The 144,179-nt window shown below is 43.7% G+C and overlaps 1 protein-coding gene across 1 annotated transcript; it reads right to left on the bottom strand.

Moving 5' to 3' along the window:
* Positions 1-66,308: 66,308 nt before the first annotated feature.
* LOC143981717 (T-lymphocyte activation antigen CD86-like) lies at positions 66,309-132,881 on the bottom strand. The gene is made up of 8 exons (XM_077479758.1): positions 132,666-132,881; positions 105,705-105,861; positions 103,934-103,992; positions 96,849-97,190; positions 84,505-84,798; positions 81,816-81,953; positions 76,714-76,768; positions 66,309-68,475 (listed from the first exon to the last, which is right to left on the bottom strand). Exons 3-8 carry the CDS (start codon positions 103,977-103,979, stop codon positions 68,427-68,429), a joined length of 924 nt encoding a protein of 307 aa, XP_077335884.1. The 5' UTR covers positions 103,980-103,992; positions 105,705-105,861; positions 132,666-132,881; the 3' UTR covers positions 66,309-68,426.
* Positions 132,882-144,179: the final 11,298 nt, after the last annotated feature.

Below are 144,179 nucleotides of genomic sequence, written 5' to 3'. Positions count from 1 at the left end.
TGCACTGACAAAAAATGTGTTGGTCTTTTTTTTTTTTTGCTTTTTTCAGAAATTCAAAAATTCGGATATTTGAAAATTCGGAAATCCAAAAATTAGGATTTTCACATTTCCGAATTTTGAACTTTCGGATTTCTGAATTTTCACATTTCCGAATTTTCGAATTTCAAATTTCCTGAATTTTTGAATTTCCGAATTTTCAAATTCAAAACTTCAGAATTTTCACAAATTCGAAAATTTGGAAATTCAAAAATGTGAAAATCCAAAAAAACTAAGAAAATCAGTAAAATTCGAAATAATAAACTATTAAATTATAGGAATTGGAATTTCCTTTCCAATTTGGCTGTTTGTGAGTGTAACAAATACAAATTTATCTGACATTAAGAATTTTTCAAAATTTGTTAAAAAAATGAATTTGGAACTAAACGAATTGCACATGTTTATTCGATTTGCTTTTTATATTTTAGAATGGGGTGCCTCAAGACTGTCCATAATTTTAAAGGGTGCTTCAACTGAAAAAAGGTTGAGAAACACTGACATATATAATAATATTTTAGTTGAAATACTACTGGGTGATCCACTTTAAAGCATAACTAAAGACTTTTTTTAGTTTTGGATAAAGTGGAGATTTATTAAAACACCTGTCAGGTTTTTATTGCTGCCTGTGCCCCCATTAGGGTTATTCACCTTTTCTCTTTGTCCTGTTGTCACACTTTCCCCTAACGCAGGTAGTTATACACTATAGCTGGCTACTGTGTTCTTCCCCTATAACAGCCCGCTTTCCAAGAAGGCAAGCAGACCTACCACTACTCAATGCTACAGTGCCAGGACTTATACGCAATGCCTGGCTACCACGCCAGGGCAGACGCGAACTGAGCAAAGCAAACAGGTACTTGCGGTTGGCAGACAGGCAGAGTGGTTCAACGATCATCCAGGTAAAAGGCAGGCAGAGTTCAGAGAATAGTCAATACCCAATCCGAGGTCATACACAGGGAAATCCAATCTAGCAGAGCAGGACAGACAGACAGGGAGCTTGATCAGATATTGCGCACGTTATCACACTCAATCACAAGCATGAGACTGAAGGTTTGGCTGGCTTAAATCAGGTTTGGTCACCACCCAGAGACTGGCCACATTATTGACCTTGCAGGTAGACAGACAGACAAGGAGAATGCCATAGCCAAAACCAGGATGATGGGATGAGGAGCAGGAGTGCTAGACACTCCGGCACCTGTTTACCAAAAGTGAAATAAAATCTCAAATTTGGGTTGTCGTCAGAGAAGTAATAGAGGGGGCGTATGGGGGCACTAGTTCTGGTGGCAACCAGGGATTCCCTCACTTTGGATTGATTCTCCCTTCCTGTTGTGGTTGTGGGGTGGGCACTTCTGGCGTACCATACGGTCAAGCTGCTCCCACAACAGCTCAATGGGGTTCAGATCTGGTGACTGTGCTGGCCACTCCATTACCGATAGAATACCAGCTGCCTGCTTCTGCTGTAAATAGTTCTTGCACAATTTGGAGGTGTGTTTAGGGTCATTGTCCTGTTGTAGGATGAAATTGGCTGTCAAATCAAGCGCTGTCCACTGGGTATGGCATGGCGTTGCAAAATGGAGTGATAGCCTTCCTTATTCAGAATCCCTTTTACCCTGTACAAAGCTCCCACCTTACCAGCACCAAAGCAACCCCAGACCATCACATTACCTCCACCATGCTTAACAGATGGCGTCAGGCATTCTTCCAGCATCTTTTCATTTGTTCTGCGTCTCACAAACGTTCTTCTTTGTGATCCAAACACCTCAAACTTGGATTCATCCGTCCACAACACTTTTTTCCAGTCTTCCTCTGTCTTCCTCTGTCCAATGTCTGTGTTCTTTTGCCCATCTTAATCTTTTTCTTTTATTAGCCAGTCTCAGATATGGCTTTTTCTTTGCCACTCTGCCCTGAAGCCCAAAATCCCGCAGCCGCCTTTTCACTGTAGATGTTGACACTGGTGTTTTGCGGGTACTATTTAATGAAGATGCCAGTTGGGGACCTGTGAGGCGTCTGTTTCTCAAACTAGAGACTCTAATGTGCTTATCTTCTTGCTTAGTTGTGCAACGCGGCCTCCCACTTCTTTTTCTACTCTGGTTAGAGCCTGTTTGTGCTGTCCTCTGAAGGGAGTAGTACACACCGTTGTAGGAAATCTTCAATTTCTTTGCAATTTCTCGCATGGAATAGCCTTCATTTCTAAGAACAAGAATAGACTGTCGAGTTTCAGATGAAAGTTCTCTTTTTCTGGCCATTTTGAGCGTTTAATTGACCCCACAAATGTGATGCTCCAGAAACTCAATCTGCTCACAGGAAGGTCAGTTTTGTAGCTTCTGGAAGGAGCTAGACTGTTTTTAGATGTGTGAACATGATTGCACAAGGGTTTGCTAATCATCAATTAGCCTTCTGAGCCAATGAGCAAACACATTGTACCATTAGAACACTGGAGTGATAGTTGCTGGAAATGGGCCTCTATACACCTATGTAGATATTGCACCAAAAACTAGACATTTGCAGTTAGAATAGTCATTTACCACATTAGCAATGTATAGAGTATATTTGTTTAAAGTTAGGACTAGTTTAAAGTTAGCTTCATTGAAAAGTACAGTGCTTTTCCTTCAAAAATAAGGACATTTCAATGTGACCCCAAACTTTTGAACGGTAGTATATATATATATATATATATATATATATATGACACCCCTCCACCACATAAAGGAAAATAGACAACGTTGCCTTATGACACAGATGACGACCACACTCAGACTCACATCCCTCACAAATATCAATAATTACTAATTAATGTAGTAGGATCCCAATGTTGACATAAGTAGATGTGGTTTTTAAAGCAGTTCACTCAGTATTTCATAAATGCAACATGTAGAGAATTATGCCCTGTACACACGATCAGACTTTCCGACAACAAAACCGTGGAATTTTGTTCGAAGGGTGTTGTCTCAAACTTGTCTTGCATATGTGACGTACTAGATGTACGGCGAGCCGATAAAAAGGAAATTCAGTAGACATGAGCCATCATTTGGGCTCCTTCTGCTAATGTTGTATTTGGTGAGCATTGATTCCGAGCATGCGTGGACTTTTATGCGATGGACTTGGGTACATCGCATAAAACAAAATTTGTTGGCGAAAAATTTGAGAACCTGCTAGCCAACATTTGTTGGCAGAAAGTCCGACAACAAATGTTCGATGGAGCATACACACAGTCGGACTTTCCGCCAACAAGCTCACATCCAACATTTGTTGTCGGAAAATCCGATCGTGTCCTATCCGTAACTAAATTTGATTATGATATTAGGCAGTAGTTTATACATTTAGCCCCAGTGATACCAGATGAAGATTAATGATAAACAGTTTGCAAATCTAGTATTGCAGTGAAAGCATGACTCCTTGTAATACAGGTTAAAAATGGATGGAGCAGAAATATTCAGGGTACCTTCAGTATGTAAGTGTATAACTGTCCAGGCTGTCAGCAATAGATGGAGATGGGCTATTGGATCTCTAGGGGGCAGGTGAGTGTGTGCATGTATATACCCCTCCCAGATGGGAAGTGAAATCAATACTGCTCACCGCTCTCCTGATGTCCACCATGTCCACAACATCCGTGCAAAGCCGACATTCCGCCCGTTTCTGGCAAAAATAGGAACAGCAGTAGGAAAGGGACCTCCATCTACCCCTCCAGGTCTCCCAGAGGCTTCTAGTGTCGTTAATGTCCTGCTTTAGAAAGCCCGCTAACGGCTGGATTGCTCCAGTGTCTTTTTCAGACCTCCCAGGAAATGCAGAGGGAAGTTGTCCAATTTAGTTACGGATAGGACTAATTCTCTAAATGTGGCATTTATGAAATACTGAGCGAACTGCTTTAAAAACCACATCTACTTATGTCAACAATGGGATCCTACTACATGAATTAGCAATTAATGATATTTGTGAGGGATGTGTGCCTAATGCCGCGTACACGCGACCAGACTTTCAACATGTACACAAAGAACTGTCCTGGTGCATGCAGGTAAAGTGCTTGTATGATAAAGATGGACAATCCCTGGATCACTGAAACATCCGCAGATCCTCGGACCTCTTTATATAGTCACAAGTACAGTGAGGAAACGCGTCGAGGCGGAGCCTGTGACATCATTACATCCATCTAGGAAGCTGGGGACACAGGGTCAAGGATCTGCGGATGTTTCAGTGATCCAGTGATTGCCCATCTTTATCATACAAGTGCTTTACCTGCATGCACCAGGACAGTACATCTGTAAATGCGAGTTCTTTGTGTACATGTTATTTTTTTTATTTTTAATAAATTTGCAAAGTTTTTAACCACTTTCAGACCGGACCAATTTGCTGGTCAAAGACCAGACCACTTTTTGCGATTCGGCACTGCGCCGCTTTAACTGACAATTGCGCGGTCGTGCGACGTGGCTCCCAAACAAAATTGACGTCCTTTTTTTCTCACAAATAGAGCTTTTTTTTGGTGGTATTTGATCACCCCTGCGGTTTTTATTTTTTGCGCTATAAACAAAAATAGAGCGACAATTTTGAAAAAAACGCATAATTTTTTACTTTTTGTTATAATAAATATCCCCCAAAAATATATAAAAAAACATTTTTTTCCCTCAGTTTAGGCCGATACGTATTCTTCTACATATTTTTGGTAAAAAAAATCGCAATAAGCCATTATTGATTGGTTTGCGCAAAAGTTATAGCGTTTACAAAATAGGGATAGTTTTATAGCATTTTTATTGATAATTTTTTATTATTTTTTTTTTTTTACTAGTAATGGCGGCGATCAGCGATTTTTATTGTGACTGCGACATTGTGGGGGATCCATCGGACATTTTTGACATATTTTTGGGACCATTGTCATTTATACAGTAATCACTGCTATATAAATGCAGTGATTCCTGTGTAAATGACACTGGCAGTGAAGGGGTTAACCAGTGGGTGGCAGTGTAGGGGTTAAGTGTTCCTAGGGGTGTGTTACTAACTGTGGGGGGGTTGGGCTTTCATTTAGTGAACACTGATCTCTGCTCCAATCACATGGAGCAGAGATCAGCGTCACTAGTTGCTAGGCAGAATGGAGAAATGCTGTTTACTCGGCATTTCCTCCATTCGGCCGCTCCGTGAGACCATCGCGGGGATGCCCGCGGCGATCGAGTCCGCGGGTCCCGCGACTGGACTCACGGGGGTCCCGACCAGCGCGGGAGCGCGCCTCCGGCGGCGCGCTCCCGATGGCAGGGCGGCATTCAATATTGGACGTACCTGTACGCCAATATGCCTGCCCGTGCCATTCTGTCGACGTACATCGTCGTGCGCTGGTCGGGAAGTGGTTAAACAAACTTCTTTCACGTTGTCATTGAAAATAATGAATTTAACCCATTTTGGAATAAGGCTTTAACATAACAAAATGTGGAAAAAGTGATTCACCTTACCCCCGCACCCTTAGAATAAAGGCGTGTTTAACCCTTGCAGTTCAGGGGGCTCCACTGCAAGGGTAGAATTTGTTTAATTTCCAGACTTCAACTTTCATTTCTATAAATGTATCTGCTGATTACTAAGGAGGTTACTGCATGGATCATCTGAATTTACTGCATGCATGTTAGATTTACTTTACATTTACATTTAAAAAAGTATTTTCCCTTTCAAACAGTTTTATTAGAAACATTTTTTGAATGTTGCAACTAGGGATGAGCTTCGTGTTCGACTCGAACATTGGTCGTTCGGGCGTTCGCCGAATTCCGAACGTTTGGGCCGTTCGCTGCAAAATTCGTGTGGCCCACAATGCACTGCGATGGCGCAGTGCATTGCTGGCTCATGATTGGCCAAGCATGCACTGTGACCCCGCATGCTTGGCCAATCGCAGCGCCAGCAGCGAGGAGAGCCATGATTGGCCACGGGCGTCCTGCCTGTGGCCAATCATAGCTCAGGCTGTGTAGTGCACGCCCCACACTATATAAGGCCGCCTTTGAGGCGGCCTCGTGTAGTGTGTTGGCATCTGAAGCAGTGGGTGTTCTGTGTACCTTCAACACAGTTACACACCAATCGTTTTTGGCTGATTTCCTATCTTGCTCTTGTGTAGTGGTTACTGTCTGTGCCCTGACCGCAGTATACACCACTATATTCACCTCACCTATATAGCTAGTGATCTATCTTTAATAATAGGGCTTGCAGTCAGTAGTGTTAGGAGATAGTGCGTGCTGTCTGCGTGCTCTGTACCCAGTACATACCACTATAATCCACCTACATAGCTGTTCTCTATTTGAGCCCAATTGCCATCTGCAGGAGTTATTGGAATTTGTGTGTGCTTCTAACACAGCACAGCACAGTATACATCTGTATATACCCCTTTAACTCTGCTGTTTTCTGGTTATTGTCTGCGTGCCCTGACCGCAGTATACACCGTGATATTCACCTCACCTATATAGCTAGTGGTCCATCTTTAATAATAGAGCTTGCAGTCAGTAGTGTCAGGAGATAGTGCGTGCTGTCTGCGTGCTCTGTACCCAGTACATACCGCTATAATCCACCTACATAGCTGTTCTCTATTTGGGCCCAATTGTCATCTGCAGGAGTTATTGGAAGTTGTGTGTGCTTCCAGCACAGCACAGTATACATCTGTATATACCCCTTTATCTCTGCTGTTTTCTGGTTATTGTCTGCATGCCCTGAACGCAGTATACACCGTGATATTCACCTCACCTATATAGCTAGTGGTCCATCTTTAATAATAGAGCTTGCAGTCAGTAGTGTTAGGAGATAGTGCGTGCTGTCTGCGTGCTCTGTACCCAGTACATACCGCTATAATCCACCTACATAGCTGTTCTCTATTTGGGCCCAATTGTCATCTGCAGGAGTTATTGGAAGTTGTGTGTGCTTCCAGCACAGCACAGTATACATCTGTATATAGCCCTTTATCTCTGCTGTTTTCTGGTTATTGTCTGCGTGCTCTGAACGCAGTATACACCGTGATATTCACCTCACCTATATAGCTAGTGGTCCATCTTTAATAATAGAGCTTGCAGTCAGTAGTGTCAGGAGATAGTGCGTGCTGTCTGCGTGCTCTGTACCCAGTACATACCGCTATAATCCACCTACATAGCTGTTCTCTATTTGGGCCCAATTGTCATCTGCAGGAGTTATTGGAAGTTGTGTGTGCTTCCAGCACAGCACAGTATACATCTGTATATAGCCCTTTAACTCTGCTGTTTTCTGGTTATTGTCTGCGTGCCCTGACCGCAGTATACACCACTATATTCACCTCACCTATATAGCTAGTGATCTATCTTTAATAATAGAGCTTGCAGTCAGTAGTGTTAGGAGATAGTGCGTGCTGTCTGCGTGCTCTGTACCCAGTACATACCGCTATAATCCACCTACATAGCTGTTCTCTATTTGGGCCCAATTGTCATCTGCAGGAGTTATTGGAAGTTGTGTGTGCTTCCAGCACAGCACAGTATACATCTGTATATACCCCTTTATCTCTGCTGTTCTATAAAAAAGGCATCTGCAGGAGTTAGTGGGTGTTGTGTGCCTCCAGCACAATATAAACTACCCAACTACTGTTTTACCCAACTCCCTTCAGGCCATTACCATGTCTGGAAGGCCAGCAAGGAGAGGCAGACAGGCGCGAGCCGATAAAAGAGGGCAAGCAGGCTCTGTGTCTAGAGACAACAGTGCTGGTCGTGGACGCGGTGCATTGTCATCAGCGCGTGGCCATGGGACATGCTTGTCCTTCTTTTCTGCAGCTGGACATGTTGAACCGCAACATGCCAACGACTTGGTAGAGTGGATGACCAAGCCCTCTTCATCCTCCTCATCCTCTCTCACCCAGTCTCAGGGTAGTAGCAAAGCAGCTGCCAACACATCGTCTTCCCTCGTCTCAATGTCATCATCAGTGACTCCTTCCCTAGACCCACCATGTCCTCCTGAGGAGTCTCCTGAACTCTTTGAGCACAGTGTTGGGTACATGCTCCAGGAGGATGCCCAGTGTTTGGTGGGCTCTGATGATGACACTCAGCTAGAGGAAGGCAGTAGCGTGAGCGCAGAGAGAGGGGATGCTCAAGAAGGACAGCAATCTGGCAGTCATGTTCCACAAGCTGCAGCATACTGCCAGGTTTGCTACAGCGATGAAGAGGGAGGGGATGATGAGGGCACTGACTCCACGTGGGTGCCTGGAAGGAGGGGGGAGGAGGAGGAGGAGGAGGCACATGTCCAACGAGGCAGGATGCCCTCCGGGGGTCAGCTTAGGGGCAGCACACCAACTGAATCACACCGCAGAGCTCCGCCTGCACAGAGCGCTTCCTCTGCGCGTTATTCTAAAAGTTCTTTGGTGTGGGCCTTTTTTGAGACGAGTGCATCAGATCGCACCGCTGCTATTTGCAACATATGTCTCAAGCGTATCTCACGTGGCCAAAACATCAGCCGCTTGGGCACCACATGCTTGACCAGACATATGTTGACCTGTCATGCAGCTCGTTGGCAAGCGTACCTCAAAGACCCACACCAAAGAACAAAGCGGACCTCTCCTTGCTCCTCATCAGCTGGCATCTCCAACCCCACTAGACCTTCAGTCCTCTCTGAAACCTGCTCTGAGAGGAATGAAGGTGTAGAATTAGGTGTGTCACAGCCAAGTGCTTCCGGGAACTCTGCTAGTGGTACATCCACATCCGATTATAGCAGGCAAATGTCCCTGCCCCAGCTGCTGGACCGGCGGAAGAAGTTTACTCCCAGCCATCCACATGCCCAGCGGTTGAATGCTAGCTTGGCTAAATTGCTAGCACTTCAACTGCTGCCTTTTCAGTTGGTAGACTCGGCCCCCTTCCGTGAGTTTGTACAATGTGCGGTTCCTCAGTGGCAGGTCCCCAAACACCACTTTTTCTCACGGAAGGCGATTCTGGCTCTCTACCGGCATGTGGAAGGCAATGTCCTTGCCTCGCTGGACAGGGCGGTCAGCGGTAAGGTGCATATTACCGCTGACTCATGGTCCAGCAGGCATGGACAGGGACGTTACCTGTCTTTCACGGCCCATTGGGTCACTCTTCTGGCTGCTGGGAAGGATGCAGGACAAGGTGCAGTAGTGTTGGAGGTTGTTCCGCCACCACGCCTCCAAAATTCTACTATTGGTTGTGACACACCTCTCTCCTCCACCCCCTCCTCTTCTTCTTCCTCCATGGCCTCTTCCAGTGCTCTGTCTTCAGAACCAGTGGTGCTCCGTAGGCGTTCCAGGGGCTACGCAAGTACGCAGGCAAAACGATGCCATGCCGTGCTTGCGCTGGTTTGTTTGGGGGACAGGAGCCACACTGGGGCGGATGTTTTGTCAGCTCTGCAGGGGCAGGCCGAGAGGTGGTTGACGCCATGCCAGCTTAAGCCAGGAATGGTGGTTTTGCGACAATGGCACCAACCTCCTCTCCGCCCTCCGACAGGGACAACTGACCCATGTGCCCTGTGTAGCTCACGTCCTTAACCTGGTGGTGCAGCGGTTCTTGGGCAGGTACCCCGGCTTACATGATGTCCTGAAGCAGGCCAGGAAAGTCTGTGTGCATTTCCGCTGATCATTTAATGCCTGTGCTCGGCTGGCTGAGCTCCAAAAGGAGTTGAACCTGCCCAAGAACCGCCTTATATGTGACATGCCCACCAGATGGAACTCAACATTGGCCATGCTGCAGCGGCTGCACACGCAGCAGAGGGCCATCAATGAGTACCTGTGCGACTACGGCACCAGGACAGGGTCAGGGGAGCTTGGTTTTTTCTCACCACGCCAGTGGGGCATGATCAGGGATGCATGCACTGTCCTGTCACCGTTTGAGGAGGCCACAAGGATGGTGAGCAGTGACAGTGCATGCATCAGTGACACTGTACCTCTTGTCCACCTCTTGGAGCATACGCTGCGTGGAATAATGGACAAGGCACTTGAGGCAGGAAGAGGAGGACTTCCTTGCCTCTCAAGGCCCCCTTTATCCAGACAGTGTTCCTGCTGTGCCACCCATCACACAGGAAGAGGGTGAGGAGGAGGAAGAGGAGGAGGAGGATGATTGTGTCAGCATGGAGGTGGAGGCTGGCACTCAGCATCAGCAGCAGCAGTCTTATAGGGATGATTTACAGTCCCAAGAAACACGTGGACTTGTACGTGGCTGGGAGGAGGTAGCTGCGGATCATGTTGTCCTTAGTGACCCAGAGGACTCCGGACCGAATGCCTCAGCTAACCTACGCTGCATGGCCTCCCTGATCCTGCAAAGCCTGCGGAAGGATCCTCGTATTCTTCGGATCAAGGAGAGGGACCATTACTGGCTGGCCACTCTCCTTGATCCACGGTACAAGGGTAAGGTTGCCGACCTTATCTTGCCATCGCAGAGGGAGCAGAGGATGAGACATCTCCAGGAGGCCTTGCAGAAAGCTCTGTGCAACGCGTTCCCAGAGACTGGGAGGTCACAAACTCCTGGTCCTGGACAACGTGTTGCTGAGGCATCAGTCAGAAGGAGCGGTGGAGAAGGTGGCCGTCTGACTGATGCTTTCAGACAATTTTTTAGTCCGCAGCCCCAAGGTATGATTGGTTCCAGCACCCATCGCCAGCGTCTAATTTACATGGTGCAGGAATACCTAGGGGCAAGGTCAGACTTGGACACCTTTCCCACTGAAAATCCTCTGGCTTACTGGGTCTTGAGGATGGATCACTGGCCAGAGCTTGCACAGTATGCAATTGAGCTACTGGCCTGTCCTGCATCCAGCGTTCTTTCGGAACGCACCTTCAGTGCTGCTGGTGGCTTTGTTACCGATCACAGGGTGCGCCTGTCCACCGAATCAGTTGATCGACTGACCTTCATCAAGATGAATCAGTCTTGGATCACCCACAGCTACCAAGCACCTGAAGCTGATGTAACCGAATAATTTTTTTTGAAATACCACATCCCTTCAAGACTGCCTATGCTGATGCTGAGTGACTGTCCTGTTATGTTGATTGTCTATCCTCTTCCTCCTCCGCTGATATGTTGGAAGAACATTTTTGGTTCTGGGTGATGCCAGCAGCCCAATTTTTCAGCCCCTGTTTAACAGGGGCGTTTAATTACAATTTTTGATGCAATGCTTTGCAGCAGGGCTAATTCCTGCAATAAAACTAGAGTATATGGCAGAGGTTGGAGTGTGGTGGCACCAGCACCAGTGCCTAAGGCCCAATTTTTCTGCCCCTGTTTAACAGGGGCATGTAATTACAATTTTTGATGCAATGCTTTGCAGCAGGGCTAATTCCTGCAATAAAACTAGAGTATATGGCAGAGGTTGCAGTGTGATGGCACCAGCACCAGTGCCTAGGGCTCAATTTTTCTGCCCCTGTTTAACAGGGGCGTTTAAGTACAATTTTTGATGCAATGCTTTGCAGCAGGGCTAATTCCTGCAATAAAACTAGAGTATATGGCAGAGGTTGCAGTGTGATGGCACCAGTGCCTAAGGCCCAATTTTTCTGCCCCTGTTTAACAGGGATATGTAATTACAATTCTTGATATAATATTTCACAGGAGGGCCCCTTCCTGTGCCCACCCAGAGTAACGGTGAGGACTTATAGTGTTGTGGCACCAGCACCACAACCACCAAAGGTCAATTTTTCTACCACTGTTCAACAATGGCATGTAATTACAATTCTTGATATAATCGTTCACAGCAGGGCGCTCCAGCGCCCACCAAGAGTCACTTTCAGGGCTTACAATGTTGTGGCAAAACCAACACCTTGTTCCGCCATTTCTGCAGAGCATATAGGGCAGGCCCCTACTTACTAACATCCAACTTACAAACATCAGACAGCAGCAAGTGAGATGAAAAAAGATGGACGACAAAACAAATTATACAGGGGTGATAACCCTTCCCTATGTTTTCCAAAAAGCTTAAAAATAGTATTTTTTGACTGGAGCTACACTTAAAAAATGTACCAGTTGAAAATTACAAACAGATTCAACTTAACACAACAAACCTACACAGTCCCTGTCTTGTTTGCACCGCCTGTATACTGCTGTTCTGAGTATATAGGGTCTGGGGGCCACACGCATTTCCTTTTTTTAATATGGGTACGGGGTTCCCCTTAATATGCGTACAAGACCCAAATAGGCTGGTAATGGGCAGGGAGGGCTACCCATGCCATTTTTCTGAATGATTTTCAACCATATTGCAGGAACCAGATATAACATTAAAACCGCAAGCAGTTTTAAATGGTGTTATTTCCATTTAATGTCATTTTGTGCAGGGACTGTTCTAAACACGGGAAACACGTGGCACTTCACAGGCATACTACAGACACCCCCCAGGCACCATATTTAAAGGAATATTTCACTTTTTTTTTCACTTTAATCGTCATTAAAATCAGTGCTCCCGCCAAAAAGGCTGTTTTTAAAACTTTTATTTGCATTGACCCATGTCCCCTGAGGCAGGAGTCAGGTCCCCAAACCCTTTTTAGGATAGTATCTTGCATATTAGCCGTTAAAATTAGCACTTTCCATTTCGAACGTTCGAGTCCCATAGACTTCAATGGGGTTCTAACGTTCGTTTCGAACGCGGGGTCCGTTCGAAAGTTCTGGTGCGAACCGAACCGGGGGGTGTTCGGCTCATCCCTAGTTGCAACAAACAAAGAAGAAATAAAACCTGAAAAACCTGGTAAATGATTTTCATTGTATATAGGAGTCATACACAACAAACCCATTAGAAGTGTTTGATTCCATTTCATATAAACACACAAATGATTGACCCCCGAGACCTGAACTATTAGACAGCCTGGTTGGACTGCAGTTGGAAAGTGCAAACTCAGAGTAAACATTGATGAGCTGTAGCAAAGTGTGAAGGGAAATCAAGACATGGTATAAAATTAATTTAGGTACAGTATTGAATGATGGAGTAATTGTCAGACACAATATCACAGCACTGAAAACTGAAAAAATGTCCTGGTAATGAAGCAGGTGAAACATGCTGGTGCTAAGATGGTAAATATTATTTGTCTATTGGAGACAGAACAAAAATGAGTAGACATGTGCAATTCGTTTAGTTTCAATTTCTTTTTTTAAAGAATTTTGGCAAATTCGTTAATTCCGAAATTTCCAAATTTACGAATTTTCACATTTACGAATTTTCTCATTCTGAATTTTCTAGTTTCCAAATATCTGAAAATTCAATCTTTCGGAAATTTGGAAATTTGGAATTTAGGAAATTTGGAATTTCGGAAACTCAGAATTTTCGGAAATTCGGAATTTCGGAAATTCGGAATTTTGGAAATTCGGAATTTAGGAAATTCGGAATTTTGGAAATTTGGAATTTTGGAAATTCAGAAATTTGTAAATTTGGAAATGTGAAAATCAGAAAATAAGACAAATAAAATCCTCAGACCTCCAAATCATTAATAGGAAGGCAAAAGCTCTTCTAAAGAATAATTTAATTTGCTCTAAAAGGTTAAAAAAAAATCCTTTCTCATCCCCAAAGCCAGATAGAAACTTCCTGACTATTAATATTCTACATTGTTATAAAAATTAGTAGCCAGATATATGTTGTGCATTTAGAAACTGATCCGGCTCTAAAGAGTTGGTTAGATTTAGCTCCTTTGAAAACCTTTTACACATATTCACAGCTCATACTGTAAAGAAGCCTTTTCCTATGTGGATGGTAAACCTCTTCCCCCGGGGCATAAGGTGTGCCCCTTGTATCTTTTATGATTACCTTAAAGTGAACACTAAGGGGTTTCTTTATAAAAAAATAAAATAAAAATACACAGCCATCCATCCAATGAATCTGCATGTACGTTGGTTCTGTGAAAATTGGCCAAAAAAATGAATGAACCATATTCTCCTCTGAACATTTTGTTCTTTTATTATGGGCTGTAGTAAATAACACATTTAGGACACTAGATGGAGCCAAGGAGCATGAACAATACAAACATCTTTTGTAAAGACAGACACAATGTAAGAATTCTAGAGAACGCTAGAGGGAATTAGCAGAAAAATGTAATCAACAGTGCACATTCATCGAAAAGGCTCATTCTGAATGGCACTGGATTGATTTAAATACTTGCTCTGCTCACAGTAAAAAAAAAGCATATATTATAAGTTATATATAACTGAAATCAATCCCAGAGTTTGAATGGCACGGTTTTTACCCAGAAAACCTTCACAAGTGCTGCAATTGCTATGGGAAAATGCAACGGTGCATGCCTGGTGGCAGCAGCATTTTTTGCACTGGATTTAAAAAGTCAAATTTCAAAAACAAACTTTATTCTAACCACAGTATTTGACTATGTAATTGCATGTGTTGGCATTTGAACCAGAACAAATATTCTAATTTCTCTCACTTAATTTTTTCACTCAAAATCAAACTAATAGACTAATTGGAAAACACAAAAACATAAAACAATAATAAGTCACCCACTGGTCTCCAAGCATCCTTGCTTTGCAAGTTCACCCCCCTAGCCAAAGTCTTTTATAAAAAAAAAACTGCATTGCCACATCACAATATGGACTAAACAAAATTCTTTGATGATTTTTGAAGCAAAATTTGTTGCCATAATACATTTCATATGACTAAACAGAGTCATATGTTCGACATAAATGTTTTGCTTCTTGTAAGAATCTTCCTATACAATAGGGAAGACCAAGATGTTTACATGGAGGGGAGATTTCTCCAAAGAGCTTTACCTTTTCCAACTTAAATTTGTTTAAAGTAGTAAATTCATTTGGGTACAGTATTGCATGACAGAGTAATTGTCAGTCACAATATCACAGCACTGAAAACTGAAAAAAATGTCCAGGTAATGAAGGAGGTGAAACATGCTGGTGCTAAGATGGTGAATATTGTTTTTCTATTTCCCAATGGGGAGAGCTTCCTTCATTTTTGGTCCTGGAGACAGAAAAGAAATGAGTAGACATGTGCAATTCGTTTAGTTTCAATTTAGTTTTTTAAAGAACTTTGATAAATTTGTTAATTCCAAAAATTTCACATTTCCGAAAATTTTAAATTTCGGAGATTTGGAATTTTCGGAAATGTGATAATTGGGAAATTCTAATTTTTGAAAATTTGAACATTTTTGAAAATTCAAAAATTCGGATTCGGAAATTCGAAATTTCGGAAATTCGGAAATTAGGAATTTCAGAAATTCATAAATTCATAAATTCAAAATGTGTGAAATTCGGAAATTCGAAATTTTAGAAATTTGAAAATGCAAAGATTTGGAAATTTGAAAATCCAAAAATAAGAATGAAAATCTGAAAATTCAAAGAAATGAAAATCCAAAAATCCGAAAACTCGAAAATCTGAAATAAGACTAACTAACTAATAATAACTACCATAGTATTTAACTATGTAATTGCATAGATTGTCATTTGAATCAGAAAAAATGTCCTAATGTCTCTCACTTAACCTTTTCATTCAAAATCAAACTAATAGACTAATTAGAAAACACAAAAACATGAACAAAAAATTCCAAAATTCCAAAAAATTCCTAAACAAAATTATTTGATGATTTTTTAAGCAAAATCTGTTCCCATAATACATTTCATATGACTAAACAGAGATTTTACATTGAGGCAAATGTTCTGCATAAATGTTTTGATAGGGAAGACCAAGATGATTACATGGAGGGGAGATTTCTCCAAAGAGCTTTGCCTTTTCCAACTTAAATTTGTTTAAAGTGGTAGTAAACCCTGTCACACCACTTGTGACTACAGGTAAGCCTATAATAAGGATTACCTGTAGGTACTGTGGATATCTCCTAAATCTTCACTGTTCAGCAGAGACTAAAGCCGCGTACACACGGACGGACTGTCTGGCCAACTAAGTCCGTCAGACAATCCGACGGACAGTCCGTCCTACTTTTGAATGAATAGACTTGACCACACACGATGAACAGACAGTCCGTTGAAAGCTTGCGCGATGACGTGTACAGCACGTACGACGGCACTAGAAATACGACGTCCAATACACTGCAATGCAACCTTCGGCCGTGTAAATCCTTTCTGAGCATGCGCCATACTTAGTCCGTCCAACTTGCCTACACACGAGCGGACTGTCCGCTGAAACCAAGTTTGGACGGACAATATTACGGAAATTCCGAAAGACTTAGTCCGCCAGACTGTCCGCTGAAAAAGTCCGCTGAAGCCCACACACGAGCGGACTGTCCGCTGAAATGTGTTTCAGCGGACTAAGTTGGACAGACAGTCCGCCGTGTGTACGCAGCTTTAGAGTGCATATAGCCGATGACCTCACTGGCGCATGCACTCTGAAGGTCCGGCTTACAGTGCTGAACCTTCAGAGCCTGTGCCGGAAATGGTGGCTCCCACACGCATGAGCAGAGTGACGTGATTACGGTCACTAACAGCGCCCAAGCCCGCAAACCCAGAAGAAACACCGGGGGAAGACGTCAGCCATCACATTGGTGAGCGGGCGCTGCTGGAAGGGCTTCATTCTAAGGTATTTCATAATGTGCTAGTATGCGATGCATACTAGCACATTATACCGTTGTGTCACAGGCTTTTTTTTTATTATTCTTCAGTGGTTTCCAACCGCTTTAAAGCAAGGAAATGTGTCCATATGTTAACCACTTGCCTACCGGGCACTTTCACCCTCTTCCTGCCCAGGCCAATTTTCATCTTTCAGTGATGACGCACTTTGAATGACAATTGTGTGGTCATGCTACACTGTACCCATACCCAACCAGCTTGAAATTATGTATAACAACATAAAAAATCTTCAATAAAATAAAGCAATTCCAAAAGACTTGAGCCCATCAGAGCCCCCCCCCCCCCCCCCCCCCCCTTACAACAGGGTCCCATCAGAACACTCTTACATTGCAGTCCCCGCTTACATCAGAGTCCTCCCTTACATCAGAATTCTCATCAAAGTCCCCACTTACATCGAAGTGCCACATAAAACCTTGAAGGCCAAATTTGGTCCGTGGGTCAGGAGGTGCAATTAGATATTTGGTCACTAGGTGGTTCTGTACCAGAATAGTGTCTGGCTACAGCATATAGAGTCATCAGGTGCTAGGCCCCTTTTAGTTTGAGCTGTGATATCATGGGGTAAGTCAGCAGCCACATATAAGCCAGGTAGGGAGGAGCACACGCATACTTGGGGCATGGGAGCTAAACACCCCACACCTACAGTATATGGATGAAACCAGAGCATGTAGGCCCTGGGCATGACAGGAGCCCGGGAGGATTAGACTTGCACTCAGGAAGAACCGGCCAGGGCTCGACAAACCCCAGGCGCCAGGTCGCCACTGCGACCAGAAATCGCAACCTGGCGCCTAAGCTGCCACCAGCCCACTCACTATTGATGCCCCAGATATGCAGCAACATTAACACTGACTGACGTCCTCCTCCCTCCTCCACACTCAGCGGCACTGCGCTAAGTGCGTGAAACTGACAAGCAACGGAGAGAGGAGGATCTGTCAGATTTCAGCTTGATGTCGGGGTGGGCGGGACCTAGCCGGAGTGGGCGGGACCCAGCAGCTATCAAACACCAGCTAATGGGATCTGGGCGGGCCGCTACGTTTATGTGGCCCACCCCTTTTCTTAAGCAGCCCAATAGTTGGCTGGTGTTTGATAGCTGCTGAGTCCCACCCACCGGCCTGGCCCCGCCCACCCAAGCTGGGTCCCGTCCACCCCGACATCAAGCTCAAATCTGACAGATCAGCCTCTCTGTTACTTGTCAGTTTCACACCCCGGCTGGGTCCCGCCCATTCCGACATTAAGCTCAATTCTGACAGCTTCTCTGTTACATTTCAGTAACAGAGTGCTCTGTGTGAAACCTGCCAGCGCCAACCAGTGCCATCTGCCAGTGCCAACCAGTGCCACCGCCAATCAGTGCCACCGCCAGTGTCAGTGCCACCTGCCACCACCAATCAGTGCCACCTGCTAGTGCCAACCAGTGCCACCGCCAATCAATACCACCTGCAACCACCAACCAGTGCCACCGCCAATCAGTGCCACCTACCAGTGCCACCTGCCAGTGACAATCAGTGCCACCTGCCAATCAGTGCCACCTGCCAGTGCCAACCAGTGCCACCTGTCAGTGCAACCGTCAGTCAGTGCCACCTGCCAGTGCCATCTGCCACCACCAACCAGTGCCACCTGCCACCGCCAACCAGTGCCACCTGCCAGTGCCAACCAGTGCCACCTGCCACCGCTAATCAGTGCCACCTGCCACTTCCAATCAGTGCAACCTGCCACCACATACCAGTGCCACCTGCCACCACCTACCAATGCCACCTGCCACAAACCAGTGCCACCGCCAATCAGTGCCAACTGCCAACATCAACCAGTGCCACCGCCAATCAGTGCCATCTGCCAGTGCCAACTAGTGCCACCGCCAACCTGGGCCACCTGCCATCACCAACCAGGGCCACCTGCCACTTCCAAACCAGTGCCACCTGTCAATCAGTGCCACGTGCCAGTGCCACCGCCAGTGCCAATAGTGCCACCTGCCAGTTCCAAACCAGTGTCACCTGCCAATGCCAACCAGTGTCACCTGCCAATGCCATCTGACAGTTCTAGAGGCGATTCAGTTCGCATTGTGCGCTATATAAGTATTTCATTCATTCATTCATTCAGTTCCACGTGCCTGCCAGTGGCAACCCGTGCCACCTTCCAGTGCCAGCCAGTGCCACCTGCCACCGCCAATCAGTGCCACCTGCCACCGCCAATCAGTGCCACCTGCCAGTGCCAACCAGTGCCATTGCCAATCAGTGCCACTTGCCACTACCAATCAGTGCAACCTGCCACCACCTACCAGTGCCACCTGCCACCACCTACCAGTCCCACCTGCCAGTACCACCACCAATCAGTGCCACCACCAATCAGTGCCACCTGCCAGTGCCACCGCCAATGCCAACTAGTGCCACCACCAACCAGTGCCACCTGCCAACACCAACCAGTGCCACCGCCAATCAGTGCCATCTGCCAGTGACAACTAGTGCCACCACCAACCAGGGCCACCTGCCATCACCAACCAGGGCCACCTGCCACTTCCAAACCAGTGCCACCTGCCAATCAGTGCCACATGCCAGTGCCAGTAGTGCCACCTGCCAGTTCCAAACCAGTGTCACCTGCCAGTTCCAACCAGTGTCACATGCCAACCAGTGTCATCTGGCAGTTCCATGTGCCAGCCAGTGCCACCTGCCAGTGCCAGCCAGTGCCATCTGCCAGTGCCACCTGTTGCCAGCCTTACTCTTTCTGGTCAGCCCATAATCCTGATGTAACAGCGTTTCATTGGAGTTATTGACTGGGTGCTCCATTGTAAGTGAGGGATAGGGGGTGAAAATTAGTGGCCTTACCCCGGGAGCTGACAACCCATACCACTCTAAAAAAAAAAACTGGCTCCTAACTTTTTTAACTGGCTCCTAAATTCAAAGCAAATTTGTCAACCCCTGGAACCGACTGTAGTCTTTCTGTCCCTTATGTAGGTGGGATATAGGATGGATATGCAAAAGGCTTTAAAGGCAGGCCAAGAGTTCCCTGTGAGAGGCTGCTTCCCTGGAGGGCTCCTGGGAGAAGTGTACCTAGTGAGGAGGTGACTAGAGAGAGCACAGTCCTGTGAGTATTGATGAATGGAGGATAAACTGTTAAAGGGAGATGACTGCTGAGGTGCTGCATATGCTTTCACATGTGACTACTGTTGACCGCCCACTAATGTGATTGACTGTGTAATGTCAAGTGACTCTGGAGTGTAGGTTTTTGTGATGTGGCTATTATGCCATTTTCTGAATTCCACCAGTAAAGTGCGTCTTCTTTTACTCTTTCCCCTAGAAGAAGGCCTCTACTGTTAATGGTTGAAACGCGTTGGTATTTTCCAGTATGACTATATATACCTATTATGATGTACTTGCATTAGCCTCATTCACAGAGCTCATGTTTTAACATAGATTAATGTTTTTGTATGTTACTATTTTTTCTAATAAATTTATATTTTTTCAATTCATTTTTGAATTTCTGGCTACAATACAAAACCCCACAGGGAAACCTTTCCAATTTATGTGCAGCAAAAATACTTTTATGTGTGGACATTCCTTCCTTTGGGAATATGAAGGTCAACAGTTGGAAATATCATGGCATCGAGTGGGGCACAAGATGGAAGGGGGTTCGGCCTCAGCAGGAGGGATAGTGTTCTAAGAGGACAGAAGTGCCATGAAGCCCCTCTTACACATGGGCTGCTGTTTGGAGATCCCTGGTTTAGACAAGGTGTCTAGCCAGGTTATCTGTGACTGGGAATAGGCAGAGAGTGATTCAGTCTAGCAGGGCTGATGATATAAAGAAGTAGCCAGGAGACTTATACTTTCTTTTGTGTTTTTGTGGATGTATTCACTGCAATGGAAGAATTCCTGTCATATTTTTGCTACACGGTTTTGCTATACAGCCAAATGTTTGTGGGCACCTGACAAGCCAGCTCTTCTCATCCAAAATTACTACCCAACCTTAACCCTACTGAACATCTTTGGTATGAATCAGAACACTGTTTACAAACCAGGTTTTCTTATCCAAAATCAGTACCCAACCTCACGTTTGGTTGAACACTAATTCCCACAGACATGCTCCAAAAAATGTTGAAAAGCTGTAGAAGCAATTATTGTTGTAAATGTGGCACCAACTCCATATTATTTACCAAGATTTGGGAATGGGTTGTCTAACAGGTTCATATAGTTGTGAGGGTCAGGTTTCCTCAACTTTTGGGGATAAAGTGTTCCTTCATACACATACATTATTGATAACAATGTTATTTCCTTGTAGACATCCTATATTGGAGGCGTTGCACTCTCATTTCAGTTTGTACCTTGGAGAGAAAAAAGTCAGTCTTTACTTATATGTTGTAGGTTTGTTCATGTGGCCTTGTACAACTTCCAGATGGATGATCAATGTCAGTGTTTGTTGCACTAAGCTGTTTTGGTTGATTACATTTCATTGGTTCCATGGATATATCTGTCTGATACCTCATCGTCCTCTCACCTCACCATCTCATTCTTCATCTTCCTTCAGTCAAAAACTATGTAGATGAGGAGCGCAGTGTAGAGGACATAGACCACACCATGTGACAGAAGGTGACCCCAGCTTGACCACACCACAGTCGAATGTTCTGATAAATGAAGATACAATGTTAAAAAAAATTGGGGATATAATGTGGCAGTTATACAGAAGACCCATATGTAAAATGCAGTCATATTATTTAGTAGGACGGTTAGACGTACAGTTATAATATTAACCTCCCTGGCGGTGCGATTATTTCGGATTTTAGGTGCTAAAAGCGGTACAATTATTTTGCATGAAAATTTGGCGTTTTATATTGTAGTCCTGTAATTCTTAGGAATAACTCTCTTAAATCTGTCCAAACCAGAATCTAGCAGACATCCCGGGTATAATAAAGTTTGAAAAATTAAATCATAAATTATAATATAATAAATAATTATAAATAATTGTACCAAATAATAATAATATAACAATAATAAAAATTATTCAATAATGTAATCAAATCAAAAACACAGAAATTTACTCAGTTGCAGAATTGTCACTGTCATTACTTTTCAGTATTTGATGACGGATCTCCCCACAAATCGCTATCGCTCAATTCTGCGAGTGATTACAATTTATTATCGCTGTTTTCTAGCTGGTCTAAAATAATTTTTGATGTAAAGGGACAGTTTTGGTTGCTATGGACAATCTCCAGTTTCCAGGCATAAAGAACAGTTTTTATAATATAAAACTGCATGCAGAACACCGGAGAAACCACTAGGGACCAGGGGCGTACTAAGTGGGGGGCGTGCCGCCCCGGGTGCCACACACTGGGGGGGGGGTGTCAGGACAGCGCCCCCCCCGCAACTGAAGTGTCAGACAGCGCCGTGCCTCGGGTTCGCAGCCCACACAGAGAGAGCCCGAGGCACTGGCAGTGGGGGGCATTGCGGAGGGGGGGAGTGACATCAGCTGGCTCAGTGACCCGGCACAATAATCCCCTTCTCTCTGTGGTCGCGTCGCACGGCCGTTCTGATCAGTCTCGGGCAGCGGCTGTCACTCACAGCCGAGCAAAGTGAAGCCGCCCCCCCCCTCCTCCATGCACAGCACTGTGTAGACAAGGAGGGGGAGGTGGCTTCACTCTGCTTGGCTGTGAGTGACAGCCGCTGCCCGAGACTGATCAGAACGGCGCGACGTGAGTCACATGACCACAGAGAGAAGGGGATTATTGCGCCGGGTCTCGGATCACTGAGCCGACAGGTGACACTTCACTCGGGTGCTGCCACACCTCCCCCCTGCAATGCCGCTGCCTTGGGCTAGGTACACTATGGGTCCTTAGGGGAGGCTGTGCACTGTAGGGGGGTTCTTTACTGTGGTGGGTCCTGCACTGTAGGGGGGTCTGCACTGTAGGGGGGGTCCTGCACTGTAGGGGGTCCTGCACTGTAGAAGGGGTCCTGCACTGTTGGGGGGTGTCCTGCACTGTAGGGGGGTCCTGCACAGTAGGGGGGTTCTGCACTGTAGGGGGGTCCTGCACTGTAGGGGGTCTGCACTGTAGGGGGTCTGCACTGTGGGGGGGGTCCTGCACTGTGGGGGGGTCCTGCACTGTAGGGGTGGGGTCCTGCACTGTAGGGGGGTCCTGCACTGTAGGGGGTCCTGCACTGTAGAAGGGGTCCTGCACTGTAGGGGGGGGGGTCCTGCACTGTAGGAGGGGTCCTGCACTGTAGGGGAGTCCTGCACTGTAGGGGGGTCCTGCACTGTAGAAGGGGTCCTGCACTGTAGGGGGGGTCTGTACTGTAGGGGAAGATTCGGCAATGTAGGGAGGTCTGTAGGGGAGTCTGTACTGTATGGGGGTCTGCGCTGTAGGGGGAGGGGTCTGTACTGTAGGAGGGTCTGCACTGTGGGGGGGGGGGTCTGCGCTATAGGGTGGAGGGGTCTGTACTGTAGGAGGGTCTGCACTGTAGGGGAGGATTCTGTACTGTTGGGGGGTCTACACTGTAGATGGGGGTCTGTATGGAAGGGAGGGGGGTCTGCACTGTAGGGGATCTGTGTAACATGCAGAGGGTCCAGAGCTGTGAGGGGCTGTGTAATGTAAAGGGGTGCAGAGGTGCAGGGTGCTGTGTAATGTAAAGGGGTCCAGAGGTACAAGGGCTGTGTAATGTAAAGGGGTCCAGAGGTTCAGGGTGCTGTGTAATGTAAAGAGATCCATAGGTACAAGGGCTGTGTAATGTAAAGGGGTCCAGAGGTACAGGGTGCTGTGTAATGTAAAGGGGTCCAGAGGTGCAGGGCGCTGTGTAATGTAAAGGGGTCAGGAGGTTCAGGGTGCTATGTTATGTAAAGGGGTCCAGAGGTGCAGGCTGCTGTGTAATGTAAAGGGGTCCAGAGGTGTAGGCTGCTGTGTAATGTAAAGGGGTCCAGAGGTGTAGGCTGCTGTGTAATGTAAAGAGGTCCTTAGGTGCAAGGTCCTGTGTAATGTAAAGGGGTCCAGAGGTGCAGGGTGCTGTGTAATTTAAATGGGTCCAGAGGTGCAGTTGTGGAGAGGGGGGGGGGGTACACAGTAGTGACAAAAAGATATTGAAGGATGCAGAGGTATGCAGGGGACACGGTGGGTGTTTTTACATTTTATGGTGGGGGGGGGGGGGTGCCAGATATAGGATCCGCCCCGGGTGCCAAATGCTCTAGGTACGCCCCTGCTAGGGACAAAGGGGAGGTGAAATAATTACATACAGCAATGTAATCTGTAAGACTACATTATACTGTATGTATACTGTGTGTTTTACTTTTTGAATTTGGCGCCGATCTCCGTCCCCGTGCGTCGCAACGCTCGCAGGGCACGGAGGACGGCTCTGTGATAGATCGAGTGAGACACGGCTCGCTCGTACAGCGGGGAGACAACGCTGGATCCGAGGGAGAAGGTAAGTAAACCTCCTCCTGGATCCAGCGATGCGGTCCCGAGTCTGGCTCGGGGGTTACCGCTTTTGGTATAAAAATTCCACCCCAAACCTGACTCAGGAATACCGCCAGGGGGGTTAACAGTTTGGAGATTCTGGTTATCTTGATAAGGTTGTTGAATCTGGACTATTTCTGCGCAAATACCATGCAAAAATTTGCAATGACCGCCATTGTATTCTCTAGGATCTTTGCTAAAAAAAAAACATATATAATGTTTGGGGGTTCTATGTAATTTTCTAGCAAAAAAAATGATGAATTTTACATGTAGGAGAGAAATGTCAGAATTGGCCTGGGTGGGAAGTGGTTAAGCCACATAAATGACCAAAAACAATTCTATCATCTACATAACATACTTCACAGACCGCTGATAACCAGAGGCCTTTCAGCGAGGCCTATCATACATTGTATGTTTATACAGGCCTGGGTTAAAAAAAACGATTGATTAGGTATTTCTGAAATAGCGAAGCCTTAAAGACTTCCAATTAGGCGTTGTACATGTGGTCATGGCAAGGTTAACTTCCATTAGCAGAGCTGGCTTTTGGCAGTCTTAAATACTTTAGCAGGCAGTTAAGGAAAACAACCTTCTTGTCTGGATATTTCTTATTGCAGAATCAAAATTTAAAGCAAGCAAAAGGTTCTTTTTTATATCCCTAAAAATAATAAACACTGTATACTTACTTGCTCCAAACCTCCTATTCTGGTGTCCCATCCCCCCGCCGGCGCTCTAGGCAGTGGACCATATTGCCCAACAGACTGGGTCTAAAGTGGTATGTCAATGCAGAAAAGTATAGTCATGGCTGTGATTCTAGTTCCATTCACATGTAATATGGCTGCACATATCTTTCTATAGGTATTTGTACTGCGATTGTCGCTGCGGATCTGTTATAGACATGTGCAGTTCGTTTCATTCAGAATCATAATTCTCCGTTATTCAGGGATTCGGATGTATCCAAATTTCCGAAATTACAATAGTAACTAATTTTAAACTAAACCGAAATAATGAAACCAAAAAAAAAAACAAAAAAAAATTGGATGAAATTCAGATAGTTTTCAAACTGAATTCGAATAGTTTTCGGATAGTTTTCAAACTGAATTTGAATTTCATAAGAGCATAAAATAGAATAGAAAATAAAAGAATAGAATATAATAGAGCAAAACAGAACAGAATCCAAAATAAAAGAATGTAAAACAATAGAATAGAAAATAAAGGGATAGAATAGCACATAAAGGAATAGAATAGAAAATAAAAGAATAGAACAGAGTAGAAAATAATAGAATTGAAAATGAAATAAGAGAATAGAATAGAAAAACAATTGAATAGAATGAAATAGAAAGAATATAATGTTCTTCGGAAATTCTAATTTCGAATAGAATTAATTCAAATTTATATAGAACAGAAAAGAATAGATTAGAATAGAATAGAAAATAAAAGAATATAATAGAATAGAGCATGAAATAATAGAAAATAATAGACTAGAAAAAAACCAATAGAATAGAACAGAATAAAATAGAAAGAATGTAACCTTCTTCCAAAATGTTACTTTTAAATATAATAGAATTAGAATTTGAAAAGAATAGAAAAGAATAAATTAGATTAACAAAATAAGAGAATATAAAAGAATAGAATTGAAAATTAAATAATAGAAGAGAATAGAATAGAAAAACTATAGAATAGTATAAAATAGAAAGAATATAATGTTCTTCGGAAATTAAAATTTTGAAGAAAATGAATTAAAATTTATATAGAACAGAAAAGAATAGATTAGAGTATAATAGAAAATAAAAGAATAGAATAGGAAAGAATAGAATAGAAGATGAAATAATAAAAGAGAATAGAATAAAAAAAACAATAGAACAGAACAGAATAAAATAGAAAGAATGTAACCTTCTTCCAAAATTCAACTTTTAAATAGAATAGAATTTGAATTTGAATAGAATAGAAAATAATAAATTGGATTAATAAAATAAAAGAATAGAAAATAATAGAATTGAAAATTAAATAATAGAAGAGAATAGAATAGAAAAAACAACTGAATAGAAGAGAAGAAAATTGAAAGAATATAACCTTCTTCAGAAATTCAGATTTTGAATAGAATAAATTTGATTTTGAATGGAATTCAAATTAATTCAAATTTTTCTAAATTCCGTCAAAATTGAGTTTGAAAAAACAAAATGAGTTCCGAAAACAAATGAAATAAATTAAACAAATTTAACAAAATTAATTTATGTGAATAACCATAATAATAATAATAATAATTTGAACCTGAATAAATTAACCTAATTCCGAAAAATAATTAAATGAACTAAATAAATTTAGTTTAATCAATTTATGTAAATAACGAATCAAAACCAAACTAAACTAAACAAATGTTTCCGTTCTGCACATGTCTATTCTATTATAAACTTGTTTGACTAGTTTATTCCTTCAGGTGTTGCAGACAAGCTGACCTCCAGCCACGGGGATCTGGCAAGTACCATAGGGATGAGGGAGGAACATTGCACTGGTACATATACAGTTATTAAAGTGGGGTGCCCCCTAAAAAAAAAAAAAAAAAAAAAAATTAAAAGTCAGCAGCTACAAATACTGCAGCTGCTGACTTTTAATAATCGGACACTTACCTGTCCCAGGGTCCAGCAATGCGGGGGAACGAAGCCCCCCCTCGTTCCCGCTCCGCTCGCGACGCCATCATTCTTACTGTGGGCACCCGGCTATGGCTTCACAGCCGGGCACCCACTGCGCATGCGCTAGCGGCGCCACTCGCCGTGATACGCCGCACAGTCATCTGGGACACGTGACAGGTCCCAGATGACTGTGCAGCGCCGAGGGGAAGTGATGTCAGGAGCCCAGGCACTGAAGGAGGCAGACTACTATTTTTTTTCCAATTATTTTTTATTTATTTTTTAATGAATTTTAAGCTATTTTTTTTTTTTTTTTTTTTTGTTGGTGGAAACGCCACTTTAAACAGGACCCAGCAGGGGCAGAACACACGTCTGTTACCTGAACATGTGTAGTACATCTGAATGGTGGATTTCTCATTGATTCGGTTTTTTGCCATACAGTGGTTGTTCCAGGAATCCCAAAGTGGCACAGAAGGCACAGTGCCCTGGAATGTCCACCCTGAGTTGGTGGCATTATATATATTAGACTCTTTACTCGTGGTCAGATAGACGGAGGAGTCAGTCCCATTCTTCACCCTGCAGGGGATCTCAGCACTGCCATTCTGGGGACACATAAAATCCAGGACTGGAGCCGACACTGGCACTGAGAAATACAGAGATGAAAGGGTTATTATTATTATTATAGAGGATTTATATAGTGCCAACATTGTGCACAGCGCTTTACAGAGGGGGACAGTGCAATTACAATGCAGTTCAATACAGAAGGAATAGGAATATTATTTTAATTATAATGGTGTCGGTGTCCATTGTCACCAGGTGAGTATAAAGTCCATACAAGTTTATAAACGTATAAATTACTCTAAAGTTCCAAACAAGATTAATCACTTGCCGACTAGCCGCCGTCATTATACAGCGGCAGGTCGGTACCTTCCCAGAAATCACCGTCATTGTATGTTGGCTCCTTTAAGAGCCATAGTAGGCGCACGCACGCTGCCGGAGGCACATGCACGCCGCCAGAGGCTCATGCGCCCACTGCACGGCAGGGGTCACAATGCGCGTGGCAGGCCGCCATGATGTCCACTGGCCATGTGCAATCGTGGGCACGAGAGCCAGAACGGGAATGTGTGTGTGTAAACACACACATCCCCATTCTGTCAGAAGAGGAGAGACAGATCGTCTGCTCCTACTAAGTAGGAGCAGCAATCTGGCTCCTCCTCTAGTAGGATACATCCCCCTAAAGTTAGAATCACCTCCTGGGGAACACATTTTACCCCTTGATTGCCCCCTAGTGTCAACCCCTTTCCTACCAGTGACATTTACACAGTAATCAGTGCATTTTTTTATAGCACTGATTGCTGTATAATTGTCAATGGTCCCAAAAATGTGTCAAAAGTGTCCGATGTGTCTGCCACAATGTTGCAGTCCTGATAAAAATCGCAGATCGCCGCCATTGCTAGTAAAAAAATACAATTAAAATGCTATAAATCTATTCTCTATTTTGTAGACGCTATAACTTTTTGAGCAAACCAATCAATAAACGCTTATTGCATTTTTTTTTACCAAAAATATGTAGAAGAATACATAGCGGCCTAAACTGAGGGAAAAAAAAAATTTATGTATTTTTGGGGGATATTTAGTATAGCAAATGTAAAAAAAATGCCTTTTTCAAAATCGCTCTTTTTTTGTTTATAGTGCAAAAAATAAAAACCGCAGAGGTGATCAAATACCACCAAATGAAAGCTCTATTTGTGGGAAAAAAAGGACATCAATTTTGTTTGGGAGCCACGTCGCACGACCGCGCAATTGTCAGTTAAAACGACACAGTGCCGAATCGCAAAAAGTGCTCTGGGCAGGAAGGGGGGTAAAATCTTCCAGGGCTGAAGCGGTTAATATTTGTACTTTTATTAGGCCTACAGTTTTTTTCAATGTGTGTTAAAAATGAAGGTGTTATTTTGTGGTTGTGGCTACAAATGAGGGTGTGATTTTGTTGGCATGCTTGAAATTGGCTGTGTAACCCTAGTTAAATCTGGTAACCCTAATTTTATATAACTATACCATTAATTTATATTTCCGGTCATATTAGGTTGTGCTGTCACAATCAGGTGTCAGACCTGGAGGCCAGTAGCTATCGCAGTAGAGAGGCTCCCACTGACCAGCTGGATAAGTGCAGCAGCAGGCAGGGGCGTACCTAGACCATTTGGCACCCGGGGCGGATCCTATATCTGGCACCCCCCCCCCCCAACTTTAAAATGTAAAAACACCCCACTGTGCCCTCTGCAAACCTCTGCATCCCCCAATATCACTTTATTACTACTTTGTACCCCCTCTACACAACTGGACCCCTTTACATTACACAGCCCCTGCAGCTCTGGATCCCTTTACATTACACAACCCCCTGCAGCTCTGGACCCCTTTAAAGAGGCAAAAACAGGAAAGATTGCGCTACGGACCCAATTGGTGTGTCTATGGTATGAGCAGCCTCTACTTAATTTGCCGCCCTGTATGGGTGGAAATAATTGTATGAAAAAAGGGGAAATAGATCTGGCGCTATACCCTTAAATAAAATAATTAATACCAATAAAGTGAAACAAATTGTGAAAAAAAATGGTGAAAAAATATAAAATTATCAGCACACTGGTAAATAACGAGCTTATAAAACATAAAATGTAAAACACTGTGAAGCCCAACAGTATTATATAGAAGGCAAAGAAAAACCGTGCTATTCTAAGTGCCTAGATCACTCTAGGTGCCATATATCAGGTGCTAAATATGCTGGTATCAACTAAAAAAATTGCATAAAAGCTAAGCGTGAATACAATAATAAAGTGCAAGCCAAAACACATAATAAATCAATTGACAAAAATAAAAATTGCTATTGCAATAAAAATAAAAATAAAAGTACAAATAAAAATAAAAATAACAATAAAAATTGCAATCAGTGAAAGTCCCACACTTATAGAAAAACCAGTGTGTTTTGTGCAAAAAGATGAGTAACTGGTGAATGACAATGGATAATGGTGATTATCTTCAGTGATTATCTTCATAAAACACAACTGCTTCTCCCAGTGCACAGTGAGTAATAATGTGATTGCTCTCACCAGAGCTCTTACCCCTACGGGCGTGGAACAGCCTCCACAGTATAAGCCACTGTGCTGCTCTCTGGCAATGGTTTGATGTTGTCCTGGGAGACGCCTGCTCTTCCGCTGGTATTACGCGTTTCGTCACACCGACGTCATCTGGGGCTCCAGGTGACGTCGGTGTGACGAAACACGTAGGGCGTGGCCAGACAGCGTGCACTTTCTACACAGACGGCAAGCGGCCGGCGGGATTTTTAAAAAAGCAATCTTTTTACAAAAAGCGATCTGTTACCTTCTATTTGTGAGTAACTTTCTTCTTTTATTAATACATTTTTTGTCAATACATACTGCACCATGGATGTGTTTTTTCCTCACTATATATAACGTGGCACGTAATACCAGCGGAAGAGCAGGTGTCTCCCAAGACAACATCAAACCATTGCCAGAGAGCAGCACAGTGGCTTATACTGTGGAGGCTGTTCCACCCCCGTAGGGGTAAGAGCTCTGGTGAGAGCAATCACATTATTACTCACTGTGCACTGGGAGAAGCAGTTGTGTTTTATGAAGATAATCACTGAAGATAATCACCATTATCCATTGTCATTCACCAGTTACTCATCTTTTTGCACAAAACACACTGGTTTTTCTATAAGTGTGGGACTTTCACTGATTGCAATTTTTATTGTTATTTTTATTTTTATTTGTACTTTTATTTTTATTTTTATTGCAATAGCAATTTTTATTTTTGTCAATTGATTTATTATGTGTTTTGGCTTGCACTTTATTATTGTATTCACGCTTAGCTTTTATGCAATTTTTTTAGTTGATACCAGCATATTTAGCACCTGATATATGGCACCTAGAGTGATCTAGGCACTTAGAATAGCACGGTTTTTCTTTGCCTTCTATATAATACTGTTGGGCTTCACAGTGTTTTACATTTTATGTTTTATAAGCTCGTTATTTACCAGCGTGCTGATAATTTTATATTTTTTCACCATTTTTTTCACAATTTGTTTCACTTTATTGGTATTAATTATTTTATTTAAGGGTATAGCGCCAGATCTATTTCCCCTTATTTCTGGACCCCTTTACATTACACAACCCCCTGCACCTCTGGTCCCCTTTACATTACACAACCCCCTGCACCTTCCGGACCCCTTTACATTACACAACCCCCCTACAGCTCTGGAACCCTTTACATTACACAACCCCCTGCACCTCTGGTCTCCTTTACATTACACAACCCCCTGCACCTCTGGACCCCTTTACATTACACAACCCCCTACACAGCACTCTGCGCCTCTGGACCCCTTTAAATCACACAGCACCCTGCACCTCTGGACCCCTTTACATCACACAGCACCCTGCACCTCTGGACCCCTTTACAACACAGAGCACCCTGCACCTCTGGACCCCTTTACATCACACAGCACCCTGCACCTCTGGACCCCTTTACATTACACAACCCACCCCGCAGCTCTGGACCCCTGCACATTACACACCCTCCCAGCTTTGGACCCCCTGCATATTACACAGCTCTGCCTTTTCCTACCTTACTCACGCAGAGGGGGAGACACAGCAGCGCTGAACAGATGGCGGGAACTGTTGGAGTTACTTTTTCATATTAACAATGCTAATGAGTGGTTGCTAGGACCACCTAGCAACCAATCACCTGCTAGAATTTTCCCGTCATCTATTCGGAGCTGGCCCACATTCTCTCTCTCCCTCCCCTGCTGTACAGGAGAGAGAGACAGTGGTTTCTATATCTCCTGAGTCAATCTGGCGGTGTGTCACCCGGGTAACAGTACAGTCCGGACGCCTGCATACTGTCACAGCTCACCTCTCCCTGCGCTCACATCTATCGCCACTGCACTCCCTCCCCCCCCCCCGTCACTGCTTCAATTACGGGGGGGGGGGTGGTGCCAGCCTGGCACCCCCCCCAGTGTGTGGCACCTGGGGGGCGTTCCACCCCCCGTAAGTAAGTACGCCACTGGCAGCAGGTCATTCTGGCAGGTGACATGGGCTCACCCAAGGTGCGGTGTCTAAGCACTAGCTGATGTTCACCAGAGCTCCCGATGGTGGAGATGGGTTTTGGTGTGTGTTGATACCAGGTTGTGGTCCTTAGAATCGCCCTGAGATGGTCTGATGGATCTGAGAAGCTCAGCAACTCAGATGGCTCAGAAAAACGATACATCGCCAGACACAGCAGAGGTTGCAGGTTCAGACCCGGGTCCTGTCATGCAAGATCAGTATCATTTTTGTGATGTGAATCTATACATCATGGCAACAGGCGTGGTTGTTCTAAACTGCACCATATATATTAAATCAGCTACATAAAAGGAGTTAAATACTGCTCACCTAATACTTGTAAAATGGTTGTCTTTATAAAAGTCCCTTCAGGACATGACAGTTCACAAGTGTAGTTCCCTTCGTCGGATATTTGGGTGTTCTGGATGGTCAGTGATATATTGGTGAGCTTCATTCTCGTGCTGCAGTCATTATGTGCATTAGGTCTTCTTTTGCTTGCGAAATACGAGACGTAACACAGAGAACTATTAATGTGATGGACCTTCCATACAACGGCCACTAACTGGTCTCCGGGATTCTCTTCACATTTCAGAACTGTAGAACTCCCTCTTCTCCCCACCACAACAGCACCACCTGGAAATCAGGACATATCATTTCTTCCAATGTAGATATTGGGATTACATTTAAGTATTTCCATCCTGGTCTATAAATCAGTATCAACCAATGCCATACTCATCACAACAATGGTGGACTCCATGTAAAATTCATTTTTTGTCTACCTGGCAGAATTCTCCCAATTTTTGATTCTGTGCACCCTCCACACAGTGCAGCTCCCTCCATATACACCCCAGTGTGTATTTTTTTTTTTTTTTTACTATTTACTTTTTTCTGAACTATTCAGGTCAGTTTAAATGACACATTGCCTCTTCTCCAACCCCGGGTGGTCCTCATTGATTCAAAAAGTGGCACTGATGTGAAGATATCAGCACTGTTCTGTGCATCCTTCCACTATGTGTGCGGGAGCGGGTCCATGATACCTTGCATTCCCAGCATGTCCTTAGTCTTCCAGTTTGATTGACTTTGAGCCTTAGCCCTTGTACACATGGTCGGACATTCCGACGGAAAATGTCCGATCGGACCGTGTTGTCGGATAATCCGACCATGTGAGGGCTCCATCGGACTGTTTCCGTTGGAATACAGTTTTAGAGCTGGGCTATATAATTTTCTGACAACATGGTCCAATGGGACTTTGTCCTATCGTTTGTAGAGAATTCCGATTGGACAAAGTGCCACGCATGCTCAGATCAAATTCCTAGAACAAAGATATTGGCTACTAGCCTTGAATGTAGTCCCGTCTTAACGAAATAACATCACCACGTTCTGAATGATTGGATTTTCCGACAACTTTGTCCGACCGTGTGTATGCAACACAAGTTTCTGACAAAATCCGACGGATTTTGTTGTCGGAATGTCCAATTGTGTGGTCAAGGGCTAAGTCTAAAAAACATGCCCTGCATCTTATTCACCTATCCAAGTTCAACCATGAACTTTTCCTAAGATTTGTTTTTCTTTTTTGCGGTTAAAGTGAAGTCTTGTTTGTTCTCTCCACCCTCCCAGCCTGTAACTGAGTTACGTTTTTTTTTTTTGGGGGGGGCGGGTACTTTATTTTTATCAGCCACTCGTCCCACCACCTTCCTTCCCACAGCCTTTACAGCCTCCTGAGACACAACAAATGTCCCAGGAGGTTGCATGATCATTCACACAGCACTGCAGGAACAAGAGCTAGCTCCCATATCCAAGGTAGCAGTGCCGACAACCCGCAGCGGTAAGAACCAGCTTTGGGAAGGCAGTGTTGGACCCTAGGCTCTGGTAAGTACCTGATTTTTAAACGTCAGCTGCTACAGTATTTGTAGCTGCTGACTTAAAGGAGAAGTATAGCCAAAGCTTTATTTGGCTGTAATTCTCCTATGAATTACAGGAGTGCAGTTTGTTCTGCACTCCTTTGAGCCATTTTCAGCCGTCACAGAACTCTCTGAAAAGATCCTGACCATGTGGTCGGGATTCACCCAGATGCCTGGACCAACAGCTGGATAAGCCTCTCAGCAAACCACTGGGAGACTGAGCCAGCCACACCAGCCCCCTCCACAGCCCATCGCTCCAGTTAGGGGCAGAGCAGAGAGAGCTCTCTGTTCCCTGAAGTCCAAGAGAGAAGCAATCAGCAGTGTTTGATCGCTCAGTTTTCCATCTTAGAGTCATCGGGGACAGATGCAGCATCGGATCATTGCTGCATTCTCTTAGGTGAGCATAATACTGTAAATATATATTTTTTTACCTTTTCAACTGCATATTTTTGGGGAAAAAAATCTTTCATGAATTTTAGTCAGGGTAGATCAAAATCAATGATTTAAAATAAAATACAATTTTAAATCAGATTTTTTTTTAATTTATATTGAATTTTTTTGATTTTTATCAAATTTATATTAATAAAATGCTGTGATAACATGCACTGCATTGATGCATTCACACAATTTAACAGTAACCATAAGATAAACCAAAGTTCAGGCATATTCCTTTATCCCATTGTTTTGCAAATCTATGTACACTACAAACTGTATTATTGAATCGGTTCTGATATCGCTGTTTTACGCTGTTTTTACTAACCTGGCAGCTTATTATTCTAAATAGGAGGCCTTCATTTTGTTTGCAAATATTAAAGACTCTAAATACCAGTAAGAATACGTCCTCACATTTAAAGAGCACCTGTAATTTCATATTGATCATGGCAGCTCCTGTTAGTGGGCATCCACTCACCTGCTACCTCCACGTCCCTCACCTTGTTGTGTCACTGCCGCATCACCAGCCGTCCCAGTAACATGAATGGGACTATCGGTGAGTCAACAGCGAGTCAGAGGAGGAGCCGCTGCGGGACAGAGATGACAGTTGCTCTTTAAAAATTATGATTTAAATCGGATTTAAATCAAGCCTTTTTACTAGTGATTTAAATCAAATCCACCCTGATTTTAGTGCATGCAAACTCAATAAAATACCCACTTTTTTGGTAAAATATTAAAGATGATGTTACGCCGAGTAAATAGATACCAAACATGTCTTGCTTTAAAATTGTGCACGCCTCTGGAATGACAAAAAACGACAGCACATTAGTGAGCACTGGCGGGGCAGAGCAGAGAGCTCCCTGTTCACTGAAGACCGAGAGCTGAGCAATCAGCAGTGCTTGATTGTTCAGGTCTCCATCTCAGAGCCGACAGGGGAAAGATGCAGTATCGGATCATTGCTGCATCCACTTAAGTGTGCATAATAGATATATATTTTTTTTACTTAAACCCATACTTTTCTTTTAAAAAATCAAGCTGAAATTCCTCTTTAAGTACAGACTTGTAACAGCAACTACTCAGCCTAATTGAGGCTACATCTCGCAAACATTATCCCTGCTCTGCCTCTTGCACAGTCAAAGGGTACAGCCCTGAGTGGCTACCTTCTGGCACTCTTATGCCCTGTAAATGCACGATCGGACTTTCCGACCACAAAACTGTGGGATTTTGTTTGAAGGTTGTTGGCTATGACTTGTCTTGTATACACACAGTCACACAAATGTTGGCCAACAATTATGAACGTAGTGACGTACAAGACGTACAGCGAGCAGATAAAAAGGAAGTTCATTAGTCATGCGCCACCCTTTGGGCTCCTTCTGCTAATGTTGTGTTTGGTGAGTATTGATTCTGAGCATGCGTGTTTGTACTGTGGACTTTTGTCCGATGGACTTGTGTACACATGATCAGAAAGTCCGACAACACACATTTGTTGGTGGAAAATTTGAGAACATGCTAGCCAACATTTGTTGGCGGAAAGTCCACCAAAAAATGTTCAACAAATGTACACACAGTCGGACTTTCCGAAGGAAAATGTGCGATCGAACTGTGTTGTCGGAAATTCCGATCGCATGTGGGCTCCATCTGACTTTTTCCGTTGGAATTTCTGACACACAAAGTTTGAGATCTGGATCTAAAATTTTCTGACAACAAAATCCCATCGTTTAAATTCCGATCATGTGTAGACAATTCCGATGCACAAAGTGCCACGCATGCTCAGAATAAATTACGAGATGAAAGCTATTGGCTACTGGCCTCTTTATAGTCCCATCGTACGTATTTTACGCCACCTTGTTCTGAACGATCAGATTTTCCAACAACTTTATGTGTATGCAAGACAAGTTTGGGCCAAAATCCATCGGAAAAAATCAGATGGATTTTGTCGTCGGAATGTCCGACCGTGTGTACAGGGCAGATTTACAGCTGCCACTGCTACTGAGAAAAGTTGTTCCCTTTTACCACTGAGAGGTGCAACTTTTCTCAGTAGCAGCAACTGGAAGACAGTAGCCAGAAGACAGCCACTGTGGGTAGTATCTGGCAGCTATGAAGGTAGTGCAGGAAAGATTTTTTTTTACAAAAATCCTGCAGATAATGGGAAATACAACATTACACATAGCAGTAGGGGTCAGGCATGTACTGGCCATTGGGACTACAGGGAGTTTCCCGGTGGGCCGATGGCTCAGTGGGCCAGTTTCAGTGACAAAGTAATGGCTACGCGGCTTGCCTCAACTTCACGCAGTGATGTGAGAAAGATGAGAAAAATACAGAAGAGATAAACATAAAAGAGGTTAGTGAGGACTCCTTATGTTACTTTATGTTTTTTTGCACAATTACGTATAGTTTTATATACTGTTTTTGTGCTTGTTTGCAAAATTAAAGTGGGCCGGTCTGGATGAAGTCCAGGGCCAAATTTTTGTCCCAGTCCAGTCCTGGTAGGGGTTGATTTCTAAAACTGGAGAGTGCAAAATCAGGTGCAGCTCTGCATCGAAACCAATCAGCTTCCAGTTTTTTTTTTGTCAAAGCTTGTTTGGACAAGCTGAAGTTTCATAGTTTCATAGTTAGTAAGGTTGAATAAAGACACCAGTCCATCCAGTTCAACCTGAGTGTCTACAATTGTCCCTATCCCTGTACATTACACACTCACATTGGTCCCTACCCTCAAGGAGCCCACAATCCAAGGTCCCCATTCATATACTAGGGGCCAATTTTGGACAGAAGCCAATTAACCTACCTGCATGTCTTTGGCTATAAATAATAAGTTAAAAGCTGATAGGCTACCATGCAAAGCTGCACCAGATTCTCAATGCTCCAATTTTAGTAAATCAACCCCAGGGGGGTTATTTACGAAAGGCAACTCCACTTTGCACTGCAAGTGCACTTGGAAGTGCAGCCCCCCTGAATCTAAGGGGTAGATCTGAAATGAAGGGAAGCTCTGCTGATTATATCATCCAATCATGTGCAAGCTGTTTTTTATTTTCCTTGCATGTCCCCCTCGGATCTACAGCGACTGCTCTTCCAAGTGCACTTTGGATTTTCCTTTAGTAAATAACCCCCCCCATGTGTTTTTCTTCTTGTATCTCCAAAAAATAATATACTAAACGTTACGCAAGTACCATAAAATAGCAATACAGCACAGGCATTTTCAACATTGTTTACCCTTCTTGTCATGTCCCTGTGTTGCTGTTCGGTCTGCATTTCTTTATTCACCTTAGTTTAAAAAAAAGTCTAACATTTTGCCCCCATAGGTGCCGAGAATAGCTTAGCTGAAATTGCTCGTTCAGCTCTCCATATGAACCTGACCAGTCCCACAGAAATCCCCATATTGATGAGCGTCTAACAGAGGTGCAAACTGCAGGATGAAACCACAAATATCTTCCAAATCTTACCTCCTCCCTTCACCTGTCCCCTCCTCTTCCCCAGTATAAAGCTCTCACCTGAGAATGCTGCACCCAGGTATAGAAGTATCAGGACAGCCAGAAGATACATTATCTGCAAGTGAGAAGTTCTGATGAGCGAGATGAGAAATAAATGGTCACATACAATGTCTCTATTTTTAAAGTGATACTTCCTGCGTTATGTGTTACTGCTTTCCTGTGTGGCTATATTACTGTAATAATGTGGTGAATTATTGGTCACTAACATAAACCAGGTGTATCTGTGCGCTTTGCGTTCCCCAATACTTGAAAAAAAAAAAAAAGAGAGACTCTGTACATTAAATTAACCACTGGCCTACTGGTCCAATTCTGACATTTCTCTCCTACATGTAAAAATCTGCATTTCTTTTTCTAGAATATGACTTAGCATCTCCAAATATTATATGTTTTATAAGCAGAGGCCCTAGAGAATAAAATGGTGGGCGTTGCAACTTTTTATGTCACACAGTATTTGCACAGCGGTTTTTTAAATGCACATTTTTGGGGGGAAAAAAAACTTTCATAAATGTTAGTGCACACACACAATATAATACCCACTTTTTTTGGTAAAATATAAAAAATGATGTTACGTGAAGTAAATAGATACCAAACACGTCACGCTTTAAAATTGTGCACGCCCCTGGAATGGTGACAAACTACAGTACATTCAATTATCCATAAACAACGCTTTAAAAACCCTTTGCGGGTTACCAGTTTAATCACTTCAGGCCCAGAGGAATTTACCTCCTTCCTGATCAGAGCACTTTGTGTGATAGGGCACTGCGTCGCTTTAACTGACAATTGACGTCCTTTTTTTTCCCCACAAATAGAGCTTTCTCTTGGTGGTATTTGATCACCTCTGTGGTTTTTATTTTTTGCGCTATAAACAAAAACAGAGCAACAATTTTGAAAAAAAAAAGCAATATTTTTTTACTTTTTGCTATAATAAATATCCCCAAAAAACATATATAAAAAACACATTTTTTCCTCAATTTAGGCAGATATGTATTCTTCTACATGTTTTTGGTAAAAAAAAAAAAAAAAAAATCGCAATAAGCATATATTGATTGGTTTGTGCAAATTTATAGTGTCTACAAAATAGAGGATAGATTTATGGCATTTTTATTATTATTTTTTTTTACTAGTAATGGCGGCGATCAGCCATTTTTATTGTGACTGCGACATTATGGCAGACACATCAGACACTCTTGACACTATTTTGGGACCATTGTCACTTATACAGCGATCAGTGCTATAAGAATGCACTGATTACTGTATAAATGACACTGGCAGGAAGGGCTTAGACACCAGGGGGCGATCAAGGGGTTAATTGTGTCCTAGGGAGTGATTCTAACTGTGGGGGGGGGGGGGGGTGGGCTACGATTGACATTACAGCAATCACTGCTCCCGATGCTCCCCTTTTGTCACTAGGCAGAATGGGGAAATGCCTTGTTTACATAGGCATCTATTGGAGAGATCTGGGGCATTGAGGTGGTTAAAAAAATACTGCATGGTAGCTCAATAGAATAAAAAGGCACAAAACTGGATAGGACATGTCACAGCATTACACTAATACAGTAGTAATAGTAACGTGGACAATGTAAGAGAATATTGTATACAGGGAAGAAGATAATGATAATGAGTGGGTAATAAATAAATTAAAATGTAATTAAAATTAAAAATACAAATAGGGATATAAATAAAAATAAAAATAGAAAAATAGAGAAAGGGATAATGAAAAGATGAAAATGAATATAACTCAATAATGTCCACAAAAGATATGGGGGGGTTGATAAGTTACTTACTATTGCAGGGTGTCAGGAGATAAAAAATAGATTACAGAGCCATTGAGGTTAATTTACTAAAACTGGAGAGCGCACAATCTTGTGCAGATAAGCATGGTAGAAAATCCGTTTTTAACTTCAGCTTGTTCAGTTAAACTTTGACAGAAAAAAAAAAAAATGGAAGCTGATTGTTTTTTATTCAGAGCTGCACCAGATTTTGCACTCTCCTGTTTTAGTAAATAAACCCCCTTAAAGTGGGGTGCCCCTAAAAAAAATAAAAAAATAAAAAAAAAATAAAAAAAGTCAGCAGCTACAAATACTGCAGCTGCTGACTTTTAATAATCGGACACTTACCTGTCCCAGGGTCCAGCAATGCGGGGGAACGAAGCCCCCACTCGTTCCCCGCTCCGCTCGCAGCGCTGTCATTCTTACTGTGGGCACCCGTCTGTGGCTTCACCGCCGGGCACCCACTGCGCATGCGCGAGCGGTGCAGGGCGCCGTGATACGCCGCACAGTCACCTGGGACAGGTGACAGGTCCCAGATGACTGTGCGGCGCGAGGGGAAGTGATGTCACCAGCCCGGGCAAGGAAGAAGGCAGACTACGAGGGACCCCCTAGCAACAGGTATTTAGAGGTGAGTAGAAAAAAAATTCCAATTATTTTTTTTTTTTTAAGAATTTTTTTTTGGTGGCAACACCACTTTAAGTATGGATGTTTATATATTTTTATTTTGGAGAATTGGTGTAAAAAAAAAAAAGTGCAAAATTCTATTTTTTGGTTATGAACTTAATTCATAAAAAAAGAAATGATATGCAAAATAACACAATGCATTCCTTTACCGGAGAGCTCTGAAGAGTGCAGTGTTGCTGCCATCTTGGGGTCAAAAATGAAAGTTACAGGTTACCAGCTTCTGAAGATCTTGTGATGCCTCTAGCAGACCAGATTGCTGCAGTGTATACAAAATCCACAGAGCTTTATTGTTTAGCAAAAAAATATCAAAAATGATTGCCTGATCTATCAATCAGCTTCCTCTAGGTCATGGAGTCTCCAAACTTTTCACTACAGACAAACCACAATTGCTCTTTATAGGACTTTGAAGGCAACTTCTGACCAAAAAAGAATATATAATAATATTTATTTTCTCAATTTAAAAGGTTTTAACCATATATTACATCAGGTATAAAATATTGTACAAAATTGGGTTACAACTAGGGTTTCTCCAATACCGATACTAGTATCAGTATCGGCGGCGATCCCGAGCATTTGCCCGAGTACTTGTACTTGGGCAAATGCTCCGATGTTTGACCTAGGCAGTCAGGAATGATAGGTGTGGCGCTGGGGAGTAGTTATATTCACCGATCTCCCTGTATAAATTTCAATAAAGCAGCTGGCAGCCGCTTCTCCTCCTCTCCCTCCACCGGCTTTCAGCTGATTTATTGAAATTTATACAGGGAGATCGGTGATTGTAACTTTCCGCACTGATCACCCCTGACTGTCCCCCATATCCTCCTCCAGTCCCCCTCCATGCTCCGCCCCCCCCTCTGTCCTCGATCTGTCAGGATGGAGAGCGGAGGAAGGAGTCGGTAAATCTGTCATTTACCGGCTCCTTCCTTTTCCGAATGCTCACTGACTGTCCATTCATAACTGTCACTGAGCATCATAACCTGTGTTTACGATGCTTCAGTTCATGAATGGAGAGGAGCCTCTGTCTGCTGTCTATTTATCTTCAGTGCAGCTGAGGCTGCAGAAAAAAGGGACTGGGGAATCTCTGTCCTCAGCCGCTTTCTCTGTCTCAAAAGGAAGATGTCATGGGTCTGTTAAAACACCTGGTGGGGCTAATAAAAAAATAAAAAAAGAATTGTAATAAATAAATATTGAAAAGGTAAAATTGTAAAAAATAATAAAAAATAACCCCCCCCCCCCCCCCACTGGTGCGACAAATTATGTAAGTTTTCTTTTTGTATTATGATGGATGAACAATTATGTATAAATTGTAATATGCGGATAGTAAGTAGCATTTATACTCCAGAGTGGTATCTTATCCCTGAAGAAGATAATTGTTAGAAATATTTTGAAATGCGTTGGAGACCCTAAACTGAGTGGGCCAACCGCCAACCAGTAATCCAATGACTGCAAGCTAAATCATCAGCTGTGGGGGGATACCATTTGGATCACACTTCTTGATGTTGTAACCCAATTTTGTACAATATTTTATACTATGGAATTTATTTACTAAAGCTGGAGAGGGCAAAATGAGTCAAAATTCTGCAGAGAAACCAGTCAGCTTCTATCCTCAGCTTGTTTAATAAAGCTTTAGCAATAAAACCTGGAAGCTGATTGGTTTCTCTGCAGAATTGTGAGCTTTAGTAAACAAACCCCTATGTAACATGTGATATATGCGGTTCAAACCTTTTAAATTGAGAAAATAAATGTTTTTCAGATGACACCAGGCTATGCAGTGGAATACCGTCCTTACAGGATGTCCCCAATTTACAAGCCGACCTCAATGCTCTGTCTAATTGGGCGACTATGTGGCAGATGAGGTTTAATACTGATAAATGTAAAGTTATGCACTTGGGGGCTAAGAATATGCATCTATCATACATACTAGAGGGAGTACAACTGGGGGAATCCAGGATGGAGAAGGATCTGTTTTTTTTTGTAGATCATTAGCTCAATAATAGCATGCAATGCCAAGCTGCTGTTTTCAAAGTGAGCAAAGTCCTTTCTTGTATTAACCACTCAACCCCCGGACCAATTTTCAGCCAAAGGACCAGGCCCCTTTTTGCGATTCGGGACTGCGTTGCTTTAACTGACAATTGTGCGGTCGTGCAACGTGGCTCCCAAACAAAATTTGTGTCCTTTTTTTCCCACAAATAGAGCTTTCTTTTGGTGGTATTTGATTACCTCTGCGGTTTTAATTTTTTGCGCTATAAACAAAAATAGAGCGACAATTTTGAAAAAAATGCAATATTTTTTACTTTTTGCTATAATAAATATCCCCAAAAAATATATAAAAAAATGTTTTTTTCCTCAGTTTAGGCCGATACATATTCTTCTACATATTTTTGGTAAAAAAAACGCAATTAGCGATTATTGATTGGATTGCGCAAAAGTTATAGCGTTTACAAAATAGGGGATAGTTTTATAGCATTTTTATAAAAAAAATTTTTTACTAGTAATGGTGGCGATCAGCGATTTTTATTGTGACTGCGACATTATGGTGGACACATTGGACATTTTTGACACCTTTTTGGGACCATTGTCATTTATACAGCAATCAGTGCTATTTAAATGCATTGATTCCTGTGTAAATGACACTGGCACTGAAGGAGGTAACCAATAGGGGGCAGTGTAGTGTTATGTATGACGTTATGTGTTTTTTTTTTATTGTAGGGGGGCATGGCCTGGCATGTGACATCACTGATCGTCATTCCCTATAAAAGGGAAGAGACGATCGGTGACAGCCACACAGGGAAGCACGGGGAGAGGTTTGTTTACACAGACCTCTCCCCGTTCTTCAGCTCTGTGACCCGATCGCGGGACACCAGTGGTGATCGGGTCCGCTGGTCCAGCGGCCACAGTCACGGAGCACAGGACCGGGTCGGGAGAGCGCCGCCGCCGGCGCACTCCCAACCCACGGCTGGGCACTTAAAGAATCACGTACCGGTACGTGATTGTGCCCAGCCGTACCATTCTGCCAATGTATACCGGCGTGAGGCGGTCCTTAAGTGGTTAAGAGAGGTATGGACTCCAGCGAGAGATATATATTTGCCCCTGTTCAAATCATTAGTAAGACCTCATCTGGAATATGCAGTTCAGTTTTGGGCACCAGTTCTCCAAAAGGATATCGGGGAACTGGAGAAAGTCCAGAGAAGGGCAACTAAACTGATAAGAGGCATGGAGGAACTCAGCTATGAGGAAAGATTAGGGGAACTGAATTAATTATTAACCACTTCCCGACCGGCACACACCAATGTACGTCGGCAGAATGGCACGGGCAGGCAAATGGGTGTACCTGTACGTCCCTTTAAATTTGCTCGCATGCCGGTTGGGACCCCCGTGAGTGTGGTCGTGGGTCTCGCGGACATACGACACGCATATCCACGTGCATACCCACGTGCATACCCTCGATTGTCTCACGGGGCGGCTGAACTAGGAGATGCTGTTGTAAACAGCATCTCCCAGTTCTGCCTAGCAACAAGTGACGCTGATCTCTGCTCCATATGATTGGAGCAGAGATCAGTGTTCACTAAATGAAAGCCCAGCCCCCAACAGTTAGTAACACACCCCTAGGAACACTTAACCCTTACACTGCCACCCACTGGTTAACCCCTTCACTGCCAGTGTCATTTACACAGGAATCACTGCATTTGTATAGCAGTGATTGCTGTATAAATGACAATGGTCCCAAAAATGTGTCAAAAATGTCCGATGTATCCGCCATAATGTCGCAGTCACAATAAAAATCACTGATCACCGCCATTACTAGTAAAAAAAAATTATTAATAAAAATGCCATAAAACTATCCCCTATTTTGTAAACGCTACAACTTTTGCGCAAACCAATTAATAATCGCTTATTGCGATTTTTTTACCAAAAATATGTAGAAGAATACGTATCGGCCTAAACTGAGGGAAAAAATGTTTTTTTATATATTTATGGGGGATGTTTATTATAACAAAAAGTAAAAAATAATGTGTTTTTTTTTTCAAAACTGTCGCTCTATTTTTGTTTATAGCGCAAAAAATAAAAACCGCAGGGGTGATCAAATACCACCAAAAGAAAGCTCTATTTGTGGGAAAAAAAGCACATTGATTTTGTTTAGGAGCCACGTCGCATGACCACGCAATTGTCAGTTAAATTGACGCAGTGCCGAATCGCAAAAAGTGGTCTGGTCTTTGGCCACAAAATGGTCCGGGGCTGAAGTGGTTAAGTAAATAACCCTGAACCCTTTATTGTTTACTTGCTTATTACTTAATAGTATTGTTATAGTTCTGGCTTCAAAAATAAAGACGTGTTTTATTTTTTCTACAATCTTTATTGTCATCTTTGCTAGTAATATTGTTTCCACCATCAACAAAAAGGGTGACTGAAAAACATCTTAAAGGGACAGCCTTTGTAAATATTTTTGTTAAGTGAGTATAATTAGTAGAGCTGCAATTGTCTACATCAGTGGTTTCCAAACTGCGGGCCAGGGGCCAGATGTGGCCCCTTGCTTGCTTATATCTGGCCCTTGGGGCAATATTAGTTCTTCTCACACCCCCAGGGGGCATAGTCCCCCCCCACTGACACCAACAAAGGGGCACAATTCCCCCTAGGGACACCAACAATGGGGAACAGTAACTCTCAATGACACCAACGATGGGTCACTATTACATAGTTACATAGTTAGTCAGGTTTTAAAAAAAAGACACAAGTCCATCTAGTTCAACCATAAAAATAAATAAAATAAAAAATATCATACAATCCCATATACACAATCCTATACCCACTGTTGATCCAGAGGAAGGCGAAAAACCCCCAGCAAAGCAAGATCCAATTTGCTACAGCAGGGGAAAAAATTCCTTCCTGATCCAAGAGAGGCAATCAGATTTTCCCTGGATCAACGTTACCTGTAAATGTTAGTACCCAGTTATATTATGTACATTTAGGAAAGAATGCAGGCCTTTCTTAAAGCAATCTACTGAGCTTCCCAGAACTATTCCTCTCATTGACACCAAAAATGGGGCATGGTTTATTCCTGTTGATGCCGGGATATTTTTATACTTCCAGTGGCCACAGTTTGGCCTCCCTAAAGTCTGAAGGACAGTAAACTGGCCCTTATAAAGTTTGGAGATCCCTGGCCTACATAATGATAATCGAACATGTAACTTGTGAATATGTAACCTGTGTGTATCTGGCTCTTGTGCTAGCCAGTGCCTCACCAGCCACTGACCTCACCGCATGTCCCTGGATCCAGCGCCACCCACCTTTCCGTATCACTGGACAAAGAGATCACCACCAACAACTAGAAAATTGCCTTAATCTAATAGAAAACTGGATGACCACCAACTCCCTCAAACCCCACGAATCAAAGACAGAGCTTCTTATCCTACACCCAAACCATAACTCCTTAATCAAAACCTCCTGGACACCACCCACCATCTTTGGGCAGACCATCTCCCCAAAGACCAAGGCCAAGAGTCTCGGGATCATTTTGGACTCACAAATATCAATGGATGCACAAATATTAGCAGTAGTCAGTGGTTCTCACCATCTGCTACGCCTGCTACGCAGACTCATCCCTTTTATCCCAAAGAATGACAAAGCAGTGGTAGTTGGAACAATCATTAATTCACGACTGGACTACGCAAACTCGCTTTACATAGGATTACCACAATATTAACTTGCACGATTACAACTTATCCAAAACACGGCGGCAAGGCTGATAACAGGAAAAAAAACCTGGGAATCCATCTCTCCTTCGCTGAGGAGCTTACATTGGCTAACCGTAAAGAATCGGATGACATTCAAGACCCTCTGCCTCACCCACAAATGCGTGCATAGAGACGCTCCTCAATACCTAATTGAGAAAATAAATCATTACACACCAAGCCGCAGTCTTCGATCAGCTAACAAAAACCTCCTCCTCGTGCCCAAATCCCAGTACAAATCAAAGGGGGATCGGAGATTCGCTGTCCAAGGACCTCGGTTATGGAACGCTCTACCAACCAACATCCGCCTGGAAGGAAACCACCTGGCCTTTAGGAAAAAACTCAAGACCTTCCTCTTCTAGATGTTGGACAACCAAGCTCTTCACAGTGCCTTGAGGCGATTCAGTTCGCGTTGTGCGCTATACAAATACTTCATTCATTTATACAGATGGTAGGACAGACTGCACCTGTCTACATAATTACCATAATTTTCCTTTCCTGGCCTATCTTCATGTCAATATACAATCCTGTTCTGTGGTGTCCTTTGTGCTTGAAGGACAGAATGCATGGGGCGTTCTGGTTGCTCTTTTGTGTAGGTTAACTAATGGTGGTCCTATGGGATCAGAGAAGGAGCTGAACCGATGAATATGCTGACATAAAGATAGGCCAGGAAAGAAAAAATTATGGAAATATTTTTATCATTTTCCATAATATAATATACAACTGCTGTTTTTAAGACATATCAAACCACCAGGGGCCTTATTCAGATCAAATATTAAACTTTACGAAATTGGACTTTGAACACTTGGATGGCCATGTTAGCTATCTTTCTGAGAACTTACACTAGGAAGTCCCCATGAAGACGGAAGAGATTTTATGACAATGTACTGGAATCTTCTTATGATCTTCTAGACTCCAAAACTGTTGATAACAAACCCAAGAGGTTGGTTTGTTACACCCAGGCTTATGGGAAAACCCATCATTCTGTTGTCTATAACAGTTCCTAAGAGACAGCTGATTGTTAATTTCTTCCAGCTAATTGAATGTAGTATCACACATAAACTGTATGTTCTTTTATGAACTGGGATTTTGAAAGGAGTTAACATCCTACCGGGGCAAATATATAGGTACAGTAATTCGTTTAAGTTTATTGAGCCTTTGAACTGGTTGTGGAAGGAGGTTAAACACGCTGTAGGTGGCACCAATCTGACACCTTCAACACTTGGACAACAACAGACCTGGGAACCTTCACCTAGATGTCTTGCCCTAGTAATTAGAAAGGAAAAGATTTTACCGACTAATTCTTGGAATCCTCCCATCATTCTTCAATTATGTCATTATTTTCAAATAATCTGAAACTATTGATTAGACACCAAGTCATTGTTTTCCATAGGTAGCTGGGAAAACCCGTTCTCGTTTTCCATAAAAGCCTGCAAGTAAGAGTTGATTCCTGGTAATCAGGTGATTTAAAGTTGCACTCCAGAGAATCAGCTAAAGATACAGAATAAATACATACATGAGAACTGTTTTACCTTGATCCGTATTTCTGGACATCCAGTTCTGAGATTTACAGAGCTCTGCCACATAACACAGCCCAATCCGGCAGGGCAGAAGACCTGATTTTTTTTTTTTTTGCTGTGGTTAAAGCCCAGTGAAGGGACTAACCCCAGACGATACACAGAGATGAAACAAATCCTTCTACGTACGTTTTTAGATGTATATCTGCTCCTCTCTACATCCCTTGCTAAAGTGCTAAATTTATAAGTTGGCGTGAAAGTTCCAAAAAAAGGGGACAGAGAGCTGAAGTTACACTCTGCGGTGCTCAGTGAGAACTGATTGCAGGAAAGAAACTTCCCCTTCACACAGCTCACAGGAACAGAGCTGAGGCTGTCAATCAGCTGGAGGTTCCTCCCCTGTTACCATGTTTCTCTTGGTGTCAGGAAAACTTGTGTAGATCCCTCTACCTTAGGTAGGTGCTAGAGTTAGAATTTTGGCCATGGTAGGTAAATTAAGGCAGGCCTAGCTGAAAGCTGTTTTGATCTGGGAGCTGGGGAGTGGTTTAGTGTAGGCTGGGGATTTTCAGGCAGTGCCACCTCTTGGTTACCTTCCTCTGGCTCTCAGAAGATTCTGGAAGCAGAGGAGGGGAAGAGAGGTGGAGCCATCTAGGGTGTGTCAAGGAGCCCTGACCAATCCCCAAAAATAATTGGCAGGCCTCCTTAAATACCTTGGGTCAATCCAGCTGGCGAGGGAGTTGTCGGGTGGAAGAACTAAATGATGGAGTGTTAGGCTGTGGGGGCCTTTGAGGGAGCACCCTATCGGGGGGGGGGGGGGTGTTTGTTCTTGGGCCGGGGCTCATAGAGCTGGGAAGGAACCCCTCCATACAACCCAAATGAGGGGAGTCCTGAACAGGAGCAGGAAAAGACAACGGGGAACACTGCCGGGCAATTCTTCAGGAGAGATCCATCTGTGGTTCGGTGAGTGACAGGAACAGTCTAGAGATCTGGGAGAGACATGCCAGGAGTGGATGTAGAACTAGCGGGAGAGACTGTGATGTTTCTGCCGTTGAAGCCGGGCTGCTGCAGCCAGGAAGGCTGGCAGAGTTCACACAGGACTAACTGGGACCAGTAGTCCACCAAAGTACAGCTAGCACAAAAGACTATTTTTCTTCAATGCTACTGGTTGCTACACCAAAGAGGTCTGCAGTCCCCTGCCAGAAAATTGCTGATCCTTAACTAGGCCTTATTCAGAGTGGGGCCTAACCATTTCCTAGCTGTGCCAGGAGCTGAGTATAACACAGTAGAGGAAGAAACAGGTCATTAAAGAAGCGTTGTGCTGGAGGAGTCTAAAGCTTTAAAGCCTTTGGATAGAGATTCCAACCAATTATTTATCTATTTTTGCTACTGATCCGGGCATCCCATGTTCCCTTTACCCCCATCCAAGAAAGACCGCTGCGTGAATACAGTGTGACATAAAATATTGCAACAACTGCCATTTTATTCTACAGGGTCTCTGCTAAAAAAAAAATAAAAAAAAATTGATATAATTGTTTAAGGGGTTCTAAGTAATTTTTGGGGGTTCTAAGTAATTTTATAGCAAAAATGCTGATTTTAACTTGTAAGCAACAAATGTTTGAAGTAGGCCTTGTCTTGAAGTGGTTAAACTGACTTTTGAGTTTACATCTACTTTCATTTACCCATAACCTCTAGCAATTCTTTGTTATATCTAAAAAAAAAAATTATTTGTAAAATAAAGATATGATAAAAAAACAAGAGATTAAAAGCTTATAAACATTGAGAAAAAAATAATAATTGAACTAAAACTATTTTCAAGTCCCTTTAAGTTTGTAATGGTGATGAAAACCCAATTAAGTCGCATTTTCCATGACAATACCTGTACTGTATTTATCTTTCCAATAAATATTTCCGTTACTGTATTGCTTTTGTTTATTCTTTAAGGCGTGTTATGGAAAATCCCATTCTTCAAGTCTTCTGATTAAATTGGACTATGACCAATCAGTGCAAGTCTATCTGGTGATGGAAATTCCCAGAATATTTTGGGAATGAGAAGGACATTGTCACAAGGAACTAACTAAAGGATTTCTCAGCCTCGCTCCTTGTACTAGTTGTTAAAATAATAACACAGACTGGGTGACAGTTTAAATGGCTACAGTAGACTTTTTTTTCTTTACATAATGAAATAAATAACATAACATGAAATGTTAGAACATCTATTGGAACAACAACGTTGTACTAGTTCCAATAGATGTTCTAACATTTCATGTTTTTATATATATATAATTTTTTTGTTATCTTTCGAAATAAATACTTTATAATTACCTATATACGTAATTTAAACCTTTCTGATTAAATTTGTGCCTTAAAAGTCCACCACATAGGGGATCCTCCTTTCTTTCTTCTAATATTGGATGTGGCACAACCCCCCTTTGCGCAACAGTGCTGGCCTAAAAGACTTACCTATATAATGTATCCTGTATGTATGCAATGTATTATATAATGTATCCTGTATGTATACAATGTATTATATAATGGATCCTGTATATATACAATGTATTATATAATGGATCCTGCATGTATACAATGTATTATATAAGGGATCCTGTATGCATACAATGTATTATATAATGGATCCTGTATGTATACAATGTATTATACAATGGATCCTGTATATATACAATGTATTATACAATGGATCCTGTATATATACAATGTATTATATAATGGATCCTGTATATATACAATGTATTATATAATGGATCCTGTATATATACATTGTATTATATAATGGATCCTATATGCATACAATGTATTATATAATGTATCCTGCATGCATACAATGTATGATATAATGGATCCTGTATGTATATAATGTATTATTTACAGTAATGCAATCACTCCTGATTATGTCAGTGTAACGAAACGCGTTTGGAAGGGCTTGTTGGCATCACTTCCACTTTTGCATTTCTGGCAGGTGGAACGCAGATGAGTATAGGAATTAGCCTGAGCATTTTTGGCTTCTGTAATGTGAGCATCTTTACATTGTGAATGTGTGCTTTTATGGAGTAAATACAATTAAATTACGCCATTGGATGCTGCCTTAGCTCTTTTTATCTCCCCATTTATGCACTTATAGCGGAGGAGCACAGAGAAAAATCCTTTCAAACAGAGTGGGGTCACCAGAAGCATCAAAGGAGACAGACCCACTTATGGTGTTTAAGGGGTCATCCTACTCCGGTGAGTGCGGTGAAAAAAAATAGGGAAGCAAGGAGTGTTTGCACAAATGAACACCGAAGACTGTAAAGTCTGAGCACTGTTCACTTTATTTTGCACATAGGGGATTCTATAGTGGGACTTTTTATATATTGGGACTTTTGTCATTTGGTTCTGCACTAAGGAATTTAATGTGGTTTTGAAGTATGATGCATGTTTATGGCACTTCAGTATGAATGCATACTGTATATATGATGATAATTCATGAATTTTTAGTCTATACAGAGACACAAGTTTATGGTACTCATGTGTGTGAGGTTTACGTATGAGACTATTTATATTTATTGCACTTATTAATGGCATTTTATATCTCACAATGAGTTTGCATATTTTTATATATATTTCTCACTGGTAAGTGCCTGAATATTTATCATGCTCCAGCCAATCCATTGTGGGGGCTGGAAAGGTGATAAATAGTCTTAAGCTCTTTGGTGTTGGACTTCTCTCCCCACAGGAGGGTTCCAGAGCCTGAGGGGCTGCTGCCTTCAGGCAGTCCATGGACTATGCATAGGGTTGCCACCTTTTCTTCATGCCAAACCTAAACACTTTAGCGGTACACAGCAAAAAATTTTAAGGGGGAACGCTGTGGACTCTGGTGTAAAAGGGGACTCTGATGTAAGGGGGTTTCTGCTCACCAAAGCCCCCCCGTTTCATCAAAGTCCACAAAGCAGCCCTTACATCTGAGTCTGCAGAGCACCCCTTACATCTGAGTCTGCCAAGCAGCCCTTACTTCTGAGCCCCCCTTACCTTAGTGTACTCACTTGCTCAGAGGCAGGAGAGAGAAGGGAGCAGGCCTGTGCACTTGGAGTTTTTTGGTTCTTGGTTAGTTGGGGAGCATAGGGGTGTGCAACTCGGGCAGCAGGGGGAATATGTGCCACAGTGGGTGATTAGGGTGTGCCCAGGCATGCCTAAGTTGGGGGGACACATTCGGGTCTGAATAATGTGTCCGGGTGTTCCAGGTGGTCTGAAACCTGGACACATGATTCAAAACCCAGATAGGTGGCAACCATAACTATGCAACTGTTTAGAGACCTCAGCATATCAGGGCTGAGGGCCTGGATGGACCTTGTTAGAAGCTGATTGGAGGACCTCACCACAAGGGATCTGGTTTACAGAAGAACTTTCTCACTCATTGGGCCATGTCTGTAGGAAGCATGAAGGTGGCAGTTGGGGGCAATGTATAATGGATCCTGCATGTATACAATGTTATATTTAATGTATCCTGTATGTGTATGTAGCACTGACTCCCGAAGGAGCTGCTGGTTTGATTGGGCTTACCGTTACCTTCTTCTCCTCAATTTGTGTCTAGGGGCTCCCATGGTAGATGGCCCAGTAAACTCAGAGACTGACGACAGATATGCATACAGGGATTTTTATTTGCAAAATGTAGACAACGAACAGTCTCTTACAATAGGATCAGAGGGTTAGGAAGGAAGTTCAGGTACTCTAATTCCGTCTACACACGTAGCGGACTATCCGGCGGACTTAGTCCAGCGGACTTCCTGCTGGACTGTCCGCCGGACTTTCCGAATGGGCTACTTGCCCACACACGGCACTTTTTCAGCGGACTAATACGGCGTACTAAGTCCGCCGGACAATCCCCCGTACTTTTGAAATGAACAGACTCGCCCACACACGCGGAGGAAAGTCCTCTCATTTTGAGCGTGTCTCCAGGTAGGCGGGGCCAGCGACGTCTCCTTCGCTGGTATAGACTTAAAGGGGAACCCCAACGCTGAAAAAATCGGCGTGGGAGTTCCCCCCAGGTCCACATCAGACCCTTGTCCGAGCACGCTACCCGGCCGGCCAGGAAAGGGGGGGACGAGCGAGCCCCCCCCCTCCTGAGCCGTACCAGGCCGCGTGCCCCCAACATGGGGGGGTGCCTTGGGGAAGGGAGGGCTGCGCGGCCCCCCCACCCCAAAGCACCTTGTCCCCATGTTGATGAGAACAAGGGCCTTTCACCTGTAAAAAAAAGTACAAAAAAAACACCACACAGGGTTAAAATAGTTATTGCACAGCTCCAGGGGTCTTCCGTCTTCGGGGGTCTTTGCGCCGGACTCCTCTGCTATCTTCTGCTAGTTCTTTTGCTAGCGGAGGAGCCCGGCTTTCTTCCTCTTCCGACTTCGGGGGTCTTGTCCCCCTCTTCGGTTCTTCTTGCCGGGCCACTGCGCCTTCTTCTAGCTCATTTACAGGCGGGGGCCCGGTCTTCTGTCGCCGCCGCTGCTGCTGCCGCCGTCTTCTGTTCTTCTGTTCTTCTCTTCAGATGTTGCCTCATCACATCCTCTGCTCACAATGGCACCGACGTGACGCGCTGCAACTTATATAGGGACATCACCGGATGATGTCCCCGCCCAGTATGATGTCACAGTCCCAAAGGATGCTGGCACTGTGACATCATACTGGGCGGGGACATCATCCCTATATAAGTCACTGCACGCCTTGTCCCCGTCATTGTGAGCGGAGGGAGCGACGAGGCAACATCTGAAGAGAAGAACAGAAGAATAGAAGAACAGAAGACGGTGGCAGCAGCGGCGGCAGCGGCGACAGAAGACCGGGCCACCGCCTGTAAAAGAGCTAGTAGAAGGCGCGGTGGCCCGGCAAGAACCGAAGAGGGGGACAAGACCCCCGAAGTCGGAAGAAGAGGCTGGTGGCGAGGAAGAAAGCCTGGCTCCTCCGCTAGCAAAAGAGCTAGCAGAAGATAGCGGTCCGGATAGGAGTCCGGAGAGAAGACCCCCGAAGACGGAAGACCCCCCGGAGCTGTGCAATAAACTATTTTAACCCTGTGTTGTGTTTTTTTTGTACTTTTTTTCACAGGTGAATGGGTAGGGGTACATTGTACCCCATACTCATTCACATAGGGTGGGGGGCTGGTATCCGGGGGCCCCCTTATTAAAGGGAGCTCCCGGATTCCGATAAGCCCCCCGCCCGCAGACCCCAACAACCAACGGCCAGGGTTGTCGGGAAGAGGCCCTTGTCCTCATCAACATGGGGACAAGGTGCTTTGGGGTGGGGCGGCCTGGTACGGCTCAGGAGGGGGGGGGGCGCTCACTCATCCCCCCCTTTCCTGGCCGGCCGGGTAGCGTGCTCGGACAAGGGTCTGATGTGGACCTGGGGGGGGACCCCCACGCCGATTTTTTCGGCGTTTGGGTTCCCCTTTAAGTCCATACCAGGTGGCGGGGCCAGTGACGCATCCTTCGCGGGCCCCGCCTACCTGGAGACGTGCTCAAAATTAGCGGACTTTTCTCCGGGCGGGAAAAGTCCGCTCATTTCAAAAGTACGGCGGACTGGCACACACACAGCCGGATCGTCCGCCGAAATGCAAGTCCGGCAGGAAGATTGGAGTGCAAAACTACTTTCTAAGTCTGCCGTACTTTCGGGTAAAAAAAGTCCGCCGGAGGCTACACACGGGGGGATTGTCTGGCGGACTTGAGTTTGCCGGACTTTTCCACCCGATTGTTTGATCGTGTGTGCGCGGCATTAGTGTCAAAGTCAATCATGAAGGACTTGCTTACTTTGACTAAATCCAGAGAATAGCCATTCACAACTAGATGTTCACTCAAGTTGGATAGTCCCTCTCTCACAAGGCCTAGCAACCAACAAGGTGCTTTACTCAGGAACAAGTCTATGCCACAGACGTTGTTGTAGAACATACAGGAATAGTCTCTGCCACAGACCTTGTTGTAGAACTTCAGGAAACTAACACTTGTGGAACACTCGTGTGATACCTGGATCTTTCAGCCAGCTTGGCGATATCTCACGAGACAGGATTCACTTAGGTACTTCAGCCCTTCCAGGCTCTTGCTAAGAAGCCAACCCATACCTGGCCTTCTTCTGAAGAGTCCTCCCCTGGATAGCTGTGAATTTACTGGTCCTCTCCAACTACCGGAGACGGCACTGGACCACCTCAGAATCCTTCTTTAGTTTCCTTGCCTTGGGCTAGCCAGCCTCGAGACAATAAGTCGGGTGGATCCGCACCCCAGGCCATAGCCTTCCTGGGGGCTGGCCAGGAGGACCAGGACCATCTAGTCAGAACATACTTCTGGACCAGAACCCCAAACTACGTGACATCCGCATCTTAAGTACCCCCTCTCAGAAAGCACAGCTAGAGTTACACTCCCACTGGGCAGGCTCAGAGAGAGAGTAAACTTAAAGCACCCAACTATACTGTGGTTCCATGCCTGCCAGAAGAGACAGCGACCCCCCATGGCCAGGCTGAACATTCTGCAGTCCAGTCAGACTGATGCTGAGGTCCAAATTTAGAACAATTGTACCCAAACCAAACTGCAGTTCAGGTGTAACCTTAACCTTTAAAAAACAGGAACCGGCGCTACATATATAATGTATTATATAATATATCCTGTATGTATAAGATTTATTATATCATGTAGCCTGTATGTATACAATGTACAATGTATACAATGTATTATATAATGTACAAAACATAAGGAGCTGCACTCATAAAATTGATAAGTAAACTAATAATGTGCAAGTGAATGGATCAGTCTGATAAGTGGATCCAAAAGAATATATAACAAATCAAAAATAAAAATGCTATAAGAGGAAAAATAACGGAATTGGTAAATGTATATCTGGGAAAAAAATGATTTATGGTGATTGCCCCATGTTTATGATGAATAAACAGATGGGAGTGAATATAAAAGTAAAAATAAAAATAGAATAAAAATTTGTAAAATATATCAACAGTCCTTAAATCCTCCAATAGTAAGTGGATAAGCGATTGTAGAAACACAGTGTAATGAAATCTTCTGTGACTTTTGTAAAAGACAACATGAATCCACCACCACATAGTGAGAGTGCAAGCTTACCACCTGCACAAGCTGTTTGAGCTTATGGCTAATACCCAGGCAGGACCTTTAATCCTCCCAGCACCTCCGATAGCCGATGAGCCAAGCGTTCCTGGAGAGTATGGATGTGTCCAACGATCAGCAGCCAGCTACTGGAATCAGTTCAGTGTAAGTGTTCATACCAATCCAAAAACAGAATAAAGAGGAATTGCTGGCGGGTAAAACAGGCTGGTATTTTTATTAAATGGAAAAAATTGTGCTTACAAGTATAGAATGCACATGTTTTAAAAGTCCATAAGAAAGCCAGCCGGGAAACACTAGTAAAACACGTCCGTACAAACGTGACATAAAAATAACGCGGTGATGTCAACACATTGCTCCACCTGGCGTGTTTCGTCACCAATTTGACATCGTCCTGGGGCACGGGTGGTGTACTGATGCACCGCTATAAATAGTCTATATACCCACTAAAGCATTGGTCTGAGCCTAGAGTAGTTGACGCTGTTAGCGCCATTTTGATTGGGGGACGTCAAAGACGAAAAACCCATTCGCCGGGGACATAGTAGACAGTTATGGGAACAACGGCCACACAATTGTTTTCACACCATTGCACACATCGCAACTGTCCTGATGATCGGCCCAGTTATATATTTATATTTGAATAGGTAAATAGCCCCTAAAAAATATATATATAACATCCAGCACTAAGGGCATTATTTAACCCCTTATGCATATTCCATGTAGAAGACCTAACGATAATCTAGGATGGCAGACATGAACCTGTAATTACGGTAATATAAACAAAGAAGAAGATGCTGCCATAACCTCTCTTCCTTATTACTAATGAATATTATATAATAAATATTATTTTATTTCTAAAGAACATTTAATTGTAAAAAAATATACATCAATATGAAAAATAGAAATAAAAAATTATAGATAATATAGATAAAAATTGAAAGATATCACAAAATAAAGAATATATAGAGACTCATGTTTCATATGACATCCACAGCCAAAACTGATATCATGGATATCATATATCCATAAGGAAACCATACTGGACACCTAAAAGATACCTCATAAGAACATCCTGGTGTCCAATAGGTGATCCTTATAGATATCACCCAAAAAGTGCAAATATCTTTACATTATAGGAAATATATTGGCTTGTAATTGAAAACACAGGGCACTGATACTCCATTAAATGGCCAATAACCTCACATAGAAAAACTATCCGAGATCCAGGCTGAGTTCAGATGATACATGGGATTAAAACTGCTAACAAAAACCTTAATAAAGAAATGTGTGTTAGATACACCCTAAGCAGAAACCAGGAAGATATCACTGCAACACTAGTCAAACCTTGGGGGGTATAACACTTGATCTTATGAACCCAAGGCATCTGTAATTTTGAAATACTTCTAACAGGGGAGCAGCCCCTCCAATGAGGGCTATATTTGTCAATCCCTAAAAAAATGGTATTGGTAGGGTCTCTGTTATGTATTGCTAGGTAATGTTTGGAGACAGAGTGTTTGGTGAACCCCTTCCGCATATTATTAATGTGCTCATTCAAGCGTACTTGGAGGGACATTTGGTCCTGCCCACATACTGCAGTCCACAAGGGCACTGCAGTAAGTATACTACCCCTAAGGTGGAGCAGGTAATGAAGGGTTCTATTTTATATTCCTTAGAGGTACAGATAGAAATTAACCTAGTCGTTCTCCTTGTTTTGCATCCATTAAGAGAACCAACTTGGCGTTTTCTGCACTGATAGTAACCTGTAAGTTCAGTGAAAAAAATGTTTTTTTTTGGTGGGAGGATTGAGAACATTAGGGGCCACTTTATCTCTCAAGGAGGGAACCCCCCTAAATACTACCTGGGGTCTAGCTGGCAGGATAGTAATCAATATCCTATCATTACCCAGGATGTGCCAGTGTTTATTAACAATATGCTTGATATTTTTATGCTGATTGGAGAAACTCATAATGAAAGGATTCTTAAAGGTGTTATGTCTCTCTTGGTTCAAAGGCCTCTCCTTCAAAAGGTCTGCCCTGTCTACCAATTTAACCTGGTCGAGTGTCTCCGACAGGGACTCCATTGAATAACCTTTCTCCAGGAATCTCTGTGTAAGGCCGCGTACACACGCGGGGACTGTTCGCCCAACTTTGTCCGTCAAACAGTTTCGGCAAACAGTCCGCTCAAAATTAGCATGGACGGACATGGCCACACACGACGGACGAACAGTTTGCTGAAACCGTGCGCGATGACGTGAACGGCACGTACGACGGGACGAAAAATACGACGTCCTATACACTGCATTATAACTTTCGGCGTGAAAATCCTTTCTGAGCATGCGCGCAACTTTGTTTGACGAACAAGCCTACACACGAGCGGACTGTTCGCTGAAACAAGGTTTCAGCGGACAGTTTTTCGGAAATTCCGAAAAACCTTGTCCGTCAAACTGTCCGCTGAAACTGTCCGCTGAAAGCCCACACACGAGCGGACTGTCCGCCCAAACACTGTTCAGCGGACAAAGTTGGGCGAACAGTCCGCCCGTGTGTACGCGGCCTAAGGGTCTCTGCCTGTTCTAAAAATTCATCCTGTTTGGTACAATTGCAATTCAGCCTCATGTACTGGCTTTTAGGTAGTGACCTAAGCCAAGAAGCATGGTGGCAACTATCCATGGGGATGTATGAACCCAGCCTTATTGTCAAAACCTAATTGGCTAAGCTGAATTTAGAAGCTGATTGGTTACTATGCACAGCTGCACCAGATTCTATGTGCATCAGTTTTAGTAAATCTCCCCCTTAGGGGTCTATTTATAAATACTAAAAAAAATGCTGTGTCTAAGCAACACAAACAATTCCAATATTATGTCTAATATGTTTCCTATGTTTGTCAGCTAACTCTAGTGGCTATAGTACACATTTTCCTGAATAACCTCAGTCAGGAAAACATTGCATCAAGGCCATTAGATGGAGCTGACAATCATAGGACATAAACATATAGACTAGCCTTTTTGAACCAGGGTTTCTTCAGGGGTGCCTTGGCAAAATGCCTAAAAATCTCCCCAAAATTGTATACAAGCCGGTGGATGGATGAAACTTGACTTTTAGTTACACAAAGCCACAGGTTTTCATTGTGCACCATTACAACCTCCTAACGGCCAACCTCCTAACGACCAAGGACATCATCAGTTGATAAGAAGGATGTCAGTTGCCGGCATATCATCCTTGTTTGATCCTCCCTTGCCTCTCTCCATCAGATTTGGGGTGTCATTAGCTAAGAGATTGAGAGAAATTGAGGGAGAAGAGAAAAATTGGAATACTAATCAGTATCATTGTGCAAAAGTGTATTTGCTTTGGAAGAATAAATCAACTTTAATGTTGGGTGTCCTACATGTATTGCTGTTGCAATATTATGTAAAACTTTTAGAATAGTTACTACATTTGTAGAATGGGTGCCTCAAGGCTGTCCATAATTTTGGAGGGTGCCTCAAGACTGTCCATAATTTTGGAGGGTGCCTCAAGACTTCTATAATTTTGGAGGGTGCCTTGAGACTGTCCATAATTTTGGAGGGTGCCTCAAGACTTCTATAATTTTGGAGGGAGCCTTGAAACTGTCCATAAATTTGGAGGGTGCCTCAAGCCTGCCAATAATTTTGCAGGGTGCCTCGAGACTGTCCATAGGTTTGGAGTGTGCCTCAAGACTGTCCATAATTTTGGATGGTGCCTAGAGACTTCTATAATTTTGGAGGGAGCCTCGAAACTGTCCATAAATTTGAAGGGTGCCTCAAGCCTGCCAATCATTTTGCAGGGTGCCTCGAGACTGTCCATCATTTTGGAGGGTGCCTAGAGACTTCCATCATTTTGGAGTGTGCCTCAAGACTGTCCATCATTTTGGAGTGTGCCTCAAGACTGTCCATAATATTGGAGGGTGCCTAAAGACTTCTATAATTTTGGAGGGAGCCTTGAAACTGTCCATAAATTTGGAGGGTGCCTCAAGCCTGCCAATAATTTTGCAGGGTGCCTCGAGACTGTCCATCATTTTGGAGTGTGCCTCAAGACTGTCCATAATTTTGGAGGGTGCCTAGAGACTGTCCATAATTTTGGAGGGTGCCTCAAGACTTATATAATTTTGGAGGGAGCCTCGAAACTGTCCATAAATTAGAAGGGTGCCTCAAGCCTGCCAATAATTTTGCAGGGTGCCTCAAGACTGTCCATAATTTTGGAGGGCGCCTAGAGACTTCCATAATTTTGGAGTGTGCCTCAAGACTGTCCATAATTTTGGAGGGTGCCTTTGAGACTGTCCATAATTTTGGAGGGTGTCTCAAGACTGTCCATAATTTTGGAAGGTGCCTCAAGACTGTCCATAATTTTGAAGGGTACCTCGAGAATGTCAATCATTTTGGAAGGTGCCTTTTTTCTCTACCTGTGATTTACAAAATGCTAAATGCAATATATCTAGGCTGCAAAAACAGACACAAACAACTTTAGCCATAAATAAATTTATTTAAAAAATTTAGAAATATATATGTAAATGCAAACACAGAAGAAAAACCAAAGGCATAATGGAAATAAATGCATACACAGAAATTAATTAAAAAATAAGTAACATTACACACATTACAACAATGTCTGCATTATAAAAAAAAATGAGAAGACACAAGTAAAAAAAAGGCATACATATTTTTATCCTTCATATGTCGACCAAAAAACTGTGTAGCAGCTGCCAAAAATATAATTTCTTATTTTGATCATCAAGTCAACAACAAAAAATATGTATTTTTTCAATTATATTAAAGTGTAACTAAACCCTCCTATCCTTTTTTTAGGCAAGGAAGCTGCCATTTTAGCCTCTGTTTGATCTGCAATTGCCATGATGCTGCCCATTTGATCAGTTATGACACCAGCCATTTGGTGGTTTGACAGTTTAGTTAAGAGCACAAGCAATTGTGGCAGTTAGCATTCCTAAGAATGAAACCGCCAACACCATGGATGTCTATGAAGGTTCTTATTATTCCATTATTCAAGGTCAAGGTACCAATAGTTTTGGTTAGTTACACTGGTCTTATTCTGTTATGTTGAAGAGATTTTGAAGCTTATTTAAGCAGCTTGTTCAGTTCTAATGAATCTTCTTTACTTCCTCATTAGAGAAGAGGCTTCTTGAATAAGATCTGGAATATCTTCAACATTACAGAACAAGTCCAATGGAGCAGTGGCGGATGGTGCTAAATATTTTATTGGGGGGCAGACTATCGCCACCCCCCCATGGGAGACATACAGGAAGGCAGTGACCCCCCTCCCACGCGGGAGACATACCGGAAGGCAGCGATCACACCCTCCCTCCCTGCAGGAGACAGACGGTGAAGGTGCCGATCAGAGGCAGAGGAAGAGGATAAGGGCTAAGGATGCTGCTCCTTGCTCAGGGACCATTGCTTCTCCTCCCAGCTGAACAGGAAGTGGGTCTTGATACCTGATTGGCCAATCGGGTCTCAGGAAACGCTTCCTGATTGTACGGGAGGAGAAGCAACAGCCCCTGAGCGAGGAGCAGCAGCCTTAGTCCGGATCCTCCTCATCTGCCTCTAATTGGTGCATTCACCATCTGTCTCCTGCAAGAAGACAATAGCAAATATTAATTCACGATTGCCACACAACTGCGTGGGCTCAGGGCTCAGTGCTCTGCACTCCAAACCCTCAGGCTCTAATCATATGCTTAAAAAAAATTGAAATCCATGCGTCCGGTTCCCTGTATGTAGATTAGGGGCCAGGCGAATAGATTAGGGGGGGTGGCGCCCCTGTGCCCCATATGTATGGGCCGCCACTGCAGTTGACTATAACTGCTAGTAGCAACACTAATGATCTTCACTGGTACTAGTACTGTACACCTGAGACTTCACAGTACTGCCAATAACCAATCATGCCATTGACTATTCCGATTACAGTGGCATACATACTGTTGATTTTTACACAGAATTTCACAGCTGCTATCTAGGGATTCCAATTGAGTTGTGACAGGCTAGGGGGAGTAATAAAAAACTTCAAAAAACAGCCTTTATGTACAGGTACTATTAGAAGGGATAGCTATAGCATAGGTCATTTTAAAGAGACCCTGTCTGCCAAATCATTCTTTTGAACAAATAAATCCTATATGATTATATGTGCATTTATTTTATTGTATGCATATTTTTTACCTGTAAAAGCCTCCCTTGTGTAGGCATCCAAAAGCCCTGAGACTACTGCTGGGATGTTAGCAGCTCCAGCAGACAAAGAACTGTTCCTCAAGTGAAACTCTATAGCAGCCATTTTTAGCCCTCGAAAAAAAATTCAGATCTCGGAGGAACCCCTGAAATAATATTTTTACAATATTTGCAGCAAATGGATCGTTAGTGTGATCAGGGACTGGTATAATACCATACAGTATAGTGAATAATAAGATAACAAATATTAAATCATAACCCTTTGCAGTTGTGCTCAGTGCAAAATGTGAACTTTCCATTGGTGTTCAACTAAAAATCCATTCCACATTGGTGTTCATTGCAAAAAAAAAACAGTATTAAAAGTTTAAAGCCGAATTGGGCTTTACAATAATTTTTTTTTGGTCTCGACTATAATATTGAAACAAGAAAAATATATACAGAAGACATCTACATTCCCTTTTGAATAAAAGTTAAAATGCATGATAAAGGCATGACTTCCAAATTGAAATATGATTAAAGGGACCAAGTCACATCCTTGCAGTTGAATACAGTTTTATTTTCCTTAATTATTTAATTTTTTTTCAATGCATGTAAATGCATAAAGACTGCTCGCCAACATTACTTGGATTGTTTTATTTGCATTTTAATGCATAAGGTATTTACGGTGCCTTAAGAGCTTAAATGTTTAAAATAGGGGACATGGAATTATAGTCCTTAGACTTTTCTTTTTTAGCTTCACGGATTTTAATGATGCTTTGCAATTATTATTGTTATTATTATTATAATACAGGATTTATTTAGTGCCCACAGTTTAAGCAGCACTTTAGGCTCCGCCCACAGCAGGGGTCCAGTGCGTGCTGGTTCACAGTTTCCGGTCCGGTTTCACCCTGAATTTTGGGCTGAATTCTGACCTGAAACAGACCAAATAACGCAGATCGTTTTTCTGAAAAATGCACTGAACCTGCTGCGGACATATGTGAACCAACTCCATAGAGAGCAAAATCTCCTGCTATTGCAAATTGGATGCGGCGAACCCAGCCTTATCGTGAAAAGTAGTTGCATGGACCTGAGGAGAAATTTGGACGCCTGCCCTTACACACATATGAACTTTAATGGCATCCCAGTCTTAACCCGTAGGGTTCAGTATTGAGTTGACCCGCCCTTTGCAGCTAAAGCAGCTTCAACTCTTCTGGGAAAGCTGTCCACAAGGTTTAGGAGTGTGTCTATGGCAATGTTTGACCATTTATCCAGAAGTAAAGGTGTTCTATCGGGTTGAGGTCAGGAAAGTTCCTCCACCCCAAACTTGCTCATCCATGTCTTTATGGACCTTGCTTTGTGCACTGGTCAAAATCATTTAGTGGAGGGGGGATTATGGTGTGGGGTTGTTTTTCAGGTGTTGGGCTTGGCCCCTTAGTTCCAGTGAAGGAAACTCTTAAGGCTTTAGCATACCAAGATAGTTTGGACAATTTCATGCTCCCAACTTTGTGGGAAGAGTTTGGGGATGACCCCTTCCTGTTCCTACATGACTGTGCATGGTCCATAAAGACATAGATGAGCGAGTTTGGGGTGGGGGAACTTGACTGTCCTGACCTCAACCCGACAGAAACCCTTTGGGATGAATTAGAGCCGAGACTGCGAGCCAGGCCTTCCCATCCAACATCAGTGCCTGACCTCACAAATGTGCTTTGGTAATATAGCGTATATTTGAAAATATAAAGCAGTGAATTTGAAATTTACCAATACATCACTCCAGGAGCGTCTTCGCTGTGCATATGCTCTATTTATAGTGATTGTATGATGAATGTCACAGTCACTGCTTTATAATGAATTCCCAAAGTGTGACACTCTTTTACAACTGATAAAAACAACAAGCTACCAAAAAAATAAAAATAAATTGCAAGCAGGAAATGCCAAGAAGCTGGCTAAGGTGCAAAAGTTCAGTTAACTGTTAAACATAAAAAAATGCATATACTATAAATAAACATTCCAATTTCCCTTTATCCCACCATCACCATCTCCTCCAGCTAATCTCAATATTGCACATGAACTTTTTTTGTTGAACCAAATTTTTCCCACCAACTCTTGATATTAATTAGAAATGGGGGGGGGGGAGTGATCTTAAGACCCCCTTCACACTAAGCCGCCCCGGGCGTCAGCGGTAAAGTGGCGCTATTTTTAGCACCGCTTTAACGTCCTTGTAGTGCTATTCGGCTGCTAGCGGAGCGGTTTTAACCCCCCGCTAGCGGCCAAACAGGGGTTAAATCAGCCCGCAAAACACTGGCGGCGGTATAGCAGCGCTGCCCCATTGTTTCCAATGGGCAGGAGTGGTGTATTCACCACTCCTCCACCGATGCAAAGAAGCTGCTGGCAGGACTTTTTGTGATTCCCCGCCAGCGCAGCGCTCCAGTGTGAAAACACTCGGGCTTTCACACTGGGTTTGCAGCTGAGGCTTTTATTGAGTGATATTTTTAGTGCTGTAGCTCCTGAAAAACACCTCCAGCATGAAAGGGGTCTAAAAAAATTATTTTGCAGCCACTGTCTGTTTTTTTTTTTCTTTCTATGAAGGAAAAGGTAAAATAATGAAGCTAATGAGGGGCTGCTCTTTTGAGCAATAACAGGTGCAAGATAGCTAAAGTGGCCAAATATTTTTTACCTTCATGCATTCTGTGCATGAAGGTTAAAAATATTCTGTGTGCTTCTACTCCCATAGCTCCCCCCCCCGCCCAACACCCCCCCCCCCCCCCCACCCCCCCCAGTGATGTACACAGGAGCCTTGGCTTTCCTGGTTCTCGCTCTCTTCATTGGATGAGATATTGTCTGCCCCTGCTGTCAATAACAGCCTGTCAGCCAATAAGGAGGGATCAGGGAGCAGATCCGAGCCACGGCTCTATGTGTTTTATGGACAGGAACGAGCATGTGCCAGTGCCCTGTAGGAAATGACTTGCTAATGTGGGGAATGGTCAAGGGGGAGCAACCAGGGGTGCCAACGGGGGACTCGAGAAGAAGAAGATGAACGGGGCTGCTCTGTACAAAACCATTATACAGAGCAGATAAGTATGACATGTTTGTTATTTAAATTTAAAAAAAACTTTAATATCACTTTAAAATATGTTTTTGATTTGATTTTATGACCCTGGGATATGCCTCAATGATGGCTCATGGATAAATTGTTGTTCAAGGGCTATGTGCAGCAGAAGCTCCTTGGATTCCAGAGTAATTATAAAATATTGCTAGATGACGAAAAACACATGGCCAAAAATAGTGAATATAGAACGGAAAGGCAATATATGAAATTAAAAATGTGCAAAAACGCTCAATATGAACCCAACTGGGGAGATTTTCTGTCATTTCATGACCCTGCGACACCTGTATAAGAAACCAGGGTTCACTTGTGACCAGAACAGAAAGCCATAGTGAGAAAAAAAAATTGCAGATGTGCTAATCCTTCCTCATTCTACAAATTTTTTATTTTTTGTGTCAATGTCTCTGCTGGTAAGATGTCCTAATAGAAAGTGAAGAGTAATCTCCCCAATAAGGATATACAGTAGAATGCAATACACCCCTGGCAATGGCCCTTCCCCGATGCATCTAAAACAAAAAGTTTAAAGCAGAGTTCCACCCAGAAATGGAAATTCCCCTTATCCAGTCCCCCCCCCCCCCTCCACCGGTGTCACATTTAGCACCTTTCGGGGGGAGGGGGAGCAGATACCTGTTTAATACAGGTATTTGCTCCCACTTCCGGTGAAAGATCGCCACAGCATCCGCGGCAATCCAGGCCATGTCCGGCTCCTCCTCCACCCCCCCCCCCCCCCCCCGCTGTCTTCTGGGCGACACATGAGTTTCAGAAGACAGCAGACCCCAGTCAGAACGTGCAGCGCGACTCACGCATGCGCAGTAGGGAAACAGGCTATGAAGCTGCAAGGCATCACTTCCTGATTTCCTTACTTAAGATGCGGGCGCCTCCACCCGGAGCTGAGGGATGGGTCGGCTTCGGGTGAGGACATCGCGGACACCCTGAACAGGCAAGTGTCCTTATTTTAAAAGTCAGCAGCTGCAGTATTTGTAGCTGCTGACTTTAATTTTTTTTTGTTGCAGGCGGAACTTCACTTTAAGGGAGGAAGAGGGAGTAAAAGGGTACAAAAGCAAGACAGCTAAAGGAAAAAAGTTGGCTAATTAATTTATTAATTGATTTAAAGGTATTTTCTAAAACCGAATCAAGTGCCCTCAAGACACTTCTTTAATTGGTCCCCAACTATTTTCACCATTAATTGATTAGAAAATTCCACCTGCTAAATATTGTAGAGGCAGCATTTTCCATTGAGAAGACCTGTCAACCAAACCGGCTAGCTGGAATTTTCTTTCAAGTCTGAGTGACGTCATCCCATGGCTTCATCTGGCTCGAAGAACTCCAATAGAGCTGAAGTTAGAAGTTGAGGAGGCTGGTTGATGGTGTTGGCTATCAACCGGCCTCCTCACTTCTAACTCCAGCTCTACTGGAGTTGAAAGATCTTCAAGCCAGATGAAGCCATGTGATGACGTCACTCAGACTTAAAAAAAATGTCCAGCCTTGAAGGAAAGTTAGGTATAGGAAAAAAAATTGGGCTGCATCCAGAAAGGTGACGGGAGTGTTGGGGTTTGGGGAAACAACTTGCCAAGAGTTGGGTTTTAATACTAGGCTGTTTGATAGAGTATACTGTTTTTCTTGTTCAACACATATACCAATGGTTACAACATTTTTTCAGTAGGTGAGTGATATTTGACCAATTACTAATTCTGTAGTCACAAATAATTACAACGTTCATAAAAGAGAACATTACTCAGAATACTGGCAAAAAGAAAGACACAAGGGGAAGCTTTGGTAATTAAAAAAAATAGCTTACATATTTTTATATAAATAAAATAGTTAATATTCTGAAAAAAAACACAAGTTAAAGAGTACCAAAAACTGGAGATGCTAACGGTTTGTTTGGAAAACCAGTGGGAAGTGCTGCTTGATTCCAAGTTCTTTTCACCTCACCTGGTGGCCTGAGTACCTAGATCAACTTTAAAATATGAAGAATGTAACAGGAGAAAATGAAAGACCCAAAACCCCAAGGTGGGAAGAAAGAGAACCTGGAATGGTGGCAGGGAGTCCTCTCTGCTAGAGTCTCTGATACATATAAGCAGTCATTGGATGTATCAGGCCACATGGTTTTATAATCAAAATATCTATTTTATATGGCTGATCATTAAATATGCAATCAGCATGACCTACATATGTCAGGAAAAGGGTGAATTATTGTCACACCCTAGTTAAAAAGGAATGCATCAACAGAACCCTTTTAAAGGCTCTAAACCTTAGATGTTCATACAATACATTATACAATACCACCACCGAACACCAAGAATAAAATATTTCAAAGTATAAAAATATAATAAACAAACCATAACAGCAGAAAAATACATATGCAATATAACAGCTAATATAAGATAGAATATACCATACAATGATTTACCTATTGTAAAGGGCCAAACAAAAGCGCTGAGATAGACGGTGAGGTTGTACTGGGTCACACATTGAGACTGAGCCCTAAATTAAGGGCTTAATGACTTCCAGTACCAGTACCTTGAAAAAAATATTGTGAAAAATATTCAAGCACACCCTTTCCATAGGAAAGGTTAACATTCTTTTTGGGTTAGCAGATTTGGTGCACTTATCTATACAATCTATACAAGGGTGGCTTGACTACTTTTTTGACCTGTTGGCCCTGCACAGTGTAGGAGTTACTTTTTTCAGGTAGGATCACATTTTTTGAAGGAAATAGTAACCCAAAGATCTTCCAGGGTCTAAAGCACTGAATATTCGTTCAACTCACAAAACTCCTACCATGAGGTCCACAACTGGGTGTGGTACACAGTTGCTATTCCAGTACTAGCAAGCCCCATGTCAAATTAAAATCAAGTCCCTTTATCCAAATAACCCAAATTGTCAGATTTTTTTGTTCCATGCCCATTCCCTTTCCTTGTATCACATTATAAGTACAGGCAGTTTAAACAATGATCCCTTGGGCAAGGAGTGATATGCAGTACACAACAATCTATAGGAACCAACCAGAACTCTTCTTTTATCTTTGGCACATTATGAAGTTTTGTTTTGGTTGCTCCTTCCACGACATCTTCATCCAGGTCCAAATCATGAAGATGAACAAAGAAAAAATCCAGGAAAATGAAAAGATTTCCTTGCAAGTCCAGCTTATCAACATTAATTGAGCATGTCTAGGGTACTGTTTTGTTTGTTCATGAATAAAACATGCAAATTTGAGGGATGTCAACCCCTTGACACATCCCCTGAAAATTAACTGAAGAAGCTGCTTGGCTAAGCAGTAAATAGCCTTCAACATTACAGAACATGTTTAGTTGAATGGGATGAATGCATACTAGCTTCTCCTCTAAAATGGTCCCTTTGAAGTAAATAATGTGTGCAAACTGGCTTCCCTCGACCTGCAGAGGGTCTATGCTCCAAAATTTTTCCAGATGGAATTAGGAAACCACATCTTATTTTCAGGATCATATTTTGATGACCTTGTTAGGATGCCAGATTGTCTTGCTTTCCCATTGACAGTACAATTCCCTTTTGATAACTATGGAATAAGAAAAATCAGTACAGCACGCAAGTTTAGAATGTTCCAGAGTAAGCTCCAAATTCCATGCATTTTCATTATCGGAGTTTCCAGGCAGAATGGCTTTCATAAACACATTTGTTTTTCTAGAGACGTCCATAATTTGTGTAGCTTCAATATCTGCAATGTTTCCTGGGATCTCTATGGCTTTATACATTTAATTATGGAATCAGAAGATTACACTGCATCAGAGTTCAATTTTTAGGATGTTAACTGATTTTTTCCCAAGTCATTCTTGAAATGTAAACATACAGAGAACTGGGACCACAAAACAGAATTGTCCTAATGTGTCTTAATTATTCGTATTCCTTGATCAGCTGGTTGCTGTCTCACATTCAGTAGACATCAGGTTACGTTGCTCCCTGAAAAAACAAAAGGGGATTGTAATTAAAGGAAACATCATACAAGATATATGGAAACTGCCATTGTCAAAATATCTTTCTGAAAATTATTGGCACTTATTCTGACTATCTTGCTACAATACCATGAATCAGGTGGGCTTTATTTATAGATGCTGGTGTAGGCAGGTTTTTGGCTGCAGTTTGTACGTGATTTTAGGGTGGTACTGTTTTGCTTCTTTGGACTGACAGGAAGCCATCTGGGACTAATTTGGGGACTCCAAGCAGTCATCTTAGGGATGCCAGCATTTCCTATTGGATGCCAAAATCCCATTAAGATTTAGGCAGCCATTTTAATGCAGAAGTGTTTAAATAGAAATTTCTTCGTCATTTGGCACACTTGCAGTATAGAAGTGTTAGAATATTAGAATTTATGAATGGATTGGGTCTCTGAGAATAATGGACTTGGATACATTTATATATCTTCTATGTATGGAAAAGGTGAAATTATATAAGGTTTTTATACTCATGAAAGTATATATTTTGTTTGAAGCTTCAAATGCATTTCTTGGAAAAGCAGTTCTATGTAGAACTCTCATATGGTAGTAATTAGTCTCACTCCCCCCCCCCCCCCCCCCATTGCAAATGAAGGAGATAACGTTACATCCTTTTCCAAAGACACAGTTTCAGTATGTTAGCTCAGAATATAAGTTCTTTCTTTAAATTGCAATATTTGTTGATTAGGATATTTTTAAGAGCATTGTGTATTTAGTGAAATAATTTGTATACATATTGATATATATGTTGTATTTGATTTAAGCTCCATGCACACTTGAGCTCATAAATGGCCGTTTTTTTGAAGTTTGGGAGTTTTTTTTAAAAGCCCATAAAATCCAATCAATGTTATGCTATGTGTCCATGCACACATGGACGTTGTTGGGGCGTTTATCAGCAGTGGAGTTTACAGGCTCTTTTCTGAATGCCATAAAATTGCGTTCAAGAGCAGTACTGGAATCATGATCCGACTTGCGGTGTGACTTGTGTGCCGAGGATGAAGGGGAACCCCGCCAAAATGAAAAACAAATTGGTGTGGGGTCCCTCTCCACGGACGATACCAGACCCATCGGTCTGGGATGGATTTTAAGGGGAACCCTCTTCACCGAAAAAAACTACATGGGGGTCCCCCCAAAAATTCATACCAGACCCTTATCCGAGCACACAGCCCAGCCGGTCAGGAAAGGGGGTGGGGACGAGCGAGCGCCCCCCCCCCCCCTGAACCATACCAGGCTGCATGTCCTCAACATGGAGGGTAGGTGCTTCGGGGCAGGGAGGGCTCTGCTCCCCCCCACCCCCAAGCACCTTGTCCCCATGTTGATGAGGATAATGGCCTCTTCCTGACAACCCTGCCCGTTGGTTGTCGGGGTCTGCAGGCGGGGGGGTCATCGGAATCTGTGGGCCCCCTTTAATAAGGGGGCCCCAGATCCCGGCCCCCCACCCTAAGTGAATGAGTATGGGGTACATTTTACCCCTACCCATTTCCCTTGAAACGTGTCAAAAATAAAAGACACTACACAGATTTTTAAAGTATTTTATTGGGCAGCTCCGGGGGTCTCTTGCGACTTCAGGGGTCTCTTCCTTCTTCTCCACGCTCTCCGGCCTCTTCTGCCAGGCTCCTCCACTATCTTCTGCCCACTCTTTTGCTAGTGGTGGCGTGGTCTTCTCCGTCGCCTTCTTTCCTCTTCTCTTCTTCCGATGTTGACACAACACTCTCTCCTGCTGTAATGCCGGGTACGTGGTGCGCAACGACTTATATTGGCATGACGTCACAGCCCATTATGCCCTGGATGGTGATGTCATAATGGGGCGGGGTCACCGGAAGACATCACCCGGTAACCATACCCCATGACAATATAAGTCGTTGCGCACCTCGTACCTGGCATTAAGTGAAGTCCGCTGTCAGCATTCCACGGATTCATGCTCCTCTGATTACTGAATCGCAGCAGGATCCCAGTACAAGGATAGAGAGAGCTGTGGGGAACTCCAGTGAGCTGTCAGCCTCTGATGATGGGGGCGTGGTTAAGCCTCAGAAACGATGTGATTGGTCACAGCGTCCCATCTGACAGCTCATCTGACAGTTCACTGGAGTTTCCCACGACTCTGAATCCTAGTATCGTCTTCCTCCAGTGATTCAGTGATCACAGCAGTGTGGTTTGAGGGAATGTTGACAGCGGACAGGGTGGGTGCTGTCCTGATATAAGGTTACCCGGATACAATGGTGGTAAAATCAGCAGTCACCATCCCCCATTAGTTTAGAGCAGGGGCGTTGCTAAGTCTAAAAAAGATCTGGGGCTAGAGCCCATAGCAGCATAGTAAAGAAAGTCATGCGCTTGCTTGGGCGGGCATACACGTGTATATACAGTAATACATGTGTGTGCGTGTGTATATATATCCCCAGAGAGCCTCCCCCTTGCATCAGGGTCCCCAGAGAGCCCCCCCACTTACATCAGGGTTCCCAGAGAGACCCCCTTACATTAGGGTCCCCAGAGAGCCTTCCCCTTAAATCAGGGTCCCCAGAGAGCCTCCCCCTTGCATCAGGATCCCTAGAGAGCCCCCCCACTTAAATCAGGGTCCCCAGAGAACCTCACCTCCCCTTGGGGACCCCTGCAGAGACTCGGAGTTATGATTCCCAGTTTCAGGGCTATAGCCCCAAAAGCCACCCTGTAGCGATGCCACTGGTTCAAAGTCATCTTATATCAGCACCAGTGGCAACTATGGTGTGAATAACAAGTAATAGGTATTCCTGCGCTACTGGGAAAAGGGAAGAAATAAAGAAATCTAAAAATTGGTTGCAACAACCCACCGACAGGGGTGCAAACCCCACCCGGAAATAAATCAAAGAATATCAATATATGATATTGCTCTCCAAATATAAAAAGTGCTAAGTGCAAAAGTGCCAGATATGTGAATATATCCACAATAAATAATATACCGGTAATTACCACAATAAAGAATTAAAAGCAAAATTGCAGTACTAAAAAAACCTAGATGCTAAAAATAAAGTAAACAAATAAATTGAACACGCTGTACTAACATAAATATACTAAAGTGATGTGGATGTGAATCAACACTGCTGTCCAGTTGCTGGAAATAAACATAAAGTGCATAATTGTAGTGCCACTGCAAAACAGAATATATAAAGTCTGTGAATAAATTCTGATTGAGTGACTCAGATAAGTGACTGAGTGATCTTGTGTCTTCAGAGTGCCCGCAAACAACAGGTGCAGTGGCTCCTTACCTTCCTGCTGTAAGGTAAACAGCATAAAATAGTATCCAAGGCACTGTAACCTGCAGATGGTGAAGCTGGGTCTGTGCTGGTGCTGGCGGGGGGCTGGAGGTATGAACAACAATGATGCCGGCTAGACTGTTGGGAGCTTATGCTGCTGTGTCCGGGTTTCAAGAGAACAGGAACCTGGACACAGCTGTCAAAACCCGGGCTGTCCGGGTCATTCCCATACAGGTGGCAACCCTAGGGCCAGGGAAAGTTATTTTTAGCAGATGATGCTGGATGCCATCCAGCCAGGAAATGAGGCGGGCTCCATCTGTCTTCTGGCAGCTTCTAATGCACCTTGTGAGAAACATTTTTGAATAGATTTGCTAGAGATAGAAGGATAGAGGCACCACATGCCAGAATTTTATATGGAATTTTTTGGAAAGGCACATGATGGGATTTTAAAAGGTACTAAAGACAAAATACAACACTTTACTAAAATTAAATATTTTTTATTAATATATATACAAAATAAAAATTATTTAACTTTAGAATAGTGTTCTATTTTGTCTTTAGCGCATGTAAAATCCAGTCATGTGCCTTTCCAAAAAAGCACATTGTGAGAAGCTCGCAGTGTACAGTAAAATTAGAACAAGCAATTTCAGTAAAGGTACAGTCAGCATGTCTGCAATTTTATGCAGCACCACGCTTGTTACCTCGGTGCAGTGTTGGAATGCATAGACTTGAATAAGTGAAAAGTGAAAAGTGCCAATGTGTGTCAAGTTAAAAGAAAGACATGTGAACTGACAAAAAATTAATTTTTTATTTTATTTTTGTTTTATAAATTTTTTTGGTTTTTTCTGAAATTTGGAAATTCAAAAATCCAGAATTCGGAAAAACAAAAATTCGGATTTTCAAATTTCCAAATTTTCGGATTTCCAAATTTCAGATTTCCGAATTTCGGATTTCCGAATTCCGGATTTCCAAATTTTCGAATTTTTGGAAATTCAAAAATGCAAAAATCTGAAAAAAAGAAAGAAAATCAGTAAAATTCAAAATAATAACTATTAAATTATAGGTATCGGAATTTCCTTTCAAATTTGGCTGTCCGCCATTTGTTATTTCGGATAATGCATAACTTCGGATAAATTCATACTTGTTACGTCACTAACAGCCAAATTTGAAAGTAAATTTCAATACCTGTAATTTAATATTTATTATTAATTAGTTATTATTTCAGATTTTGATTCTTTAGAATTTTCTGATTTTCACTCTTATTCTTGGATTTTCAAATTTCCAAATTTTCGAATTTTTACATTTATGGAATTTCAAATATTCAAATTTAGAATTTCCTAAATTTAGAATTTCTGACTTCGAATTTCTGAAATACCGAAATTTCTAATTTTCGGAATTTGGAAATTTCGAATTTTGGCCCTGCACAAAAACAAACAATTTTTTTTTCCCGACAACCTCTGCAGTTTTTATTTTTTGCGCTATTAACAAAAAAAGAGCGACAATTTTGAAAAAAAATGCAATCTTTTTTACTTTTTGCTATAATAAATATCCCCCAAAATATATAAAAAAAATACTTTTTTCCTCAGTTTAGGTCGATACGTATTCTACATATTTTTGGTAAAAACAAAAAAAAACGCAATAAGCGTATATTGATTGGTTTGCGCAAAAGTTATAGCGTCTACAAAATATAGGATAGTTTTATGGCATTTTTATTTTATAAATATATATATATATATATATATATACAGTGGTGTGAAAAAGTGTTTGCCCCCTTCCTCATTTCCTGTTCCTTTGCATGTTTGTCACACTTAAGTGTTTCGGAACATCAAACCAATTTAAACAATAGTCAAGGACAACACAAGTAAACAATTTGTAAATGAAGGTGTTTATTATTAAAGGTGAAAAAAAATCCAAACCATCATGGCCCTGTGTGAAAAAGTGATTGCCCCCTTGTTAAAACATACTATAACTGTGGTTGTCCACACCTGAGTTCAATTTCTCTAGCCACACCCAGGCCTGATTATTGCCACACCTGTTCACAATCAAGGCATCACTTAAATAGGAGCTGCTTGACACAGTAAGGTCCACCAGAAGATCCTTAAAAGCTACACATCATGCCGAGACCCAAAGAAATTCAGGAACAATTGAGAAAGAAAGTAATTGAGATCTATCAGTCTGGAAAGGGTTATAAAGCCATTTCCAAAGCTTTGGGAATCCAGCGAACCACAGTGAGAGCCATTATCCACAAATGGCGAAGACATGGAACAGTGGTGAACCTTCCCAGGAGTGGCCGGCCGCCCAAAATTACCCCAAGAGCGCAGCGACGACTCATCCAAGAGGTCACAAAAGACCCCACAACAACGTCCAAGGAACTGCAGGCCTCACTTGCCTCAGTTAAGGTCAGCGTTCATGCCTCCACCATCAGGAAAAGACTGGGCAAAAATGGCCTGCATGGCAGAGTTCCAAGGAGAAAACCACTGCTGAGCAAAAAGAACATCAAAGCTCGTCTCAATTTCTCCACAACACATCTTGATGATCCCCAAGACTTTTGGGACAACATTCTGTGGACCGATGAGACAAAAGTGGAACTCTTTGGAAGGTGTGTGTCCAAGTATATCTGGCGTAGAAGGAACACTGCATTTCATAAAAAGAACATTATACCAACAGTAAAATATGGTGGTGGTAGTGTGATGGTCTGGGGCTGTTTTGCTGCTTCAGGACCTGGAAGACTTGCCGTGATAAAAGGAACTATGAATTCTGCTGTCTACCAAGAGATCCTGAAGGAGAATGTCCGACCATCTGTTCGTGTACTCAAGCTGAAACGAACTTGGGTTCTGCAGCAGGACAATGATCCTAAACACACCAGCAAGTCCACCACCGAATGGCTGAAGAAAAACAAAATGAAGACTTTGGAGTGGCCTAGCCAAAGTCCTGACCTGAATCCTATTGAGATGTTGTGGTATGACCTTAAAAAGGCCGTTCATGCTCGAAAACCCTCTAATGTAACTGAATTAGGACAATTCTGCAAAGATGAGTGGGCCAAAATTCCTCCAGGACGCTGTAAAAGCCTCATTGCACGTTATCGCAAATGCTTGGTTGCAGTTGTTGCTGCTAAGGGTGGCCCAACCAGTTATTAGGTTTAGGGGGCAATCACTTTTTCACACAGGGCCATGATGGTTTGGATTTTTTTTCACCTTTAATAATAAACACCTTCATTTACAAATTGCATTTTGTGTTTACTTGTGTTGTCCTTGACTATTGTTTAAATTGGTTTGATGTTCCGAAACACTTAAGTGTGACAAACATGCAAAGGAACAGGAAATGAGGAAGGGGGCAAACACTTTTTCACACCACTGTATATATATATATATATATATATATATATATATATATATATATATATATTTTACTAGTAATAGAGGCGATCTGTGATTTTTATCCGGACTGTGGCATTAGAGCCCTCTCACACTGCGTCAGCGGTAAAGCGGCACTAATTTTAGCGCCTCTTTACCATCGCTTTAGCGGCGCTATTCTGCCGTTAGCGGGGCGGTCTTAACCCTCCCGCTAGCGGACGAAAAGAGGTTAAATCTACCCCCAAAATGCTGCCAGATCGGTGTTTTGCTGGCGGTATCGCAGCACTGCCCCATTGATTTCAATGGGGTGCAGCGGTGGAGGAGCGGTGGGGGAGTGGTAGAGGAGCGGTGGAGGAGCGGTGGGGGAGTGGTAGAGGAGCGGTGGAGGAGCGGTGGAAGAGCAGTGAGTTCACCGCTCCTTCACAGCTCCAAAGAAGCTGCTAGCAAGACTTTTTCTGAGGCCCTGACAGCACACTGCTCCAGTGTGAAAATGTCACTGGCAGGGAAAGGGTTAACCATTAGGGGGCGATCAAGGGGTTAATTGTGTTCCCTCTCTGTGTTCTAACTGAAGGGGGAGGGGACTGTGTAGGGGAGATGACAGATCGCTGTTTATACTCTGTATGAACAGACGATCTGTCTCTTCTCCCCTCATAAAACCGGAAACTGTGTGTTTACACATACAGATCCCAGTTCTCGGTGTGTCAGCAGCGTTCGCGGGAGCCGGGTGGTGTTCGCGACCGCCGGGCACTCGCACCGGCTCTGGGGGGGGGGGTGCGCAAAAAAACGACCACAGGGCGAAGCGGCGTTACATAACGTTGTTTCGCCCAGCCGCGCCATTCTGTCACAGTAAAACTGCGGCGGCTGGTCGGCAAGACTCTGGTCCGGCCGCACCTGGAGTATGCTGTCCAGTTCTGGGCACCAGTCCTCAGGAAGGATGTACTCGGAAATGGAGCGAGTACAAAGAAGGGCAACAAAGCTAATAAAGGGTCTGGAGGATATTAGTTATGAGGAAAGGTTGTGAGCTCTGAACTTATTCTCTCTGGAGAAGAGACGCTTGAGAGGGGATATGATTTCAATTTATAAATACTGTACTGGTGACCCCATAATAGGAATAAATCTTTTTCGCGGAATGGAGTTTAACAAGACTCGTGGCCACTCATTAAAATTAGAAGAAAAGAGGTTTAACCTTAAACTATGTAGAGGATTCTTTACTGTAAGTGCGGAAAGGATGTGGAATTCCCTTTCACAGGCGGTGGTCTCAGTGGGGAGCATTGATAGTTTCAAGAAACTATTAGATAAGCACCTGAACGACCGCAAGATACAGGGACATACAATGTAATACTGACATATAATCAAACACAGAGGTTGGACTTGATGGACTTGTGTCTTTTTTCAACCTCACCTACTATGTAACTATAAGTGGATAAGCTTTCTCCTCTCCCCTGGACAAAATGAGCAGTTGACCCGTGCAGTGAGGACACATAACCCCCCCCCCCCCCCATTTTTTTCCCCCCGGGTTGGGCTTTAAGGTTATGGGAAGTGGCCCAAAAAGGACCAGAAACCTGTCCACTATAAGAAAATGATCCCAGTAGAGTCTTCTTAATATAGAATGTATGTCATACGTACGGAGGGGCTGCTGCTACCGGTTCCATTTGGTGGTCTCTGTTGCCCCCATTTCCACCTGTAAATAGACACATTATCAGTTTAAACAATATACATATACTACACATCAGAAAACAAAAAAATACACTATAAAAATGTTTTTATACTTGGGTTTCAGTTTAATATCCTAACGCCCCGTACACACAAGCGGATTTTCCGTCGGAAAAATCTTGGATGGTTTTTCCCCGACGGAATTCCGCTCAAGCTTGCCTTGCAGACACACAGTCACACAAAAGTTCGCTGAACTTTCGACCGTCAAGAACGCGGTGACGTACAACACTACGGACAAGCCGAGAAAATGAAGTTCAATGCTTCCGAGCATGCATCCAATTGTTTCTGAGCATGCGTAGGAATTTTGCGCGTCGGAATTGCTACAAGCGATCGGGATTTCCGATTGGAACTTTTTCCGACTGAAAAATTGAGAACATGCTCTCAATCTTTTGCTGGCGGAAATTCGGCCAGTAAAAGTCCGATGGAGCGTACACACGGTCGCATTTTCCGACCAAAAGCTCTCGTCGGTCATTTGCTGGCCAAATTTCAGCTCGTGTGTACGTGACATAAGGCTCTATTCTCACCAATGTGTTTTTTTTTTTTTATACTTTGTGCAGAAACACAGGATATTTATATATAATATAATATTTTTAACATGGGTTCCTATGGAACACGTTAACATCAATGCGTTTCTGTGCCTCTGCGTTTTTTGGAAAGGGTCAGGGACTTTTTTTGAAATGCATAACGGTGCTTTTTTTTTGCTTCAATAGAATTCAATGGAGAAGCTGCAGAAAAGCATTTTGCCACTATTTGCGTTTCAATCAGCCCAACAACGAATAAAAAAAAATAAAAAAACACAAAAAAAAACGCCAAACGTGGTAAAGAAAAAACGCCAAAAAGCACTGCAGAAATGCTCAAAAGCAAACTGCATAGGTGGGAATTGAGCCTTGAAATACACTGGAGAAGCAACAGGTAGCCTAAGCTCTGCCCTGTTTTATGACATCATCATGACATCATCACTGTCATGTTTTATGGCTCAACCAATAATTAGGGGGTATGCTCTGCCACCCGCCTACCCCTAGCGGTGTGTTAACCTAAAAAAATACATATGATTGAGTTATAATGCATAATTCATTCAATGGAATGTCTTTCTTTATCTTTTTAATTCTGAAATTGAAATGGAATGTCTGGAATTCCCCGTACTTTCCCAGCATCATCATAACAATTTGAAGATCTTCCTTCTGTGACACGTCATACTCTTTACTACAAGAACTGGATCCACATGCTGTCAGACTTGTATATTAGCATAAAGCACCAGCAAACCAATGATACTGAAGTTTCACTGGGCTGCTTGCCTGTCATTGTTATTTTATGTATATTACATAGACAGCTACCTGCAGATACTCCCATGTGGGTGCAGAACAGCAACCTGCTATTGAAACGCATCGGCTGCAGAAGAATATTGCAGTAGCATACATAGCTCCCAACTGTCCCGGATTTGGAGGGACTGTCCCTGATTTGGAGCAATGTCCCTCTGTCCCTCATTCCTCCTCATTTGTTCCTCATTTTGGTCTGAACTATAAAGCTATATATAAAATGCACTTTTTATCAATCAAAAAGTGTTTCCCAGCGCTAAACCTTTCATCTGATTTCTAAATTGCTGCATTTGTAAATTTCAAAAGCCAATATAAAGGAATAGTAGTGGTAAAAAAAAAAAAAAAACACTTGTGGGCTTAATTGACCTTTTTTTTTTTGGTTAATTCTCCTTTAAGGGGGTGTGGCAGGGGTGTGTCCTATGCCTACATAAGTTTGCTAGTAGGTGTCCCTCATTCCCATCTCAAAATGTTGGAAGGTATGAGCATAGTAGTAGAAATACAGAGCATGGAACACCTGGGCATCCCTATGAGGGTATCACATGGGGGTACGCATTGATACGCCCCCGTGTGAGCGAGGACTTATTCGCCAGCTTGAGTTATCATTCACACCATGTGGGTTGAGCCACACTGAAGCGCATAGATTAATGCAGGCTAAACACAAGGGCACATAGAATTGTTTTCTATGTGCCCTGTGCACACCATAACCCCTTTGGTGAGGTGTATGTCTGTAATTTTATGCAGCGCAATGCACATCACCGCATGTTACTACAGTGCAGTGCTGGAGTGCATGGATTTGTGTCAAGTTAAAAGAAAAATATAAACCATCTAAAGCAGGGATATGCAATTAGCGGACCTCCAGCTGTTGCAGAACTACAATTCCCATGAGGCATAGCAAGACTCTGACAGCCACAAACATGACACCCAGAGACAGAGGCATGATGGGACTTGTAGTTTTGCAACAGCTGGAGGTCCGCTAATTGCATATCCCTGATCTAAAGCTTTGTAACAATGCACCACAGCGCCCCCTACAGCGTACACCAGCATGCATGCATTTAGAGTGCCAGGCTCTTATGAACTCTGAGCTCTACATTTTGTGGGATGTAGTGGAGGGTGTGCAGAACATCTGTCAGGTTCCTATTTCTATCTGTGTCCAAGGGAGACACGGACTACTACAGTAAAAACCTGCCAGATGTTCTACCCTGGAGCGTGTTGCCAATGAGCGTACTGCCCCTCACTTGGTGAGGGGCAGCACAGAGGCTGTAGTGTTCAGACACTTGGTCCTCACTGCAGCTTAGAATCATTGCTCTCTATACCAGAGGCGTTGCTTTAATAAGGTGGTCGCCTAAGGCCTCGCTCTTACAGGGGCCCCACGGCCGCCTAATTTGCCTAACCCGCACACACACTGACCAGAGGCAGCTCTTTAATTACACAAATTAGGTAGTTGCCTAAGGCCTCGCTATACACAAGGCAATGTTAAAAAGCTGGTTGCTAGGAAGCACCTGTATGCACCAATGATGCTGTATAGTCAAGCCACCTGCATCCTTAGTAATCCTAATTGTGACGCACAACTGCACAGGATGCTGGCTGCTGGACCACTGAGTAATTGGTTGCTGTGCTAGTATCCTAGCAACCAAAGTGGGGGCAAACATGGGGTGGCATTTGGAAAGGTAGGGTGGGGGGTGTTGTCAAAATGGCAATCCCAGGTGACAATTAACCAACCTGTTTCTACCTCTTCCATGCTCAATCCAGGATAATAATTAAAAAAATTGACTATACTCTTAAAGCGGAACTAAACTCAGCGATTTAACAGTTTCACAAAACTGTTATATTCCAGGCATGCTGTGATTGACAACTGTCACAGCTGCTTCTGCTCCCAACCAAACTGTCAAGCAGGGCTGGATCTAGGAGGGTGCTGAGGTTTGCTGTGCCTCCCCAGTTCTCTATGTGTGCATCCACAAATCATGAGCCAGTCTTATGCAGACAGTAGATGTAAGAAGGCACACTGATGGGGACACCTAATGTAAGGGGGCACTATGATGGGGATAACTGATCATATGTAAGAGGACACCCTGATGGGTACACCTGACGTAAGGGGAAACTTTGATGGGGACACCTGATGTAAGGAGGCACTCTGATGGGTACACCTGATGTAAGGAGGCACGCTGATGGGTACACCTGATGTAAGGAGGCACTCGGATGGGTACACCTGATGTAAGGAGGCACGCTGATGGGTACACCTGATGTAAGGAGGCACTCGGATGGGTACACCTGATGTAAGGGGGCACTCGGATGGGTACACCTGATGTAAGGGGGCACTCGGATGGGTACACCTGATGTAAAGGGGCACTCTGATGGGTACACCTGATAAAAAGTGGAATTCTGATGGGTACACTAATGTAAGGGGAAAACTCTGATGGGTACACCTGATGTAAGGAGGCACTCGGATGGGTACACCTGATGTAAGGGGGCACTCTGATGGGTACACCTGATAAAAAGGGGAATTCTTATGGGTACACTAATGTAAGGGGAAAACTCTGATGGGTACACCTGATGTAAGGAGGCACTCTGATGGGGACACCTGATGTAAGGAGGCACTCAGATGGGGACAGTTGATGTAAGGGGACACTCTGATGGATACACCTGATGTAAGGACACACTCTGATGTGTACACCTGATGCAGGAGGGAACTCTGATGAGGACACTTGATGTAAGGAGACACTCTGATTTAAGGGGGAAACTCTGATGGGAATACCTGATGTAAGGGGACACCTGATGGGTACACCTGATATAAGGTGGAACTCTGATGGGGACACTAATGTGGGAAACTCTGATGGGGACACCTGATGTAAGGAGGCACTCTGATGGGTACACCTGTTGTAAGGAGGCACACGGAAGGGTACACCTGATGTAAGGAGACTCTCTGATGGATACACCTGATGTAAGAACGCACTTGGATGGGTACACCTGATGTAAGGAGGCACTCGGATGGGTACACCTGATAAAAAGGGATGTCTGATGGGTACACTAATGTAAGGGGAAAACTCTGATGGGTCCACCTGATGTAAGAAGGCATTCAGATGGGTACACCTCATGTAAGAAGGCACTCTGATGGGTACACCTGATGTAAGGGGGAACTCTGATGGGTACACTAATGTAAGGGGACACTCTGATGGCTACATCTGATGCAAGAGGGCACTCCGATGGGGACCCTGATCTAAAGTGAGACATCTGATGTAAGGGGCCAAGGTTCTGTTTGATCGCCCTAATCTAATGACAGCCTCATACAAGTATTTCCCAGGTTGTGACACTGTGTGACAGACTGTCAGTGACTCACACACAGTGTTGACATTATGCCACATGGCTTTGTTTTTTACTGCACCTCCCGATCAGATAGGCTAGATCTGGCCCTGCTGTGAAACCATCAAATGGCCGGTGCCAAAAGTGATTGCATGTGCAGCACCAGGGCAATTGTAGATCAGAGGCCAACATGCATGGCAGCTTCCTTAGCTGTAAAGCAGAGTTTAGTTCCACTTTAGGGGAGACTATACTGAAAAAAAAAATGGTTGATGATCTTGAGTCTTTTTCTTTATTTTTTATTTTTTATCATAAAGTTATAGACTTTTATATCACACCACATATAATGTCCGTACTTGGGGAAAATAGATAACTTTGCTTGGCACAGACAGAAAGGATACTTACTGTCCCTACTCTGCTTTTTTTTTCTCCGGACTGCCAATGGAATTGTTATAGCCGTGAAGCAAACAATGAAGCTGATACCCAGAATGATGATGATGACATTCCTGTCTGGAGTGTCTGGTAGAATTTCTCTTCTCACCACTGTGAAGAAATAATACTTTAGTAGTCTTGATTCAGGCAGGAGTTGGCTGTTAGGTAGCATTATGACAGTCACACAATACAAAGCAATTCAATGTGTACAGTATGTAAACCCAATGAACTTCTTTTGTATGCCCTTATTGGTCTGTTAAATTAACCCTTGAAAAAGTTTTGCAAGATCTGTTTTATAAGTGCAAAAATGGCTTTGTTCCCTCAAAGAGACTAATTAGCCCTCCTTGTTCATTTCTTAGACTACAAGTCAATTAGTCCATATGCTGTGGATAAGAAGACAGTAGTAGTGGTTGTAGTTTTGCAAAAGACAATGGGCAGATTTGACACCATTCAATCCACACAAAAATGTTGAGTGTTGTCAGCCCACAATAGGAAATTTATGCTGCGTACACACGACCGGGCTTTCCGGCAGACTAGGTCCGACGGAATCAGTCTGTCGGACAGTCCGATCGTGTGTGGGCTAATCCGATCGTTTTTCATTTAAAAAAAAATCAGACGGACCTAGAAATAAAACATGTTTCAAATCTGTCCAATGGACTCAATTCCTATCGCAGAGTTCAGGGGTGTGCTATGTACAGAGTGCAGAGTTCAGGGTTGCGCTATGCACAGAGTGCAGAGTTCAGGGGTGCGCTATGTACAGAGTGCAGAGTTCAGGGATGTGCTATGTACAGAGTGCAGAGTTCAGGGATGCACTATGTACAGAGTGCAGAGTTCAGGGATGCGCTATGTACAGAGTGCAGAGTTCAGGGGTGCGCTATGTACAGAGTACAGAGTTCAGGGATGCGCTATGTACAGAGTGCAGAGTTCAGGGTTGCGCTATGCACAGAGTGCAGAGTTCAGGGGTGCGCTATGTACAGAGTGCAGAGTTCAGGGATGTGCTATGTACAGAGTGCAGAGTTCAGGGATGCGCTATGTACAGAGTGCAGAGTTCAGGGATGCGCTATGTACAGAGTGCAGAGTTCAGGGGTGCGCTATGTACAGAGTACAGAGTTCAGGGATGCGCTATGTACAGAGTGCAGAGTTCAGGGATGCGCTATGTACAGAGTGCAGAGTTCAGGGGTGCTCTATGTACAGAGTACAGAGTTCAGGGGTGCGCTATGTACAGAGTGCAGAGTTCAGGGAAGCGCTATGTACAGAGTGCAGAGTTCAGGGGTGCTCTATGTACAGAGTGCAGAGTTCAGGGAAGCGCTATGTACAGAGTGCAGAGTTCAGGGGTGCGCTATGCACAGAGTGCAGAGTTCAGGGGTGCGCTATGCACAGAGTGCAGAGTTCAGGGTTGCGCTATGCACAGAGTGCAGAGTTCAGGGATGCGCTAAGTACGGAGTACAGAGTTCAGGGGTGCGCTATGTACAGAGTGCAGAGTTCAGGGGTGCGCTATGTACAGAGTGCAGAGTTCAGGGGTGTGCTATGTACAGAGTGCAGAGTTCAGGGGTGCGCTATGTACAGAGTTCAGGGGTGCGCTATGTACAGAGTGCAGAGTTCAGGGGTGCGCTATGTACAGAGTGCAGAGTTCAGGGGTGCACTAGGGTTCAGGGGTGTGCTATGTACAGAGTGCAGTGTTCAGGGGTGCGGTATGCACAGAGTGCAGAGTTTAGGGGTACCCTATGCACAGAGTGCAGTTTCAGAGGTGCACTATGCACAGAGTTCAGTTTCAGGGGTGCCCTATGCGCAGAGTGCAGAGTTCCGTTCTGGGGTGTGCTATGTACAGAGTGCAGAGTTCAGGGGTGCGCTATGTACAGAGCCGAGAGTTCAGGGATGCGCTATGTACAGAGTGCATAGTTCAGGGATGCGCTATGTACAGAGTGCAGAGTTCAGGGATGCGCTATGTACAGAGTGCAGAGTTCAGGGATGCGCTATGTACAGAGTGCAGAGTTCAGCGGTGTCCTATGCACAGAGTTCAGTTTCAGGGGTGCCCTATGCGCAGAGTACAGAGTTCCGTTCTGGGGTGTGCTATGTACAGAGTGCAGAGTTCAGGGATGCGCTATGTACAGAGTGCAGGGTTCAGGAATGCGCTATGTACAGAGTGCAGAGTTCAGGGATGCGCTATGTACAGAGTGCAGAGTTCAGGGGTGCGCTATGCACAGAGTGCAGTTTCAGGGGTGCCCTATGCAGAGTTATATAATAGGTCTCCTAAAAAAAATACAAAAATATATTGTAAATAATAATAAAAAAAGAAAAAAAAAGAGTGATATAATAATAAAAAAAGTATATATATATATATATATATATATATATATATATATATATATATATATATAGTAAATAAGAATATAAAAAAAAAAGAAAAAAATGAAATAATAATAATAAGTCCCATTGCACAGTCCCATTGCCATACTGACACTGTCAGTATAGCTACACATGCACACACATGTGTGTTTGAGCTTTGGGGTACACACCCTAATGCAATATGCTGCACACACCTATGTTTGTATTTGGCTATTCTTAATGGTTAAACCACAGAGATATCACCCCTTAGGGGGGTTATTGGGGTCCTTGATTTAGAGTCAGGACATGTGCTTGGGTTTCCCCACCCCCCGCTCACCTATTTGCAGGACTCTGGAGGTCACATTGTGGTGGGCTTCCAGTACACAGGTGATGTTGACGTCTTCCTCCACCATCAATGACAACTCGCTGGAAGCGTTAAATGTTTCGCTGATGTTTTTAATTTCAGTAGGTTTGTTGAATTTCTTAGTTCTGTTTCCAGAAGACACTTCCCAGATCATTTTTTGTGGTGAGGGGTATCCATGACCGGAGCTGCATTTGAAATGCAGAGAGGTTCCGTTATCTACCACGTGGACGGAAGGTTCGGAGGTGATTTCTGGCTCACTGTAATTGGCTGTAATAATAAAAAATAAAGCCGCGTTGTTAGAGTTAAGCTCCAGGCAGATATAAATAGACATGAATACAGCTGGGACCATTAAAGTGGAGCTAAACCCTCCTATCCTTTACAGCCCAGGAAACTGCTTCTGTTTGATCTGCAACTGCCATGCCGCTGCCCATGTGATCAGTTATGACACCAGACATTGGATGGTTTGACAGTTTGGTTGAGAGCACAAGAAAATGTGACAGTTACATTCCCAGCATGTAACAGTTTTTTTTTTTTAACTGCTAAATCGATGGGTTTAGTTACGCTAAGTAAGTATTTCAATCTGACCTGATAGCAGCCTCTTGCAGTCCCTATACAGCAGGGCTGGATTGTGAGAGGAAGAAGCAGCACAAGGGGCCAATCAATGCTGACTACAGATTTAAAAAATTGTTTCTTTTTGTTTCAGATTTGTTTGCTAAGATAATTTGTTATTAATGTAATCATATTTGTTATGTTAGAATGATTGTTTTCAGAATTTGTTTTCGAATATTCCTTATTTTCAAATCAATTTGAATTTCAGATCATGGCTATATTCACTCTATTCTACTTTCTTCTATTTTATGCTAGTCTATTCTTTTATATTCTATTCTATTTTATTCCTTTATTTTCTATTCTTTTCTGTTCTATAAACTAGCATTTTAAGTAAGAATCATCATTTTATTTCACTTTTATACCTTACTGTATTTATTACAATTTGTTTACAATTTAAATTCAAATTGATTTTCGAATTTGAATTTAGATAATTGTATTCTATTCTGTTTTATTCCATTCCTCTATTTTCTATTCTGTTTTATGCCATTCAATTTTATTTTCTATTATATTGTGTTTTATTTTATTTTGTCATATTCTATTCATTTATTTTCTATTCTGTTTTATTCCATTCCATTTTATTTTCTATTCTGTATTATTCTATTCGATTTCTTTATATTTCTATTCTGTCTTATTCCATTCTATTATTTTATTTTCTATTCTATTCCATTCTATTCTATTCGATTGTATTATCTCTCTCTCTCTCTCTCTCTCTCTCTCTCTCTCTCTCTCTCTCTCTCTCTCTCTCTACATATATATATATATATATATATTATATTCTATTATATTCCTTTATTTTCAATTCTGTTTTATTCCATTCTATTATTTTATTTTCTATTCTGCATTATTCTAGTCTATTTCTATTCTGTTTTACTCTATTCTATGATTTTATTTTATTTTATATTCTATTCTGTTTTGTTCTATTCTATTCCTCTATTTTCTATTCTGTTATATTCTATACTATTATTTTATTTTCTATTCTATTCTGTTTTATTATATTCTATTTATTTTATATTCTGTCTTATTCCATTTTATTATTTTATTTTTTATTCAATTCTTTTTTTATTCTATTCCTTTATTTTATATTCTGTTGTATTTCATTTTCTATTCTATTCTATTTTATTGTATTTTATTTCTTTATAATTATATTTTGTTTTATTCTATTCTATTCATTTATTTTCAATTCTGTTTTATTTTCTATTCTATTCTGTTGTATTCTATTCTATTTATTTATATTTTGATTCTGTTTTAGTCCATTTTATGATCTATTTTCTTTTCTGTTCTATTTTGTTCTATTCTATTAATCTATTTTCTATTCTGTTTTATTCTATACTATTATTTTATTTTCTAATCTATTATGTTTTATTCTATTCTATTTATTTTATATTCTGTCTTATTCCATTCTATTATTTAATTTCCTATTCAATTATTTTTTATTCTATTCCTTTATTTTATATTCTGTTTTATTCCATTTTATTTTATATTCTATTCTGTTTTATTGTATTTAATTTCTTTATAATTATATTTTGTTTTATTCTGTTATATTCTTTTCCTTTATTTTCAATTCTGTTTTATTCCATTTATTATTTTATTTCTATTCTATTCTGTTTTATTCCATTCTATTTCTTTATATTTCTATTCTGTTTTAGTCCATTCTACAATTTTCTTTTCTTTTCTATTCTATTTTGTTCTATTCTATTCATCTATTTTCTATTCTGTTTTATTCTATACTATTATTTTATTTTCTATTCTATTCTGTTTTATTCTATTAATTTTCTATTCTGTCTTATTCCATGCTATTATTTTATTTTCTATTTATTTTTTTAATTCTATTCTATTCCTTTATTTTCTATTCTGTTTTATTACATTTTATTTTATGTTCTATTCTATTCTGTTTTATTCTATTCTATTTCTTTATAATTATATTTTGTTTTATTCTTTTCTATTATATTCTATTCCTTTATTTTCAATTCTGTTGTATTCCATTCTATTATTTTATTTTATAGTCTATTCTATTTCTTTATAATTATATTTTGTTGTATTCCATTCTATTATTTTATTTTCTATTCTATTCTATTTCTTTATAATTATATTTTGTTGTATTCTATTCTATTCCTTTATTTTCAATTCTGTTTTATTCCATTCTATCATTTTATTTTCTATTCTATTCTATTGTATTCTATTCCATAAAGCATCCTAAGTAGGAATCATCCTTTTATTTCACTTTTATACCTTACTGTAGTTATTATAATATGTTTCCAATTCAAATTAATTTTCGAGTTCAAATTAATTTTCAAATTCGAATTTAGATAATTCTATTCCAATCTGTTTTATTCTATTACTTTATTTTCTATTCTTTTTTATTCCATTATGTTATTTTCTATTCTATTCTACTCTACAAAGCAGCCCAAGTAGGACGCATCATTTTATTTTACTTTTTTTTACCTTACTGTTCTTGATGCAATATGTTTCCACTTTGAATTCAAAATCACGTTCGAATTAGAATTCAGATAATGCTATTCTATTCAGGTTTATTCTATTCTATAAAGCAGCCTATGTAGGAATCCTCATCTTATTTCACTTTTATACCTCACTGTATTAATTACAATAGGTTTCCATTTTGAAATTAAATTCATTTTTTAATTCGTTTTCAAATTCAAATTCAGATCATTTGTTTTATTATAACTTATTTGGGAATCATTGAAATTTGTTACTATTGTGACTTAAAATTACGGATGCATCCGAATCTCCAAATAATGAAAATGTCACCTGAATTCCGATTCTTACTGAAAAAGGAATCGCACGTGTCTAGTGCTGACAAGGAAGATGCTGATAGGAGGAGAGAGCGGAGTGACAGAGAGATTTGCTCATCATTGGCCAAGTAGACTGAATGACTGACCATCAGACTGAGGACATCTTGTGGTGGAAAAGCAGTACTGCGGGGGGGAGATCTCTGAACTGAAATACTGCAGCAAAAGCTTCTTTTTAATTTTATATTTTAATGGGCTTTGCATTTTTATCTTTTTTTATTTTTGGCAGCCGTTTTGTTTTAGGAATAATATGAGCAACCAGGAACAATTAAGCTGTTAAAATGTACGACCAAACATATTTTTTCTTAAAATTTGAATAAAAATAGAAAGGGTCAGAACCCCTGTTGGGTGTTTTTTTCTGCTATGTGGGTCCCTATTAGGGAGATTTACCCTCATTTCCTGTCCTGCTGAGAATGTATTACTGAACAGAAAGGTGTACGAATAGCCAATGTTTTCTTGGATAGAGAAGGGCTACTTGGGACTCCATTAGAGAGATTTCCTCTACTTCCTGTCCTGCTGACAATGTTTTTTTTTTCTGGACAAGAAGTGAAATGTTTTAAATGCAAAAAATAAAAATGCATGTATTTAGTAAATTATAGGAAGACTAGAAGCTCTGTCTTTTATTGCTGTTGTTTTACCTCACTTCCTGTCTGATAAAACATTGCTGGCAGAACAGGAAATGAGAGCAGATTCCTCTAAGGGAGCCCTAGATAGCAATAAAATGGTTTTGGCTTGACCTAGACTTTAACCACTTAACCACTTCCCACCCGGCCAATGCATATATACAGCCGGGTGGGAGCCGTCTACTCCTGATAGGCCGTTCAGGAACGTCCTTCAGGAGTAGCGGGATCGCGCGCGCAGCGGCGCGATCCCGATGTGCTCGTGTCACCCGGACACGGCACATCTCAGATCGGCAGGAAGGCTCTGTGATTGGCCCTCCTGATCACATGACGGCCGTGTCCAATCACGGCCGTCATGTGATGTAAACAAACAGCCGGTGGCAAACAATCGGCTCTCCTCTCCTCACACGGAAGTCACCGCTGAGGAGAGGAGAGCAGAACGCTGCAGCCGGCTGATGATCAGTGAGTATGCGCTGCTTTTTACAGTTTTTTACTCACTGATCATCAGTGTAGTGTAAACACACAACACACCACACAGTACAAACACAGTCCCCACATATGTCCCCAAAACACACATGTCCCCAAAACATACATGTCCCCAAATAATAAAAACACATGTCCCTAATAATAAAAACATGTCCCCCACATATGTCCCACTAAAATCACATGTCCCAATGATTATCTGCACACATATGTACGTGATCACCTGCACACATATGTACATGATCATTTGCGTACATATGTCCGTGATCACACAAACCAATTATTATACACTTGCAATACTTTCTCTCACACCGTATTTGCGCAGCGGTCTTACAAGCGCACTCTTTTTTTGGAAAAAAATACACCTTTTTGGGGGGAAGGTGAAGGGGGCAGAGGTCATTACTGGGGGGAGTGAAGGGGACAGAGGACATTACTGGGAGTGGTGAAGGGGACAGAGGACATTACTGGGAGTGGTGAAGGGGACAGAGGACATTACTGGGGGGAGGTGAAGGGGGCAGAGGACATTACTGGGGGGAGGTGAAGGGGGCAGAGGACATTACTGGGGGGAGGTGAAGGGGGCAGAGGACATTACTGGGGGGTATTGAAGGGGACATTACTGGGGGGGTGGAGCGGACAGAGGACATTACTGAGGGGGAATTGAAGGGGACATTACTGGAGGGAGGGAGTGAAGGGGACAGAGGACATTACTGGGGGGAATGAAGGGGATAGAGGTCATTACTGGGGGGGAGTGAAGGGGACAGAGGACATTACAGGGGGAGTGAAGGGGCAGAGGACATTACTGGGGGGAGGTGAAGGGGGAGAGGACATTACTGGGGGGTGACAGGGGGCAGAGGACATTACTGGGAGGGGGAGTTAAGGCGGGAGAGGACATTACTGGGAGGGAGGGAGGGAGTGAAAGGGAGAGAGGACATTACAGGGGGAGTGAAGGGGGCAGAGGACATTATTGGGGGGGAGGTGAAGGGGGCAGAGGACATTACTGGGGGGAGGTGAAGGGGCAGAGGACATTACTGGGGGGGTGAAGGGGAGCAGAGGGCATTACTGGGAGGGGGAGTGAAGGCGGGAGAGGACATTACTGGGAGGGAGGGAGTGAAAGGGAGAGAGGACATTACTGGGGGGAGGTGAAGGGGGGAGAGGACATTACTGGGGGGGGGGGGTGAAGGGGGCAGAGGACATTACTGGGGGGGTGGAGGCGACAGAGGACATTACTGGGGGGGTGAAGGGGACAGAGGACATTATTGGGGGGGTGAAGGGGATAGAGGACATTATTGGGGGGGGTGAAGGGGACAGAGAACATTATTGGGGGGGTGAAGGGGATAGAGGACATTATTGGGGGGTTGAAGGGGATAGAGGACATTATTGGGGGGGGTGAAGGGGACAGAGGACATTATTGGGGGGGGGGGGGGTGAAGGGGATAGAGGACATTATTGGGGGGTTGAAGGGGATAGAGGACATTATTGGGGGGTGAAGGGGACAGAGGACATTATTGGGGGGGGTGAAGGGGACAGAGGACATTATTGGGGGGGTGAAGGGGATAGAGGACATTATTAGGGGGTGAAGGGGACAGAGGACATTATTGGGGGGGGGTGAAGGGGATAGAGGACATTATTGGGGGGTTGAAGGGGATAGAGGACATTATTGGGGGGGTGAAGGGGACAGAGGACATTATTGGGGGGGTGAAGGGGATAGAGGACATTATTGGGGGGTTGAAGGGGATAGAGGACATTATTGGGGGGTTGAAGGGGACAGAGGACATTATTGGGGGGGTGAAGGGGACAGAGGACATTATTGGGGGGGTGAAGGGGATAGAGGACATTATTAGGGGGGTGAAGGGGACAGAGGACATTATTGGGGGGGGGGGGGGGTGAAGGGGATAGAGGACATTATTGGGGGGTGAAGGGGATAGAGAGGACATTATTGGGGGGGTGAAGGGGATAGAGGACATTATTGGGGGGGGTGAAGGGGATAGAGGACATTATTGGGGGGGTGAAGGGGATAGAGGACATTATTGGGGGGGGTGAAGGGGATAGAGGACATTATTGGGGGGGGTGAAGGGGATAGAGGACATTATTGGGGGGGGTGAAGGGGATAGAGGACATTACTTGGGGGGGGGGGTGAAGGGGACAGAGGACATTACTGTCCAGCATTCCCCTTTACATCAGAGTTTTACAGTGCAAGGGGGAACTCTGCGGACCCTGATGTAAGGGTGATATACAGAACAAAATTTATTTTGAGGTGGGGGGCGGATCTTGGGTGAGTTCCCGTACTTTTTTTTCCCAGGACTTGACCCCTGAATCTATTCCACAAAGAAATGAAGGCATTTATGAAGGCAAAAGGGGGTCCAGCTCGGTAGTAGCCAGGTGTACCTAATAAAGTGTCTGGTGAGTATATATCCCCACCAGGGAGATTTCCACCCTCTCTGCCCATACTGGTGTCAACAATACACAAAGTAATGGGGAATCCAAAATGTTTAAGTAGGGTGGCACAGTGGTATAGTGGTTAGCACTCTCACCTAGCAGTAAGAAGGGTCGCCTGCTCAAATCCCAACCATGACACCACCTGCCTGGAGTTTACATGTTCTCCCTGTGCCCACGTGGGCTTCCTCCGGGCACCCCAGCCTCCTCCCACACCCCAAAGACATGCAGGTAGGCCAATTGGATTGTGGGCTCCTTGAGCGTAGGGACTGATGTGAGTGTGCAATGTACAGGGATAGGGACAATTGTAGACACTCACTCTGGTTGAACTGGATGGACTGGTGTCTTTATTCAACCTTACTAACTATAAAACTATGAAACCAGAACAAGAGATGAGAGTAAATCTTTAAATGGAGACACCTATTCTAGCGTTAGATGTCTAGGAGGGGAATTTCCTTTCACCTTTTTTGAGATTTCACTTCCTCTTCCATCCAAGTCAAGAGAAATCTCCCCATTGGGACAGAAAATGTAAGAAATAAGTTGGGTGTTAAATATTTCCTCCACAATGCGTTATTAAAACCCAGAAACAATTTGTTATATTGCAGTTTACCAATTCTTATGCCCCATACACACGGTCAGACATTCGGATTTTACTGACGCATTTTGTCCGAAACTTGTCTTGCATACACACGGTCGCACAAAGTTGTCAGAAAATCCGATCGTTCCAAACGAGGTGACGTAAAAAAAAAGTACGACGGGACTACGTAGAGGCCAGTAGCCAATAGCTTTCGTCCCCAAATTTATTCTGAGCATGCGTGGCACTTTGTGCGTCGGAATTCTATACACACGATCGGAAAAAGTCCGATCGCATTTTGTTGTCGGAAAATTTTAGGTCCTGCTCCCGCTAGAGCCCACGCGCGATCGGATTTTCCCGACAACATAATCCGATCGGACTTTTCCCGTCGGAGTTTCCGACTGTGTGTACAAGGCATTTACATGTGGTGGCTGCATTAGTTTCCCATTTTAAGCTTTCTTTCCTATATTTTCATTTGGTGATCCAGCCAGTTATGCCCCATACACACGATGAGATTATCGGAAGAATGATCGTCCGTTTTTTTCTGCCTCAAATACGCCTGGATAGTAGGTTATTTGGTTCTCAATGGTATAGTTCACACAAGTGCGTTCCAGTAAAAAAAAAAGTAGAGCATGCTGCATTTTTTCTGCACTGAACTCTACTGAAACGCAGTAAAATGCAGCAAAAATGCACTTGAACACGCCTACATGCACTAAAACGCACCTAAACACTCGAAAAAAGCACTGGAACACACATTTCCTTATTTAACCACTTCAGCCCCAGAAGATTTTACCCCCTTCCTGACCAGAGCATTTTTTTTTTTGCGGCACTGCATCGCTTTAACTGCCGATTGTGCGGTCGTGCGACGTTGCACCCAAACAAAATTGATGTCCTTTTTTTCCGACAAATAGAACTTTTATTTGGTGGTATTTGATCACCTCTGCGGTTTTTTGTGGGTTTTTTTTTTGCGCTACAAACAAAAAAAGCAAAAATTTTGAAGAAAAAAAAATGCATTTTTAACTTTTTACTAGAATAAATATCCCCCAAAAATATATATAAAAAAGGCAGATATGTATTCTTCTACATATTTTTGGTAAAAAAAATAAAATAATTTGCAATAAGCGTATATTGATTAATTTGCAGAAAAGTTATAGCGTCTACAAAATAGGGGATAGTTTTATGGTATTTTTATTATTATTATTTTTTTTTGTAGTAATGGAGGCGACCTGCGATTTTTATCATGACTGCGACATTGCAGCAAACACATCGGACACTTTTGACACTATTTTGGGACCATTGTCATTTATACAGCGATCAGTGATATAAAAATGTGTTGATTACTGTATAAAATACACTGGCAGGGAAAGGGTTAAACACTGGGGGGCGATCAAGGGGTAAAGTGTGTCCTAGGGAGTGATTCTAACTTGGGGGTAGGGGCTTCTGCTCACATGACACCGATCACTGCTCACTGATGACAGGGAGCAGTAGATCTTTGTCATGTCACAAGGCAGAACAGGGAAATGCCTTGTTTACATAGGCATCTCCCCGTTCTGCAGCTCCGTGACAGGATCGCAGGCCCCCGCCGGACATCGAGTCCCACAATGCCGATTCTTAAAGGGGACGTACCTGTACACCCTTTTGCCCACCCACACCATTCTGCCGGCGTATATCTGCGTGCGGCGGTCGGGAAGGGGGCTAAGGCGAACAAAAAAGTGGGACAAAGAACAAACACTAAGTAAGAAATAGATGGTGTTGCGCTCCACGCCTAATAAATTAAATCTAATAACACAATTGATAAATAATCGCATAAAATCTTGAAAACGCACTCATGCGATTAAAATGACTATTAATTATAACTACAAACTTTAGTGCAAAAAATTAATGCCAGGTGAATAATACAGTGCTCGGAGTGAAAGCTAGTTCCTACTATTATTCATGAATGAAGGAACTAAAATGATCTATACAATCATAATAAAGTGCCAAATAAAAACGCAAATCTTAATAAAATACTTCAAAAGAATCGTGACATCAAACAAATCTCTGTCAGTCCATGAAAGTGCATCCAAGTGCCAACATGTGTGCAAAACTTATATATAAAAACCCTATATAATAAATACACAATAAAAGGGATATAGAATGGTGTGTGAAAAATATGTATCACAGAGTACAAAGACAATAGTCCAACAACCGTGATTACTAAAAGTGTCTCTAAATTAACATAAAAAACTAAGTAATAAAGTTCATGCAGGGAATGAAATAAATCCACGCTGTGCTATGTGAAGAAGTTAATCCTGTGAGCGACCCCGGGATAATTCCACCAGTGATCTTGCAGCTCCTTGAACGTGGGTGCTCACACACTAAGTGCAGTGGGTACCTTACCTCACTGCTGTTGGTCAGACAGCAATATGTTCCAATATAGCGGTTGTGTCCTCAAATGGGATGTATGTCCTCAGTGGGTGTAGGGATAATCCAATACTTTGTGGTGTATATCCTAAATACAGTATGGGCGCCCCCAAAACTTTTCCTCCAGATACTTTGCAAAGGATCGCAAGTCAGACCCAAGAAAGAAAAAAGGGGGGCTCCAATAGTGAAGTACGTCACACAAATACTTTATTATAAAAGGACCAAGTCCTGGGTACTCACATTTATGCAGTAAAATTCAAACGTTTTTACATCTAACAGACAACGAACGGCTTCCTCGTTCGTACCCCGGACGTCACTTCCGGTATCCTCCTAGGCCAATCCTACGCGTATCGTCATTGATCACCTCAGTGCAGAAGCAGCCCTTCTGCACTGAGGTGATCAATGACGATACGCGTAGGATTGGCCTAGGAGGATACCGGAAGTGACGTCCGGGGTACGAACGAGGAAGCCGTTCGTTGTCTGTTAGATGTAAAAACGTTTGAATTTTACTGCATAAATGTGAGTACCCAGGACTTGGTCCTTTTATAATAAAGTATTTGTGTGACGTACTTCACTATTGGAGCCCCCCTTTTTTCTTTCTTGGGTCTGACTTGCGATCCTTTGCAAAGTATCTGGAGGAAAAGTTTTGGGGGCGCCCATACTGTATTTAGGATATACACCACAAAGTATTGGATTATCCCTACACCCACTGAGGACATACATCCCATTTGAGGACACAACCGCTATATTGGAACATATTGCTGTCTGACCAACAGCAGTGAGGTAAGGTACCCACTGCACTTAGTGTGTGAGCACCCACGTTCAAGGAGCTGCAAGATCACTGGTGGAATTATCCCGGGGTCGCTCACAGGATTAACTTCTTCACATAGCACAGCGTGGATTTATTTCATTCCCTGCATGAACTTTATTACTTAGTTTTTTATGTTAATTTAGAGACACTTTTAGTAATCACGGTTGTTGGACTATTGTCTTTGTACTCTGTGATACATATTTTTCACACACCATTCTATATCCCTTTTATTGTGTATTTATTATATAGGGTTTTTATATATAAGTTTTGCACACATGTTGGCACTTGGATGCACTTTCATGGACTGACAGAGATTTGTTTGATGTCACGATTCTTTTGAAGTATTTTATTAAGATTTGCGTTTTTATTTGGCACTTTATTATGATTGTATAGATCATTTTAGTTCCTTCATTCATGAATAATAGTAGGAACTAGCTTTCACTCCGAGCACTGTATTATTCACCTGGCATTAATTTTTTGCACTAAAGTTTGTAGTTATAATTAATAGTCATTTTAATCGCATGAGTGCGTTTTCAAGATTTTATGCGATTATTTATCAATTGTGTTATTAGATTTAATTTATTAGGCGTGGAGCGCAACACCATCTATTTCTTACTTATTGTCACTTTGAGGGGAGGGTTTGCACCTCTGTCGGTGTTTTTGCTGCAACCACACCTGCCTGCTCAAATTCTACCACTATAGCGCGAGGATAACCTACCATTATCAAAGAACAAACACTGTAACACACCAAAAACGCATCAAAAACGCTCATGCAGAAATCATCCGCAACGCGTCTGGACTTGCGTTTCGAAAGGTGTGAACTGGCCCTTAAAAGAAATGAAATAAGAAAATGGTATAATGTGTGAGAAGCTTACGTCTGTTGTTTTTCAAAAAGAACAAGCTCTCCTGCAGATGTATCAGTTCCAGAGATGAGACAAACCATTTGCCGCTGGTGCTTACGATGATCAGCTTTTATTTATTCCTGTGAAAGCTTTATCACCCCCCAAAAAAAAAAGAAAAACAAAAAGAACGATTGCTGTGACTGCTTTTAAAGTGTGAGCTGGAGTTTTTGGCTTCAATTTGTCAGTATAGCTAAATCTGCTAGTAAATAACAAAACAAAAAAACCTAACACCCCCCCCCCCCCCTCTCTTTCCTCTGACTGAGACTGCTCCTGTCTGCTGTGCTTATTCCTCCAGAGTTGTGTCTCACTAATACATGAGGCGTGTCATTGGCCACATCACCAGGTGAAAACGGGGGGGCGAAAAGCCTAAAAAAAAAAAAAGCCTAAAAAAAAAGAAAATGAATACGGCCACCACATCTAATGATTGGTAAGCTGCAATATAATACTTTTTTTGGGGGTTTAATACCACGTTAAGCCCTGCCTATTTGATTTCCAATTATACCCCCATATTCAAGCATGGTGCAAAATGTGGTCTGAAGTGGGCGGGGTCTTTTCCAAGACTGGGCGGGGATACACTGTACAGACCGCCTATGCAGAACAATCTATTATCAGAGCAAGTTGTTTATAGAGGTGACATTTCCAAAAAGTATAATAAAGTAATAACAGCAGCACTTACCATGGACATCCAGATGGTAGGTACATTCATCCACTTTCTCACGCCTGCTTTCAACCCGAAGAATCAGGTAGCACGTGTAATCGCCTTTGTCTTCGAAGTTCACATTGTACAGCTTCAGGACTCCGTTCATCTGCAAAGCGGTACGGTTGGAATACCTGGGGCTAACATGGGGACTTCCGTTATGTTGGGACATGTAGCTGAGAACTTGGGTTCCTCGCTGCCAATAGATGTCCATTTTCTCTTTGGGGAGACTTTCGAATTTTTCAAGCGTGCACCGGAACTCAGCGACGCCATTGACAAGTGCGACTCCTTTAGCATGTTTGGCGCCATCTACCATAGAAGCTATAAAAATAACAATGCGGGGGGGGGGGGGGGAGGAGGAGGGAAGTAAGTTATGTAAAAGCGGAACTTCGCTCTGAAAATCAACATAGACGACACTAAATTACCAAAAGTATTGGGACACCTGCCTTTACATCAGGGATATGCAATTAGGGGACCTCCAGCTGTTGCAGAACTACAAGTCCCATGAGGCATAGCAAGACTCTGACAGCCACAGGAATGACACCCAGAGGCCGAGGCATGATGGGACTTGTAGTTTTGTAACAGCTGGAGGTCCGCTAATTGCACATCCCTGCTTTACACGCACATGAACTTTAACTACTTCAGTCCCAGAAGAATTGGCTGCTCAAAGACCGGGACATTTTTTGCGATTCGGCACTGTGACAATTGTGCGGTCGTGCGACGTTGTAACCAAACAAAATTGATGTCCTTTTCTCCCAACAAATAGAGCTTTTTTTTGGTGGTATTTGATCACCTCTGCGGCTTTTATTTTTTGTGCGATAAACAAAAAATTAGCGACAATTTTGAAAAAAACACAATATTTTGTACTTTTACTTGCTATAATAAATATTCTCAATTTTTATTTTATTTTTTCTTCAGTTTAGGCCGATACGTATTCTTCTACATATTTTTAGTAATAAAAATCGCAATAAGCGTTTATTGATTGGTTTGCACAAAAGTTATAGCGTCTACAAAATAGGGGATAGATTTATGGCATTTTTTTACTAGTAATGGCGGTGATCTGCGATCTTTATCGAGACTGAAACATTATGGTGGACACATCGGACAATTTGGACACATTTAAAAAAAACTTTTTTTTAATTGTTTTAAGAATATTAATGCTATTTTTTTTTTTTTTTTTTTTTTAGGGTGGCCCTCCGCTTTAAATGTGTTCCCTAGTGTGTGTTCTAACTGTAGGGGGAGGGGACTGACTATAGGAGACAACAGATCGTGGTTCCCAGCTATTAGGAACTCATGATCTGCGTCTCCTCTACTCACAGAACTGGGATGTGTGTGTTTACTAGGGATGAGCCGAACACCCCCCGGTTCACACCAGAATCTTCGAACGGACCTAAAATTCGTACGAACTTTAGAACCCTATTAAAGTCTATGGGACTCGAACGTTCGAAATCAAAAGTGCTCATTTTAAAGGCTAATATGCAACAGACAACACCAGCAATAAGGGGTATCTTCAGATGTATACTGTGCTGGAGGCACACAGCACCCACTAACTCCTGCTGATGCCTTTATTATAGAACACCAGCAATAAAGGGTAGATACAGGTGTATACTATGCTGGAGGCACACAATGCCCACTAACTCCTGCTGATGCCTTTATTATAGAACACCAGCTATAAAGGGTAGATACAGGTGTATATTGTGCTGGAGGCACACAACACCACTTTAACTTTAAGATGCCTGAGAAAAGAACACACTGTCCCTGCCTATCTATCTCTTTCCCTGCACTCCGGAACACCCTACACAAGGCCGCTGTGCTGGCAGCCTTATATAGTGTGGGGCGTGTACTAAACCCCCTGAGCTATAATTGGCCACAGGCATCCTGCCTGTGGCCAATTATGGCTCTCCTTGCTGCCGGCGCTGTGATTGGCCAAGCATGCGGGGTCACAGTGCATGCTTGGCCAATCATGAGCCAGCAATGCACTGCCATGGCGTAGTGCATTGTCGGCCGTTTGTGCCACAAGAATTTGGTGCGAATAGTCCACAAAGTTCTGAATTTACCGAACAGACGAATGGCCGATGTTCGATTCGAACACCGAGCTCATCCCTAGTGTTTACACACACACACATATCCCTGTTCTGCCTCTCACAATCGCTCGTGCCGGTGGTCCTCTTGACCGCCAGTCACGAGCATTACCCCCCCCCCCCCCCCCACAGTGCAGTCTGCTTAAAGTGGTTCTGCACCTAACAAAAAAATATTAAAAGCCAGCAGCTACTAATATTGCAGCTGCTGACTTTTAATAAAATCACACTTACCTGTCCGGGAATCGGGAAGTGAAGCATCGCGGCTTTACTGCCCGGTTCCCTACTGCACATGCGCGAGTCGCGCTGCGCTTCTCTTCTGGTCCCCCGCTGTGTCCTGGGAACTGTGTGTTTCCCAGAACACAACGGGGGGGGGAGGGGGGGTGTCTGCGGGGGTCTGCGGCAGTCTGCCCAGAAGTGGGTGCAGATACCTGGATTATCCAGGTAACTGCACCCCCCTCCCCCCTGAAAGGTGCCGATTGTGGCACCGGAGGGGGGGAGGGATCAGATTAGCGGAACTTCCCCTTTAGGGTGAAGAACCGCTTTAAAGCGGAAGTAAACCCAACCATAAAACAGTTTAATTTCCGGCACATACAGGAAATGTAAGGCCGCGTACACACGCGGGGACTGTTCGCCCAACTTTGTCCGTCAAACAGTTTCGGCAAACAGTCCGCTCAAACTTAGCATGGACGGACATGGCCACACACGACGGACGAACAGTTTGCTGGAACCGTGCGCGATGACGTGAACGGCACGTACGACGGGACGAAAAATACGACGTCCTATACACTGCATTATAACTTTCGGCGTGTAAATCCTTTCTGAGCATGCGCGGAACTTAGTTTGACGAACAAGCCTACACACGAGCGGACTGTTCCCTGAAACAAGGTTTCAGCGGACAGTTTTTCGGAAATTCCGAAAAACCTTGTTCGTCAAACTGTCCGCTGAAACTGTCCGCTGAAAGCCCACACACGAGCGGACTGTCCGCCCAAACACTGTTCAGCGGACAAAGTTGGGCGAACAGTCCGCCCGTGTGTACGCGGCCTAACACTCTCATTGGTTGTGCTCTCAACCAAACTGTCAAACCATCCAATGGCTGGAGTCATGACTGATCACATGCTCATCATCATGACAGATGTAGATTAAACAGAGGCAAAGATGGCAGCTTCCTTGGCTGGATAGGAGGATTTACTTACACTTTAAAGGGCCCGACGTATAGCTACGACGGTTCGCGGGATTGTGCTGACCTGCCGCAGTATAATGGCATCCCAGTCTTAGTCTGTAGGGTTCAATATTGAGTTGACCCACCCTTTGCAGCTATAACAGCTTCCTCAGGGGGTTTATGACACAGAAGATACGTCATACCCTAGTATCGGCACGCGTAGGGGAGGGGCAAGGACAGAGGGAGAGACGGTACACCTGCCTAGATGAGATACAAGCCATACCCACACTGTGTACAGTATTTCTATTGAGCTCTATGAAGTACGGTGCACTGACACACCTTATACATGTGAGTACCCCAGAGGGGGAATGGCTTTTAACTTGTGTAAAAAAAATATTACACTATCATTTTTTTTCCTTTTTCATGCGCTTCTGAGATCACTGCATTGAGGATACTACTGATCCAGGGAAACAGCTGAGAACCCTATCGTGGTTCTTATGTGTGCTTTGACTTTTGACTTTTGCAAAAGCTGGTCACCAGGGGCGGACTGACCATTTGGCCACTCGGGCACTGCCCGAGGGCCCCATGCCACTAGGGGGCTGCATCAGGGTTGTCAGCCTCAGTAAAACCAGGGACGGTATGTAAAAATCAATGTTTTTTTGTTACATCTGTCTCTGAAATGTCCCTTACCTTACCGACATCCTTTTGATCTAAAAATCCCAAGATTATAGCTGCCCCACCTTTCCAGTACCTTCTCAGCCAATAGAAACGTGTCTGTGTATACTGTGTGTACATGTATGTGTATACTGTGTGATTGTATACTGTGTGTTTGTATACTGTGTGTGTATACTGTGTGTGTGTATACTTTGTGGCCCCATAATCTCCTATTGCCCGGGGGCCCCATAATCTCCTATTGCCAGGGGGCCCCTGAGTTGTCAGTCCACCCCTACTGGTCACACGCCCTGAGCTGAGCTCATTACTATAAGAGGTTTTCGGATTTCACCTATGAAGGATTCAGAATCACGGTCAGATGTAGGATCATGTCAATAGTATGATCACTGGAGATCACGTCATTTGCATCTATTTCACGGCAATCAGCATTTGTGCCTTTAATCACAGCCCAAGACAGGCTGCTACAAAGAACGGTTTACTCTTTATGATATAGAGACACTTGTATGGTTTATGCACTTGCACTTTTTTATTTTTTATTTATACATTTTTGCACTTTACATCACATTTGTATGCATTAAGCACATTTTGTATGAATTATTATTATTATCTTGTTTGTTTGTTTCCTTGAGTAATATATGTGTGTTGTGTATACGGTGGCACCACGTAACTCTAACTCCTTGTACACACGGTCGGACATTCTGACAACAAAATCCATCAGATTTTTTCCTGACGGATTTTGTCCGAAACTGGTGTTGCTTACACACGGTCGGACAAAGTTGTCGGGAAAATCCAATCGTTCGGGAACGTGATGACGTTTGTTTGTTGCGACGGGACTACGTTGCGGCTAGTAGCCAATAGCTTTGGTCTCGTAATTTGATCTGAGCAATGCGTGGCACTTTGTCCGATCGGAAATTCTCTACAAACGATCGGACAAAGTCCGATCAGATCATGTTGTCGGAAAATGTTATATCCAGCTCTAAAACTTTGTTGGTCGGACATTCCGATGGAAAAAGTCCAATAGGGCCCACACACGGTCGGATTATCCGACAATGCGGTCCGATCGGACATTTTCTGTCAGAATTTTAGACCGTGTGTACGGGGGCTAAGATAGTGATTCTCAACCAGGGTTCCTCCAGAGGTTGCTCGGGGTTCCTTCAGCATTGGGCCATTTCTGCCTCTCAGATAAGTTCCCACTCACACCATTGATCTTTTTAGCTATCTGTAAGGAGGTAATTCTTCCCAATGACCACAAGTGTAAGGACCATTCTTCCCCCTCACCATCACACTAATGTATCATGAGTTGTAAATTTTAAATTTTTAGCAGGGGTTGCCCGAGACCAGTGAACTATTTCAAGGAGTTCCTCTGTGTTGAAAAGGTTGGGAAAGGCTGCTCTAAGGGGGTCTATATAACCTTACTGAGTTTTTCTCTGCCACAATTTGCACTTGTGTACTTTATATCTAGTTGTGTGTTTACATTTTTTGTGCACATTATTTGTTTGCCACATATTGCACTTGCACTTTATACCAGTTGTGTGTTTACTATTTTATGCATTCTATTTTATTATTCTCCTGTGGATCTATTATTATAGATTAAGGCACAGATTATTTTAGTGTAGAGCCATTCCAGTGAAGCGTATTTTTATCCTAATGTATGTAGTGTGTATGCAGCAAGTTGTACTGCATTTAAATGTAGTATGTTCCATTTTGCCCAGCGAACATTAACCTAGCACATTGGAGTAGGGTGACTATGTGTCCCCGGGAACAGTCCCGCATTGCCCGGGACAGCCCCGCATTGCCTAGGACAGTCCCGCATTTTGCAGGTTTGTCCCGAGTCCCAGTCACCTTCATCCCGAGACAATACAGCGTCCCGGAATGAAACTAACACAGCCACCCTGCACAGTGCATTCTGCACCCTAATTGGGCAAAGCTTTGCCTAATCAGGGCACAGTAAAAACTGGTTGTTACGGAGCGGGGACAGGAAACCGGCTGTAGCATCCTTAACAACCGATGAGTCATCAGCTGTCAATGGGCTTTCCCGCTGACAGCTGAATAATAAAAATATTAAATTGCCAGTAAAAAAATGGTGTGGGGTCCCCCCCCCCCCAGGCTTTCGGGTCTGGTATGGATTTTAAGAGGAACTCCACACCAAAATTAAAAAAAAAAAATGCTGTAAAAAGCCATACCAGATCCTTATCTGGGCATGCAGCCTGGCAGGCCTGAAAACCTGAAGAGTAGATAGTTGCACTTCTTGATAGGGCTAGGACTGACTGTGATGCAGCGATCTGATGCACACGCAGTGCGCACAAAAATTTCCTTCTCTCCAGGAGGAAGGTTCAGACTACCAAATCCAGGATGGAATCACCCTATTTATGGTCAACCTAAGGGTAGACTGTGCCCTGTTTTTTATTTTTTTATTTTTTTTATTAAGAGTAGAATTACTCTTATTCTCTGTACTTAAGGATCTAATTATACAAAATGAGTTGCGCGAATGTCAGAAAGCAAGCTGATCAAAATCTGACCGTATGTTTTTGAATAGATTAACTCCTGTATCAACAGCGCTATCTAGTGGCCAAAATGTGTTACAGTTTTCTGAAATACCTCCAAGAGAAGATATACCACTATTTGTCCACTAGATGGAACTGATGATAGTGGAGTTATTGTATTTGAAACTAACTTATTTACAAAGTTCTGAAACAGAAACAAAAAACATTTTTTATTTTCAAGATTTTCAGTCTATTTTTTTTATTTGTTTAGCAGAAAATAAAAATCACAGAGGTAATCAAATACCACCAAAAGAAAACTCTGTTTGTGGGAGCAAAATGATAAAAATGTATTTTGGGTACATTGTTGTATGACGGTGCAATTGTCATTCAAAGTGTGACAGCGCTAAAAGCTGAAAATTGGTCTGGGCAGGAAGGTGTATAAGTGCCCGGTATTGAAGTGGTTAATATCAGAAATGGATTATGGCACTTCTCAGTACGGTACAAATTACAATTTGCCATATTTATGCCCAGAGCGAGGATCTGAAAAACATTTGCTGACGCATTTATCTAAAAAATGATACAAGGAGGTGATCAGCTCAGATCTAGCAGTGTGCTTCTGCGTCTTGTCGCTGTACATTCTACAAACGATCATTTCGATCATTTACTCACCTATGTTTAGTAGGATAATTATGAAAACGATCTGAGTCTTGGCCATTTTTGATGGTTGCCTGCAATTAAAACAACAATAACTCGTTACCGAACAACTCATATTCTAGATACCAAAATAGACAGCAGTCCATTCCAATGAAATCATCATTATGAGAAGCTTATGGGACCGCTCACGGTTGCAGTCCAGTTGTTTTTTTGTTTTGTTTTTTCATAAAAAACGCATAGATTGTAGATTATATGGGTTCCAATGGCCTAGTTCACACTAGTGTGGTCAGTTCTAGTGCAATAGAAAAAAAAATGCTGCGTTTTTTTTCTGCACAGAACTATACTGGAATGCAGCAAAATGCTTTAAAAATGCACCAGAACGCACGGGGATGCATCTAAAGAAAAAAACTGTATAGTCTGGAGGAAAGAAGGGAAAGGGGAGACATGATTGAAACCTTTAGGCTCGGTTCACACTTGTCCGATGCGGGAGCACCGGGAGTTCCCGCATCGCACCCGACTCGCACAGCAGTTCACACTGCCCTATGGGTGTCAGTGCCTCCTCATAAGTGCTGCCTATCAGTGCCACCCATTAGTGCCACCTATCAGTACCCATCAGTACTGCCTATAAGTGGCACCTATCAGTGTGCATCAGTGCTGCATATCATTACCCATCAGTGCTGCCTATCAGTGCCACCTATCAGTGTGCATCAGTGCTGCATATCATTGCCCATCAGTGCCCATTAGTGCTGCCTATCAGTGCCCATTAGTGTCACTTATCCGTGCCCATCAGTACCACCTATCAGTGCCCATTAGTGCCACCTATCAGTGCCGCCTATCAGTGCCCGTCAGTACTGCATATCACTGCCCATCAGTGCCACCTATAATTGCCACCTATCAGTGCTGCATATCAGTGCCACCTATCAGTGCACATCAGTGCTGCATATCAGTACCCATCAGTGCCACCTATCATTGCCACCTATCAGTGCCCATTAGTGCCACCTATCATTGCCCATTAGTGCCGCCTATCAGTACCCATCAGTGCCACCTATCATTGCCACCTATCAGTGCCCATTAGTGCCGCCTATCAGTGCCCATCAGTGCCACCTATCAGTGCCGCCTATCAATGCCCATCAGTGCTGCATATCATTGCCCATCAGTGCTGCATATCAGTGCCACCTATCAACAGTGCGCATTAGTGCCCATCGGTGCCACCTATCATTGCCGCCTAGCAATGCCCATTAGTGACGCCTATCATTGCCCATTAGTGCCGCCTATCATTGCCCATTAGTTCCACCTATCAGTGCCCATCAGTGCCGCCTATCAGTGCTGCATATCATTGCCCATCCGTGCCGCCTATCATTGCTGCCTATCAGTGGCCATCATTGCTGCCTATCAGTGCCCATTAGTGCCGCCTATCATTGCTGCATACCAGTGTCACCTATCAGTGGTCATCAGTGTGGCTTTATCAGTGCCTGTCAGTGCAGGAGAAAATGTACAGTACTTATTTACAAAATGTTATAACAGAAACAAAGAAAAACGTTTTTCTTTTTAAATTTGTTTAGCAAAAAATAAAACCCCAGAGGAGATTAAATATCAACAAAAGAAATCTCTATTTGTGCAGAAACAATTTAAAGATTTTCATATGGTTACAGTGTAGCATGACAGGGCAATTGTCACTCACAGAGTGACAGCACTGAAAGCTGAAAATTGGCCTGGGCAGGGAGGGGGTGAAAGTACCTGGTATTGAAGGGGTTAAGTTTGTCTAGAGTAAATCAGCTTGACTTACCTTATTTCTCACTCCCGCAGGTTTTACACACGAGTGCAAGGCGCTGAATCAACAACGTGGCACCGCAAGGAAATCAGATGAAAAATATGTTGTCGGCGCGCTTCAATCTTGAGTGTCAATAACGGCGTCAATAGGACAGAAAATGGGAGGAATTTTCCTGAAGGGACAAAGAAAAAAAAAAAAACACCATGAAATTCAAAACAATTCAAGACACTAAAGTGAATGTCCGTACAGGGAAGGATGTCTTCTACTGCATCTTGTGAGTGGTGTATATGGATATACAGTGCAAAAAAATAAAATAATATATATATATATATATACATATTTTTTTTTTCCCCTGTCTGGTGATTTGTACAGTTTTGTACAGTTGTATGCTCGTTGATAACAAGAATAATAGAAGTCCCGATGAGTAATATCTTGGTTGACTCACTCCGCTGTTTCTTATTTGCTTTTGGTTTTCCTTCCTTACTAGAGTTCTCATTCAGCTTATTAACTGATTACAACATTGTCCAAATGTCACATCCAGGGCCAGAACAAAAGGGGAGGAGGGCAGAAGGGACACGTGCCCTGGGTGCACCGTGCAGTGTAGATATGTAGAGGAGGGTAGACATGTGCACCGTCAATAAATTAGTTTCTTTCCGTTTTGTATTAGCCCTTAATTCGTATTTTGTAATTCGTGTCCGAAATTTAACTTTCACTAGGTTCGCAAACTTTTCGTAACAATTAGGAACGTTCGTTACGATGAATTAAAAAAAAGCAAAAAATACCTTTCTCAATATGGCAGTCGTCGACTTATTATGCTCATTATTGGGGGCTCCCACCATCCCTGTGCTGTGCTCATTATGAGGGGCTCCCAACATCCCTGTGCTGTGCTCATTATGAGGGGCTCCCACCAACCCTGTGCTGTTCATTATGGGGGGCTCCCAACATCCCTGTGCTGTGTTCATTATGGGGGGCTCCCCCCATCCCTGTGCTGTGCTCATTATGAGGGGCTCCCCCCATCCCTGTCCTGTGCTCATTATGAGGGGCTTCCCCCATCCCTGTGCTGTGTTCATTATGAGGGGCTCCCACCATCCCTGTGCTGTGCTCATTATGGGGGGCTCCCCCCATCCCTGTGCTGTGCTCATTATGAGGGGCTCTCACAATCCCTGTGCTGTGCTCATTATGAGGGGATCCTCCCATCCCTGTGCTGTGCTCATTATGGGGGGCTCCCACCATCCCTGTGCTGTGCTCATTATGGGGGGCTCCCACCATCCCTGTGCTGTGCTCATTATGAGGGGCTCCCACCATCCCTGTGCTGTGCTCATTATGGGGGTATCCCACAATCCCTGTGCTGTGCTCATTATGAGGGGATCCCCCCATCTCTGTGCTGTGCTCATTATGGGGGGCTCCCACCATCCCTGTGCTGTGCTCATTATGGGGGTATCCCACAATCCCTGTGCTGTGCTCATTATGAGGGGCTCCCACCATCCCTGTGCTGTGCTCATTATGGGGGGTTCCCACCATCCTTGTGCTGTGCTCATTATGAGGGGCTCCCCCCATCCCTGTGCTGTGCTCATTATGAGGGGCTCCCCCCATCCCTGTGCTGTGCTCATTATGAGGGGCTCCCACCATCCCTGTGCTGTGCTCATTATGAGGGGCTCCCACCATCCCTGTGTTGTGCTGACTTCCTGGGATTTTAAATTCATCATAACAAATAATCATAATTATTACGACAATAATAAAACAATATTAATGAACATTCTTATTTTGTCCGATTCGGAATCTCCCATTGACTACCAGTACCAGTCTCCCACTCCCATATTAAAGAAAGTCATTTTCCCAACCCTTACTCAGCAGCACAAAACACCAGTCGCGTTTCCGTTGTAACAGAATTTGAATCCGAAATGCGTCAACGTATTTGCGTATACAATTCGGAAGCATAGAAATTCGTATTTTCGGAATGCTTCCGAATATACTGTACGAATTTTCAGAAATTCGTATGAATTTTCGATGCGCACGAAACCAACCGCACATGTCTAGAGGTGGGAAAAATGCATTAGGAGCTTTGGCCCCTCCGTTCTCGGGCACCGAGCCACCTATCTCTCTACTCCTTCCAATAGCAGCCTGCTGGGGGCGAAAGAGAGCAGGTACCAAGAATTACACAATAATTCTAAGGCCGCGTACACACGCGCGGACTGTTTGCCCAACCTTGTTCGTCAAACAGTTTCGGCAAACAGTCCGCTCAAAATTTGCATGAGCGGACTTGCCCACACACGAGCGCACTGTTTCAGCGAACTGTTTGCCAAACAGTTCGCTCAACTTTTGAAATGAACGGACTCGCCCACGTAAGGAGGAGGCAAATCCGCCCATTTCGAGCGCGTGTACAGGTAGGCGGGGCCCGCGAAGGAGACGTCGCGGGCTCCGCCGCCTGGAATGGGCTTAAAGGGGAACCCCAACGGCGAAAAAAATCGGCGTGGGGGTTCCCCCAAAGTCCACACCAGACCCTTGTCCGAGCACGCTACCCGGCCGGCCAGGAAAGGGGGGCGAGCGAGCGTGCCCCCCCTCCTGAGCCATACCAGGCCGCGTGCCCTCAACATGGGGGGGTGCCGCGCGGCCCCCCCACCCCAAAGCACCTTGTCCTCATGTTGATGAGGACAAGGGCCTCTTCCCGACAACCCTGGCCGTTGGTTGTCGGGGTCTGCGGGCGGGGGGCTTATCGGAATCCGGGAGCCCCCTTTAAGAAGGGGGCCCCCGGATACCGGCCCCCCACCCTATGTGAATGAGTATGGGGTACAATGTACCCCTACCCATTCACCTGTGAAATAAAGTACAAAAAAAAAACACAACACAGGGAAAAAATATTTTATTGCACAGCTCCGGGGGTCTTCCGTCTTCGGGGGTCTTCTCGCCGGACTCCTCCGCTATCTGTGTGTAGCTCTTTTACTAGCGGAGGAGTCCGGCTTTCTTCCTCCCCGCCGCCGGCCTCTTCTCCCGACTTCGGGGGTCTTGTCCCCCTCTTCGGTTCTTCTGCCGGGCCACCGCGCCTTCTTATAGCTCTTTTGCAGGCGGTGGCCCGGTCTTCTGTCGCCGCTGCCTTCCGTTCTTCTGTCGCCGCCTTCGGTTCTTCTGCCGGGCCACCGCGCCTTCTTGTAGCTCTTTTACAGGCGGTGGCCCGGTCTTCTGTCGCCGCTGCCTTCCGTTCTTCTGTCGCCGCCTTCGGTTCTTCTGCCGGGCCACCGCGCCTTCTTGTAGCTCTTTTACAGGCGGGCCTCCTTCTCCTTCGCGGGCCCCGCCTACCTGTACACGCGCTCGAAATGGGCGGACTTTCCGAGCGGGAACAGTTTGCTCATTTCGAAAGTAGCCTACACACGGGCGGACTGTTCGCTCAAACACAGTTTCAGCGGACAGTTTTTCGGAATTTCCGAAAGACTTTGTCCGTCCAACTGTCCGCTGAAACTGTCCGCTGAAAGCCCACACACGGGCGGACTGTCCGCCCAAACACTGTTCAGCGGACAAGGTTGGGCGAACAGTCCGCCCGTGTGTACGCGGCCTAAGAAGGAAGGGAGACTTCATATGAAAGCACACAGCAGAAAATAAAGAAGTCTAGTGACTGGGAGGTTATGTTTATTTACATCAGGGGTCTCAAACCCTGGTGGCCCGCCAGCTGTTGCAAAACTACAAGTCCCATCATGCCTCTGCCTGTGGGAGTCATGTTTGTAACTGTCAGCCTTGCAATGCCTCATGGGAATTGTAGTTTCGCAACAGCTGGAGGGCCGCCAGTTTGAGACCCCTGATTTACATTGAATGATCTCTGATAGGCAGAGAATTCTTATAGCTCTTTTACAGGCGGTGGCCCGGTCTTCTGCTGCCGCCGCCGCCGCCCGTTCTTCTTCTTCTTCTTCTTCTTCTCCTTCTTCTCCAGGAGATGTTGCCTCGACGATCTCCCTGGCCGGAATGCCAGGGACGCGCTGTGCTGCCACTTATATAGGGACAATGGGGCGGTGTCACATGGGTTGATGTCACATGGGTTGGTCACATGGGTTGATGTCACATGGCGACTGTGACATCAACCCATGTGACCAACCCATGTGACATCAACCCATGTGACACCGCCCCATTGTCCCTATATAAGTGGCAGCACAGCGCGTCCCTGGCATTCCGGCCAGGGAGATCGTCGAGGCAACATCTCCTGGAGAAGAAGGAGAAGAAGAAGAAGAAGAAGAAGAACGGGCGGCGGCGGCGGCAGCAGAAGACCGGGCCACCGCCTGTAAAAGAGCTAAAAGAAGGCGCGGTGGCCCGGCAGAAGAACCGAAGAGGGGGACAAGACCCCCGAAGTCGGGAGAAGAGGCCGGCGGCGAGGAAGAAAGCCGGACTCCTCCGCTAGTAAAAGAGCTACAAGAAGATAGCGGAGGAGTCCGGCGAGAAGACCCCCGAAGACGGAAGACCCCCGGAGCTGTGCAATAAAATATTTTAACCCTGTGTTGTGTTTTTTTTTTGTACTTTTTTTCACAGGTGAATGGGTAGGGGTACATTGTACCCCATACTCATTCACATAGGGTGGGGGGCCGGTATCCGGGGGCCCCCTTATTAAAGGGGGCTCCCGGATTCCGATAAGCCCCCCGCCCGCAGACCCCGACAACCAACGGCCAGGGTTGTCGGGAAGAGGCCCTTGTCCTCATCAACATGGGGACAAGGTGCTTTGGGGTGGGGGGGCCGCACGCCCCCCCTCCCCCAAGGCACCCCCCCATGTTGAGGGCACGCAGCCTGGTACGGCTCAGGAGGGGGGGGGCGCCCGCTCGTCCCCACCCCCTTTCCTGGCCGGCCGGGTAGCGTGCTCGGATAAGGGTCTGGTGTGGATCTGGGGGGGACCCCCACGCCGTTTTTTCGGCGTAGGGGGTTTCCCTTGGAATCCATACCAGACCTAAGGGCCTGGTATGCTCTCGGAGGGGGAACCCACGTCAAATTTTTTTTCAGAAATTTGGCGTGGAGTTCCCCCTTCAGAGCTCATTCTCTGATTGGCCACGGCAAAAGTCGCCTGGCCTGGGGAAACCTTTCTGGCTGTGAAAGCTTTTTGCATTCATTCAGCTAAATGCACGAACATTCTCCACAAAGTAGAGGCTAGAAAGCCTTTATGCGGTGACTCACCTCTCACTGTCTGGCAGCTCCGCTCGGGCTAAGGAACGGAGCTGCCTACGTCACTTCCGGGTTTCGTGAAGCAGCCGAAAGCCGGAAGTGACTGCCTGTCTAAGAGTGACAATGCTCCCGCCCGTAGAATCACAGTGATTTTACGGGCGGAAGCTAGTCGGCGTTCTGCTGTGCGCCGCAAGGCGGGTTTTTAACCCGCAAATGAAGCGCCATGAATGCAATCTTGTGATTGCATGGACGTGGCGCTTCTCATAGTGCACTGTGACCGGCGCCACAGTACACTATGTTAAATTGTTAAATGACATTTTTTTATTTTATTTTTTAAATGTCTTAAAGGGCCCGTTTTTTTTTTTTACTTTTTTTTTTACTTTTTGTTTTATTTTTATTTTTTTTTACTTTTTTTTTTTTTTACACCTAGGGAGAGGGGGGGCGGCGCCCGGGCGCCCCCTATGGGCGGGCCGCCACTGTTACTAGGTATGAATGCCGGTTGAAACTGATCCCAACAACATTGGAATGGGAAGCCTAATAGGGTTGTGGGAGGGAAAGACTCAGGCGAGAGGGATAATCTATTGAACCATTTTTCGATCATAGTGATGAGAACATTCAAGCGGATGGGATGAATTATTTTTCTTGAACGAATGAAATTCTGACTCTAATTGACAGAGTCTCCAAGTTCTCCGAGACCTGGGAGACCCGGGTAACCTTTCGAGACTCCCGGACATTCCGAGAGATGCAACAGGATAAAAATTGATATCTGACTGAAGCTAATCAATTCTGGAGTCTGAAGGAATCACCTGCTCCCTACTTCGGAGGTGCTACAACTAAGCATAATCCTAAGCAATAGGTGGAGAGGGCAGTAATGCCGCGTACACACGACCGGACTTTCCAGCACACTAGGTCCGACGGGCTTCCCGACTGACTTTCGGCGGAGTTCCGATGGACTTTCCGAACGAAGGACTTGGCCACACACACAATCACACCAAAGTCTGACGGATTCGAATAGCCAGTAGCCAAAAGCTGCCTTAGCGTCATGTTCTATTTCTATTTCTAAAGTCCGTCAGATTTTTGGACAGCAAAGGTCCGATGGAGCCCACACACAATCAAATTGTCAGACGGATTTGAACCTTTGCTGTCGAAAAGTCTGGTTGAGTGTACGCGGCATTAGTGGTGGTCCCACCCCTTCTCCATCTCTAATGCCGCGTACACACAATCGTACTTTCCGGCGGACCAGAGTCCGTTGGACAATTTCGTTCGTGTGTGGGCTCCGGCGGGCCTAGAAATAAGACTTGCTTCAAATCTTTCTGACGGACTCGAGTCTGTGTGCTAGTCCGACGGACTAAAACCGACGCTAGGGCAGCTATTGGCTACTGGCAGTGGCTATGAACTTCCTTATTCTAGGTCATCAAGCTTGAATCTGTCTGACTTTTGGAGAGATCGTTTGTGGACAAGTCCATTCGTTTGAAAGTCCGGCGGACCTCAGCTGCAAAGTCCGTCGGATTGTCTGCCGGACCAAGTCCGACGAAAAGTCCGGTCGTGTGTACACGGTATTACCCTTTACCTGCCTCCTCCCTTCTCTTTTTCTAGTGCCTCTCCTCCCCCTTCTGTCTTTTTATTATTATTATTATTATTATTTTGTTTTTTTTATTTTTCCCCTCTCCTTCCTCTTTCTCTGCCCTGTAGTTTGGCTATGGTGGTTGTGGATGGATGATATGGGAACGCCCTGAGATGGCTATCTACCATTTTCTATGCCTTTATTACTCGCAGACTAAGTTTTCCACATATGTCCTATGTATCTCCTCTTCTTCATAGGGTAATCATTGACGGGGTATCTTAGTAGAGACACACATTTTTATGGGTCAAGAATAGTACCAATTGTACAATGTGTTACCGTATATACTCGAGTATAGGCCGACCCGAATATAAGCCGAGGCCCCCAATTTACCCCCAAAAAAACTGGCAAACTTATTGACTCGTGTATAAGCCGAGGGTGAGACATGCCTGTCCATCCCTGTGTGTGTGTCCGTCCATCCCTGTGTGTCCGTCCATCCCTGTGTGTCCGTCCATCCCTGTGTGTCCGTCCATCCATCCCTGTGTGTGTGTGTGTCCATCCATCCATCCATCCCTGTGTGTGTGTGTGTCCATCCATCCATCCATCCCTGTGTGTGTGTGTGTGTCCATCCATCCATCCATCCCTGTGTGTGTGTGTCTCCATCCATCCATCCATCCCTGTGTGTGTGTGTCTCCATCCATCCATCCCTGTGTGTGTGTGTCTCCATCCATCCATCCATCCCTGTGTGTGTGTGTATCCATCCATCCCTGTGTGTGTGTGTCTCCATCCATCCATCCCTTGTGTGTGTGTCCATGTGTGTGTGTGTGTGTGTGTGTGTGTGTGTGTGTGTCCAGCCTACCTGTGTCCCGAGCCTCCGTCCCGTGCCTTGCCTCCTTGCCTCCGTCCCGTGCCGTGCCTTGCCTCCTTGCCTCCGTCCCGTGTCGTGCCTTGCCTCCGTCCCGTCCCGTGCCGTGCCTTGCCTTGCCTCCGTCCCGTGCCTTGCCAGGATCGCCGCTCTTCGTCGGCGCCTCGGCGGCCATTCTACCCTTCAAACGCCGCGCCTCCGCCTCCGCCTTCGCCTGTGATAGGCGGAACACTGAATTTCCCAGCAGCCTGTGTTCCGCCTATCACGGACATCGTCTCATCCTCGTCCGTAGTACGAGGATGAGACGATGTCCGTGATAGGCGGAACACAGGCTGCTGGGAAATTCAGTGTTCCGCCTATCACAGGCGAAGGCGGAGGCGGAGGCGCGGCGTTTGAAGGGTAGAATGTCCGCTGTCTGTCTGCTCGACACGCTGATCGAGCAGGCAGACAGCGATGACTCGAGTATAAGCCGAGGGGGGCACTTTCAGCCTCAAAAAAGAGGCTGAAAATCTCGGCTTATACTCGAGTATATACGGTATATGCGTTTTCTACCTTATGATAGGCTCGCTCATTAGCCGATGTACCTTATGAATGTGTTTGCTGATTATTTGCTATATCAGCATTTTTATGACATAAACAAAAAACAAAAAAATTCTGACTGTGAATGTGGTTTCTGTTCAGGAAAATCTGTACAGAGTAGTGATGCACCGATACTGTTTTTTTTTTGTTTGTTTTTTTTTAACCGGCAAATACAATTACCAACACTTTCAGTCAAGTATTCACCGATGCTGAGTACTGATACCTTTTGTGGTGCGATTTTAGCCCATACAAAATGAATGGGCTCAAATGGCATTGCAAAAAAACGTATGCGATTCCTGCCCAAATAGCATGCGGTTTTCCCTCACCGCTCCTATGTGAACTCAGCCTTAAGTTACTACGACCAGCCTGGGTTCACACAGGAGCGGTGTGGGGAAACCACATGTAATTCTATTAGATTGTGAGCTCTTCTGAGCAGGGCCCTCTTAATCCTCTTGTATTTTATTGTATTGTAACTGTATTGTCTCCTTTTATATCCAAAGACATGCAGGTAGGTTAATTGGCTTCTGTCCAACATTGGCCCTAGTATATGGATGGATTGTGGGCTCCTTGAGGGTAGGGACTGATGTGAGTGTGCAATGTACAGGGATAGGGACAATTGTAGACACTCACAGAACTGGATGGACTGGTGTCTTTATTCAACCTTACTATGTAACTATGTATGTATATTGTAAAGCGCTGCATACATTTTTGCCAATATGTAAATCCTGAATAATAATTCAGAGAGGACAACGCATTTCTGTTAAAATTGCATGAGATTTTTTTTTTCACTGCGATTCGAGCCTATACAATTTGTATGGGCTCAGATGGCACTGTAAAGTATCATTTTGGGTATCGGAGGATTTGCATGAGTAAAAGCACTTGTGCAGATACACACTGGCACAGATCCCGGTATCGGTGAAGCCCTAGTACTTATTGTAATGGACATGTTCTAGGCACAAAGAAACCTGTTTAAAGTGGAACTTCCCTTACAAAAGAAAGTTCCTCTCATCCTTCCCACCCTTCCCCTGCCTGTATCGGATTTTCTGACGGGTTCCCACTTCCACTCTGCTCACCTGGGTTCCACTCCGCACAGCTGCCCTGCAATTGGGTGACTGGGAAGGAGGGAGTAGCTGCACCTATTTTCTGAGAAGAAAAAAAAGCCCTGATCCCTGGTATCTTCACTTCTTACAGCCCATTTAACGCCTATGTGCCAGGACAAACAGGGTGGGATTTAATACCCATGCGCTGCATATATGCATCCATATTTCCTAGCCATGCACTGCATGGTTCAGATCGATGCTCTATGCCAGTGCTGACTAAGCAGAATCGCTTTGACCCGTACTGGAAGCATTGCACAGAGAAGAGGGATCCCAGAATGGGGACTGGCTGATTGGGCCCTGACAGAGCTCAGTATTCCCAGAGGTAAGTACAGCGAGGACCGGCGGGGAGGGTATAAGAAGGGTGTACAGTGTTAGTTCGCCTTTTTATTTTTTCTGAATCAGGTGAACTAACATTTTAAAGTGATATTAAAAGTTTTTTTTTTTTTAAGATAAGAAATAACAAACATGCTATATATCCACAATACACCTGCTTAAAAAACTTTATCAAAAGTTATCCTGTATACTCACCAACATAGATGTAAAACTTGCATGTCAATCCATAAAAACAGCAAGAATGTTTCCAACCATAAAAAATGCTGACTTTCACGGCATGGCGACGTCGCGTAACCAAGCTCCGCCCAAAGTGTTTCGTCATAACAAACATACTCGCTGTTTTTACGGATTGACATGTGATTTTTGCATCTAAGTTTGTGAGACTTTTAATCAACTTTTTCAAATATCAGTAATACTACACAATGACATGTTCTTTATCTATCTCCAAAACCCTACATGAGTTGAGGATCTTTTCCGTTGGAGAGCCTCCTGTCAGTGTGGCTACAGACAAACTGGTGATCCAGCGAATCTTGTGGCTTGGGGCTGCGTTAATTGAATATGTTTGACCGCTGTACAAGGAGGTCCACTACTGAGGGTACGGGTCAGTGTGTGCTTTGCTCTTGGTGGAGGACCTCTAGAGCGCTTTTTGCATGAATAAACATGTTATACTTACCTGCTCTGTGCAGTTGGTTTTGCACAGAGCAGCCACAATCTTCCTCTTCTCGCCCCCCCCCCCCCGCTGGCGCTCCTGGCTTCTCCTCCTTGACCAATACCCCCAATAGCAAGCTTGCTATTGGGGGCACTGGTGTATGCTCGTTCCCGAGCCTCTGCATCCATAAGACACATAGAGCCATGGCCTGGCCCTGCCCCTGCTTCTCCTCATTGCCTCACTGGCTGTGATTGACAGGAGTGGGAGCTAATTTCTACCGTTTCTGTGTCTCAGCCAAAGGGGAGAGAGACCTGGGTCAGCCAAGGCTCTGGTACACATCACTGGATCAAGAGGGGGCTGAACACAGAAGGTTTTTTTTCCCTTTATGCATAGAAAAAACCTTCCGCCTTTACCACTTTATCCACTTGCCGACCAGCCGCCGCAGTTGTACTGCAGTAGAATGGCACAGCTGGGTGAAACAATGTTACGTCACTTCACCCTGTGGCCACTATGGGCATGCGCGGAGCTGATGCGTGTGCCCAGCCGTCACGATCACCACTGGGCCCCCACAATCGCTCAGGGCACACAGGGAACCAGGATCAGTGTGTGTAAACACACAGTTTCCGGTTCTCTGAGGGGATAAGTGATTGATCGTCTGTTCATACACTCACACCGATCTGTCATTTCCTCCTAGACAGTCCCCTCCCCCCTTCAGTTAGAACACACACTAGGGAACACAATCAACCCCTTGATCACCCCTTAGTGTTAACCCCTTCCCTGCCAGTGACATTTTTACAGTAATCAGTGCATTTTTTTAGCATTGATCGCTGTATAAATGACAATGGTCCCAAAAATGTGTCAAAAGTGTCCGATGTGTCCGAAATAATGTCGCATACACAATAAAAATCGCAGATCGCCGCCATTACTGGTAAAAAAATAATAATAAAAATGCCATACATCTTTCTCCTATTTTGTATAAGCTATAACTTTTACGCAAACCAATCAATATACGCTTATTGCGATTTTTTTTTATACCAAAAACATGTAGAAGAATACGTCTAAACTGAAGAAAAAAATATTTTTTTTTTATATATTTTTGAGGGATATTTATTATAGCAAAAAGTAAAAAATAATGTGTTTTTTTCCAAATTGATGCTCTTTTTTTTGTTTATAGCGCAAAAAATAAAAACCGCAGAGACGATTAAATACCACCAAAAAAAGCCCTATTTGTGTGGAAACAAAAGCACGTCAATTTTATTTGGGTGCAACGTCGCACGACCGGGCAAGCGTCAGTTAAAGCGTCGCATTGCCGAATCTCAAAAAGTGCTCTGGTCAGGAAGGGGGTAAAATCTTCCGGGGCTGAAGCGGTTAAGGCTGAACATACATTTTGGAATTTTATTTGCTTCGACCACAGCCAGTGCTGATGGGGAAATCCTTCTTGCAATGCTACTGCGTCCTGCTGGCGCCTTCCCCACCGGCAGAATACAATAACTGCTGGCGCGAAAAAAAGAAAAAACGACAGGCTGGTTGTACTGAAGTCGAAGGATGGAATGACAGCAGCACAACCAGCCTGCCCATCGATGGATTGAAATTAGGCTGGTTCCTGATAAACGGATTGAATTTTGCTCTGTCTATGGCCAGCTTTAGCTATTTTTTTTAATATGTTTGCCCTTTAGAGTAAAACTTGCTATATGAAAATTTCGGAGCTGCCGCTGGAACCCTTCTCGTTCTATTATTCTGACTCACTGCTCTTACTATTCTCGGAGCCGCTGACTCACAGCAAGCAGGCCAGGAAAGACTGTATAAAAAAAAATAGAAGTTTCTATTTGCTTTTCATTTCTGGGCCGAAGACTCAAACACACTGACTCCTGTTCATTTTGCAAAATGATTTTTAGTCACCTAAACACGGGCTGGCCACACATCCTGGGTGGGGTGGATTAAATTTTCTGGTGCTTTTTGTTAATGTATTGCTCTAAATTCATGAAGCATTTGCAGCACTTTTAGTTCTGACAGACTGTGCCGTGTCTGCAGTGTCTCCAGGGCTTAGTAAATGAGGTAAAGCTTCACTTTGCAAAGAATACCCAATCACGTGTAAGAAAAATGAAAAAAAAAACAGCATTTTTTGCTTGCACATGATTGGATGATAGAAGTCAGCAGAGCTTCTGCTCATTTACTATGATCTGGAGCAACTGCAAAGTGCACGGTCTATTTGTCTTTAGTAAATCAACCTCATTGAATGTGCCACTTTTACACTGGGGTTGATTTTACAGCATTCCTCGGTTCACACTGACAGGGAGAGCCAATCAGCAGCTCTCTTCTCAGAGGGGGATCTGCACAGATAATCAGCACATTGATTATCAGCACAGCCCCCATGAGAGGTGCAAATCAGCTTCCAATCAGTGTCCATCAGCTGCCAGTCAGTGCCCCATAATTAACGCCACACAGTGCCCATAAAAGTGCCAGTGCCCGCACAAGTGCCAATCAGTGCCCCATCATTAATGCTTGTTAGTGTCCTTCAGATGCCAATCAGTAATGCCTGTCAGTACCATCTTATCAGTTCTGCCTATCCAGTGCCATATATCAATGCCACCTATTAGTGCTGCCTATCAGTGCCCATCAGTGTCATCTATCAGTGCCGTCTATCAGTGCCCATCAGTGCTGCATATCAGTGTCGCCTATTGGTGCCCATCAGTACTGTATATCAGTGCCCATCAATTCTACATATTAGTGCCACCTCATCAGTGCTGCCTCATCAGTGCCCATTAGTGCAGCCTCATCAGTGCCCATCAGTGCAGCCTCATCAGTGCCCATTAGTGCAGCCTCATCAGTGCCCATCAGTGCAGCCTCATTAGTGCCCATCAGTGCAGCCTCATCAGTGCCCATTAGTGCAGCCTCATCAGTGCCCATCAGTGCAGCCTCATCAGTGGCCATCAGTGCAGCCTCATCAGTGCCCATTATTGCCACCTCATCAGTGACCATTAGTGCAGCCTCATCAGTGCAGCCTCATCAGTGCCCATTAGTTCCACCTCATCAGTGCCCATTAGTGCCACCTCATCAGTGCAGCCTCATCAGTGCCCATTAGTGCCACCTCATCAGTGCAGCCTCATCAGTGCCCATTAGTGCCACCTCATCAGTGCCCATTAGTGCCACCTCATCAGTGCCCATTAGTTCCGCCTCATCAGTGCCCATTAGTGCAGCCTCATCGTTGCCCTTCAGAGCTGCCTCATAAGTGCTGCCTCATCAGTGCAGCTCCATCAGTGCCCATTAGTGCCACATCATCAGTGCCCGTCAGTGAAGAAGAAAACAACATTTTATAACAGAAACAAAGAAAAACTTTTTATTTATTTTTTTAAATGTCGGTCTTTTTTAGTTTGTTAAGCAAAAAATGAAAAAAAAAAACGCAGAGGTGATCAAATACCACCAAAAGAAATCTCTATTTGTGGGAAGAAAATGATAAAAATGTAGTTTTTGTACAGTGTTGCACGACGGCACAATTGGCATTCAAAATGCGACAGAGCTGAAAGCTGAAAATTGTCCTGGGCAGGAAGGGGGGAAAGTGCCCGGTATTGAAGTGCAGACAACCCAAGTCTCCCACATTTGGCTGCGGGCTCACGGACACCCGCGAGTGACGGGCGATTTCCCGGGTGAGCCCGTCACTCAGAAAGGCAGAGCAGCCCGAGCAGCGAAATGTTACACGCTGAACCACCTCCTTCCCAGCGTTATAAAATGGACAGCACCCTTGGCTTCCCTCTAGACGTACACTTCTCCCTTCCTGCCACTGGGTGCTGCTTGTAGATGCAGGTGAATTGGAATGTGATTATAGGGCATCCCCAGTTTGCTCTACCCGAGGCTGACTGTTCTTCATGTCCTACACCCCAAGGTATGCCACTGTTTACTAATGTATATTGAAAATAGAAGTTTTTAGTTGATTATGCCAAAAGTGATGCCAATCAGTGCCATCTATCAGTGTCAATCAGTGCCACTCATCAGTGTTCATCAATGCCCATCAGTGCCACCCATAAGAACCCATCAGTGCTGCCTTTTAGTGCCCATCTGTGCCACTTATAAGTGGCCATCACTGCTGCATAGCAGTGCTACCTATCAGTGCCCATCAGTGTTGCATATCAGTGCCCATCAGTGCCACCTCATTGGTGCCACCTCATCCCTGAAGGAGAAAACATATTTATTTACAAAATTTTATAACAGAAACATAGAAAACCCTTTTTTTGGTCCTTTTTTTTGTTTAGCAAAAAATAAAAACCACAGAGGTGATCAAATACCACCAAAAGAAAGCTCTATTTGTGGGAAGAAAATGATAAAAATTCTGTTTGGGTACAGTGTAGCATGACCGCGCAATTGTCATTTTAACAGCGACAGCACTGAAAGCTGAAAATTGGCCTGGGCACGAAGGGGGTGTAAGTGCCCGGTATTGAAGTAGTTAAACCCAAAAATGTCATGTATTGCAGCTTACCAATCATTAGATGTGGTAGCTGCATTTGTTTTCTTTTAGTCCTTTTCCCTTTCTGTCTTCACCTGGTGATCTGGACAGTAACACCCCTCCTGTATCAGTATGACACAATTCTGGAGGAATGACAATAGGAGGCACAGCAGACAGCAGCATTGTCAGTCTGGTGGACGGGGAGTGTTAAATGTATTAGCAGATTTAAATACACAAACAAATAAAAGCCAAACTCCATCTCACACTTCATAATTAGTTACAGCAAACAGATTTATTTTTTCCTTTTGGGATAAAGCAGTGGCGTAACTAGAACCTTCAGTTCCCCCGGTGCAAAAAAACATAGAGTGCCCCCCTGACCTCCGACCAGAGCCCTTCCCACTGATCCCAGGGACAGCAGGACCTGGATAGGAGGGGGAACAAATTCCCTGCATTTTCCTCTTACAGCCACTAAATTCCTATCAGAGGGAGAGGAGGAGAAGCAGAATTTAAGTGGCTGCAGGAGAAAAATGGAGGGGATTTGTTCCTCTAAATGCCCCCCCCCCCCTTCCATTCAGGTGGTCAGGGGCAACATGTGTGCTATTGCAATTGTAACTCCTGTAGTTATGCCCCTGGGATGAGTGGCAGCGGTGTTGGTGGGGGATGGGATCAGTGGCAGTTGGGGAGGGTTAGGATCAGTGGCATCGGTGGTGGGGGATGGGATGAGTGGCAGCGGTGAGGGAGAGATGGGATGAGTGGCAGCGGTGGGGGGGATGGGATCAGTGGCAGCAGTGGTGGTGGGGGGATGGGATGAGTGGCAGCGGTGAGGGGACTAGCGGCAAGGGTTGTGGTTGGGAGGGTGGGATCAGTGGTAGGGGGATTGAATGGGATGAGTGGCAGAGGTGGTGGGGGGAATGGGATCAGTGGCAGGTTGAAAGGAGGTTGGGATTGGATGGGATGAGTGGCAGTGGTGGTGGGCATTGAATGAAATGAGTGGCAGCGGTGGTGGGAGAATGGGAGGATGGGATCCTTGGCGAGGGTGGTGGTTGGGGGGGTGGGATGGGATGGGATGAGTGGTGGGGAGGGGAATGGTATCAGTGGCAAGGGTGGGATCAGTGGCAGTAGTGGTTGTGGTGGTGGTGTGGGAGGAATCAGTGGCAGTAGTGGTGGTGTGGGAAGGGGGGGTATCAGGTATCAGTGGCAGTAGTGGTGGTGGTGTGGGGGATCAGTGGCAGTAGTGGTGGTGTGGGGATCAGTGGCAGTAGTGATGGTGGTATCAGTGGCAGTAGTGGTGGTGGAGGTGTGCGTGGTATCAGTGGCAGCAGTGGTGTGGGGGGGGGGGGGGGATCAGTGCAGTAGTGGTGGTGTGGGGATCAGTGGTGGTGTTCATATTGAGGTATGGGTGCCACTCACTTGTAGATCACTTGGTTCACCCTCCTTGCTGGGTCTTGCTTGGGCAAGCAGAGAGGATGGGCGGGGCCTGTGAGTGCAGGCGGAGCCGAAGATGGGCAGAGCGGGCGGGGACTGTGTCTGTGAGTGCAGGCAGAGAGGATGGGCGGAGAGGATGGGCGAGGACTGTGCCCCTAAGTGTGGAATGAGGGGAAGGGTGGAGAGGATGGGAAGAGCCCGTGCAGTGTGCCTGTGAGTGCGCTCGGAGAGGATGGGCAGAACGACCGTGAGTGTACTGTACTATCTCCCAGGCGGCGGCGGCGGGCCCAGGCCCTACAGTGGCAGAACCCGAGGGCCCAGTTGCAATTGCGACTGGTACGACCCTGGTAATACCGCCACTGGGATAAAGGTTCTGCATGAATAAATAAAAGCGGATCGTTTTAATCACCCTTGCTGGTGTTAAATGGTTTGTCTCATCCCTGTAAACTGATACATTCTGCTGGAGAGTTTGTGCTGTGAAAAACAACAGACTTGCTGGCTGGATTAACAGATGAAAAAAAGAAAAGAAAGAAAGCCCAAAAAAGAAAACAAATGCAGCCATCACACCTAAGAATTGGTAAACTGCAATATAATAAATGTTTGCTTTCGGGTTTAATATTGCTTTGGGTAGACCAACCCCAATGTGGAAGCCAATGGGTGAGCGGGGGGCCGGGAGTCGGGGGGCTAGTGCTGGGGTCGGGGGCCAGGAGCTGGGGGGCCGTGGGGCTAGTAGCTTGGGGGCCGGGGGCGGGGTTTACCTGAAGGCACTGTAAGCACTTCCTATGATGGCAAAGCCAGAAAGACATCCTGAGTGATCACCAGATATTTGTTCTCCATTATTAATAACAGATACAGAAGAATTGAATGTTCCTTTTACAAGGGAAGTTGCACAGGGCAGGGAATTTTCCTCCGGAGCTCAGTGAATGTGGGGAAATTTTTTACATAGATGGAAGTCAGCGGAACTTCACCTCATTTACTAAGGGGAGAGATTGACCAAAACTGGAGCAATCGTTTGTGTATTTAACCCCTTCCCGCCCAGCCTATAGCAGAATGACGGCCGGGCGGTGGTTTCGTTATCCTGACTCATACGACGTCTTCCAGGACAACATGCCGGCGCACAGAGCGGCGATCGGAGGTGCTGTGCGGTATGGAGCCTCTGACAGGGGCTTCTTACCACGTGATCCGCAGTGACCAATCACAGCTGATCATGGTGAACCAGGAAGTTCCGGTAAACATCATTCCTCGGTTCGCCAAACAAAAGAACTGGCTGCTCCAGGTGAGACAGGAAGCCTAATGATATCACAGGTGCCCACCTCGGCATACGATTAACGCTGAAGAAATGGCTGCACGCCAAGTCCCATCAAAATTCTTATTTAATAACAAACATCCCAAGTGTTACAGACAGTTCAAATGGTAGACGTGTTTCACACACTAACAGGTGCGCTTATTCAGAACTCTGCTGGGCTACAACCAGCGCTTGAGCATGTTGTCACATGTTGTTGCAGAAGGAACTTTGGAAGTCTCCTTGAACAATTCTCTTCAATGAGTCTCTTTGGTGGTCTGAACCATACGTTCAGCTTGACCACTTGATGACGGGTGTGTAGTGGTGTAGCGCCCATGGGGTGGCTGCGTGTTTCAACATCCACACATCACCCTGCTGGTCAGACATCCATTTTGGGGACACTTTCTCCAGTCAATGAACAGTCTCTTGCTTGTTTTTGTTGTTTTTATTAGGGGATTAAACTTGGATGGGGAAAAGGGACATGGGATGCCCATTGCCCAAGGATGAATACTTCTTAAAGCGGACCTCCACCCTGAAGTGGAAGTTCCGCTCATCTGATCCCTCCCCCCCTCCAGTGCCACAATCGGCACCTTTCTTTCAGGGGGGAGGGGGGTGCAGATACCTGGACAATCCAGGTATCTGCACCCACTTCCGAGACAAGCTAGGCGCAGATGTTCCCCGCCTCCGCGCCCCCCCCCCCCCCCGTTGTGTTCTGGGAAACACACAGTGGGGATAGGGAACCGCGCAGTGAAGCCGCAATGCTTCACTTCCCGATTCCCTGACAGAGGATAGCGGCGGGGGCAGTGGAGAGACGAGCGATCGCTCATCATCTGCCACCGACATCGCTGGACCCTGGGACAGGTAAGTGTCCATTTATTAAAAGTCAGCAGCTGCAATATTTGTAGCTGCTGGCTTTTAATATTTTTTTTTAAAGGTGCAGCTCCTCTTTAAATGGAAAATAAAGTTGGTTGAATCTAAACTGGCGGTCTCTTCTTCTGCACATCTCCTCCAGCACACTACTTGAGATCACTTGATTCCTTCACAGTCCAATTCTAGATTCCTGTCACTGTTAGCACATGGCTAGGTCTCACTCCGAATAAGTCCTAACATTTTCCTAGTAGTCATTTTAGATGAAGAAGATAACTGTGCTAACTGATCTTTGGTGGACTACTGTTCCCAGCACGTCCGATGCAAATCCAGCCAACCCTCCTGGCTTCAGCGACTTAACTTCAACAACACCACGGTCTCTTCCTCTGGCTCCACATCCAATCCTGGCATGTCTCTCCCAGAGCTTCTCAATCACCGACCCCGACATGGATCCCTCCTGAAAGACTTGTCCAGCAGTGCTCATAACTGTCCTCTTGGCAGAAACCATGAATCAGACTGAGACAGAAGTACAGTTAAATCACATAGAGAGAAAACAAACAGGAAGCTTGAGAAAGGAGCGCACACTGCAAACATCCCCCTAGTGCGCATGATCGGAAACACGTTGCGATTTTGTCTGTGATGCCATCACGCCACATGCTGTGTTCCAGTGCTTCCCTGTGATCCACCAGCTGCTCTCCAAGCCTCGCTTTGGACTTCCCTGTGATCCACCGGCTGCTCTCCAAGCCTTGCTTTGGCCTTCCCTGTGATCCACCAGCTGCTCTCCAAGCCTCGCTTTGGACTTCCCTGTGATCCACCTGCCGCTCTCCAAGCCTTGATTTGGACTTCCCTGTGATCCACCAGCTGCTCTCCAAGCCTTGCTTTGGCCTTCCCTGTGATCCACCAGCTGCTCTCCAAGCCTCGTTCTGGACTTCACTGTGATCCACCAGCCGCTCTCCAAGCCTTGCTTTGAAATTCCCTGTGATCCACCAGCTGCTCTCCAAGCCTTGCTTTGAAATTCCCTGTGATCCACCAGCCGCTCTTCAAGCCTTGCTTTGGAATTCCCTGTGATCCACCAGCTGCTCTCCAAGACTTGCTTTGGACTTCCCTGTGATCCACCAGCCGCTCTCCAAGCCTTGCTTTGGACTTCCTTGTGATCCACCAGCCGCTCTCCAAGCCTTGCTTTGGACTTCCCTGTGATCCACCAGCTGCTCTCCAAGACTTGCTTTGGACTTCCCTGTGATCCACCAGCCGCTCTCAAAGCCTTGCTTTGGACTTCCTTGTGATCCACCAGCCGCTCTCCAAGCCTTGCTTTGGACTTCCCTGTGATCCACCAGCTGCTCTCCAAGCCTCACTTTGGACTTCCCTGTGATCCACCAGCTGCTCTCCAAGCCTTGCTTTGGACTTCCCTGTAATCCACCAGCTACTCTCCAAGACTCGCTTTGGACTTCCCTGTAATCCACCAAGTACCCTCCAAGACTCACTTTGGACTTCCCTGTAATCCACCAGCTGCTCTCCAAGACTCGCTTTGGACTTCCCTGTAATCCACCAAGTACTCTCCAAGACTCACTTTGGACTTCCCTGTAATCCACCAGCTGCTCTCCAAGACTCGCTTTGGACTTTGCACACATGCTGGAAGATTCCTGCTGGTCAAGATGCCAGCCATGAGAAGGATTCACAAGACGTGACCCCCTCTGCTGAAATCTGTGACGGAGATTGGCGTAACCGGACTACTACTGCCTGAGTAATGAAACCTAAATGTGAGTGTTTTTAATGCACTTTGTCTATTAAAACTATACAGTCTTAACTAAGAGTCTTAACTGCTTCCTGTTTGTTTTCTGTCTATGTGTTTGGATTCTGCTTCGGCTTCCCCTGCAAGGCTGTCCTGTCTGCATAGACTGTTTTATCACACAGAGCTTAACAGCTCAAAGGACATTTTAATGGACTCTAATCTCCTGCTATATACTATAACCTGCGCCACTATCCATTGTATTTCTTTACAGTTAAATCACACTTGTTTAATAATAATAAAAAAAGGTAAACAGAGTAAACCGTAGTCAAAACATAGCCAGGGTTCAGGAACCGGAACGGATAGTCAGACAAGCCAAAACGTCAGGGAGCCAGAGAACAGTGTAGTAGCACAGCAAGCAGGATCTGGAGACAGAAGGAATGTCAGCAAAGCAAGTGTTTAACAGAAATACAGGCGAGTGTCTCTAGAGATGTGACCAAGGCGAAGACAGAGATCATCTGGACTGGACATCCTAAGTAGGCAGGACTGACGAGCAGGATATCATCAACAGGTGAGTCACTGTGGAGAGATAGGAGCTGGCAATTAGCCAACAGCTGAGCGGCCAGCTCAGAGAAGGAAGAGCTGAGACCAGCCCTGACACTGCCTCCTGCTCCTGAGAGTTCCAGGACACCTCTCAATGGCTGTATAGAGAGAGGCTCCCTCCCAGCTCCAGGGCTGAGGTACACCCCCCCCCCCAGAAAGGGGGTCCCTCAAGGGCCACCACAGCCTAACACGCCATAATTCAGTTCTTCCACCCGACAACTCCTCCCACAACAGGCTGACTATGGGTATATACATACTTCACAACATTTTGAGATGGGAATGAGGGACATCTACTAGCAAACGTATGTAGGCATAGGACACGCCCCCTGCCACACCCCCTTAAAGGAGAATTAACCAAAAACAAAATGTTAATTTAAATCCACAAGAGCTTTTTTTTACCACTACTATTCATTTATTTTGGCTTTTAAAATTTACAAATGCAGCAATTTAGAATTTAGATGAAAGGTTTGGCACTGGGAAACACTTTTTGAAAGATAAAAAGTGCATTTTATATACAACTATATAGATCAGACCAAAATGAGGGACAAATGAGGAGGAATGAGGGATAGAGGGACATTGCTCCAAATCAGGGACAGTCCGTCGAAATCAGGGACAGTTGGGAGCTATGTATATAAGGCCTGCCCCCTCCCAATCCTAGTTGGGGATTGGTCAGGGCTCCCAAATACACCCCATGTCACTCCAGCACTCTGCCCTACCTCTTTTCCAGAACCTTCTCACTGGAAACAGAGGAGGCGCCCAAGAGCTGAGGCACATGTCAGTCACCTGCTGCTACACTAAACCACTCCCCTGCCCCCAGATCAAAAACAAACAGGCCTAGCTCACAGCTAGGCCTGCCTAAATGTACCTGCACTGACAGTACACACAAAAAAACTACTCTAGCACCTACCTACCTAAGGTAGAGGGTTCTACAGTTGGAATGGTGCAATCGTAACATGTCGAATAAGATCGCTTGCCATAAAGGTTTTGAATTCTGAGGTAAATTGCGTTCCATTATCAGACACGATCGTATCTGGCAAACCATGTGTAGCAAACCACCTCCTTAAAACTCTTAATCACCTATTACAGAGGCAGAATGGGGGAATTGCCTTTGTAAACAAGGCGATTCCCCGATCTGGCAGGGATCATGACAGATCTACTGTTCCCCGTGATCTCTGTCATGTTCCAGTACGCCCACCCCCCCTACAGTTAGAACACGCTGACTGAACACATTTAACCCTTTGATCACCCCCTAGTGTTAACCCCTTCCCTGACAATGACATTTACACCGTAATCAGTGGCTGTTTATAGCACTGATCGCTGTATAAATGTCATTGGTCCCAAAAAAGTGTCTGATCTGTCTGCCGCAATGTCGTAGTCCCGCTAAAAATTGCAGATCGCCGCCATTACTAGTAAAAAAAATAAAATGAATAAAAATAGCATAACTCTATCTCCTATTTTGCAGACACTATAACTTTTGTGAAAACCACTCAATATTTGCCTGTTGTGATTTTTCTTACCAATTAATATGTAGAAGAATATATATCGGCCTAAACTGATGAATAAATTAGTTGTTTTATATATTTTTTGTGGATATATATTATAGCAAAAAGTAAAAAAATGATTTAAAAAAATTTCAAAATTGTCGCTATTTGTTTGTTTATAGCACAAAAAATAGAAACCGCAGGAGTGATCGAATACCACCAAAAGAAAGCTCTATTTGTGGGAAAAAAAGGACGTCAGTTTGTTTGGGTACAGAGTCGCACGACCGTGCAATTGTCAGTTAAAGCGACGCAGTGCCGTATTGCAAAAAATGACCTGGTCATTAAGGGGGCATATCCTTTCTGGGGCTGAAGCAGTTAATTGAACACGCTGATTTTAGAAGCTGATTGGCTACCATGCACCGCTACACCAGGCTTTGCACTTTCCAGTTTAGTAAATGAACCCCACTATGTGTATGTATAAATGTGAGTTAGGGATGTTAGAGTGTAAGCTCCTTGAGGATGGGGACTGATGTGAATGTAACAAATATATATGTAAAGCACTGCATAAATTGACAGCCCTAAGCACCCGTAAAAAAAAAAAAACGAAAACAATTATATATATATATATATATATATATATATATATATATATATATATATACACACACACACATACGTGCATACACAGTATATACAGTATATATATATATATATATATACACACACACATACATACACATATACATACATACATACATATATATAATATACATATAAAATTATATACAGAAGCAGCACCCCCCCAAAAAAATGACATGCCAAATGTGGCACCTCAGGGGGCGAGGAGTACTTAAAGGGGAAGTTTGACTTTTGGTTGGAAATTTGTTTATAGCGCAAAAAATAAAATCTGCAGAGGTGATCAAATACCACCAAAAGAAAGCTCTATTTGTGGGGAAAAAAGGACGTCAATTTTGTTTGGGTACAGAAAAAAAATTATATATATAAAAAAGTACAGAAAAAAATGATATATATCCATATATCTATCTATCTATCTATCTATCTATCTATCTATCTATCTATCTATCTATCTATCTATCTATCTATCTATCTATATCTATCTACATACATACATACACACACACATACATATACACATTATATACAATATATAAATAAAATATATATAAAATAAAAATATATCTACGGTATCTATATATCTATCTGTATCTATCTATCTATATATCTATCTGTATCTATCTATCTATATATCTATCTGTATCTATCTATCTATATATCTATCTGTATCTATCTATATATATATCTATCTATATATCTATCTGTATCTATCTGTATCTATCTGTATCTATCTATATATATATATATACATACATGCATACACACACACATACATATACACACACATACATATACACATTATATACAATATATAAATAAAATCTATATATATATATATATATATATATATATATATATATATATATATATCTCTATCTATCTAGATATATATTTATATAGACAGATATATATATATATATATATATATACACATACATGCATACACACACATATATACACATTATATACAGTATATACAGTATACACACACATACACACATATATACAGTATATATATATATATATATATATATATATATATATATATATATATGAAATTAGATACAGAAGCAGCAGCCGCCCCCCCCCCCCCCCCAAAAAAAAATACATGCCAAATGTGGCACGTCGGGGGCGAGGAGTACTTAAAGCGGAAGTTTGACTTTTGGCTGGAAATTCGCTTTAATGACAGATTAAAACCCATAAATGTGATGGAAAAATTGCTGCATATATAATAACATTTTCACTTGAAATGCCAAAATAGTACCCACAGATGTAATGTAAACGCCAAGATTTATTAATAAATTTGTATAAAGCGATCAGCGCAATTTCTCAACATAAACAGCAAGGGAACATGAATATGTATATATAGACATCCCATGTAGACAAGCTCAATTATATCTCCACTAATAAAGTGAAAGGTGCAAAGTGAATAAAAAGTCCAAAAACAAAAAAAATCCTCCAAAATTGAAGCGAGTAAATAAATAGTCCTTCAAAAACGATCCCCTTAAAAGGAGTGATACTGAAACTTCACACAACTGCTCGGTGCTCACAGAACTCTCATCTCCATAAAATTATGAATCAGCCTGAAGGATATCCCCCGTGATGGTGATCCCCCCCCCCCCCCCCCCCCCCCACACTTCCACACTCCTGGCTATCAGCTCTCAATATTTCCTTCAGGATTCCGGACGACACGTGGGAATGAAATGAAGGCCTCCCATAGCGTAGTATATTTACACAATCAGATTTATTGAAAGACAAATAGAAACTTACATTTAAAAACACCTAATAGAGTTACACCCAGTGTGCAATGCCTGTTACAATAGCAGCTGAATCACATTCCCATGTGTGTGCTATGACAAAAATAATCAATGAAAAAATGCCGTGCCTAATATACAATCAATTATGTACAGAGAGAAAAACAGGATGATATTGTGTAATCCGTCTTAAAAATCATAAATGTATGAAAAAAAAAAAAAAAAGTCTCTTGCATTAATAATTTTACTTATAAAAAATAAAAAATATGAGAAAAACAGTCTGTATTTATTTTAGCGTCTTGTGTGCTTCCAGCACTGTGTTTTTTCACTCCTTGTGACCGACACTAATAAATAATGTACCAGCCATAATTATGTAACAAATGTAACATCCGTTGCACTCCTCATTCACACAACAATAGCACAGAGAGGGATCCAGTTGTCCGATTGCCCAGAGATTACACCTGCCACAATGGTCAGAATGGGGGGGGGGATTGGGGGGAAGATCACTGTCTAATACGTATTAGTATAATACATTAGTATACTACTCTGTTTCCCTGAAAATAAGACCTAGCGTGATTGTCTGCAATATTAGGCCTACCCCCCAAATAAGCCTTGTAGGTCTTATTTTCAGGAGAAACAGGGTAGGGCTTATTTGGGGGGGGGGTTAGGGTTATATTGCAGCCACCACCAACAATCATGCTAGGTGTTATTTTCAGAGAAACAGGGTAGTATACTACTGACTAATACGTAGTTATTGACTACTGCTTAATACGTAGTAGTCAGTAGTCAATAACATAGACCAACAGGTAACTCAAAATACATTTAAAAATATAAAATATGCCATTATTTGGAACAGGCAGGGGTGGACTGACCATTGGGCCATTCGGGCACTGCCCAAGGGCCCCGAGCCACTAAGGGGCCCCATCAGGGTTATCAGCCTCAGTAAAACCAGGGACAGTATGTAAAAATCTGTTGTTTTTTTTTTTTTTACATCTGTCTCTGAAATGTCCCTTACCGACATCCTTTTGGTCTAAAAATCCTGAGATTATAGCTGTCCCACCTCTCCAGTACCTTCTCAGCCAATAGAAACATGTGTGTGTATACTGTGTGTACATGTATGTGTATACTGTGTGATTGTATACTGTGTGTGTGTATACTGTGTGTACATGTATGTGTATACTATGTGATTGTATACTGTGTGTGTGTGTATACTGTGTGTACATGTATGTGTATACTGTTTGATTGTATACTGTGTGTGTGTATACTGTGTGTACATGTATGTGTATACTATGTGATTGTTTACTGTGTGTGAGTATACTGTGTGTACATGTATGTGTATACTGTGTGATTGTATACTGTGTGTGTGTGTATACTGTGTGTACATGTATGTGTATACTATGTGATTGTTTATTGTGTGTGTATACTGTGTGTACATTTATGTGTATACTATGTGATTGTATACTGTGTGTACATGTATGTGTATACTATGTGATTGTATACTGTGTGTACATGTAAGTGTATACTATGTGATTGTATACTGTGTGTGTGTATACTGTGTGGCTCCATAATCTCCTATTGCCTGGGGGCCCCATAATCTCCTATTGCCTGGGGGCCCCATAATCTCCTATTGCCTGGGGGCCCCATAATCTCCTATTGCCCAGGGGCCCCATAATCTCCTATTGCCTGGGGGCCCCATAATCTCCTATTGCCCGGGGGCACCATAATCTCCTATTGCCCGAGGGCCCCATAATCTACTATTGCCCAGGGGCCCCATAATCTCCTATTGCCCGAGGGCCCCATAATCTCCTATTGCCCGAGGGCCCCATAATCTCCTATTGCCTGGGGGCCCCATAATCTACTATTGCCCAGGGGCCCCATAATCTCCTATTGCCCGAGGGCCCCATAATCTCCTATTGCCTGGGGGCCCCATAATCTCCTATTGCCCGGGGGCCACATGAGTTGTCAGTCCGCCCCTGGGAACAGGTGTCATTAATGAGTTACAGTTAATGAGTTCTTTCTCATAAATAGACTCTTTAGTTTTAGGTTTGCTGATCCATTAACGCAGGGTTCCTCAAGAAGGGTTCCATGGTACCCCGGGGTTCCTCCAGAGGTCGCTAGGGGTTCCTTAAGCAATTAGCAATTTCTGCCCCTCAGATAAGTTCCCACCACACCATTGACCTTTTTCACTATCTGTAGGGGGGTCATTTTTCACAATGACCACAAGTGTTAGGAGCATTCTTCCTACTGACCATCACACTAATGTATCATGTTTTGTAGATATAGTCATTTTTTTATCAGGGGTTCTCTGAGAGCGTAAAGTTATTTCAATGGTTCCTCTGTGTTGAAGAGGTCGAAAAAGGCTGCATTAAACAATCTTCAGCGTCAGCACTTACCATGTATTATTATTTTGATTGCACAGTACGTGGGAATGCGTCCAAAGGGCAGATAAAAATACAAACCCAGGATAAAGCATGTGCCGGTAAAACCTGAAATTCTGGATCATAGAAGCAGACCATAAACCAATAAGAAAGATTAGGAGATACTTACAGCTCTCGAGTGCCGGTAGCAGAAAAATGAATATAATCCAAATGAGTTGCGATAGAACTTTCCCAGCTCGGGTCAAAGCGAGACTGAGTTTTGAGAGTCTGAGTGAATAGTAAAAATGGAAAGGGAAGTAGAGGACGCTCTGACGTGTAGGAGGAGTGTAGGTGGAGATCTTCCTCTTATTAAGGAGAATTCCCCTTTTTAATGTTCTCTCCTTTCATAAATCTATGCAAGAAAAAAAAAAAGGAATAGATAACAAAAATTGTGGGTAAAATTTATTACAATACATCTTTAATCAATAACAATGCGTATGTTTTTTTTTTTTTTTTATTGAGTATATGCTTAGTCTATGTAGGGCAAAGCAACAGGTACACTTTAAAGTTGGACCCAGCAGAAGCTTATGCAGTATCTCTTCCCTTTACTCCAACCTTTTGAAGAGCGAGGGCCACTTAAGCAACTTGGTAACCGGTCGCGGGCCACAATGACCGGAGCAGGTGGATGGCATGTCTGTGTCTATTCTGCATTTGCATTGCAGACATGGACGCAGCCCACAATGCTTTTTGGCGGATCGTATTGGAGGTAGAACACAAGTCGGTTTATGTCTGCCACTACTTAGAGGTGAATGGAGGGTCCAATTGGTCAGACTGACCATGTGAAAGGGGTCCAAGGCTGCTTTCACTCTGATGTGCTGTGGTTTACCCGAACCATGTGTGCTACGCAGTGTACCTTTGGCTTTCCTGCAGTTTGCAATAGATTTGTATTATATTCTGCAGGTTTGTTGCACTTTCAGAAAGCTCACCAAACTCGCAGGTAATAATAGAAGTCTATGGCTCAGTGCAGGTAACTTGCAGGTGAACTGCTCTGCACCCGCGGATCAGTTTGAAGCAGCCAAGTAACTACTGCGAGTTTAGTAATAAACTTACATTTAATAACAGTATTCTTTCTATTCTATCCCAGAGCAGGAGGTCGCGGGCCACATCAGAGGGCTCCGCGGGCCACATGTGGCCCCCGGGCCACTGGTTGGGCACCCCTGCTTTACTCCCTTGACCTGCTGTTCAACCATAGAAGATAACAGAAGACTAATTCTGTACTGAGGGTTGTCTCTAAATCCCTGTGACAATGATGGTATCTGAGTGTCCAATCAGAAATCAGGAGCACGGTCATATGGAAAAAAAAGGGCAGCTAGTTACGTGTTCCTCATGCTAGGAAGTACCTACTTCTATAATGCTTTGCTCCCAAAAGCCAAATGCAGTGTGCGCGATATCGCTGGATCGATAGACGTGAAAGTTGGACCTCATGGATCTAACGTAAAGTGATTTTTTGTTCTCCTTCAAAGAAGCAAACTCATAGTTGAGATAAAACATAGATGGATTCGGTTCTGGTCCTAAGCTGTTGCCTCATAGATTGTGAAAAAAGAATGCACTCACCAGGTAGTAAACTCTTGGATATGTACTGAGGAGCACCTGGTACAAACGTTCTCTCAATTGAAGGACTTTTGGAAACATTTAAAGGTTAAAGTGGAAGTAAACCCTTCTATCGTTTTCAGTCAAGGAAGCTGCCATCTTGGCCTCTAATGATTCTTCAACTGCCACAATGCTGCACATGTGATCAGTTTGACACCAGCCATTGGATGGTTTGAAAGTTTGGTTGAGAGCACAGCCAATGTGAATGTTAGCATTTCCGGCATGACAGAAATGTAAGTGTTTTTTTTTTAAACTGGGTTTACTCCCGCTTTAAGAATCAAATACATCAAATGTGTTTCAGGGGGGAAAAAAGCTTCCTCCTTCTTCAGGGCTTGAGTAGTCAATGGTAATCAGAACACAATATACTAGTGGGCCAGCTTGATGAAGGATATGATCTCCTTATAGCACTAAAGGCATTTCATGCTCTTAGCCCTTGTACACACGGTCGGATATTCCGATGGACAATGTCCGATAGGACCGTGTTGCCGGATAATCAGACCATGTGTGGGCTCCATCGGACTGTTTTCCAGCTGGGCTATAAAATTTTCCGACAACATGATCCGATCGGACTTTGTCCGATTGTGTAGAGAATTCCGATTGGACAAAGTGCCACGCATGCTCAGATCAAATTCCTAGACCAAAGCTGTTGGCTACTACGCTGAATGTAGTCCCGTCGTAACAAAATTACGTCATCACATTTTGAACGATCGGATTTTCCGACAACTTTGTCCGACCGTGTGTATGCAAGAGTTTCGGACAAAATCCCTCTGACAAAATAAACAACGGATTTAGTTGTCAGAATGTCCGACCGTGTGTACAAGGGCTTAGTCTTTAAATGTTTCAAAAAAGTCCTTTAAATGGGATAAACTTTTGTACCAGCCATTCCTCGGTATACATCCAAGAAATGGAGTGGTAAGGAATTTAACCTCTTGCCCACCATACAGCAAAATGATATTGGCAAAGTGGTTGGGATATCCTGACCCTATGTCATTTGACGTGGTCAGGATACCAAGCCATGCATCACAGCGATCGTTGTTGCGCCGTGTCCGACCGCAACTCCGATCTAGGTAAAGAGTCTCTGAATCTGGCTGATCACGATATGTAAACAGGAAGAGCTGGTTATCGGCTTTTCCTCACTCGCATCTGACAGACACCAGTAGAGGAGAGCCGATCGGCGGCTCTACTGATGTGGGGGGGGGGGGGGTCTGTGCTGATTGTTTATCACTGCAGCCCCCCCCCAGATGCCCACTCAGGACTACCAGGGATGCCACCAGGACCACCACGGTGGCCATGGGTGGCAATGTGTGCCCACACATGATGCCAATCTGGGCCCATCAGTAAAGGGCACTATTAATACTACAGCATACAAAGATATTTTAGACAATTGTGCTCCTACAACCTTGGTAGCCAATCAGCCTCCAACTTCAGGTTGTTCAATTAAGGTTTGACAAAAAAACCTGGAAGCTGGTTTCTATGCAGAGCTGCACTAGATTTTTCACTCTCCGGTTTTAGTAAATCAACCCCATTATTTGACGAGTTTGCTGTGAAAGATCTTGAGTGGCCTTCACAGAGCCCTGACCTCAACTCTATTGAACACCTTTGGGATGAATTGGAATGCCAATGTTGAGTCAGGTCTTCTCATCCAACATCAGTGCCTGCTCCTTTTGCTAAATGGGTGCAAATTCCCACAGGCACGCTCCAAAATCTTCTGGAAAACTTTCCCTGATATGTGTTTGTTCTAGCCACAAAGAGCAGCGGAGCAACTCCATATTAATGGTTTTGGAATGGAATGTTCAATAATTTTCTTTGAATGTGATGGCCAGTCATCCACAAACTGCATGGGCAAGGCATCCGTTCACTTTAAACAGAGCCAGACAGAAAACGGCACTTGTCAGAGTCGAAATCTCCATTTTATGCTGTTATAATATATTTAACCCTTGATGTCTCCCCTTAGTGGAGCACAGGTCACCCTCCATCAGCTCCGTCCCCGACCAATGCTGGGGAATGATGGCTCTGAACCAGGAAGTGATGTAATACCCATGGGGGTTGATTTACTAAAGGCAAATAGATTGTGTACTTTGGAAAGTGCAGTTGCCCTCTACAAGTGCAGTTGCTCCAGAGCTTAGTAAATGAGGTAAGGGTTTACTTTGCAAAGAGCACCCAATCACGTTCGAGTAAAATAAAAAAAAATGAATTTTTGCTTGCACATGACTGGATGATGGAAATCAGCAGAGCTTCTGCTGATTTACTAAGCTCTGGCGCAACTGCACTTTGCAAAGTGCATAGTCCCTTTGTCTTTAGCAAATCAACCCCATTGCATTCTGTATCATCCACCAGAGGGAGGATCAGCAATCGAAACCATTTCCAGCTGGCAGTCGGCTTATAAAGAATGCTCACAATGACATTCCTGGCAGCTGCAGCCAAGACTATGTGTAAAAGTTGCTACTGCTTCCAACATAAGCCTTATGCCAGTGGCAGCGAAAAGGGTTAAAGCCCAACTGAACTTTCAATTAAAGGCTGGGTTCACACTAGTCCGAATTGGATGTGGATTTCGCTGCATCCAATTCGCATGACAAATGCCGAAAAAATAATAAAAATAAAGGCCTCGTTACATCAATTAATTAGATAAATAGTTGAGATGTACCATCATCCAAAATTAAACAGAAAAAGAGTTAGGAGGCCTGGTTCCCATATCAGGCTCCCCAAAAACAGAAGTGAGCTAGGGGTCTATTACGGTACATATAAAGATGTTAGTAACAAAGTAATATAACCAGAGTAAAATACAGACAAAGTTTATTTAAATGATAAAACCATTTCACAGTATATAAGCTAGTACAAGTGGTGACGTATTTCTACTAGTTTCGCTCAAAATAAGCTTCTTCAGGAAATATATACGTCTGTAAAAAAACGCAAGTATGATACATTAAACAACAATTTTTTAACCATTTAAAGTATAACAAAATGTAAAAGGGGAAAGGTAAATAACGTACAATGTGGCTCTTACCCCAAAAGGTGTACCAACACAGCGCCCAATTCGCATGACAGGAGATTGTGACCGGCTCTCTAAGGAGCCGGTTCACATATCTTCACGGCGGCATCTGTGGAGCAACTTGCATAGCAGTCCTGTGCGGCTTTGGCTTCCGTTTCAGGTCTGAATTCAAGCAAAAATTCCACCGTGATTGGTCTCTGTTCTCCGTTTCAGGGACGAATCAGGGCACCGGACCCCTGCTGCGAGCCGCATGCGGCTTAGGTGGGAAGCCAGCCTAAATCTATTGAATACATTCCAGATGCATCCAACACACCCCCTGTGAATCAGTTTTAATCCCCCTCCCCCATCCCCAATCAACGTGGAGCATGAACTTTTCTGATTGGAGAGCTCTAGTTCTGACTCAAAAGGTGCAGAGAGCAGGCTTTTCTACTCAGGCTGTGGCTGCTTTCTAAGGAAACAGAGCCGTAAGACTTTGCACACCGTTTATTTTGAGGGACACAACGCACCAGCAATCGCCTCATGCCCCCCTCCAGGGCGCGCATGCCCGGGCAAGAATGGGAGGACATCGAGTCACATAACCTGATAAACCTTCTTAAACCTAACAATAATAATGTGGATGTTACTTAACATTAGAACTTCCCAGGATTAATACAGTTAAAGGAAGTGTGTAGCTTGTTTAACCAGGTTACATCTCAGAGCATCTAATTAGAACTTCCCAGGATACAGTTAAAGGAAGTGTGTAGCTTGTTTAACCAGGTTACATCTCAGGGCATCTAGAGTAATTTAATCCTGTTAACAAATCAGATCGTATTTTATTGCCATTGTGTGAAGATCTCACATTAAACGGTGATTTGCATTAGTAAGTGTTCTGTAATGAAGAAAAAAACTGCACCACTGGTTGTTTGTCGGTCCGCATTAAATTACATTGTGCTCGTTAATGTATAGCAATTTGGTATGCATTTTTTCACCTTATTTATTATTGTCAGCCTTTGGAAGCGTTCATTTAAAAAAATAAAAATGTGTTTCCCTTTTTGTTCATCAGGTTAAAAAGAAATATTGCATATTGATAATATGCAGTATTCTACTCAGCCAGTAGATGGAGCTCCTAGCTCCTTTTCACTGATTCAGCTATTTCAGCTTTCACCTTTGCTTAAAGTGGAGGTCCACCCTAAAGTGGACCTCCGCTCATCGGAACCCTCCCCCCCTCCGGCGCCACAATTGGCACCTTTCAGGGGGGAGGGGGGTGCAGGTACCTGTACAGTACAGGTATTCTGCACCCACTTCCGGGATAGCTCTCTGCGGAAAGGGGCATAGATTACGCCCCTTTCCGCAAGTGCCCGCCCCTTTCCGCAAGTGCCCCGCTGCCTGCTGGGAAACACACAGATCCCAGAGGCAGCGGGGACCATCCTTATTGCGCAGCGCGATTCGCGCATGCGCAGTAGGGAACCGGGAAATGAAGCCGAAAGGCTCCATTTCCTGATTCCCACACCCAAGATGGCGGCGGCAGCACCCGACAAGACGATCTAGAGATCGGCTTCGGGTGCCGACATCGCGGGCACACTGGACAGGTAAGTGTCACTATTTTAAAAGTCAGCAGCTGCAGTATTTGTAGCTGCTGGCTTTTAAAAAAAAAAAAAAAAACGCAGAGTCCCGGCGGACTCCCGCTTTAAGCAGACCCATTATTATTACAACTATACATGATTTATATAGTGCCAAAAGTTTGCACAGCGCTTTACATTATAAAGACTGTACAGTTAAAGTGGTGTTGCACATAAAAAAAAAAAAAATATTCACCAAAATTCCTAAAAAATAAATAAAAATAAAAATATTTTGAAAAAAAATTTGAACTCACCTCTAAATGGCTGTTGCTAGGGGGTCCCTCGTAGTCTGCCTCCTTCAGTGCCTGGGCTCTTGACGTCACTTCCCCTCGGCACAGGAAGGGCTCAGCTCTTCCCAGTCCCTACTGTCAGTCATCTGGGACATGTGACAGGCCAATCATGCGCAGTGGGTGCCCGGCTGTGAAGCCACAGCCGGGTGCCCACAGTTAGAATGCTGGCGCCGCTGAGCGCGTGGGGAGGGGGACGAGCGGGGGCTTCGTTCCCCCGCATCGCTGGACCCTGGGACAGGTAAGTGTCCGATTATTAAAAGTCAGTAGCTGCAGTATTTGTAGCTGCTGACTTTGAATTTTTTTTTTAGGGGAACACCTCTATAAAATACAATTTAATACAGAAGGAGGTTACAATCTAATAACCAGCACTCAAATAATTTATAACAGCAGCGACTCCTCCATTATAAGTCCACCAGAGATTCAGATTCATTTCGATAAAGGGAACCGTGGAGCAAGCTGCTCTGCATTACCTTCTCTTTAACTTACCCAAACTTGGCCCAAACTTGTCTTGCATACACACGGTCGCACAAAGTTGTCGGAAAATCCGATCGTGCAGAACGCGGTGGCGTAAACCAACGTACGACAGGACTATAAAGAGGGCAGTAGCCAATAGCTTTCGATTGGAGGAATCCTTTTTCATGTAGTAAAACAAAGATTGTACTCTATATATAGTGAGCAAAAAGTCTAAAAATAGCTCAAATAAACTAGACACATTTTTGTAATGTCAAACACTTATCCTTTTTTTAGATATTTCCTTCTTTTATTTAAATCAGTCATTTCCTTTTCTAAGGTAACCATTACTCAATTCATCTCTTGCATTGTCACCTTTTAATGCATGCTGTCAACGTGGACTGTAAGCAGCCAAGCCAATGCATAGTTTTAGCATGATTCACTATAGTTGGCCTATAGTTGATTCACTATAGTTAGCTGGTTCAGTTGGTGCTGGATTGTGCGCACAATATGGAGAAAAAAAGCATGAGTCATATTTTACTTAGGAAATGGGATTTATAAAATGAATAGGAAAAAATGAACAGGTATGATCTTACATTTTGTGCACAAGGTAACTGGGGTTGACTAACAGTCACTACATTTCTTTGGGTTTAATTTAGTTCTACAATATACAGTCCACCATTACTTAATGGTTTTTGGTTTTGGTTTTATCTTTTATGTACACACAATTTCTCTGATTGTAGGTTTTTTAATTTATTTTTTATTTTTTTTAGCTAATACACTTCATACCACCACAGAAATCCTCACCATTATCACGTCACTCACTTACAGCTATAGGCTTATCCCATCAATTAATACATTTAATTCAGATGGTTTCATCTTCATACCCTTGCAGAGCAGTGTGGACTGTTATCCTCCCTGGCGGTATTCCAGAGTCTGGCTCGGGGTGAAATTTCAGTACCATTAGCGGTAACCCCCGAGCCAGACTTGGGATCGCATTGCAGGATACAGGGAAAGTTACTTACCTTGTTACTTACCTTGTCCCCTGGATCCTGCGATGTCTCCCCGCTCGATTCACACAGTGCCGAGTTCCGCCGGGCTCCGTTCCCTGCGAGCATTGCGACGCACGGGGCCGGAGAACGGCGCCAAATTCAAAAAAGTCAAAACACAGTACACATACAGTACACTGTAATCTTACAGATTACAGTACTGTATAAAAAAAAATGACACATCCCCTTTGTCCCTAGAGGTCTGCATGCAGTTTTATATTATAAATACTGTTTTTTTCTGCCTGGAATTTCATCCATAGCAACCAAAAAGTGTCGCTTTATGTCAAAAGTGGTTTTAGAAAACAGCGATAATAAATTAGAATCACTCGCAGAATTGAGCGATAGCGATTTGTGGGGAGATCCGTCATCAAATACTGAAAAGTAATGACAGCGACAATTCTGCAACTAAGCAAATTTCAGTGTTTTTGATTTGATTAGATTATTGAATAGTTTGTATTATTGTTATATTATTATTTGGTATAATTATTTATAGTTATTTATTATATTATAATTTATGATTTAATTTCTCAAAAACTTTATCATCCCCGGAATGTCTGCTAGACTCTGGTTTGGACAGATTTAAGAGAGTTATTCCTAAGAATTACAGGACTACAATATAAAAACGCCAAATTTCCATGCAAAATAATTGTACCGCTTTCAGCATCAAAAATCTGAAATAATCATACCGCCAGGGAGGTTAAGGCGAAAAACCTACTGTGCGGCAAAATCCCCCCCAGCCCCCCACCCCGTTAAATTTACCTGAGCCCCATCTGATCCAGCGATGTACACAAGAGCAGCAGCTCTCACCGCTGTCTACCTGCTCATTGGACAGATTGATAGCACTGGGAGTCATTGGGTCCTGCTCCTGTCAATCAAATGCTGTGCCAAGTGAGCGGGGGGGAGGGGACAGGGCCAGATCATCCTACTGCACCCTGTGCACCTCTGTGACCCCTGTGGCTCCATGTAGCCCCTCAGCCCTGTAGTCACCCCTCTCAGTAGATACAGACCCCTGTCTATGACAAAGCAATTGCTAGGCCCAAGCATATAGTAAGCATGACTACACCTTTGTAAGTCCTAACTTTCAGAAACCAATATTTGCATTGGCTTTTCAGAGGCTCCAGAAGTATGATGCTGGATAGGCATTACTTTTAAAATAGTATGTACTATCATGGGTACCCAGTATACAGCATCACTGTTACTGTGCTGACTGTGACTGACTATACTGATAGAGGGACAATATGGATATCTAGAGATAAATCAGGTATGCCACTCCCCGAATTGTATTTGTATTAGTCTAGTAAGTAGTTCCCTCCGGGGAATTTCCAAATGTTATCAGTCTTATATTTACATATGAATCAGTCAAGGTGCATTCGTTAGATAGTTTCAAAGATTAACCTATTAGAAAACTTAAAGCAGAACTCCGGTCACAGAACTTTTAGTTGTGCTCATAAGTTTACATACCCATTTTTCAAACCTTTTTGTGTCAACTTGTGTGCATGTTATCAGGCCAAAATCACCAGGGTATGTAAACTTTTGATCAGGGACATTTGAGCAATCTCTATTGTGATTATGATTAAAAAAGAATAAACACAGTTGATTGATAATAAATGGCTTTGGCCAAATACTAACTATGAGAGAAAGAAAAGTTTTTGTGCTATCTTAATGATAAGACAAAAACTTTTATTTCACTTATGGTTAGTATTTGGCCAAAACCATTTATTATCAATCAACTGTGTTTACTCTTTTTAAATCATAATCACAATAGAGATTGCTCAAATGTCCCTGATCAAAAGTTTACATACCCTGGTGATTTTGGCCTGATAACATGCACACAAGTTGACACAAAAAGGTTTGAATGGCTATTAAAGGTAACCATCCTCACCTGTGATCTGTTTGCTTGTAATTAGTGTGTGTGTATAAAAGGCCAATGAGTTTCTGGACTCCCGACAGACCCTTGCATCTTTCATCCAGTGCTGCACTGACATTTCTGGATTCTGAGCCATGGGGAAAGCAAAAGAATCGTCAAAGGATCTGTGGGAAAAGGGTAGTTGAACTGTATAAAACAGGGAAGGGATATAAAAAGATATCCAAGGAATTGAGAATGCCAATCAGCAGTGTTCAAACTCTAATCAAGAAGTGGAAAATGAGGGGTTCTGTTGAAACCAAACCACGGTCAGGTAGACCAACTAAAATTTCAGCCACAACTACCAGGAAAATTGTTCGAGATGCAAAGAAAAACCCACAAATTGCTTCAAGTGAAATACAGGACTCTCTGAAAACATCTGGTGTGGCTGTTTCAAGATGTACAATAAGGAGGCACTTGAAGAAAGATGGGCTGCATGGTCGAGTCGCCAGAAGAAAGCCATTACTATGCAAATGCCACAAAGTATCCCACTTACAATACGCCAAACAGCACAGAGACAAGCCTCAAACCTTCTGGCACAAAGTTATTTGGAGTGATGAGACCAAAATTTAGCTTTTTGGCTACAACCATAAACGCTACATTTGGAGGAGTCAACAAGGCCTATGATGAAAGGTCCACCATTCCTACTGTGAAACACGATGGTGGATCGCTGATGTTTTGGGGATGTGTGACCTACAAAGACACAGGGAATTTGGTCAAAATTGATGGCAAGATGAATGCAGTATGTTATCAAAAACTACTGGAGGAACATTTGCATTCATCAGCCAGGACATAGCCAGCTCATGGGACGTACATGGACATTCCAACACAGCAATGATCCAAAACACAAGGCCAAGTTGACCTGTCATTGGCTACAGCAGTATAAAGTGAAGGTTCTGGAGTGGCCATCTCAGTCTCCTGAGCTCAATATCATTGAGCCACTCTGGGGAGATCTCAAATGTGCCGTTCATGCAAGACAGCCCAAGAATTTACTGGAACTGGAGGCTTTTTGCCAAGAGGAATGGGCAGCTTTACCATCTGAGAAGATAAAGAGCCTCATCCACAAATACCACAAAATACTTCAAAGCTCTCATTGATGTTAAAGCGGGCAATACACGGTATTAAAGTGGTTGTAAACCCTTACAAACCACTTTGACCTACAGGTAAGCCTAGATTAAGGCTTACCTGTAGGTCCAAGCAATATCTCCTAAACCTATATGGTTTAGGAGATATTTGCCCGAAAAACGGGCACCGCTGTCTAAGGTGCATGCGCCGTAGACAGCGGCGCGCAGGCGCACTGAGCACGGCATTTCCAAAAATGGAGCTGCCGCGCGTGTCGGCTCCCGTGCGCATGCGCGGGAGTGACGTCATCGCGGCTTCGCCGAATGACAGCGGCGGAGCTGCGAGACGCCACCAGCAAGATGGATGCGGCGGACTACAGGGGACAGCGGTGACTTCGCTGGCTCCTGTGTCAGGTAAGTGACACATAATGGGCTACTATGCGATGCATAGTAGTCCATTATGCTTTGCCTTTGCAGGGAATGAAAGAGGAAGTAAACCCATCAGGGTTTACTTCCTCTTTAAGAACTGGGGTATGTAAACTTTTGATCAGGGTCATTTGAGTCGTTTCTGTTGTGATTATGATTTAAAAAGAATAAACACAGTTGATTGATAAATGGCTTCAGTGAAAGAAAAGTTTTTTGTGTTATCATTCATATTCTCTGAAAAATGGCCAAGAAATCATAAATTCGGCCAGGGTATGTAAACTTATGAGC

This window comes from Lithobates pipiens, unplaced genomic scaffold (genome assembly GCF_037356315.1).
Source record: "Lithobates pipiens isolate NorthernLeopardFrog02 unplaced genomic scaffold, aLitPip1_a1.2 Scaffold_16, whole genome shotgun sequence".
Classification (NCBI taxonomy): Eukaryota; Metazoa; Chordata; class Amphibia; order Anura; family Ranidae; genus Lithobates; species Lithobates pipiens.
This window is presented reverse-complemented; position numbering and strand designations above follow the sequence as displayed.

Bases quoted from the DNA above. Each gene is read 5' to 3' on its own strand.
- LOC143981717 (XM_077479758.1), bottom strand. From the start codon at position 103,979: ATGGCCAAGACTCAGATCGTTTTCATAATTATCCTACTAAACATAG. The intron at 84,799-96,848 runs GTAAGTGCTGCT...TTATTATTACAG, and splicing joins CTACCATCTGGATGTCCATG to CCAATTACAGTGAGCCAGAA. The intron at 76,769-81,815 runs GTAAGTATCCTT...GTCTATTTACAG, and splicing joins AAAAAAGCAGAGTAGGGACA to GTGGAAATGGGGGCAACAGA.